General features: G+C 41.7%; 6 protein-coding genes and 1 pseudogene across 12 annotated transcripts; 4 read left to right on the top strand and 3 right to left on the bottom strand.

Moving 5' to 3' along the window:
• The first annotated feature begins 17386 nt into the window (after nucleotides 1-17386).
• On the top strand, nucleotides 17387-19275 carry LOC122684742 (zinc finger and SCAN domain-containing protein 30-like). The gene is made up of 4 exons (XM_043889052.1): nucleotides 17387-17392; nucleotides 17725-18020; nucleotides 18289-18433; nucleotides 19119-19275. The coding sequence occupies exons 1-3, from the start codon at nucleotides 17387-17389 to the stop codon at nucleotides 18404-18406; spliced, it is 420 nt and encodes a 139-aa protein (XP_043744987.1). The 3' UTR covers nucleotides 18407-18433; nucleotides 19119-19275.
• Nucleotides 18984-19987, top strand: LOC122684743 (zinc finger protein 180-like). Its single transcript, XM_043889053.1, is given in 2 exon segments — nucleotides 18984-18998; nucleotides 19274-19987. Coding segments are annotated over 2 exon segments (729 nt in total).
• A 20332-nt stretch (nucleotides 19988-40319) lies between these two features.
• ZNF24 (zinc finger protein 24) lies at nucleotides 40320-50719 on the top strand. Of its 2 annotated transcripts, none has more exons than XM_043889438.1 (4): nucleotides 40320-40425; nucleotides 42298-42796; nucleotides 43029-43176; nucleotides 45142-50719. In XM_043889438.1, exons 2-4 carry the CDS (start codon nucleotides 42377-42379, stop codon nucleotides 45678-45680), a joined length of 1107 nt encoding a protein of 368 aa, XP_043745373.1. In that variant the 5' UTR covers nucleotides 40320-40425; nucleotides 42298-42376; the 3' UTR covers nucleotides 45681-50719. The 2 variants fall into 2 exon arrangements, with proteins under 2 accessions (XP_043745373.1, XP_043745375.1); XM_043889440.1 differs by lacking the exon at nucleotides 40320-40425 and adding an exon at nucleotides 40989-41106.
• A 7486-nt stretch (nucleotides 50720-58205) lies between these two features.
• Nucleotides 58206-61894, bottom strand: LOC122684744 (annotated as a pseudogene).
• A 5304-nt stretch (nucleotides 61895-67198) lies between these two features.
• LOC122684900 (zinc finger protein 271) lies at nucleotides 67199-79975 on the bottom strand. Of its 4 annotated transcripts, XM_043889432.1 has the most exons (5): nucleotides 79340-79974; nucleotides 78634-78857; nucleotides 72153-72192; nucleotides 71605-71676; nucleotides 67199-70377 (listed from the first exon to the last, which is right to left on the bottom strand). In XM_043889432.1, the coding sequence occupies exon 5, from the start codon at nucleotides 70346-70348 to the stop codon at nucleotides 68378-68380; it is 1971 nt and encodes a 656-aa protein (XP_043745367.1). In that variant the 5' UTR covers nucleotides 70349-70377; nucleotides 71605-71676; nucleotides 72153-72192; nucleotides 78634-78857; nucleotides 79340-79974; the 3' UTR covers nucleotides 67199-68377. The 4 variants fall into 4 exon arrangements, with proteins under 4 accessions (XP_043745367.1, XP_043745366.1, XP_043745364.1 ...); XM_043889431.1 differs by lacking the exon at nucleotides 71605-71676 and having other exon boundaries at nucleotides 79642-79975; XM_043889429.1 differs by lacking the exon at nucleotides 71605-71676 and having other exon boundaries at nucleotides 79340-79975.
• Nucleotides 79976-85712: 5737 nt separating this feature from the next.
• ZSCAN30 (zinc finger and SCAN domain containing 30) lies at nucleotides 85713-106494 on the top strand. 2 transcript variants are annotated; one of them, XM_043889437.1, is made up of 6 exons: nucleotides 85713-86704; nucleotides 96343-96849; nucleotides 97120-97258; nucleotides 103598-104299; nucleotides 104978-105085; nucleotides 105282-106494. In XM_043889437.1, exons 2-6 carry the CDS (start codon nucleotides 96442-96444, stop codon nucleotides 105368-105370), a joined length of 1446 nt encoding a protein of 481 aa, XP_043745372.1. In that variant the 5' UTR covers nucleotides 85713-86704; nucleotides 96343-96441; the 3' UTR covers nucleotides 105371-106494. The 2 variants fall into 2 exon arrangements, with proteins under 2 accessions (XP_043745372.1, XP_043745371.1); XM_043889436.1 differs by lacking the exon at nucleotides 105282-106494 and having other exon boundaries at nucleotides 85718-86704; nucleotides 103598-105117.
• A 3584-nt stretch (nucleotides 106495-110078) lies between these two features.
• ZNF397 (zinc finger protein 397) lies at nucleotides 110079-116897 on the bottom strand. Of its 2 annotated transcripts, none has more exons than XM_043889435.1 (4): nucleotides 116791-116897; nucleotides 114969-115463; nucleotides 114561-114702; nucleotides 110079-112062 (listed from the first exon to the last, which is right to left on the bottom strand). In XM_043889435.1, exons 2-4 carry the CDS (start codon nucleotides 115380-115382, stop codon nucleotides 111014-111016), a joined length of 1605 nt encoding a protein of 534 aa, XP_043745370.1. In that variant the 5' UTR covers nucleotides 115383-115463; nucleotides 116791-116897; the 3' UTR covers nucleotides 110079-111013. The 2 variants fall into 2 exon arrangements, with proteins under 2 accessions (XP_043745370.1, XP_043745369.1); XM_043889434.1 differs by lacking the exon at nucleotides 116791-116897 and adding an exon at nucleotides 115620-115811.
• Between the last annotated feature and the right edge of the window lie 24969 nt (nucleotides 116898-141866).

The following is a 141866-nucleotide window of genomic DNA, read 5'->3' on the forward strand; positions in this document are numbered from 1 at the left end:
AGTATAGTGATAATTAATGCTCAAAATTCTCCAAGCCAGGCTTCAGCAATACGTGAACCATGAACTTCCAGATGTTCAAGCTGGTTTTAGAAAAGGCAGAGGAACCAGAGATCAAATTGCCAACATCCACTGCATCATTGAAAAAGCAAGAGAGTTCCAGAAAAACATCTATTTCTCCTTTATTGACTACGCCAAAGCCTTTGACTGTGTGGATCACAATAAACTGTGGAAAATTCTGAAAGAGATGGGAATACCAGACCACCTGACCTGCCTCTTGAGAAACCTGTATGCAGGTCAGGAAGCAACAGTTAAAACTGAACATGGAACAACAGACTGGTTCCAAATAGGAAAAGGAGTACATCAAGGCTGTATATTGTTACCCTGCTTATTTAACTTATATGCAGAGTACATCATGAGAAACACTGGGCTGGAAGAAGCACAAGCTGGAATAAGATTGCTGGGAGAAATATCAATAACCTCAGATATGCAGATGACACCACCCTTATGGCAGAAAGTGAAGAAGAACTAAAAAGTCTATTGATGAATGTGAAAGAGGAGAGTGAAAAAGTTGGCTTAAAGTTCCACATTCAGAAAACTAAAATCATGGCATCTGGTCCCATCACCTCATGGGAAATAGATGGGGAGACAGTGGAAACAGTGTCTGACTTTATTTTGGGGGGCTCCAAAATCACTGCAGATAGTGATTGCAACCATGAAATTAAAAGACACTTACTCCTTGGAAGGAAAGTTATGACCAACCTAGATAGCATATTAAAACGCAGAGACATTACTTTGCCAACAAAGGTCCGTCTGGTCAAGGCTATGGTTTTTCCAGTGGTCATGTATGGATGTGAGAGTTGGACTGTGAAGAAAGCAGAGCGCTGAAAAATTGATGCTTTTGAACTGTGGTGTTGGAGAAGACTCTTGAGAGTCCCTTGGACTGCAAGGAGATCCAACCAGTCCATCCTAAAGGAGATCAGTCCTGGGTGTTCATTGGAAGGACTGATGCTGAAGCTGAAACTCCAGTACTTTGGCCACATCATGAGAAGAGTTGACTCATTGGAAAAGACCCTGATGCTAGGAGGGATTGGGGGCAGGAGGAGAAGGGGATGACAGAGGATGAGATGGTTGGATGGCATCACCGACTCAATGGGCATGAGTTTGAGTAATCTCCGGGAGTTTGTGATAGACAGGGAGGCCTGGCATGCTGCGATTCAAGGGGTTGCAGAGTCGGACACAACTGAGTGACTGAACTGAACTGAACTGATAGTGATAATACAATATTGAGTTAAAATATATTTAAATGCAAATATGGGCTTCCCAGGTGGTGCTAGTGGTAAAGAACCCGCCTGCCAATACAGGAGAAACAAGAGACGCAGGTTCCATCTGTGGGTCAGAAAGATCCCCTGGAGGAGGGCACAGCAACCCACTCCAGTATTCTTGCCTGGAGAATCCCATGGACAGAGGAGCCCGGTGGACTGCCGTCCATAGTGTTGCAAAGAGTCGGACACAACTTAGCTGACTTAGGACACACACATAGAAATACAAATAAATCTTTCAATATTTAATTGTAATTTAATATTATCATACAGTTAAAAGTGAAAGTGAAGTCACTCAGTCATGTCCGACTCTTTGTGGCCCCACAAACTGTAGCCTACCAGGCTCCTCTGTCCATGGGATTTTCCAGGCAAGAATACTGGAATGGGTTGCCATTTCCTTCTCCACGGGATCTTCCCAACCCAGGGATCGAACCTGGGTCTCCCACATCGTTGGCAGATGCTTTTACCATCTGAGCCACCAGGGAAGCCCATTATGGTTTCTCTAAAAACTAAAAACAGAACTACTATATGGAATCTAGAAAGATGGTACTGATGAACCTATTTGCAGGCAGCAATGGATGGAGATGCAGACAAAGAGGAGGGGAAGGAGAGGGTGGGGCGGAAGGAGAGAGTGGCGTGGAAGCATTTACAATACCGTATGTTAAATAGATCGCCAGTGGGGATTTGCTCTATGACTCAGGGAACTCAAACTGGGGCTCTGGGACAACCTAGAGGGGTGGGATTGGGTGGGAGGTGGGAGGGAGTTTAAAGAGGGAGGGGAGAAAAAAAAATAAAGAGGGAGGGGAGGTAAGTAAACCTACAGCTGATTTATGTTGATGTATGGCAGAACCCGGAGAAGGCAATGGCACCCCACTCCAGTACTCTTGCCTGGAAAATCCCATGGACGGGGGAGCCTGGTGGGCTGCGGTCCATGGGGTCGCTGGGAGTCGGACATGACTGAGCAACTTCACTTTCACTTTTCACTTTAATACATTGGAGAAGGAAATGGCAACCCACTCCAGTGTTCTTGCCTGGAGAATCCCAGGGACGGGGGAGCCTGGTGGGTTGCCGTCTATGGGGTCGCACAGAGTCGGACACGACTGAAGCGACTTAGCAGCAGCAGCAGCAGCAGCATGGCAGAAACCAGTACAATATTGTAAAGCAACTGTCCTTCAGTTAAATATAAAGTTAAAAAATAGAGCTACTGTATGACCAAGCAATTCTTGGGTATATATCTGGGGAAAAAAAACCCACTAATTCAAAAGGATACATGTATCCCAGTGTTCATAGCAGCATTATTTATAATCGCCAAGACATGGAAACAAACTAAGTGTCCATCCACAGTGCCATCTGCAACACCATGGATGGACTTGGAGAGCATTATGAAGTGCAGTAGGTCAGACAGAGAAAGACAAATACTATATGATATCACTTACATGTGAAATCTAAAAAATTCCACAAACTAGTGGATAGAACAAGAAAGAGACAGACTCACAGACATAGAGAACAAAGAAGTGGTTACCAGTTGGGAGAGGGAAGGCAAGAGGGGCTAATTAGGGGTTAGAGAGTAAGGTACAAACTGTTATGTATAAAATACGCTGCAAAGATATATTGTACAACATGGGGAACATAGCTAGTATTTTATAACTGTGTAGAATCTAATCTTCAAAAATTATCAATCAGTATATTGTATTCTTGTAACATACATTACTTTGTACATACATACAACAAACGTCCACCTAGTCAAAGCTTTTCCAGTAGTCACATATGGATGTGAGAGTTGGAATATAGAGAAAGCTGAGCGCTGGAAAATTGATGCTTTTGAAATGTGGTGTTGGAGAAGACTCTTGAGAGTCCCTTGGACAGAAAGGAGATCCAACCAGTCAATCCTAAAGGAAGTCAGTCCTGAATATTCATTTGAAGGACGGATGCTGAAGCTGAAACTCCAATACTCTGGCCACCTGATGCGAAGAACTGACTCATTGGAAAAGACCCTGATGCTGGGAAAGATTGAAGGCGGGAGGAGAAGGGGATGACAGAGGATGAGATCATTGGATGGTATCACCGACTCAACGGACATGAGTTTGAGCAGGCTCTGGGAGTTGGTGATGGACCGGGAGGCCTGGTGTGCTGCAGTCCATGGGGTTGCAAAGAGTCGGACATGTCTGAGTGACTGAACTGAACTGAACTGAACATATAATATTGTACATCAACTATACTTCAATTGAAAAAAAAAAAAGAAGAGTGTCTTGGCTTCTCTTAACTCTTTGCACTTCCGTATAAATGTTAGTATCAGTATTTTAATTTACAGAAAAAGTGTTGAAATGTTCATTGGCATTGCATGAAATCTACAGATAATTTTAGAGAGAACAGTCATTTTTATGATGTCAGGTCTTCTAATCCATGAACACAGGATGTCACTCCATCTACTTCAGTCTTTAATTTCTCACAATAATTTTTCCATTGGTTCCTAAACAATCTCATTTAAGAGTTTTATTTTATGGACTCTTGGATTTTTTTTAATTGCTGTAAAATATACACAAAAAAATGTACCATCTTAACCATTTTTAAGTGTACCGTTCAGTAGTGTTAAGTATATTCATATTATGCAACCAACCTCCAGAACTCTTTCTATATTGAAAAACTGAAACTTTATATCAAATGACTCCCCCTACTCACTACCCTAGCCCCTGGAATCTACCATTCTACTTTCTGCCTCTGTGAATTTGACTACTGTATTGACTACACTCATATAAGTGAAATCACACAGTATTTGTCTTTTTATGACTAGCTTGTTTCACTTAGCATTATATCCTCAAGATTCATCCAGATTGTATCATGTGCCAGAATTCCCTCCATGTTTAAGACTGAGTAACATTCCATTGTGTGTTTATGCCACATTTTGCTTATGTATTCACCTGTTGGTGGACACTTGTTCGGCTTCCATCTTCTGTGAATAATGCTGCTATAAACACGGATGTACAAATATCTTTTTAAGACTCTGTTTTCAATCCTTTGGGGTATAAACTCCCAAGTGGAATAGCTGTATGATATAGTAGCTCTATTTTTAAAATTTTTTGGAACTATAGTATGTTATTTTAATTCTTATAATTATTTTTAAGTAATGGGGGAAAGTTATAAATATTACAGAGTATATATTGAAATAATTTTATGGTACAATATATTAATCCCAAACAAAGTGTTTTATATAGATCCCTGCTCTATATCAAAATTGATGACTTTTTTAAAATTTCCAGGTAATTTCGAGTAAATTTAACACAGTAAGGTCAAAGGTGATCTCTAGTCAGAATAGGTTGGGAAACACTGGATTAGGTGAAATACTAAATTTGGAGCAAGAAGCAGATAATCAGTGTAGTAAGTGAGGAAGAGCAGTTAATCAGGACATATTCATTGTGTGTGTATTCATGTGTGTGTTTTTGGTGGATGATGCAGAAAAGGAATGAGACATAGTCCTCAAAGAGCTTAGGATCAAAAAAAAAAAAAAAAAAGAGCTTAGGATCAAGTGGACTGGGGCTGGTGGAGGAGCCATGTATTGCATCAAATAAGGAAAGGAAATTTATACTCAGAACACAATCAGGGCTAAACACGTGCTACAGTCAAGTTATTCAGAGACATGAGAAGAAAACATCATCATAGCGTAGGGGGATTGGGAGAAACTGTGTGGCAAAACAAGCTGTGTCCGAGATTTGAAAGTAGAAGACGAGACCCTTAAAGGTTCAAAGAATAGCCGAGCAGTTGCCCAGTGATACAAGAGAGGAGAGACCTCTGGTTCTTCAGATTCCACGTGCAGCCTTCTACACAGCTTCGAACTTCTGTACATCAATGAAAGAACTCTAGTTTGTCCTGTAACAGAATATGCTTTTCCATCTTAAAAGTAAAGTTCTTACCTTTCTCTCGAAATGTGGAGGTGCATAGTTTTAACAGGCACTGGGTCCACCACTGGTTATAACCAGTCCTCAAATTCGGGCAGAGTCCCAATGAATATCCTGTTACCATAAGAATAAATTGTAAAATTTCAATTACCTGTATGTAAAATAAAACTAGCAAGGAGATAGGAGAACAACATAGTGTATTCAATAAACACACATATATGTAATGAGAATATGTATGAAACCATCCACTGGGGCTTCCCAGGTGGTGCAGTGGTAAAGAATCTACCTGCCAATGCAGGAGAAACAAGAGAGGCGAGTCTGATCCCTGGGTCAGGAAGATCCCCCAGAGAAGGAAATGGCAACCCACTCCAGTATCCTTGCCTGGAAAATCCCATGGACAGAGGAGCCCCTGGCGGGCTACCGTCCATGGGGTCGCAGAGTGTGAGCGCGCGCGCGCACACACACACACACACACGCTACCGCCATTGTTTCTGTGCTTTGCCATGAGGCTGTCAATGGTACCCATCTCTTCGTTCGTCCATTGCCCAGTCCACATCACATTTTCCCCATCCTCCGCCAGAAATTCAGCTGGTTGAGGTTCATTACCTGCTAGAGGGATCCAAACCTTTACTCCCAAGACGGCTTGAGTCTTCAGTCCTGCCTTTCCTGGTTTCTGTAGTTTTCCAGTAACTTTCACTCTTAGGCATGGAAGGACTCAGAAGCTGTTTCAGATAACTCTCTGGTTTCAGACACAATCCTCCTCACCTGTGTTGTGTAGTAGAAGCCCATGCTCATGCACCTCATCTACAGTACCTTCCTCTTCCCCCTTTTTTTTGGCCAGTTGGTCGGTAGTAGAAGAGGCTCATAAATAAGTCAGAGTGCCAAAGAATTGATGCTTTCAAACTGTGGTGCTGTAGGAGACGATTGAGAGTCCCTTGGACAGCAAGGAGGTCAGACCCTTCATCTTTAAGGAAATCAACCCTGAACGCTCAATGGAAGGACTGATGCTGAAGTTGCAGCTCCAAAACTTTGGCCACCTAATGCAGAGTCAAGTCATTGGAAAAGATGCTGATCCTGGGAAAGATCAAAGGCAGAAGAAGAGGATGACAGAGGATGAGATGGTTGGATGGCATCGCCGATTCAATGGACATGAACTTGGGCAAACTCTGGGAGACAGTGAGGGACATGGAAGCCTGGCAAGGTACAGTCCATGGGGTTGCAAACAGTCAGACATGACTTGGTGACTGAACAACAACAACAAATAAGAGGTCCAAGCTGCCCAGGAGGCAGTCTCACTTTCCAATTGAACCATTCTCCACTTTCAGCTGAACCATTGTATCTGTGGGTGGAAACATCCCTCCCCTGGGACTAATGACTTCCAAACCAGCATTGCTCAAAGCTTCTGGGGAAGGAAGACCAGTTCTACAAATGGGTTATTGAGTTTAAGAGTGAAAGGAGCCTCTCCCACTTCCACCCCTTGATGCTCACATCCATGTGTTCCGGCTATGGCAGAGAGAACAGCGCAAGTGTCACTGATTCAAAGTGTGAAGTCTTCCCTGTAAGACAGAATCCCATTGTTCTGGGGTGTTGTCTCCCAACTGGCACCACAACTGAATCTCCATTTCAACTTTCAATCAGGCCAATCGCTCCAGGTGATGGGGTGTGGTAAGACTATTTGATTCAATGGGAATAAGCCAATTATTCTATTTCCTTTGCTGTGAAATGAGTTCTTTCATGAGAAGCGAAAGTGCACAGAGTATCAAAGTAGATAAAGCATTCTATATGTATACAGATGGGGGGTGGGGCTCAAGTGCTATGTTCAGTTCTCTGAAGGCAAATCCATATCCAGAGTCATGTATATTCCGTGGCAATGAATCTGCCTCCTCTATGAAGGAATGGGTCCAGGGTAACCACGGCCCCCCAGGTGGCTGGTTGGTCCCCCATGGGGAGCGATGCCATCTGAGACGCTTAGGGGTGACAGCGTTGTTGTCCCGCTGTTGACACATTAAACACTCGGCAGTATAATGCTTGCCAGGTCAGTCTTGAGTAGGGAGGTCCGTACTTTTGAGCCCACACTAGCTTTGGCGCATGCACTGGGGTGACTGGGGTAAGCGACCGACTTCCATATACAGATGTCATTTTTTCCGCTTGATTATTCGGAGCCTCCTCTGCGGTGCAGTCATGACTCACTGGATAGAGAGGAGATGTGACACCATGGCAGTGGATCTTGCTGGAAGGCTTCCCTCTATAGAGTGCCACGGAGTCCCTCATTGGAGGTAATGTGTTAGGACACTGCCCTGTGCCCCGGGGCGTGCAGGAGGGCTCTGCTACCGGGAAAGCCACAGACTGAGCCAGCACCCCAGGACCAGGCCGGGACGCCCTTCCTCCAGCGCCCCCTACTGCCAAATTGTAACATCATATTTGCAGATAAAGGGAAAATAGAAGGCCAATGTCAGGTTTACTGAGCAGGCAAAGAGGGTGATTTCAATAAAACTGCTGTATGGCAAAGGTACTGAATCGGGTTGAATATTGTCCTCCCAAAATTGTGTCCTTCCATCTGGAAGCTCAGAATGTGACTTTATCTAGAAACGCACAATTTTTGCAGATGTAATTAGTCAACATGAGGTCATATTGGATTAGGGTGGGCCCTACATCCCATGAAAACTTAGAAAGGAGATGAGACAAGAAGCTACACTTAGATGCAGAAAGAAGGCCATATAATGACAGGCAGAGATCAGAGTGCTGTAGAGATCCAGCAACCATCAGAAAGTAGGAGAGGCAAAGAGGGATTCTTCTCTAGAGGCTTCATAGAGTGTGACCCTGCCAACACCTTGATTTTAGACTCTAGTCTCCAGAACTACGAGATAACGAACTCTTGCTGTTCATAGGTACCAAGTTTATGGTAATCTACTATGGCAAACCTAAGAAAGAATACAGCACCAAAAGTCCAGTTTCAGTTTCTGGAGAACCAACTCATAAATGAAGACCTGGAACCCATGCCTAGGGAGAGTGGCGAGAAGCAAGACTCCACGTCACGTAAGTAGTGTGCTAAACCCTCAAGGTCACAGCAGGCTCTGAAGCTCTAACCATATATCTCCCTGTCACAGGACTCTGCAGTCTTCCCAGATATGATTTTCAGTCCTGTATGAAATGTATTGCCTTCATTTCTTCACCTTAAACTGTCATAAAGTCATTATGCTTTTATTCCAATGTATGTACCTGCAGCAACTCTCTGACCTACTGCGCTCCTCCTCGTGGATTACCTGTCTTCTCCGGTAACTATGCCTTTAAATCTGTCTGAACCGTCTTTGCTGAATTTCAGATTTAGCATTTTGGCTGTGCCCTTCATCTCCTTTAGATCTTACCACCCTGGACTCCCACAACCAGTATACATCATATTGCATATCATTTCCAGTCCACTCCCATAGTCTCATTGCTAGCAGGAAACTGACCCATTTATCAGTTTGAGTCTCGTCTTTTTCATTCATGTATTAATGGAGCATGAATTAAGTAGACAGCAGTGTCCCAGCTACCATAAAGGGAAAGAGGACACAGGGAGCACAGGATGAACGGGACACACACCCTTCCTGACGTGTACAGGAGTGAAATCGACAAACCTTGGAAGATTCCCGCTTTCTCCTGGGGGGATGGGTGAACGGTGGTGACAGTCCAGGGAATAAGGAAGGAAAAAAGGCGAGTGTGAGAGGGCCACTCATGTTTAGTTTAACATGCCTATGAAACAAACGAGCAGTGATGTTTGATAAGCACTCAGCTCTGTGAGGAGGAGGCTCAAGATATAAATTGGAACTGATTAGCTTAGAGATGGCGGTTGAAATCTTATGGGTAGAAATAGATGAACTGGCCCACAGAGTCTACAACATGAAAAGTGCAGGAACCAAAGGCAGAACAATGGGGAACACTCTTAACACATGCGATTGCAGAGCAAGAGGAACCACTGTAAGGAGTGTTCAGAAGAAGGACGAGAACCTGAAGACAGAGGAGCAGTGAAAATGAAGGGAAGAGAGTTCAAAGTGGAAGAAGTACCATAGTTAATAATGCAAAATGCTGAGATGATGAGAACTAAAGAAAGTAAATTAGATTTGGCAACAGGGAAGACAAATGAGCAAGTGAGGGTGGAAGCCTCCATACAGAAGGCTTAAAGGGGAATGGAGGTGCAATTATATTTATTCTCTATAACTGATGTAATAATATACCTCATATATATAATATACATAATATTCAAATTGGTCTACAAGACCTAGAACGGACAAGGGCGATCCCTTCCCCAGCCCCTGCTCCCCATGAATGCATCCCCCTTCATCTCTTACAGCTCCTTCTATGGGAGCTTTTATACTTTTAAATACTTTTAAAATAACCTGTTAGTACAGATATTTCCTTTCTATATTTCACATTAAGTATTATTGATTAGGGGTTTCCAGGATGGCCCAGCAGATAAAGAATCCACCTGCAATGCAGGAGATGCTGGTTCTGGGTCGGGGAAGATCCCTGGAGAAAGAAATAGCAACTCATTCCAGTATTCTTGCTTGAAAAATCTCAAGGACAGAGGAACCTGAAGGCCTACAGGCCAAAGGGTTGCAAAGAGTTGGCATGACTGATTAAGCACACAGACACATTATTAAGTTCACATTATGGAAGATAAGGACTTAGCTCTCAGCCTTCTATCTGCCAATCACTAATTCTTCTTTGACATTCAGCCAGAGGGTAAATGTCAACACTGGAACATATCAAAACAAACACACTCAGTATCCATTGCACCCTTTTTCCCCTTTGAAGGCACGGTCCTTGAGCTCACCGTCCCTCAGTTTCTTAACTCCAGACTGCCACCTAGGATCTCCTGTCATCCCCTCTTGGGAATTTCCTTAATTTTACCTGTGTGGAATCCCCTACCCATATCTTCTTACTTGGTTTACTCTCTTTTTGGTAGACTTCCAATAGTCTCCTGAAAAAGGAGGCATGGGAGGTAAACTTTTTTTTTTTATATATTTAGCATGCCTGAAAATGTCCTTTTTCTCACTTTGAATAATGATTCAGCAAAGTGTTTATTTATTTCAATTTATTATTATTATTATTATTTTAGCCATGTCACTCAGCAAAGTCAAGGACCTTTAGTTCCTTCTCAAGGGCCATCGATATTCTGAGCCATCTCTTGTGAGATGTTTTATAGACACTGAAAGCCCTACCAGGTGGAAGACGTTAAGTAAGTGATGACCAGGCTGTCGCCATGACATAAGCTGCCACAATTCTGAGAATTTGCCTCAAGGAAATGGAAACAAACTGACCCTGGAAGAACCATACCTAAAACCATCAAGATGATGCTGGTCAGACACCAGTGACCAATTTCAAGATCACTGGGCTGACTCTGCTGTTTCTGCCTGTAGCCCCCTCCCTCTGTCTATAAAAGCTCTTACTCCCTGCTTCTCAGGTGGGGAGCTGGCTTTTGGATAGATGGCCACCCTCCCCCTCAGTTGCCAGCATCTGAAATAAAGCAAATTTTCCTCTCCACCAAGCTGACCTTTTTATTGGCTTTTAGGCAGCAAGCAGCCAGATCCCACCTTCGGTAACATATCCACCACCCTCTGGAAATTGTAGTTCCACTGTAAGCAAATTGTTTCTTATTTCTACAGCTAAATTTCTTCATCTAACCCTTATAGAAATATGGCAGCTCATCTCTAACGCACCTGGTTAAGGAAAAAAGCAGGTATGTTCACAGATGGAAAGAGAGCCACACCGCTAAAATCTCCTAACCAGGTAGAAAGCAAATATTCTGGGATGAAGGACTGTTGTGATGAAGGCAAATAGGAGGTTGAGGAGTGACTGTCTCTAAATGTTACCATAAAGGGATTGCTCTCTTCCTTCACTGTGTTTATCAGTAGCTTATGAAATTTATAGGGAGTTTAATATATTTACACAGGAGAATCATTCAGATATAGAGTACATTTGATGTTTATTTTCACATAATGTCCAATGTCCATAATGTCACATTTTCACAAAATGTCCAACTTTGTGCTATATGATTATATGGTATTGATTAAAGCATCTCATTCAGCCTCACATTCAGTCTACCGAAAATAGCCCTCAAATGCCCACATGAGCACTGTCAAACCTACTCATAATGTTTTCTTAAAAAAAAAAAACTATTATCAGAGAAATGCAAATCAAAACCACAATGAGGTACCATTGCACACCAGTCAGGATGGCTGCTATCCAAAAGTCTACAAGCAATAAATGCTGGAGAGGGTGGGGAGAAAAGGGAACCCTCTTACACTGTTGGTGGGAATGCCAACTAGTACAGCCGCTATGGAGAACAGTGTGGAGATTTCTTAAAAAACTGGAAACAGAACTGCCATATGACCCAGCAATCCCACTTCTGGGCATACACACCGAGGAAACCAGATCTGAAAGAGACATGTGTACCCCAGTGTTCATCACAGCACTGTTTATAATAGCCAGGACATGGAAGCAACCTAGATGCCCATTGGCAGACGAATGGATAAGGAAGCTGTGGTACATATACACCATGGAGTATTACTCAACCATTAAGAAGAATTCATTTGAATCAGTTCTAATGAGATGGATGAAACTGGAGCCCATTATACAGAGTGAAGTAAGCCAGAAAGATAAAGAACATTACAGCATACTAACACATATATATGGAATTTAGAAAGATGGTAATGATAACCTTATATGCAAAGCAGAAAAAGAGACACAGATGTACAGAACAGACTTTTGGACTCTGTGGGAGAAGGCGAGGGTGGGATGTTTCGAGAGAACAGCATTGAAACATGTATATTATCTATAGTGAAACAGATCACCAGCCCAGGTTGAATGCATGAGACAAGTGCTCGGGCCTGGTGCACTGGGAAGACCCAGAGGGATTGGGTGGAGAGGGAGGTGGGAGGGGGGATCGGGATGGGGAATACGTGTAAATCCATGGCTGATTCATGTCAATGTTTGACAAAACCCACTACAATATTGTAAAGTAATTAGCCTCCAACTAATAAAAATAAACGAAAAATAAAATAAAACAAAAAAAAGAAAAACTTCTCCAATGATATAGTATGCACCTTTGTCAAGCTATCATTCAACAAATACCAGCCTCCCAAATGTTTCCTAAATCTGCCTCCATCCTCTCCCCCTCTGCATTCGTTCATTCCTTCATCAGTTACAGCCTGGATCCTTGCAATAGCTTCAGAGCTGCTCACAGTATCTTGAGCTTGGTCTCCCCACAAACCATCCTTCACATTGCCATCAGAGAGTTCTACCTGAAATGCAGATATGTGTGAGTCACCCGCTCAAGACCCTGCTTAAAATTTTACCTGGCCTGTCAAGTCTTTAAAAACTACAGCTCTTCTGACTTCTTCATCTGCATCCTCAGTCGTCACTCACACCTTAACATCCTTCAATCCAACAAATTCTGCTTAGGGGATTTCCGTGGTGGTCAAGAGGCTAAGACTCCATGCTCCCAATGCAGGAGGCCCAGGTTCAATCCCTTCTCCTTAATTAATCTATCAGTTCCTAAAGAGAAAGAATCTATATCTTTAAGAAAAAAAGAATGTACATAAGTGTATAATTGAGTCATTTTAGTATAACATTTTAAAGCAACTGTACCTCAATAAAAAAATAAAAAGAGTCTGTATCTTACATTTGAAGTCCCAGTGTTCACCATGCATCTGGTATATAGTTAGATGCTTGCTCTACTGGGACATTGTTTCTGTTCAATTCTTTCCACCCTACCCCCAAATGTTAAAAAAACAAAAGGCAAAAACAACAACAAAAAACCCTATCAAGTAAACTATTATCAGCAATCTTTTACATTTGCTCCTTTTTATAAAAAAAAGTTTAGCTTCTTGGATGTGACTATTTAGTAGAATCTTAGCTGATGAACTCACAGCTGACTTCCTGCCAAATCATATGGTTTTTCAGTTTCTTATTCTCCTTGCAGCTTTTGACTGCTGTTCATTTTCTCCTTAAACCACCTTCTAAGACTTCACACCATTGCCAAGCACTGCCTTGAGGAATTAATTCAGAGTCCCCATTGCCTTGAGTTATTTAACCTATGCTCCACCACAATAAAGACATCCCCTTGTACACTTTTGGGTTGTCTTTCTATTTATGTTAGCAGTTATCTCAGCAAAAATCTTATCCCCTGAAATAACCCTGGAGAAACAGGAATTTCTTCCAAAACACAATTCTTCAAATTTAATACCACAGTAGGTTAATTAAAATGTAAGTTTCACAAATTCCTTGGCAGTCCAGTGGTTAGGACTCTGTGCTCTCACTGCCGAGGACCTAGGTTTGATCCTTAGTCAGGGAACTAAGATCCTGCAAGCTCCATGGAGCAGCAAAGAAAAAAAAAAAGTAAATTTCTCCCTAACCCCCCTAGATTTGGTATAGACTGAGTAAACCAGCTTTCTGTCTCATCACTTCAGACTCCAGTACTAATATATCTTTCTATTTTCTTTTTATTGGCAGAACCAATGCCTCCTGTGGATCTTAGTTCCCTGACCAGGGATTGAACCCAGGCCCTCGGCAGTGAAAGCCCAGCGTCCCAGCCACAGGACTGCTACAGAACTCTCAGGTTTGTTTACTGTAATTGCTGTATTCCTCATACCAAAAGGGTTTTTCCCCTTGTTTTTGTCATTTATTTTCAAACATTGCTGCCCTCTCTCTAATTCCCCACTTCCTTCTACAAGTATATCTCCAAGAGTCCCTACAGCAAGTGGGTGGAAGACTGAGCCAATGTGTGGGACTATTGCCTTGTAGCTCATTTAGCCTGAAATTTATTTTTAAATTTACTCAAGATTATCTGAGGAAATATATGCATATATATTGATGCCAAAATATGTATGTGCCTGAACGGGTTCTCACCTTTCAAAGGCCATTGAGTTCTCTTGTCAAAGTGCTACCCGGTGAGGCAGGGAATACGACTTTATTCGGAGAGCCAGCGGACCGAGAAGATGGCAAATCAATGTCTCAAAACAACCATCTTGTTGAGGTCTGGATGCCAGGTTCTTTTATAGATCAGAGATTGGAGGAGGTGAGGAAACAAAGGTAATGAAAAGGCTATTAGTCTTGCAAATATTTCCCAGAAGGCAAGTGTCAGGCAGGGGATGTGTGAATTTCTTCTTTCCTACCACCTACAGGTGGACAGGGTTCTGAACAAAGGCCCTTTAGTGTAACAGTTTGGCAGAGGGGCTATATTTTCCCCCCTCCCCCCCCGAGGAAGGCCATTATGTATGATTATAATAACAACTGCAAGGAAAAGCAAGTCAAACAAATAATTCCAACATGGAGTCAGAATTTGTTCTTCTCTGCGATCAAAAGCCTGGGGGAGGGTGGTAGGGTCAATCAAACCCATTCCTTACCAGGATACTTTGGAGAAGGGCATGGCAACCCAATTCAGTATTCTTGACTGGAGAATCGCATGGACAGAGGACCCTGGCGGGGCTATAGTCCATAGGATCGCAAAGAGTGGGACACTACTGAAGCGACTTAGCACGAACGTACCATGATACTTAGAGCGCAGCCAACCTCAGGGGCGCATCTGGCATTACAGAAAGTTGTGCATAGGGGTGGAATGCACAGGAGTCTCCTCCGTGACCTTGGCCAAGTAACAGAAACTATAAAATGGGAATAACCCTACTGGGTTATTGAAGAGCAAAGGAAATGATGTAAGTAAAAGTACTCTAAGAAGTAATAATGCTGGTTTCTTTGAACTGGAGCCCCGAGCAGCTGGGTTCCCACCAGTTGGGCGTTTCGCTCTTCCCTCTCTGGAGGCGGGAGGCTGCGGCCTTGGCTCGTCTCCATGGCAACCACGCCGCATCCCAAGCCCCGCCCCCTGTCCACCCCGGGGACCGGAAGCAACCAGTCGGGCGCTTCCCAGGCTTCTCGCCCAAAACCCGGGGCAGTCCTTCCCAGGCCGGAGGTTAGAGTTGAGGTCTCTCCGCGCTTCGAGGGCTCGGGGAGAAGCGACGGTCACCCAGGGGGCGGGGAAAGGTCGCCCGCGGACCTTGACACCACCTCCAGGCAGTCCCCCCACCCTTCCCGCCCGTTCTAACCGATCACCCCCTCTTCATACCCTTCACAGCCCAGTATCCCCGGCTACCCCTTCTTCACGCCGCCCTTGCTTCCCCGGGGCCCCCACCGTCCCTGCACCTCCGGGCCTCTCACCGCGCGTCAGCGCCCCCCCTCCTCTTGTCCTCACCCAGCACCCCGGGGCGCCCGACCCCCGACCCCAAAGCTAGACCTCCTCGCATCACCCCCCGCGCGCTTACCCGCCCTCCCGCGCACCCCTTCCCCCCCAACTCCCCTCTTGTGACCTCACCGAGTCTGTCCTCCTCCGGCACAGGGGAGGAAGGTGTCCGGGGACCGTCGGGAGACGGTTCATTAGAGGAGATATTTCCAAGAGAGAGTCGGTCCCTTCAGAAAAGAACCCCCGGATCTGGGGCTCCGGGCGCAGCCTGCCCTCCAGAGACCGGGTTCATTAGGGACCCTCGCGCGATGATGAGGGTTTGGTCTCCTGGGTGGAAGTGAGAGCAACTGTGGATCTGGCACAGATTCGGCTCCTAGTGCGGGGAGACGCGGGGTGCGTCCCAGTGGCCACGCTTTCGACTTCCAGAGGATGCTTTAAGCTTAGGGCCTTCCCCTAGACGGCTCCTGACACGTGGCCTCTAACCCCTCCTGTCGCTCAGGTCTCGACCCGATTCTGTTCCGGCCTAGTACCATCTGTGTCTGCTGCTCCTCTTCCCTGGGACCGCGGGCACGGCCTCTGGACCGCGCAGCACTGCATGAAGTGTGGATGGCCTGAACCCAGACCCCAGCCCTGCTCCTTCGCTTGGTCTGTTACCTGCCTGAGCTTGCCCTGGCAGGTTCCTCATCTACCACGTGGAGATGAAAAGAACCTTACAGGTCTTTTGTGGGGATCTAAATACTGTTTTGTTGTTTAGTTGCTAAGTGGTTTCCGACTCTTTTGTGATCCCAAGAATTGTAGCCCACCAGGCTCCTCTGTCCATGGGATTTTCCCGGCCAGAATACTGGAATGGGTTGCCACTTCCTTCTCCAGGGGACCTTACCAACAGAGGATGGAACCCAGGTCTCCTGCATTGGTAGGGGGATTCTTTACCACCAAGTCACTGGGAATTTAAATGAGTTGGTATTTGTTAAGATTTATTAGAAGAGTGCTTGGCACCTAGTAAATTCTCTGTCATTGTTACCCTTTATGGTGGGGCATCTCACTGTGTAAGCTTGTATCATTTATTTGGTAACTTCCTTGTCTCTCTCCTGCTAGAGTATAAGCTTTATCTAGCCACACCACCTGCTTTGTTCAGGTGACTGCCATATCTTGAGTGCCTAGAAGTTTTTGGTGAAATGGGGAAAAAAATGGGAAAGAGAAAAAATAGGGGCACATATAACATTTCTAATTAGTCATCAGTTACTAGTGATACATATACCAAAATGCTACTGAGCAAAGTGTCTTCCCACCCCCTTCCTGCTAACAAGCTAGTGATACTTGGAGCAATTGTTGCTCCCCATACATCACTATGTTGCCGGTGACATTGTGATTTGATGCAGTGTTTTCTATAATTTATTTGATAATAAATTGCCAGATATTTTGCCGCTCTTCTTTTGACCCCAGTAAGTCAAATCCTTGGGACATCTTTAAAGGAAATAATTTGAAAATTAGCATGTTTTTTGGAAAATAGTCTATTTTTCTGAAAATGTGCTTCCCAGCATTGTTTATAATAGTAAAAATTAGAAATAATCTATAATACAGAGATTAAGTAAATTAGATATTACAGATGAGCAGTAGACATGAACATGAAAATATGGAAATACATTAAAATGGAGGAATATGCTTTTTTCCTCTGAATGATTCCTTTAATGCCAAAGCAATATTGTTTTAAAAGTTAGTAACATTGAAAAAAAAAATCCATGCAAAAGTAATCTCATGAGTCTATTCCTTAGTGCTCCTTGCAGCAGGCTAAAAATAATTAATTGGCCCTTTGAGCCTGTCCCAGAGTCATAAATTTCCTCAGGCTTCCCTTATTTCTCTTCTCTAGGAGTTCCTCTGCAACCCTGACTGATCTCTGATTGTAACGTGTAGTCAGCCTCCTGGGCATGATTATGATTTTCAGAATAAATTGCAAAGTATTCATGAAGGTGAATGCCTATGAGCCCTTTGATTCTCTTAAAGAAGGAAGTATTCTTTGAAAGTTGGCTTCTGTTAAGATTAAGGATACTTTTGGTACAATCTTAACATTTCTCATAACTGTGATGTTCTGAAAAGCATTTGTCTTGTTTCCACTTGTCTCTTGAATCATATTTATGGAATGTCCTTAAGGAGAATTTCACCTCCTTGAAGATTAAAGCCTAGTGGTCCCAAGCTACTCCCAGTCCAGATGTCTGCAAAATTGAGAGTCATCAAAACTCCTTCCACAAACTTCAGGGGACCCTGACTGCCTTGTGTTAATGAAGGCAGACCTGTAATATAGCCTCTGGCCACCACTAGAGCAGCTTCTCTGAGCTCAGAGGCCTTCCACCGGCGCTTCAGGCGGTTTGGCTACTCTGACTCCGCGGGGCCTCGGGAAGCCCTGAGCCAGCTCCACGAGCTTTGCTGTCAGTGGCTGAGGCCCGAGGTGCTCAGCAAGGAGCAAATCCTGGAGCTGCTGGTGCTGGAGCAGTTCCTGGCCATCCTGCCCGAGGAGCTGCAGGCCTTGTTCCAAGAGAACCGACCAGAGAGCAGAGAGGATGCCGTGGAGATGCTCGAGGAGATGGAGAAGCTGAACAGGTGAGAAGGCGGTGGTGGGAGTGAGGGGCGAGGTGCAGTCAGGAGCCCTGGCACATCATTGAGGGTCGCGCTCCCAAACTGTGCTCCACTCGGCACAACCCGCTGTATAGTGTGGAGAATGGACCCCCGGCTCTGCCCGAAATCAGGGTGTGCCTCTATTTTTTTCCTTCCCCTTTCCGGTGTCCCAAGATAGTTTCTTCTGTTATTTTATCCTCAAGTCCCAACCTGATTCCCTTCCTCAGCCTCAGTAATACCAAACTGTTTCTAGGTCTTTCTTGGACAAAATGAGGACATGCTCGCAAAGAAACTACCAACTTGTGAAATCCCTCAGGAGATACCATGTCACCAGCCCAGGCCCACAGAAAAGCAGCTGCGGTGGGCGTTGAAGAAGCTCTGCTCCTTCAGATGAAATGGTGAGGGAGGTAGTGGCCCCATCATGTGATTAATTTATCATTCTAACTTCTGTTTATTGATACTTGTACTAAATCTTGCTTATTGCTACCCACTACCATATTGAATTCTTCTCCTTTAGTTGCTCCTCTGTTCTCCAATAATTTCTTGTCTTTTAGGCCTCTCTTTTCTTCCAGACTTTCCTCAGTCTCTAAAGTATCTTTTTACCCCTACTCACCATTCTATCTTTTGCACAGAGCTTTTCATCTTATCATTGACTGCCTCATCAGTATGTAAACCTCTTTTGCCTTATGATGTTCTCAGTGTTTTCTGCCTTACCTTCTCCATCCTCTAAAATCTCAGGTGGCTCCCCAGTAAAGAATCCGCCTACCAATGCAGGAGATCTAAGAGACAGGGGTTCCACCCCTGGGCCGGGAAGATCCCATGGAGAAGGAAATGGCTACCCACTCCAGTAGCCTTGCCTGGGAAATCCCATGGAGAGAGGAGCCCGGTGGGCTGCAGTCCTTGGGGTCACAAAGAGTCAGATGTGACTGAGCACGCATGCATGGCGCCATGCTCTACATTGATGTTATATTGCAAACATGCTAGCTCAAAAATAATCTATGCTCCATTCAGATCATTCTATTTCCTTTTCCTTCCCTCTGAACAAAGAGATGATTACATTTTCTTGTCTGTGTACCATTTCAGATAGAGACACCAGAACTAAAAATGTGAAATCTGCTTTAAGGCAAAAGAATTCTTCAGACAAAGAACTGCATTACAGTTTCTAACACTCTTCAAGTGAATGCTCCCCAGAGTCTCACATTTAGAAGAACCTGTGAACAAGACACAAAGTTTGAAAGAAGACAGGGAAACTGTCCTTGAAAAAAACAACACAGTGTGATGAATGTGGCAAAGTCTTTAGTCAGAGTTTAGCCCTTAATCTACATCAGAGAATCTACACTGGAGAGAAACCTTATACATGTGAAGTGTGTGCAAAGTCTTTCAGCTGAAGTACAGTCCTGATTCAGCATCGAAGAATCCATACTGGGGAAAAACCCTTCAAATGTTATGAATGTGGGAAAGCCTTTAGTCAGAGCTCAGTCCTTAATCTACATCAGAGAACTTACAGTGGAGAGAAACATAATACATGTGAAGTGTGTGCAGAGTCTTTCAGCCAAAGTACAGTCCTGATTCAGCATCGAAGAATCCATACTGGGGAAAAACCCTTCAAATGTTATGAATGTGGGAAAGCCTTTAGTCAGAGCTCAGTCCTTAATCTACATCAGAGAACTTACAGTGGAGAGAAACATTATACATGTGAAGTGTGTGCAGAGTCTTTCAGCCAAAGTACAGTCCTGATTCAGCATCAAAGAATCCATACTGGGGAAAAACCCTTCAAATGTCATGAATGTGGGAATCCTTTAGTCAGAGCTCGAATCTTTTCAGACATAGGAAGAAACATGCTGGAGAAAAAATCCCATCTGTGTTGTGAGGGAATCGAAGCATTTATTGAGAAATTTTTCTCTGAGGGAGAAGGCACATGGCATCTATACTCCTTTAATATAAATCGGTAGTTTTGGTTGGCACCAGTTTCCTTTCAAAGGTTATTAAAGCCACAGGAGAGAATGTGGAATATTTTCTGCCAGCAATGTTTACTTCTCTGCTTTTCAGTACAGGGTCTATTCAGATGTTTGGGATTCTAAAGCTATAGAGTTCCATCCCTCAGTTCAGTTCATTCACTTAGTCATGTCTGACTTTTTGACTCCATGGACTACAGCATGCCATCACCTGTCCATCACCAACTCCTAGAGCTTGCTCAGATTCACATCCATCAAGCAGGTGACGCCATCCAACAATCTCATCCTCTATTCTCCCTTTCTCCCCCATCCCTAGTGCAGCTCTTGCAAAGATACTCTCAGACACATTCAACTGTCTACATTATTAACACAAACAATAAACTAGTATGTTCCTTTTTAGACAAGTACATTTTCCCTGTTGAGAAGGAATGTGTGAGTTGACATATAAATGGATGTTCTCCATTTCATTACTTGAACATTGGAGTTGTTAGACCAAAGATTAAATTAGTTTTTAAAAAAATTTTCCTGGGAATTTCCTGGCAGTCAATGGCTAGGATTCATGTTTTCAGTGCCATGGGCCTGGGTTCAATCCCTGATCAGGGAATTAAGATCCCAAAAGCCACACTGTGTGGCCAAAATATAAAATAAATGTCCTATTTTATTTTCTGTTTTTGAATTGCTCAGACACTCATGTCTGACTCTGCGACCCCATGGACTATAGCCAGCCAGGCTCGAGGAGACCAAAAAGAATATGTACCTCAAGACCTGTGCTGAAACGTCCAGGGTCATTGTTAGGAAGCAGGTGAGTGAAGGGACTTGAATCATCTCTTAAGAAAATTCACAAGAACTTACATACTGTTTTGTTTGCATGTTTAAAATTGAGGTATAGTTGATGTATAAAGAGCCTATATACTGTTTTTGATACTAAGGGGTGCTAATATGCTAATTTTTTTACCAAGTTTTTATCAATTTTATCAATTTTTTATCCAGTTTAGCCCAAGTCATATTAATTCTCTGGTTAGATAAACTAGCACCTCCTACTTATCAGGAGACCTATATAAGTGCAAGATAACTCAGTATCCACTGACACCCTTTAAGGATTTGTTATTCTAAGATAATTCACACCACTGGGGTCGAGAAGTTCTGATTATTTACAATGAAGAGAATGTAATCTTGCAAAGTCTATGGCCCAACCAAGTGAAGAAGGACACTTCCTTCAGAATACATGATTCGAAAAAAAAAATTGTGTAGAATTAAATATTTTTCTTGTGTAGAAAAAAATAATTATCTCCTTTAGAATTTATATTGGAAATATCTCAGTGAAAGTATTAAGATGGCGCTACATGTCTTCAGGGATTGGCATAACCATAATGAGTGTCCTAATAATGAACAGTTTTCTGTGTGTGCTTATATCAAGTTGATGATCACCTTAACATAAAAAAGAAAGATGAAGAAAAGACGGTCCAAACAAGGCTGATGTACACACCTGGAAATGGGAACCGTTAACAGCTGATGGCTCTCCTGCAGAGTTCTTCATGACCTCTGTTCTGGCCTGAATCAGCTGTGAAGGTGTTTCAAGCATCACAGGACAACCTTTTCTGGGTCTTTCTCATCATTCTTAGTAAGATGAGTTTCTAGACAATTTATCATGTTGTAAGACCTTGGATTTTGATGCTCTTGTACAAATGAGGAAATCACTAAAGTTTAATTTAAAGAGTCCATTGAGATATACCACATTTAATTCAATCAGAGTCTCTTGTTTAAATGACAGATATGTTTTTTAAATTATTATTCTGACAGTATATAACATAATGTCCCCCTTTCCAGGGATTCTTGATAGAATTCTATATGTATTACAAGAATACATGGACTGAGACTTCCCTGATGGTCCAGTGGTTAAGAATCCACCTTCCAATGCAGAGGATGTGGGTTTAATCCCTGGCTGGGGAGCTACCAGGACCCCACATGCCACATGCTGCCAGGGCAACAGCCCATGTGCCACAACTAGGACCCAACACAGCCAAATGTAAACAAATAGATTTTTAAAAAAATACGTGGATTGTTGTGTCTCCCATGGTGCCACAGTTACCAACTATGGAGACAACCATGAAAAGAGACAACCTTCTCCCTTTGGAAGAAGGGAAGAGAGGGCCCATGGGGAACTTCTTTGTTCCTCATGAAGTATAAACATTTCATTATCAGAAAATCCAGCCATGTTTAGTGCTTGGAGTAACTCTGGAAACAAATGTGGGAGTATGTGCTCTGCTTAGTTAGAATATTGATAAATAAGATTAGTAAGGGGAGAGGTGAATATACATTTTGATTTTAGAATTTTGTTAGTGGTCATACTTTGTAGCTCTAGTAAATATGCATAAATACTGAGTTTGTATATTTTCATTTATTAAAAACATAGGAATCTTTTTATTTGGGTCTCATGCTTTTTGTAATTAAAGAGAGGAACATGCCATCTATTAAAGCAGCAAAAGATATATGTGTTGTGAATTACCGCTTAATTATAGAAAGAGTTTTTTGTGAATAGTACTCATAGAAAGTACTCATAGTGCTTATAGAGTACTATGTGAATAAAAGGACAGAATCTAAATCAGGTATTCTGAGGGAAGTGTACTTCTTCACTTGGTTATGCCATAGGCTTTGCAAGATTACATTCTTTTCACTGTGAATAATCTGAACTATTCCACCAGAAAAGTGAAGTGAATCATATCCTCTTAGAATAATGAATCTTTAAAGGGTGTCACTGGGTTCTTTGAGTTATCTTGCTCCTATACAGGTCTCCTAATAAGTAGGAGGTACTAGTTTATCTAACCAGAGAATTAATATGACTTGAGCTAAATTTGATTTAAAAAATTATTAGCATCCCCATCAAATTAATTCCCACAGATAGTAAGCACTCCAAAATGAAATTGGATGTTTTTAGAATTAATTTCACTTCATTTGAGCCTTCATTATTATCTATAATCCTATGTTCCCCCTTCTCCTCTCTAGTTCTCTTCAGCGACCAGGTCAGATGTTTGCCACTACCCTTGAAACTTCTTGTATCAGGAATGCTGAATACAAAATCCAGCAAATCCTTTGGTGGCTTAAACAAATTAGACTCCCCAACCAGATATCTGGAGGCAGGTTGCTGCTGGCTGTCAATCAGCAGCTGAACAATGACTTCTCTGGCTGCTGTCTCTGCACTTTGGGCCTTTGCTTCATACTTACTTTCTCAGATAAGAGGGAGTGCTGTCCCAGCTCTGGAATGGCATCTGGGGTCAAGTCAGGGAGAAAGAGGAAAGGGGGCTCCAGCCATGGCCATCTCCATTACTAGAAAAAAATTAGCTTTCTAAGAAGCCCCAACAAACTTCCACATATGCTCCCCTGTTGCAAGTATGTCTGGTAAAGCAAGTGTTTTCAACCCCTAGGGTTGAAGCTCCAATACTTCGGCCAACTGATGCAAAGAGGCAACTCACTGGAAAAGACCCAGGTGCTGGGAAAAGATTGAAGGCAGGAGGAGAAGGGGACTATAGGGGAAGAGATGGTTGGATGGCATCACCGACTCAGTGGACATGAGTTTGAGCAAGTTCTGGGAGTTGATGATGGACGGGGAAACCTGGCGATTGCTGTAGTCCATGGGTAGCAAAGAGTCGGACATGACTGAGCAACTGACCAACTATAAGCAGGAAGATAGCACAGTAGCTGGGGGTTGGGAACCAACTGTGTTGAAACAGTGTATGCCATACTCCTCCTTGGCCACTTAACTTTTCCTGAGCACATGGCTATGATTTTGCCTCCTTCACTACAAACAACAACAACAAAAAACAATCAGAAGCCCATCAAGGTTGTCAGCTTAGTTGCATCTCCCCCATCATTTCCTCTCCCCTTTTTTCAGAATGAAAGAGGGGTGGCGGCTCTCTTTTCTGGTCCCTCACCTTTCCTCCTCACCTCTGAAGGATGTTGGCTGCCGTCAGTCATTTTCTCTTATTTCTTCATCCTTTTGGCTGCCGTCAGTCATTTTCTCTTATTTCCTCATCCTTTTTCCTCCCTTCTGGATCCACCTCTTCAACACTGAAAACATGCTGAATGAACTCTATATTCTTCTAGTGTATTCTTAAAAAGTCAAGACTGTGGCTAATCCCTGAGTGACAGGGAGCAAAACGGCCTTTAGTTTTGTCTCCTTCATGTGCCTTCATCTCTTTCAGCCACAGTGATCTTTTTAAAATATAAATTTATGTCCCTTTTTTGCCTATAACACAAGCATCCCATTGCTTTATTATAAAGTCAGAACTCCTAAACAAAGTGTTTGAGGCTTGTCATGATCTGACTACTGCTTATCATTTCTGCTTTCTCTCTCTTGTTACTACGTCTTTAATTCTCTATGCCAAATATTTAAAAAATTTATTTATTTATTTTAATTGGAGGCTAATTACTTTACAATATTGTAGTGGTTTTTGCCATACATTGACATAAATCAGCCACGGGTATACATGTGTCCCCCATCCTGAACCCCCTCTCCCACCTCCCTCCCATCCCATCCCTCAGGGTCATCCCAGTGCACCAGCCCTGATCACCCTGTCTCATGCATCGAACCTGGACTGGTGATCTATTTCACATATAATAATATACATGTTTCAATGCTATTCTCTCAAATCATCTCACCCTCGCCTTCTCCCACAGAGTCCAAAAGTCTGTTCTTTACATCTGTGTTTCTTTTGCTGTCTCGCATATAGGGTCATCATTACCATCTTTCTAAATTCCATATATATGCGTTAATATACTATACTGGTGTTTTTCTTTCTGGCTTACTTCACTCTGTATAATAGGCTCCAGTTTCATCCACCTCATTAGAACTGACTCAAATGCATTCTTTTTAATGGCTGAGTAATATTCCATTGTGTATATGTACCACAGCTTTCTTATCCATTTGTCTGCTGATGGACATCTAGGTTGCTTCCATGTCCGAGCTATTATAAACAGTGCTGCGATGAACATTGGGGTACACGTGTCTCTTTCAATTCTGGTTTCCTTGGTGTGTATGCCCAGCAGTGGGATTGCTGGGTTGTATGCCAAACACATTTTGGATTAGAAGTCTTTCTCCTACCTCTGGGCCTTTGTATGTATTCCTTTTAAACTCTTATCCAGCCTCTACACTTTATCTAACTCCTGTATGTTCTTCAGATTTTAGCTCAGATGCCACTTCCTCCAGGAAGCTGTGACACCTTAACAGTTGGTTGGGATCACCCCCACACCCTTCTGTTGATTCCATAGCAATCTGTTCTCACTCTGGCATCACATTTATCACATGAAATAAAGTATTTTTAAAATACTGAAATGCACTCAAGGGCTTCCCTGGTGGTCTGGTGGCTAAGAATCCACCTGCCAATGCAGGGGACACAGATTCAACTGGGGCTCTGGGAAGACCCCACATGCTGTGGAGCAACTAAGCCCTTGTGCCACAATTGCTAAGCCCGCGCTTTAGAGCCTGCAGACCACAACTAATGAGCCCACACACCACAGCTGAGGCCCGAACGCCTGGAGGCCACGCTCTGCAAACAGAGAAGCCACCGCCGTAAGAAGCCCATGCACCCCAACTAGAGAGTAGCTCCCGCTTTCTGCAACTAGAGAAAGCCTGCAAGCAGCAAGAAAGACCCAACACAGCCAAAGATAAATAAATCTTTTTTTTTTTAATGTACTCAGCCATAAAAAAAAGAACAGCAATGCCATTTGCAGCAACACGGATAGACCCAGAGATTGTCATACTGACTGAAGTCAGAGAAAAACAAGCATACAATATCACTTACATGTAGAATCTAAACAAATGGTACAAATAAACTTATTTACAAAACAGAAAGAGTCACAGCTGTAGAAAACAAACATGGTAGCTGGGGAGATTGGGAGACATATACACTTTACTGTATAAATAATAAATTAATGTATAAATGTATAAATTAATAAACCATAAGTAATGAGGGCCTACTGTATAGCACAGCGAACTCTACTCAATACTCTGCAATGACCTATATGGGAAAAGAACCTAAAAAGGAGTAGATATATGTATATGTATAACTGACTCACTTCGCTGTCCACCTGGAACTAACACAACATTGTAAATCAACTACACACCAATAAAATATTTTAAAGTAAAATAAAATATCAAACTGTAAGTAAATCCCAAGGCAGAGGAGAGTGAATGATACTTTGAGAAGAAAGTCGTGAGACAGCAAAAAAAAGAAAAACTAAAAGCCCTCCTGATCCTGGGAATGGTGAGACAAAGAGGTCAGACACAGATGTTGTTTCACCTCTGCAGAAGTGCTGGAGGGGGCTGGGAGAGAGCTTGAAAGGGGAGGAAGCTGGGCTTGTCACTGAGTACATTAGGAAAACAATTGCCCAACAGACTTCCAGATGGCGAAGAAGGGTAGAGGGAGAAATGGCCATGATAGGGAGTTGAATTTAAAATAGACTGAATAATTTAATTCAACTCTTGAACCATCACACTCCCTACCCAGTGGGGTGGGGATCCAGGAAGCAAAAACATCAGCTATAAAAGATAAGCTCCATTTTTTTTTTTTTTTTGCAATGTGATAGCCTTTTATCCACTAAATGGATACTATATCTACTCCTGTATTGACTTCACTATTTTACGTTTCTTGAGAACATGAGGTACTTCATTCACTGGTGTTTCTCAAGTGTCAGACAGAATGCATGGCCCATAATAGAAACTCAAATATTTGTGGAATGAAAATATTTGAAAATCATATATCTGATAAAGGATTAATATCCAGAATGTATGAAGAACTCCTACAACTCAACAAAAAAAGAAAATAACCAAACAACCCATTTAAAAAGTGGGCAAAAGACATGAATAGACACTTTTGCAAAGAAGATATATAAATTACCAATAAGAATTGGAAAAAATGTTCTGTATCACTTATCTTTTGGGAAACGCGAATCAAAGCCTCAATGAGATACCACCTCATATCCATCATGATGGCTGATCAAAAATACAAAAAAATAACAAGTGTTGGCAAAGATGTAGAGAAATTGGAACCCTGGTGGATTGCTGATGGGAATGTAAACTGGTAGAGCCACTGTGGAAAACAGCTTAATGTTTCCTCAAAAAGCTAAACATAGAATTACCTATGATCTGGCAATTCCACTCCTAATATAGACCCAAAAGAGTTGAAAGCATGGACTCAAACAGACACTTGTACACCTATGTTCATAGCAGCATCATTCACAATAGCCAAAAGGGGGAAGCAACCCAAGTGTTCGTCAGTAAATCAACAGATAAGCAAAAGCATGCTATATGCATACAATGGAATATTATTTAGCCTTAAAAAGCAATGAAATTATGACACAGGTATCCCCCACTTTTCAAAAGTTCACTTTACACTACTTCGCTTTTACAAAAGACCTACATCAGTACAGGTTTCTCCCGCTATCTGAAAGAAGAGTGCTCCTCTGAAAACTTCCATAGGCTGAAACGGTGTAAAGCAAAGAAGTGGTTACCTTAGACACAGTTCAAAGTTACAGTGGCTTGATGCTGAGATGCTGAGGGTAGTTCTCCGGGGAGGAGCTTCCCAGTGCCACTCACGCTGCTTGGGCTGCTTGAGGCAAAGGAAACATTGAAGGCTATCATTGCCTTTTTCCTTGAAAGTAAAAATCCTCCTCAGATTTATTTCAATTAGTAAAAACAAGTACGGGTAGCCTCTGTGTTTTGAAAGTTCACTTTATGGCACTTCACTTTTATGAAAGACCTACGTTACTACCTGTTCCCTGGTGGCTGGTAAAGAATTTGCCTGCCATGTGGGAGACTTGGGTTTGATCCCTGGGGTGGGAAGATCTCCTGGAGAAGGGAAAGGCTACCCACTCCAGTATTCTGGCCTGGAGAATTCCATGGACTGTATAGTCCATGGGGTCACAAAGAGTCATGACTGACTTTTACTCACATGGAGACAACATGCATCCTGAAGAGCAAGACTGGCACTGCCAAACCCCGTCCCTGGAACTACACTCAGCATCTCAGAATCAAGCTGCCAGAGACTTAACTATGTCTGTAAACATCTGTGCTTTATCTTGATTTAGCTCATGTATCCCTGGTGGCTCAGTAGTAGAGAATCTGCCTGCAATGCAGGAGACCCGGCTTCAATCCCTGGATGGGGAAGATCCCCTGGAGAAGGGAATGGCTACCCACTTCAGTATTTTTTCCTGGAGAATTGCATGGACAGAGGAGCCTGGTGGGCTATAGCCTATGGGGTCAGTCGCTCAATGTGTGACTGAGCACAGTATACCAAATCAGCTTCCAAAAGATTTCACGGAAGCTCCCTGCTTTGGGGTAGTGGAAGAAATTTGTACATGCTGCAACAGTGCTGAACCTTGAAAACACAGTGAATGAAATAAGCCTGATAAATAAAGATGAATATTGTATGATTTTATTTATATGAGGTATCTAGAATAGGCAAATTCATAGAATACTGATTACCAGGACTGGGGGAAAGAGGATTGCGGAGTTTTTAATGGGTACAGAGTTTCAGTTCAGGGTGATGAAAAAGTTCTGGAAATGGATAACTGTCACAATTGTACAGCATTAGGAATGTATTTAATGCCACTGAACTACACACTTCAGTTCAGTTCAGTCACTCAGTCGTGTCCGACACTTTGTGACCCCATGAACTGCAGCATGCCAGGCCTCCCTGTCCATCACCAACTCCCGGAGTTCACCCAAACCCATGTCCATCAAGTTGGTGATGCGATCCAACCATCACATCCTCTGTCATCCCCTTCTCTTCCTGCCCTCAATCTTTCCCAGCATCAGGGTCTCTTCAAATGAGTCAGCTCTTCGCATCAGGTGGCCAAAGTATTGGAGTTTCAGCTTCAACATCAGTCCTTCCAATGAACACCCAGGACTGATCTCCTTTAGGATGGACTGGATGGATCTCTTTGTAGTCTAAGGGACTCTCAAGAGTCTTCTCCAACACCACAGTCCCAAAGCACCAATTCTTCAGCGCTCAGCTTTCTCTATAGTCCAACTCTCACATCCATACATGACCACTGGAAAAACCATAGCCTTAACTAGATGGACCTTTGTTGGAAAAGTAATGTCTCTGCTTTTTAATATGCTATCTAGGTTGGTCATAACTTTCCTTCCAAGGAGTAAGTGTCTTTTAATTTCATGGATGCAATCACCATCTGCAGTGATTTTGGAGCCCAGAAAAATAAAGTCAGCCACTGTTTCCACTATTTCCCCATCTATCTGCCATGAAGTGATGGGACCAGATGCCATGATCTTAGTTTTCTGAATGTGGAACTTTAAGCCAACTTTTTCACTCTCCTCTTTCACTTTCGTCAAGAGGCTCTTTAGTTCTTCTTCACTTTCTGCCATAAGGGTGGTGTCATCTGCATATCTGAGGTTATTGATATTTCTCCCTGCAATCTTGATTCCAGCTTGTGCTTCTTCCAGCCCAGTGTTTCTCATGATGTACTCTGCATATATGTTAAATAAGCAGGGTGACAATATACAGCCTTGATGTAGCCCTTTTCCTATTTGGAACCAGTCTGTTGTTCCATGTCCAGTTTTAACTGTTGCTTCCTGACCTGCATACAGGTTTCTCAAGAGGCAGGTCAGGTGGTCTGGTATTCCCATCTCTTTCAGAATTTTCCACAGTTTATTGTGATCCACACAGTCAAAGGCTTTGGCATAGTCAATAAAGGAGAAATAGATATTTTTCTGGAACTCTCTTGCTTTTTCGATGATCCAGCGGATGTTGGCAATTTGATCTCTGGTTCCTCTGCCTTTTTGAAGTCCAGCTTGAACATCTGGAAGTTCACGGTTCACATATTGTTGAAGCCTGGCTTGGAGAATTTTGAGCATCACTTTGTTAGTGTGTGAGATGAGTGCAATTGTGAAATAGTTTGAGCATTCTTTGGTATTGCCTTTCTTTGGGATTGGAATGAAAACTGACCTTTTCCAGTCCTGTGGCCACTGCAGAGTTTTCCAAATTTGCTGGCATATTGAGTGCAGCACTTTCACAGCATCATCTTTCAGGATTTGAAATAGCTCAACTGGAATTCCATCACCTCCACTAGCTTTGTTCATAGTGATGCTTCCTAAGGCCCACTTGACTTCACATTCCAGGATGTCTGGCTCTAGGTGAGTGATCACATCATCATGATTATCTGGGTCGTGAAGATCTTTTTTGTACAGCTCTTCTGTGGATTCTTGCCAAGTCTTCTTAATATCTTCTGCTTCTGTCAGGTCCCTACCATTTCTGTCCTTTATTGAGCCCATCTTTGCATGAGATGTTCCCTTGGTATCTCTAATTTTCTTGAAGAGATTTCTAGTCTTTCCCATTCTATTGTTTTCCTCTATTTCTTTGCATTGATCACTGAGGAAGGCTTTCTTATCTCTCCTTGCTGTTCTTTGGAACTCTGCATTCAAATGGGCATATCTTTCCTTTTCTCCTTTGCTTTTCACTTCCTGTCTTTTCACAGCTATTTGTAAGACCTCCTCAGACAGCCATTTTGCTTTTCTGCATTTCTTTTTCTTGGGGCTGGTCTGCGGCTGCAACAGCGCACGGGCATAGCCGAGAGGAGCTACCCTGCGTCTGAGGTAAGGAGCAGCGGCTGCGCTTTGCTGGAGCAGCCGTGAACAGCAACCCCGCGTCCAAGGTAAGAGAAACCCAGGAAAGACGGTAGGCACTGAGAGAGGGGATCAGGGGCAGACAGACTACAGTCATGGACAACTAGCCAATATGATCACATGGACCACAGCCTTGTTTAACTCAATGAAACTAAGCCATGCCGTATGGGACCACCCAAGATGGACGGGTCATGATGGAGAGGTCTGACAGAATGTGGTCCACTGGAGAAGGGAATGGCAAACCACTTCAGTATTCTTGCCTTGAGAACCCCATGAACAGTATGAAAAGGCAAAAAGATAGGACACTGAAAGATGAACTCCCCAGGTTGGTAGGTGCCCAATATGCTACTGGAGATCAGTGGAGAAATAGCTCCAGAAAGAATGAAGGGAACTATACACTTAAAAATGGTTAAAATGGTAAACTTCATGTTTATTTTACCACAAGAACACTGGAGGAAACAAAAGGTAAAAGACTTTTCTATAATTCTGCCCTAATAACACTTATATTCTATCAAAAAGAAAAAGAAGAAGAAACACTACAGATTGTTGAAAAGCAGATGATCTGGAAGATAAAATTCAGACAAGTGTTTAGTGAAGGGACTGACAAAGAATCTTCTCTTTGCCACTAACACTTAGGACAGGCCATGATGAGACTGTTCCAGCAGTCCTAGATTTGGTTTTACATTTTTTGGCCACTCTGTGCAGCATGTGGGATCCTAGTTCCCCTGACCAGGGATTGAACCTGTGCCCCGGCATTGGAAGTGCAGAGCCCTGACCACTGGAGCACCAGGGAAGTCCCAGTCCTAGAAGATCTGAATGGATTGTATAAGCAATGAATCCTGGATGTCTAGTAAATAATATTGTTTTATAATTTCTATCTTGGATTCAATATGCTTCCTTTTATAAAGCTATATGCTAAATAACTCTAATTACTGTTATATGCTAATTATTTGGTTTCCTAGGTGGCTCAGTGGGTAAAGAATCTGCCGGCAATGCAGGAGATGCAGGAGACACGGGTCCAATCCCTGGGTCAGGAAGATCCCGTGATGGAGGGCATGGCAACCCACTCCAGTATTCTTGCCTGGAGAATCCCACAGATAGAGGAGCCTGGTGGGCTACAGTCCACAGGGTCGAAAAGAGTTGGACATGACTGAAGTGATTGAGCACATACTAATTATTTACTTTATTGATTCCTGACATTTTAACCTCATGGGTATGTCTTATTATCTGCATCTCTTAATCTTACTCAAGTTTGAATTAAAGGCTAAGATTAACTTGTTTGTCTTCAGATGGAGGGCTGATTTTATTCGAAGTCTACAATGACATGGGGTGGCAGATAAAATAAGGAACTCTACTGTCTGAGCTAATGATCAGCTGGATAGCCGTCTGCCGTCTTTTCCTATACAGCTCTGCCGGCTCCAGTCTACTGAAGAAGGACTTGTCAGGATTGTAGGTAGAATATCTCCAGTTGGACATGTAAGTGAGGCCACAAAAGAACTGAATTAGTCCATTAAATGTTGCTTTTGATTCATTGGCTTTTAGCAGTCTTGCAACAAAGGTGGTTTTACTGTTTGATTTCTTGATAGTCATTCAACCACAAATGACCAGTTTAGGCCAATAATAATAATTCCACTCCACCTGCAAGTGATTTTGATTTTGTTGTTGTTGTTCAGTCCCCAAGTTGTCCAACTCTTTTTGACCCAATGGACTGTAGCCCACCAAGCTCCTCTGTCCCTGGGATTTCCCAGGCAAGAATACTGGAGTGGGTTGCCATTTCCTTCGTCAGGGGATCTTCCCAATCCAGGGGTCGAACCTGCATCTCTTGCATTGGCAGGTGAATTCTTTACCACTGAGCTACCAGGGAAGCCCAGTTTTGATTTAGGCACTGGCATATCACTCAATTTAGGCCAGTGAGACATTAGGGAAAGCCTGCTGCCTGGCCTCTGGAAAAGTTTGCTTTCTTCTAAAAAAGAGACATAAAAAAGAGGTGATACTTTTCAGTCTCTAGATGTTCTTGTGACTGGTTATGATAGCAGGCAGTGTTGCAAGAGCTGGAAGGCGCAGCTGACCCAGGTGGAGTGAGCAACTAAGAATACTACAGACAAGCGGGACTGAAGCCCTCAGGTGCCACTTTTCATATTTTTCATTTAAAACCAAAATAAGTGGAAGAGAGAGAATGATAAAAGTAAAAAACAGAGGCTCTGGTGCTAGGCAAGATGGAGTAAGCATAGTCCAACCCTGTCTCTTTCCAAAGAGAGTCCCACAGTTGTCCAGTCGCTCAGTCGTGTCTGACTCTTTGCTACCCCCTGGACTATATAGCACACCAGGCTCCTCTGTCCTCCACTATCTGCCAGAGTTTACTTAAATTCAAGTCCACTGAGTCAGTGATACTATCTAACCATCTCATCCTCTGCCACCCCTTTATCCTTTTGCCTTCAGTCTTCCCGAGCATCAGGGTCTTTTCTAATGAGCTGGCTCTTCCCATCAGGTGGCCAAAGTCCGAGAGAATCCTGGACAAAGATCACAGAGTAGCTCCCTGAGGACTCCTCAAAGTGGATAATAGAAAGCAGACTGGGGAAGAAGACTAGAATTTCAGGTTCCACTGAATTTACCCTTTTTTTCTTTTTGGTGTCACCTGGCCAAGACTCAAAGGAAGCCTGAAACCCACAAGTGCCCACAGAGAAGCCCAAGAGATGGAAAAGGGGTTCTTAAGGGTCAGAGAGCATAAGGGAAGTTCCGTATCTTTTTTCTTCGTTCAATTCCTCTCCCTAGACAGTGGAGGGACAGCAGCACAGCAATGACAGAGGGCATGGGGCAAGCACTTTAAGAGAGAGGGAAACACTTCATTCTGCTCAGAGGAGCTTTGCTCCCAGAAGCTTGGTGCCAATCCCCACTGCTTTTATTTATTTTTAAAGTATTTATCTATTTGACTGTACTGAGTCTCGGTTGTGGCACATAGGATCTTCTATCTTCTTTGGGACATGTGGAGTCTTTAGTTGCAGCATGCAAACTCTTAGCTGTGGCACAAGGGATCTAGCTCCCTGACCAGGGGTCAAACCCAGGCCCCCTGCATTGAGAGCTTGGAGACTTAGCCACTGGACCACCAGGGAAGTCCCAAGGAATAAAATTTTATTTTATTTATTTATTTTTTTTAGTATTATTGCCTCTAACATTTATTGAGGTCTTTACAATTTATAGAACCTTTTTAAAAATATGTTATCTTCCTACATTCTTACTACTGTTGATTTAAAAAATATTAGATTGTTGAATAAGTTCATTCAGGTTTTTTCATAAGCTGTAAGAGAAAAGCCTAAATGAACATTTTTGCCAACCCAATATATTAATCCAATTTTATGGAAGAACATTTTAGTGATGTTATAGCCATGCTTTCTGGGAAACAAACTCACTCAGAAGGAATAAAATTTTAAAATGGATAAATTGGAGTTCATCAAAATTAGACATTTTCCTCTGTCAAACACTCTATTAAAAGAATATAGAGAGATAGAATTTTCAATCATGATTTCCCAGATTCATTCTTTATGTACCAAATGTTGGTTTTAGCTCAATATTTCTTTTAATTTAAAAAATTCAGTTTATTCAAACTAAAAAAATCATATATATTAGCTCCAGCTGCTATAACAAAATATCATACAGTCGTGGCTTAAATAACAAATTTGTTCTTACAGTTCTGAAATTTGGAAAGTCCAAGGTAAAGGTGTCAGCTAATTTGGTTCCCTGTCACCCTGCTTATTTAACTTATATGCAGAGTACATCATGCAAAATGCCAGGCCGGATGAGGCACAAGCCGGGATCAAGGTTGATGGGAGAAATATCAATAACCTCAGATATGCAGAAGATACCACCCTTATGGTAGAAAGTGAAGAGGAACTAAAGAGCCTCCTGATGAAAGTGAAAGAGGAGAGTGAAAAAGTTGGCTTAAAACTCAACATTCAGAAAACTAAAATCATAGAATCTGGTCCCATCACTTCATGGCAAATGGATGGAAAAACAATGAAAACAGTGACAGACTTCATTATCTTAGGCTCCAAAATCACTGCAGATGGTGACTGCAGCCATGAAATTAAAAGATGCCTGCTCCTTGGAAGAAAAGCTATGACAAACCTAGACAGCACATTAAAAAGCAGAGACATTCCTTTGCCGACAAAGGTCCACCTAGTCAAAGCTATGGTTTTTCCAGTAGTCATGTATGGATGTGAGAGTTGGACTATAAAGAAAGCTAAGTGCTGAAGAATTGATGCTTTTAAACTGAGGTGTTGGAGAAGACTCTTGAGAGTCCCCCGGACTGTAAGGAGATCCAACCAGTCCATCCTAAAGGAAATCAGTCCTTAATATTAATTTGAAGGACTGATGTTGAAGCTGAAACTCCAATACTTTGGCTACCTGATGCAAAGAACTGACTCATTGGAAAAGCCCCTGATGCTGGGAATGACTGAAGGCAGGAGGAGAAGGGGATGACAGAGGATGAGATAGTTGGATGGCATCACCAACTTGATGGACATTAGTTTGAGCAAGCTCCAGGAGTTGGTGATGGACAAGGGAGGCCTGGCATGCTGCAGTCTATGGGGTTGCAAAGAGCCGAACATGACTGAGAGACTGAACTGAACTGAATTTGGTTCCCAGGTGGGGGGCTCTCTTCCTGGCTTGCAGATGGCCATCGTTATCCCTTGTCCTCACACGGTAGAGAAAGAGAGGAAGCAGCTCTGTGTGTCTCTTTTATAAGGGAACGAATCCCACTCTCATGACCGTATATAAACTTAATTACCTCCCAAAGTGCCCAGCTTCAAATAGTATTACACTGTGAGTTAGGGCCTCAGCTAGTGAGTTTGGGAAGTGGGCACAAACTTTCAGTCCATAAAATTATATGACCCAGCGATTCCACTTCTAGATATTTACTCCAGAGAGATAAAAACTTATGATCACAAAGCCTGTCCATTAATATTTATAGTGTGCACTTGTGTTAGTCACTCAGTCGTATCCAACTTTTTTGCAACTCCATGGACTGTAACCCCATGCAACCCCAGGCTCCTCTGTCTATGGAATTCTCCAGGCAAGAATATTGGAGTGGGTAGCCATTCCCTTCTCCAGGGGATCTTCCTGACCCAGGGATCAAAGCCAGGTCTCCTGCCTTGCAGGCAGATTCTTTACCATCTGAGCTACCAGGGAAACTCTATTTAAAATTGCCCAAATCTGGAATTAACCCAAAAGTCCTTCAATGCTAACTGGATACACAAACGATACCTACAGTAAAATCCTACTTAGCAATAGGCAGCAATAAAATGAAATGAACAGTTGAGACATGTAACAACAACATAGATGAATCTCAAAGTTAATATACTTAATGAAAGTTACGTAAAAGGTTAACTTTATGATTCCATTTATATTACACTGTGTAAAAGTCAAAACTATTTTGATGGATAATAAACCAGTGGTTCTGGAGGACGGCATGGCAACCCACTCCAGTATTCTTGCCTGGAGAACCCTATGGATAGAGGAGCCTGGTGGGCTACAGTCCATAGGGTCACAAAGAGTCAAACATGACTGAGTCAACTTAGCATTCATACATGCAAACCAGTGGTTGTCATGGGTTATGGAGTAGAAAATTTGTAAGTACATCTTGAGAGACATTTGTGGAATGATAGAACTATCCTATATTATGATTTTGGTGATAGCTTCATAATTTATACATGTATTAAAACTCCTAGAGCTATCTGCTAAAAGCAGAACTAATTTTACTGTCTATTAACTTATTTTAAAAAGAGAAGAACCCCATGAAATAAAAAACAATAGAGCAAATAAACAAAGCCAAAAGTTGTTTCCTTGAAAGATTAATAAAATTGATAAATTTCAAGCAACACATATGCAGAAAAATAAACAAGACTACCAATGTCAGGAATGAAAAAGGGGACATCACTACTGATCCTATAGACAGTATATTAAGGGAATATTATGAACAACTTTATGCTAAGACATCTGACAGCTTATATGAGTTAGATAAATTTCTTGAAAGACACTTCCATCTCATTGAGATATAAATGAGACTACTTTCCCTTGTTATCTCATTGACCATGAACTGAATCATATGACCATCTCTAGCTAGGCAGAGTGAGTTCATGGCAAAGGGAAACAGATAAGTCATGAATGGCTTAGCTCAATCACAACTTATTACCTATGGCTGAGCATAGTGTTGTTGCTACTCAGTTCAGTTCAGCTGCTCAGTCATGTCTGACTCTATGCGACCCCATGGACTGCAGCACGCCAGGCCTCCCTGTCCATCACCAACTCCCAGAGCTTGCTCAAATTCATGTCTATTGAGTCAGTGATGCCATCCAACCACCTCATCCTCTGTCATCCCCTTCTCCTCCTGTCTTCAATTTTTCCTAGCATCAAGGTCTTTTCCAGTGAGTCAGTTCTTCATATCAGGTGGCCAAAGTATTGGAGTTTCAGCTTCAGCATCAGTCCTTCCAATGAATACTCAGGCCTGATTTCCTTTAGGATTGACTGGTTTGACCTCCTTACAGTCCAGGGGACTTTCAAGAGTCTTCTCTAACACCACAGTTCAAAAGCATCAATTCTTCGATGCTCAGCTTTCTTTATGGTCCAACTCTCACATCCATATATGACTATGGAAAAACTATAGCTTTAACTAGACGGACCTTTGTCAGCAAAGGAATGTCTCTGCTTTTTAACATGCTGTCTAGCTTGGTCATAGCTTTTCTTCTAAGGAGCAAGCGTCTTTTAATTTCATGGCTGTAGTCACCATCTGCAGTGATTTTAGAGCCCAAGAAAGTATGTCACTGTTTCCATCGAAAGTGAAAGTATTAGTCAATCAGTTGTGTCTGACACTTTGTGACCCCATGGACTGTAGCCCACTAGGCTCCTCTCTCTGTGGAATTCTCCAGGCAAGAATACTAGAGTGCGTAGCCATTTCCTTCTCCAGGGGATCTTCCTGACTGAGGAATCAAACCTGGGACTCAGAGGATGGGGTTTCAAAACCGAGGTTTATAGTCCCTGCTCTCAAAAGAGTAGAGAAGAAAAACTCATTGTGATTTTATTTACTCTCTCAGAAAGAATTAGGAATGATAGAATGAATCCCAGGCAAAGGGTTTTATTAAATTTTAACATTTTTAATCTGCCCAAGTACTTCTGTTTGATGTGTATGTTTTTAGTTTTCCAGCATTAATTAGATGTAAAAACACTTAAAGCAAGACAAAATAAAACAAAAATGTCTTGAGCTACCTTTTATTTATTTATTGCTTTTTAAAACTTTATTTCGACATAGCTATACTTACAAAAAACCCACCTGCCAGTGCAGGTGACATAAGAGATGCAGGTTCAATCCTGGATCGGGAAGATCCCCTGGAGGAGGGCATGGCAACCCACTCCAGGATTCTTGCCTGGAAAATTTCATGGGCAGAGGAGCCTGGTGGGCTGTGGTCCACAGGGTCACAAAAAGTTGGACAAGACTGAAGCGACTTAGCACGCATACAAGCATACTTACAGAAACACACTCATATTGGTTAACAGAACGCAATTTAAATTATCCTATACAATTTGGACCAAAAAACTTGGTACATGGCTTGCTTTTAAAAAGAAAGAAAAAGGATTTTCATTCTGGTTTATTTTTTATCTATTATAAATGTATATACAAGATCCTCCATCAAATTCTGCTAAAGCACACAGCATGAACCTTGAGAAATTAAATTTTGGTTTGTCTCTGAAAAATAACATGAGCTAGCTTTTAGAGTCACCAAAGAGAGAACAGTTGGGAAGAGCAGCCAAGTAGGTTGGTGGCAATAGCCAAGTAGGAAAGAAAAAAGTAAAGATTTCAGAAACCCCCTAAATGAAGAGAGATGAGTCATCAGAAGTAGCAGGGGTTTTGGGGGGGCAAAGCTCCAGTTAGAGAGTAGTGGAGTGCTATACCATCAGCTGCTAACTTGCGAGCTTTCTCATTCACCAATCCAGCAGACTGAGGGCTCTTTGCAAAGGGAACTTTCCCGAAGAGGCAGAAAGCTGAAGCCTGAGAATATTGGAATGCTTCTGAAAGGCTGGACCTGCACTTCTAACACAGACCTTAAACAACAGGGCTCTTTCTTTGTGGTTTCTGAGGCCTGCCACGTGACCTAGCAAAAGCAGCAATCTGAGCAGCCCACACTTTATTCATTTATTCAACAAATATTTACCGAGTTCTCTAGTCAATCCTAAAGGAAATCAACTCTGAATATCCTTTGGAAGGATTGACGCTAAGCTAGAACTCCAATACTTTGGCCACCTGATTCGAAGAGCCAACTCAGTGGAAAAGACCATGACGCTGGGAAAGATTGAAGGCAAAAGGAGAAGGGGGTGGCAGAGGATGAGATGGTTGGATGGTGTCACCGACTCAATGGGCAGGAATTTGAGCAAACTCCAGGAAAGAGTGAAGGACAGAGGAGCCAGGCATGCTGCCGTTCATGGGGTCACAGCCAGACCCAACTTGGCAACTGACCAACAACCATGTACCAGGCTGTCCGTATCCTATGTGGAGATACTGTGGTGAATAAGACAGGCACGGTCTCTGCCTCTATGGGTCTTATGGACAAAAACAAAACAAACAAAAAAAAATAGAGAAGTGAATAAATGAGATCACTTCTACCCAGCGCTATGAGAGTGGGGAGGCTTCCAGGAGGAAAGGTGGTCAGGAAGGCTGAGGATCCAGAGCACAATGAGCCTACAGAGTTGGAGAGTGCGGGTGGGGGCAGGGAACAGACTAGTGGGGCCTTACAGGAAAATGTAAGGAATTTTTATGTCATAATTAAGGCAGTAGGGGAAGATTCCTCTGGAGGAGGAAATGGCAGCCCACTCCAGTATTCTTACCTGAAAAATCCCAAGGACAGAGCAGCTTGGCAGGATACACTCCATAGGGCGGCAAAGAGGAGGCCACAACTGCGCGACCGAGCACAAGCAGGAGTAAGGCAGTTAGGGATCCGTCAGATGTCTTTAAACAGGGGAATGAAGCTGTCTGAGTTCTGGTTTTAAACGATCACTTTGGCAGCCGCTTTGTAATACAAACTGTCAAGCCTCAAGTCAGAAAATGACCACGCATTCTGCAAATTCAATGTGAGCTCACTGCCAAAGCTCTTGGTTAAGAGTCTCATCTTGTTTCCCTGACAAGTACACTGGTCATAGTAAAGTTGTATGGCATAGCAAGTAGGAGGCAAAGGGGAGAGTCATGCCTTGGTTTCAAATCTTGCTTCCCACTTACCAGTTATGAGCACTCGGCAAGCTATTTACTTGTGCCTCAATGATCTCAGCTGTGAAATGGGAATAACAAAAGTTCTTACTATCTCAGCGTTGTTGTGAAAATGAAATTTCATGTAAAGCACGGTGACAGTGCCTGGTACAAAGTAATTAACATTCATAAATATTCATAATACTTCTTTCAGAGAACTACTGTGAAGATCACATGAGATAACGCATGTGAAAAGGCTTATGAAACCGTAAAGACTGTCTTAGTGGCAGAATTCTTTCTTTTCCTAGTCTTTCAAGCGGAACCCAGAAGGCTGGGATACCGGGGGAGGAAGGCGCGAGGCCAAGCGCAGCCTCAAAGCAGTCATTGTCGTTGGACAGCCCTTCCCCCGGCCCGGAGCACATCTCCATGGCAACGTGGGGCTTCGCCTCCCCCCGCCTCCTGGGGCCCACAGACCGGAAGCAGTCCGCGCCGGGGGCTGCTGGGAAACGGCTTCTGAGCGGCGTTTCTGCGTCGGCCGAGGACAGCGAAGCGGCTGTGGTGCCCGAGCCCGAGGTTTGTGCGAGTAGGGGGAAGGGTGTGAGGGGGACGCTGGCCTGGGGGCTGCAGACTGCTTGGCAAGAGTCAGCGAAGAAGCCTGACGGGAACCTTCCTCGGCTTCTTCCAGTGGCGCGAGGGACAGGCCGCGGTCTCCGTGCCCGGCAGTTGTGGGACGGGCAAGGGAAGACAGAAAGCCAGATCGGGCTTTCAGCACCCTCGAAGAGTCCTCCATCCCCTGTGTCCTTCGCGACCCCCGATTCCCCTCCCCCATCGGCCGGTTTTGTTCTATTTCGAGGCCCAGGCATCTCGCGGAGAGTTCTGGGATTCTTTTCGGGCGGAGGTGGGAGTGGGCGGGCCTCGCGTGGGCCTGCTGGGACTTGTAGTTCAGCCGGCCGCGGGCGGAAGTGCTGGGGCTCGTTCGCCGTTGTGGCCGGGTGGCATTCGGTCTGAGGAAAGCCGCCGCCCCAAGTGCGGGGAAGAGGGGCTGACGTCGTTGGGGGGGGGGAGCGCGGTTCCCAGCAGCACTCTGCTGGAGTGCGTGGGGAGGTCACCAGGGACCGGGCTCTCCGCGCAAAGACGGTCGGGACCGCGGGCCTGGGCTCCCCGCACCTCCTCACATCCCACCGCCAGGGTGCTGTTTGAGAACGTAAAAGGAAGAGAAATTTCTTTTCTATAGAATGCTTGAGCCGTAGAAAGGTAGGGTCTTGGAATAGAAACAGATCTATAGGCCAAAGCTACATGTTTATAAAGCCGCCACACTCCACAGAGTATTTAATTAAACTTGTGTGTATGTTACCTGATAAGATCTTTTCTGATTCCTGTTTTTGGTAGGGTTACAGGAAGTTTTTGGAAATTAGCTTTCATATTCTGGGGCCTGAATGGGTACTTTGAGCAGCTGCGTGGCTCATTCTTAACGCGTGTTGTAGACAATGGCATGGGATGACTGTGCAAATACCAAGGAAAGGATCAGAAATGGCACAAGGTTTCCATGAAGGTAGTAGCTGGGGAGATTGTGAGTCATTCAGTGTCAGCGGAAGAATCTGCACCACAAAGGTGTTATGAGAGTACTTTTTTCCCCTAGAATTTGCTTAATAATGCCTGTCGTTCCTAATTTAAAGGTGTTTATGGTGTGGAGGGTAACTGAAAAATAATTAACTTTTATGGCACATAGTGGTTACTTTTTTCCAACATTATTTAATCTGTTCCTGAGCAAGTGATTTTTTTTAACGTATATTTTAAGTCATAGGAGTTCTTAAACATTTAAAAAATAACCCTTAAACGTTTTGTGAAAAAAAATTTTTTTAAACAGATAATAAAAAAGCAGTCCCTGCTTTTGAGATGACCTAAGTGTGTCAAGAACACCAGTACTGAATTGTAGATAATGTGTTCAAGGGTCAGATGCATTTAGGTAACACTGAGAAGGGCTGGTTCTTAACTTAGATCCTTTTGATTGTTGAAATAGGTTTTGTTGATCATACTTTGGCAAACTTTCTCTCTGAAGGACCAGGGTAAATATTAGGTTTCTCATGCCCTATAGTGCCTATTGCAACTGCTCAACTCTGCTATTGTAATGTGAACAAATGAATGAAATTATTTATGGAGACAGATGGTTTAATTTCATGTCACTTTCACATGTCATGGAGTGTTCTTTTGATTTTTTTTCCAACCATGTACAAGTGTGAAAACTATTCTTAGTATACGCATTGTACAAAAATGGGCAGCAGGCCAGATTTTGCCATGAGCTGTAGTTTGCCAACTTCTGGTTCAGGTTGTTGATTGGAATTTTTAATCTAGTAGAAGAATACATTTTTATTTCCTTTAATCAGTCTGTGTCCAGGTTCTTAGAATATTTAGTCACTTATATATTTTTCATTTCTTGTGCCTCAGGAGTGCCTGTGAAGAAAATTGGGTATTTCCCTAAGGTATCTTGCCTTGATTGTCTTTCCTTGAAGTATTATAAATCAGGATGTCTGCACAGTCAGTGGAAGAGGATTCAATACTTATCATCCCAACTCCAGATGAAGAGGAAAAAATACTAAGAGTGAAGCTGGAGGAGGATCCTGATGGTGAAGAGGGGTCGAGTATCCCCTGGAACCATCTTCCTGACCCGGAGGTTTTCCGCCAGAGATTCAGGCAATTTGGATACCAGGATTCACCTGGGCCGCGGGAAGCTGTGAGCCAGCTTCGAGAACTTTGCCGTCTGTGGCTCAGGCCAGAGACACACACAAAAGAACAAATCTTGGAGCTGGTTGTACTGGAGCAGTTTGTTGCCATCCTCCCCAAGGAGCTACAGACTTGGGTTCGAGAGCATCATCCAGAGAATGGAGAGGAGGCAGTGACGGTCCTGGAGGATTTAGAGAGTGAACTAGATGACCCTGGACAGCCAGTAAGTTTCCTGTGTTAGGAGCACTGGCATAGCAGTATTCACGGCTCCTGAATTAGTTCCACTCAACTAAGTTAGAATTATGTTTATGCTTCCCCTTCCCCCCTTCATTATTTATGCTGCTTTGCCCTCTGGGCCTCTGCAGCATATGTTTTGTATGATTTCTTTGGTGTGTGTTTTAGTTTTGATTCTCATCAAATTCCTTCTCAACTGAACCAATTCCTGTCATTTCCAGGTTTCTCTTCGTCGACGAAAACGGGAAGTGTTAGTGGAGGAGATAGTATCTCAAGAAGAAGCTCAGGGATTACCGAGTTCTGAGCTTGATGCTGTGGAAAACCAGCTCAAGTGGGCATCCTGGGAGCTCCATTCCCTAAGGCACTGTGGTGAGGACTGGAACTCTTGTGGGCTGGAGAGTGAGAGTGTGGACCTTTTGTCCAGAACTCTATGCTTATTTTTACTGGGAGCAGGGAGGGGGAATAATCACCTTCACCTGATTGCTTAGACATAGACACATTGTAGGTTTTCTGTTCTTATGTGATAAAAATTGGTTTGCTGACCTTGGGTCTTTTATTCTTCAACATAACATCATCAACCTTTTCTTTGCTTTTATGTCTTTCTTTGAAGGCCTGCCCATTTCTGGTGGGCATTTGACTTACTCTGAGCCATAACCCACCCGTAGACCAGGTTCCTATGTATTGCTTATTTGCCACCTGTTTTACATCCTTCCAGTCTCCTACCTAGTCCCCCTGGTATAATAAGCTTTCCTCTTCAAATCTAGTTTTTTTGTTTGTTATCACCAAAATCTTTTTGAATTTCAGCTTTTTTGTTTTTTCTTCAACATAAGTACAGAAAAATTAAATGGAAAGATTATTCACTAACACCATTCTTTCCCAGCATCTTGGCAGTTAATGCCACATTACTTTGTGGCAGTTAATGCCACATACTTACTTTGATACAATCCTGTATATTCCTAAAACTGCTAGGTTTCTTGTTCATATTTATATGAATTAAAATGAAATTGTGTTTGCAACTGCTTTGGGCATCATTTCTTGAGGTAGTTGAAGGTAATGGTAATGTGAGCCAGATGAGTTCTGAGTAGGCTGCCCCTCTGAATTATGGGGTGTTCTTCTGTGCAGTAAAGTTTGAGAACCAGTATCTTTGGTTGTTGGAGGTGGCATCTTCCTGGGTGGCAAACTTCTCCCTTGCCTGAACTGTAGAATAGACTTAATTCTTGCCTCTTTAAACTGTAGAATAGAATAATTCTCGCCTCATTTTAGCATTCTGGTCTTTACCACACTTGGGAACTCAATTCTTTCTGTGCCATTTGTTACCTTCACACTCACTTCTCTGTTATTCAAGTCTCCAGACCTCACTAATCTCCTCTGACTCTTCAGTGTCTCTTAGTCAGCCTTTTCTACCTGTCTCTTTCTTAATCATTTGTTACAGACTTTCTCACTATGTACAAGTTTCTTGAGTGCTTCTGCTCACCCTTTAGTAACTGTTTATTCATCAAAGCTTAAAGTTTCAGGAAGGTCTTATATGAGACTTGTTCATACCACTCCTGCCTACAGGTAGATGATGGTACCTCATGTTGGTAATTCGTAACTCAGGCTCTTCTTTCACTGTGCACATCTAACAGGCCTAGAAGTCATAGCTTGTCTAAATACCATGACAAATACCAAATACAGCAAGTTGCTTTTACAGGAAAACTTCAGTCATTAAAAGAGCCTTGAATTTCTAAGTGTCATGTCCCAAGTTAACACAGGATGCTCCCAGCTTACCTTCAGCTGCTTCTTGTCAGGACTGCTATATTCTCCTTGTAGTCTAATCTTGGCTTTGACCTGCCTTACCTTGCTCATTTTAGAAAAATCACTGTCTGACAGATTGGTTACTTACATTTTGTATTTTGATGTAATCTCTCCCTTTTTCAAAGCAAAACAATGTGATTTCCTGATGGCAAATTTTGATTTATTTTTCTCCTGACCTTAGCTGCATCTCTGTGTCTCCTAACAAACTTAGACTCTCTGAAACATCTGCAGTTTTTCCACCCTTTGATTTTTGACCACCATTATGTAACCCACTCCCTGTGCTACTACTCACTAGGATACAGCCTTTTAATTCCGCATATGTTCTCATGCTCTCACCTCATTAACCTCATAATCAGTTGTTTTCCTATTTTTCTTTTTTGAGACTAGGCAGTAGTATCATCACCAGTTTCATAGTGCTGTTTATAGACATATACAAGCTATTTACTTCAAGTTCATTTTTTTTTTAACTTTTTTTTTTCTTCAGTTGTCTGTCCTCCCAAATAGGAAGTGAGTGATATTTACATTTTCTGTTTATTTCAGATGATGATGCTAGGACTGAAAATGGAGCTCTAGCTCCAAAGCAGGAGATTCCTTCAGCAGGAGAATCTCATGAAGTTCCCGGCACTCTCAATATAGGTGTTCCTCAAATCTTTAAATATGGAGAAACCTGTTTCCCTAAGGGCAGGTTTGAAAGAAAGAGAAATCCCTCCCGAAAGAAACAGCATATATGTGACGAATGTGGGAAACACTTCAGTCAGGGCTCAGCCCTTATTCTTCATCAGAGAATCCACAGTGGGGAGAAACCCTATGGATGTGTTGAGTGTGGGAAAGCATTCAGCAGGAGTTCCATCCTCGTGCAGCACCAGAGAGTCCACACTGGAGAAAAACCTTACAAATGTCTTGAATGTGGAAAAGCCTTTAGCCAGAATTCTGGGCTTATCAATCACCAGAGAATCCATACTGGGGAGAAACCTTATGAATGCGTTCAGTGTGGGAAATCCTATAGTCAGAGCTCAAATCTCTTTAGACATCAGCGAAGACACAATGCAGAAAAACTTCTCAATGTTGTGAAAGTTTAAGAAATTAAAAAAAAAAAGTCAGCACTCAGGTCTTTTTCTTCTGAAATGAAGACAAAATTAAAAACATGAAATGACATAGTTTTCCTATAGACTGTTAGAAAATCCACTGGGAAGTGTAGAAAATCTTCACCCACTATTATTATCTTAAAAGGAATGGTGTCATACCTGCCTAGAAACTGAAATTTTAAACTTTATTCAGGTGTTAATGCCTAATCTTCCATGTGATATTTCTTATTATTTTTCCTAATGATGAACTACCTGATCTTTGTCCCTTTGTTACAAAGTTTGCTTCTTAGACCGATATATTATTTGTGTTGGTCATCGAAATGTTCTTTGCAAGGATACATTCCCTTCTACATTGAAAAGCAACAGGAATTACAAAATCTGAAAACGGAAACCACTTTTTCCAAATTTACCTGTTTCCTTTTACCTAATTTGAATATGCATTTTTGAAAATAGAAGATAAAAGGTGACCAAAAACCAGAGTGAAATAAGCCTTAAAACTCAGATAAGAAGTGACGGTTGATAAAACATGAAAAAGTGAACGGGACACCCAGATTGGGGAAGACTGACAAATACTTTGACCCAAGAATTGAAGTGTATCAAGAATTTATTCTAGGTATAATTATCTGCCTGCTGGAAAACTCAAAAATATCTCATCCTACCTGTAATTGAGAAGCAACCCACTCATGAAAATAATGTCCTCTCCTGTGTCATTAGAAAGTGAACAGTCTAAACAAACAGTTGTAAAGCAATGAAAGTAGAAATTATAACACTAGGGGAGGATCTGTAGTGAATGGCAGTGTTGAAGGGCAAATGTAAACAAGAGTAATGGTCTGTCTTGGCTTTTAGAAAACAAAAGACTTGAAGATCTAAGTCATTGTTATTTTTCTTCCATTTTTGTAGAGGACAGGAGAATCCCTGACAGGTGGGGAACAAGGTATCAGGTTTTTTATTTTACTCTTTTGGTACAAAAGGGTTGAACACCAAGCTAACAGAGCAGCCATGCGTTTATTAAATTTTCTACCGACAAGGCACTGTGCTAGGTACTGTAACCCTGCCATGGGTAGGTAGGTATTCTTCCACTGTAAATCACTGGGGGTTGGTATAAAGCTGTTTCCTGTGAGTTAGCCTCTCCCCCCTCTCCCCCAGTCTAAGCAGTCCTGGGGTGGGGGGTCACCTCTGAGATTCCTAGAGCCATAGTTCTCTTACCAGGGTGTTGTATTGGGGAAAGGAAGACTCAGCTCAAAGAGCTAGCCAGCTCGTCAGCAGTCTTCAGAGGTGAGTCCAAGATAACTATCACAGTTTGGAAGTTTATGGGTCTTTTATTAAAAAAAAAAACCTAATCAATCTCTAGTAGTACTGAGGTTGTGCTTAACATATTAGGTTGAATGGATTGTTCTATTTAAAAAAGAACTAGGCTATTAACAACTAGTTTATTAATTGTCAGAGTTGGTGGAGCTTTTTTCTTTAATTTTAAGTCTTAACACAGTTTTTAAAAAATGTATAAAAGTAATAACATTGTAGTAGTAGGATTATATACTCCTTGGTTGAGAATCCCAAATACTGTGGTTCTGTTTAGTGGAAAACTCTGGAAGTTAAAATATATAGAATATGAGAAAAGGCTTTTTTATAGTGGGTATAATTGTGTGGAAAATGACCCATGTGAATAAAAATACTACGTATTTGCAGTTTTGGGTTACATCTGGTGCTTGGATCAAATTAAAAAATGGAAGGTGCGATTTGCATGAACCTGTTAAAAAGCAGAGTAATAAATGCAAGGTTAGCTGGCGGAGAAGTGAGGCAGAATGGAGCTTGTTTATAGATTTTTTGATAACAATTAATTATAAGAAATGTGCTTTATAGATTAAGATTTATTGAAGTATAAATATGTAGTAATGATATAATGTATTTTAAGTTATACAAGAATATGTAGGGACTTTTGTTTGGGTCTTTTTCTCTTTGTGGCTGAGAGGAAACAAGTCAGTGTCCAATAAAGCTATGAATTCCTCCGCTTTAAGATAAAACGGTCTTGGGTTGATTGATTTATTTATAACTGGCTTCTTTCCAAGTAGGTTCTGAAGTGGCATATTTGGAATACTGCTTGGATGACAGAATTCTTATATCAGAGTAGGTAAGAATGGAGTAACCTCTCGGTGGCTAGAGTTTCATGGTTTTTTAGATCTTCTGCTTTTCCTGTATACAGAGAAGCTTCTCTGTACATTTGTCATAAATGCCAAAGATGTTTGGTGTAATGTGAGGACTTAGAAAAAAGTATGAAGAGTTGGCAAATGTGAGTTTGTCTTGTCATCTCTGATTCCTGTGTGTTGTTTAAGGAGGATTCTGAGACTAAGGCAAGGCTCTGGGGGGGAAATGGACTGGACCCCAGAAAACTGGGTGATGATACACATTAAAAGGAAATGATTGTCTGTGTACTCCCCATCTCTGATTATCTATTCAGTGCTTTGTGATTTCATTTATGTCCACTTGGATGATCATAGTTGGCAATTCTGGGGGGTGCCCAGCCTTTGATGAAGTGGTGATCTAGCATTGCCAAGCAGTGGCATCTGTTCGGTTAGCAAATGAGCAGTCATTATTAACGGCAAGCAGACTGCTTATGCATGTCCAATAGCCACTGAGCACTTGCTCATTACTGCGAAATTTTCTTTTGATTTTCTTGGAGGTTGAACTCTCCACATTCACACCCAGTTGGCGCTTGATCATTTAGCAGTAGGTCTGTCACATTTGTGTAAGTTGCAGGGAGGGTTCTATGTACTGAAATAATCTGCATGCCAGTCATTGGGTTAGACACTACCCATCTCCCTTAGATTTGTAGACTAGGAAAGCAAGATTTAGAGATCGTGTGACTTGCATGTGGCCAGTTAGAGCTAAAACTCAAATCTAGTTCTGTGAACTCCAGGGATATATTTTTTTTCACAATGCAATGAATGATGGCTATTAAACCTTGATTGGTAAATTTTATGCTTTTATCTTATGGTTAACAAATATAAAGGCTATTAAAACATACTTGTTTGGCTTTTCTACAGTTCAGAAATACAAAATGAAAACAGACATTTCTTTTTATGGTCTAAATTGAGAAGTAATAATTATTTGGTTTGCTCTTCTTCCAGACTTAGGCATATACATAATTAAGCAAAAACGTGTTAATAGCTGACACTTGTCACTGTACACAGACACTGTTGGAAGCGCTTTACCATGGATTAACTCTTAATCCCCACACCGACCATATGAGGTAGGTACATACCCCCATTTTACATGTACTGCACTGAAAATTGCCTCCTCTCCCTCCCACTTGGATATAGACTTTCATTTTTTTATGGCTACATACTAACCCATTGCATCAATACGCTATAACTGGGACTTCCCAGGCAGTCCAGTGGTTAAGACTCGGCACTCCCAATGCAGGGGGCACAAGTTCGATCCCTGATTGGGGAACTAAGATCCCACATGCCACACAGCGCAGCCTAAAAAAATATGCTGTAACTTATTAGACAACCCCTGTTGGTAGGTAATTTCGTTAGTTCCAATTTTTTTTTAAATTACAAATAAAGGTAGAGTTAACATCCATATATATTTTGCTGCCTGTGTGGGTATTTCTGTAGCGTAAATAGCCAGAAGCGGATTTATTGGGTCAGGAAATGTACATATTTAACATTTGGAGAAATACCATGAGAAAAGATTGTACCACTTTGCAGCTCCATCACTAGTTAGAGTGCCTCTTTGCCTACACTCCACCAACCCTGAATCCTTCAATGTGTTTGCTCTTTTTTTGTTAATAAGGAGAATTATCTTTTTATGCTTGTATTTGTGATTTGCATTTCAAATTGTGAATTGCATTTTCCCATTTTTAATTATGAAAATATAAATGACTACCATCTCAGTGTACAAAACTTTTATATACAAGCGAAGAGAGACCCTTTTCTCCAGCATTTCCTATCACATTCCACTGCCCACAGTTGAGTATGCATTCATCTAATCTCCTTTCCATAATTCCCATGTGAGTATGCATATACATATAAATGCCATTTTTACATAAATAGGATATATATATGTATTGTTCTGCAGCTTGCTTTTTTTGGTCTCAAAAACCAATCCTAAGGTCTTTAAATCTCCATAATGGTTGAATAATATTCAATACTATGAAAATACCATTATTTAACTGTTCCCTTATTTTTTCTCTTGCTATTACATTGCCAAAGTAAACATCTCTTTCATATCTGTATGCATGTGTGTGAGTATTTTTTTAGAATGGAGTAGACCATAGGTTGTTGGGTCTATCAGATTGTTATCAGATTGTCTATCAGAGAACAATCTGATAGTAGACCCACCTTAGCTGTCCCAAAGGCCTTCATGACTTTCTGTTTTCACCAACTGTGGAAAGTGCTCATTTCCCCATAAAGCTTTACCTGCACTTGATAATTTTTATCTGATGGGCAAAAAAAGAGAAAAAGGATCATTTTACATTTTCCTGATTAATGGCAAGGTTGAGGTTATTTTCATATATTTATTGGCCGTTTATAGTTTTATCATGGATAGTTTGTATCCTTCACCTGCTTTTCTATTGAGTTATGTGTGGATATATGTTGTTTCTGTTCAGCATCTCTTTCCCCATCTTGTGATAACAGAATAAATATTGTGGGGAACCCATTCTCTGTGGCTTAGGTGAGTACATGACCAGGTCAGGCCTTCCTGAATCCCACACCTCCTTAGCCACAGTGATTAAAGAATGGGCATGTAACCCAAGTCAGGCTAAAGAATGCCCTCAACGGAACTTCTGCTGGAACTCTTGGAAGGAACGCTCGACAGAGATCCCACGAACTAAGGACTGTGTAAGCCTGAAAATTTGTACTGTGTGGAATGAGTCTGAGGGGAAACTCAGAGGCTAGCAGAAAGGAATGAGAGCTAAGTTCTGGTGTCATTTTTCTGGAGGCCCTAGATCCAGCTGTGCCTAAAGCCTGCCCTACCTCTGGACTTTAACGTTTTGTGAGCCAATAAAGTCCCTTTCTTGTTTAAAATAATTGGGTTTCTGTCCTGATTAATATAGGTTATTTGTATTTTCTTACTAATTTGTAGAAAACCTTTGTAATTTTAAATTCTAGACTTATACTTTATGCACTACATAAGTTAATAAAATTAGCATGGCCTTCCATGATTTGGCCTCTGTCCAGCTCTGCCATTTGTTACTCTACTCTTGTCTACACCACACAGCACATACGTATACTTTCAATTCCAACAATAACTGAACACTGGTGTTGGCAATGGCTATAGATAAAAAAGACACACAGTCAAGTCCTTGACATTTCTCTTCCCATTCTTCTTACAGATTCATTAACTTGGGACCCAGACTAGGGATTACATTGCTGAGTCTATACCCACCTCCAGCCATCACTCTTAGGGTGTTCCTCTCAAGCACCCCCTGTATGTGACTTGGAACCCCTTCCCATGTCCCCCTCCTCCCCCCAATGTGGTTTTCTGGGGTCCTTTTTTAAATTTTTCAGGCCTGTGGATTTGAAGTTGCTCAGGCCCAAGACTGCCCTGGGGTTTATATCTATTGCTTTTGGAACCACAGATGGCAGTAGGGAAAAAAAAGCATGTGATGAATGGTAAGAAGAAAATACACTAGGAGAGAAGAGACCACAAAACATCAAGCAGGAAATGGATTGCAATTTAGACAGGTCATACAGGGAAGACTTCACTGATAGTGAAGTTTGAGAAAAGATACAAGTAAGTGTAAGGAAGCACGCTGAGACTCTAGGGGGAAAATACTCTAGGCATGGGAACAGCAAGTGTGAAGAATTTGATGTAGGAGCAATGCCTGATTTGTTCAAGAGGCAAGGCCAGTGGGGCTGGAGCAGAGTGAACAGGGGTGAATGTAGTGGGTGGAACCAGAGAAGGGAGTTAAGGGTGGAGAGTAGGGCCAGATCATGGTTACTTGGTTAGCCGTTGGCGAGAACTATGAATGAGATGGAAAACTCAGATTTTGGGCAAAGGAGTGTAATGAGTAGGTGCTGAGACTAGAATAAAGTGTCCCAACTAGTTTCTTTAAATTCATAAAAGTTTCTCTACATACTTTTATGTAAATCTATAATATACTATTAATATAAACTAATATATAGCTACATGAGAAAAGCTTAGAAATAAAAAGCATTCCAAAAGTCACCCGTGAGTCCACAATCCTAGTATTATTCCATTAACAATTTTATGTTGTGTCTACACCTATAAAAATGCACTCTGTATACCTGTCCCTGTCTCTACCTATTATACCATGTTTACAACAGAAAGAAAAATCTAGAAAGCAGTAAACAAAGTCCATATCTTGATTTCTTAATCTTAGTGCCACTTTTCCTCTTAACTGTGGATCAACTGTGCTACCTGAGGCTGCCCTCTCCATTGGATCTAAGCTACCCTCTCAAACCTACTCGGGCATACTCCAGTAATCCTTACCTCTTGCATTATAAATTTTTCCTCTCTGAATTTAATTAGCATGCAAATATCCTTTCAAAAAATCATCACAAAATCCTTCAGACCAAGATGACTAACCTGAGCAAGTACAGTATTAGACAAAACATATCAGAAGCAAAGGACAGGAGTGGAGATCCCTGAAATGGGAAACATGAAGCAAATTTGGGGCTTCCCTGGTGGCTCAGATGGTAAACAATCTGCAATGCAGGAGACCTGGGTTCGACCCCTGGGAAGATCCCCTGAGAAGGGAATGCAACCCACTCCAATATTGCCTGGAGAATTCCATGGACAGTCCATGGGATCCCAAAGAGTCGGACATGACTAAGCAACTAACACTTTTAACTTTCACTGCCTTCCAGGCCACAGCACAGGGAGGCAGAACTCTAACAGAACCTGGCAGTCTCCCTCAATGAGAAGAGGGAGCAGGGGACCCTGAGAGGTCAAGGGACTAGCTTTTGCAGGGTAGAGTACCAAAGAGGAGAATTAAACATTGGAGATCTGCAGAGGGTCCTTCACAATCATTCAGCTGAGTGGAACTCTGAGGTGGAGGAAAGAACCATCCAGAAGAATTGGGGGGGAAATCACTGGAACTCACAAATGGCCAGGAATAGTACCATCAGGCAGAGCAGAAACCCTTAAAAGTAACAGGATATCTGTTAGAGCTCTGGTTCTCAAAAGAGGGCAGTTTTGGTGCACACACACCTTCCCCGTCCCCCACCCGCCACCCCCCAATCTCACAGGAGGCAATTGGTGATTTCTGGAGACAGTTTTTGGTTTTCACAGCCAGAGAAGATGAACCTATACTGGCATCTAGTGGGTGGAGGCCAGAGATGCTGCTAAACATCCTATAATGAATCATCTGGCCTTAAATGTCAGTAGTGCTGAGGTTGAGAAACTCTGGGTCCAAAATGTAGTCTTAGCACCATAGGAGAAAAATGAACCCTAGACAACACTGCCTGAAAGATACTTAATAGCAAGACCTAATAGGATAAAACTGTTTAAGTAATTTAAACACATCCAAGAACAAAGCTCAAGAATATATATATATAAAAAAATACTTAGCACCCAACAGCATACAATACACAATGACTAGCATCCAATAAAAAATTGGGTAAGTCATGTCATGCAAAGAAGCAGGAAAAGGCAACCATAATAAGAAAAACCACTCAAATTGATCCAGAAGTGACAATTAGACAACCTCATCAAGACAGTTATTAAACTGTATTCTGTATGATCAAGAAGCTATGGAAATATAAAACATGCTCAGTAGTGACATGAAATTAAGAAAAACCACCAAATCAAACTTTTGGAGATGAAAGCTACAATATCAGGTTTTTTTTTAAAAAAAGCACAGAAGGGATTGTGGATTAAACATAATAGAAAAAAAATTACCATAGGTAAGACATAGCAAAAATCATTCAAAATGAAAAAAAAAGGAAAAGAAAACACTGAGAAAAAATGAACAGGGCTGCAGAACAATATCAAGCAGCCTAGTATGTATAACGGTAATTAGAGTTCCCGAAGGTGAGGGGAGAAAGGAACGGAGAAATATTTCAACAAGTTATTTCTGGGACACAGTTTTCACAGGTAAATTTTTAGCCATGAAATATATTAGGAAAAAAGTCTCGATTTAATTACTTTAGCTTCTACTTTAAGAAACCAGAATAAGCCCAAAGTAAAGAGAAGAAAAGAAAAACTAGATTGGTAAGCAATAGAAAACAAAAATAAATCAATTTATATACTCTATTTAAACCAAAAGCAATTTTTTAAAAAGAACAAGATAAACTTCTAAGCCAGATTGATCAAGAAAAAAAAAAAAGATGCAAATTATATCAGGAATGAGAGGTGTGACATTACTGAATATTAAGCTAATTCTCCACATAAAGAGTAGTAATCAAGTTTGCTAAACTCCATATTGCTGGTTCCAATACTAACTTACTGTTTGAGCTGTCAGCAGTACTTTGCATAATTGACATTTTCATTTGGCTTCAGGAACAACACACTTGGTTTTTCTCTACCTTGTGGGATGTTTCTTCTCAGTCTCAATGCTGGTATTTCCTCAACTCTAGCCTTCAGTGGGTTCGAGTGCCTGAGGGGTCAGCATTCAAGTCTCTTTGGCTTTCTACCTATGTTCACTTCCTAGGATCTCATCTGGTCTTGCTGCTGCTAAGTCGAGACAGTCGTGTCCAACTCTGTGCAGCCCCATAGACGGCAGCCCACCAGGCTCCTCTGTCCCTGGGATTCTCCAGGCAAGAATACTAGAGTGGGTTGCCATTTCCTTCTACAGTGCATGAAAGTGAAAAGTGAAAGTGAAGTCGCTCAGTCGTGTCCGACTCCTCGAGACCCCATGAACTGTAGCCTACCAGGCTCCTCCGTCCATGGGATTTCCCAGGCAAGAGTACTGGAGTGGGGTGCCATTGCCTTCTCCTCATCTGGTCTTAGGTCTTTACAATTAGTACCCAGGACTCCAAAATCTATATTCCAGCCTTGACCTCTTCTCTGAATTACAGGTTCATAAATCCCTTTGCCTACCAGATATCTCCACTTTGATGCCTACTTTAATCTGGGTTCGCAAGAAAACAGAGCCTAAAATGAGACCTTATTTTTAATTCTTTATTGCATGCATGCATGCTCAGTTGTGTCCGATTCTTTGCAACCCCCTGGACTGTAGTCTTCCAGGGTCCTCTGTCCATGGGATTTCCCAGGCAAGAATACTGGAATGGGTTGCCATTTCCTCTTCCAGGGGATCTTCCTGACCCAGGGATGGAACCTGGGTCTCCTGTGTCTCCTGCATTGGCAGGTGGATTCTTTTCCTTTATTGGGGTGGTGCAATCTCAGATGGCTGAAGGTAAATGGGTAGTGAGCCAGGGAAAAAGAAAGGTACAAGTGGGTGTTACTCTGTGTCTACAGTCAAGGCACAGCTGTTTGCATAGTTTCACTATCTTCAGAGTGCTTGTGGTATGAACTAGGTCATCTTACCATGGGGTAGGAGGAGGGAGATGACTTTTCTTCAGGCTCCCCTCAGTTTCCACTGTAGAACATCAACTCCACACTCCCAGATGGTATCATTGAGCCCCTCCAGCAGCAGCCACTGGGAAGTCAGGATCCAAGACAGCACAGCAGCACAGGGGGAGTGGCGGGCCAGAGATCCAGGGGGAGTCAGTTGCTCCCTCCACTTGCAGCCTGGTGCTGCAACCACAAGGGTGGATGGTGCAGGCAGTCTTCTTAGAGGGTCATCAGTATCAAAGAGCAGAAACCCTGGCCCTGCAAAAAGGCTTATAAATGATGCTTGGAACAGTGATTCATTAGGCATCTTCAACCTAACATGCCCCAATCAAACTTTTAATTTCTCTCCAAACATGTAGTTTTCTCGTATCTTATATTGCCATCTTATAATGTGGCAATTTTATCCTCCCAGTTGCTCAGGCCATAGCCTCCCCATCTCCCTGCTTTACTCAGTTCCCCACAAGGCACCCGGATCATAGAAACCAGACTATACCATTTCTCTGCTCAAAATCCTCTTTCTCCTTGCTCTGTTTGAATGTCAAAGTCTGCAACTTCAGTTCAGTTGCTCAGTCGTGTCTGACTCTTTGCAGCCCTATGGACTGCAGCACGTCAGGCCTCCCTGTCTATCACCAACTCTCGGAGTTTACTCAAACTCATGTCCATTGAGTTGGTGATGCCATGCAACCATCTCATCCTCTGTCGTCCCCTTCTCCTGCCTTCAATCTTTTCCAGCATCAGGGTCTTTTCAAATGAGACAGTTCTTCCGATCAGGTGGCCAAGTATTGCAATTTCAGCTTCAGCATCAGTCCTTCCCATCCTCTTTTAATTTCATGGCTGCAGTCACCATCTGTAGTGATTTTGGAGCCCCCCAAAATTAAGTCTGTCACTGTTTCCACTGTTTCCCCATCTACTTGCCATGAAGTGATGGGACCAGATGCCATGATCTTAGTTTTCTGAATATTGAGTTTTAAGCCAACTTTTTCACTCTCCTCTTTCAGTTTCATCAAGAGGCTCTTTAATTCTTCTTTGCTTTCTGCCATAAGGGTGCTGTCATCTGCATATCTGAGGCTATTGATATTTCTCCCGGCAATCTTTATTCTAGTTTGTGCTTCATCCAGCCTGGCATTTTGCATGATGTACTCTGCATATAAGTTAAATAAGCAGGGTGACAATATACAGCCTTGATGTACTCTTTTCCCAATTTGGAACCAGTCTGTTGTTCCATGTCCAGTTCTGACTGTTGCTTCTTGACCTGCATACATATTTCTCAGGAGGCAGGTCAGGTGGTCTGGTATTCCCATCTCTTTCAGAATCTTCCACAGTTTATTGTGATCCACACAGTCAAAGGCTTTGGCATAGTCAATAAAGCAGAAATAGCTGTTTTTCTGGAACTCTCTTGCTTTTTCGATGATCCAGCGGATGTTGGCAATTTGATCTCTGGTTCCTCTGCCTTTTTGAAGTCCAGCTTGAACATCTGGAAGTTCATGGTTCACATATTGTTGAAGCTTGGCTTGGAGAATTTTGAGCATCACTCTGTTAGCATGTGAGATGAGTGCAATTGTGAAGTAGTTTGAGCATTCTTTGACATTGCTTTTCTTTGGGATTGGAATGAAAACTGACTTTTCCAGTTCTGTGGCCACTGCTGAGTTTTCCAAAATTGCTCGCATGTTGAGTGCAGCACTTTCACAGTATCATCTTCCAGGATTTGAAATAGCTCAACTGGAATTCCATCACCTCCACTAGCTTTGTTCGTAGTGATGCTTCCTAAGGCCCTCTTGACTTCACATTCCAGGATGTCTGGCTCTAGATGAGTGATCACCCCATCGCGATTATCTGGGTCATGAAGATCTCTTTTGTATAGTTCTTCTGTGTATTCTTGCCACCTCTTCTTAATAACTTCTGCTTCTGTTAGGTCCATACCATTTCTGTCCTTTATTGTGCCCATCTTTGCATGAAAAGTTCCCTTGGTATCTCAATTTTCTTGAGATCTCTAGTCTTTCCCATTCTATTGTTTTCCCCTATTTGCACTGATCACTGAGGAAGGCTTTCTTATCTCTCCTTGCTATTCTTTGGAACTCTGCATTCAAATGGGCATATCTTTCCTTTTCTCCTTTGCCTGCAAAGTAAGTTGTCTGCAACTTACTCCTAAACAATCCAGGAAAAAAATTAAAATATATATAGAGATATATCTGGGTAGATAGAGTAAATAGGTAGATAATGATAAAGCAAATGTGATAAAATGATATTTGGGGAATCTGGGGGAAGCACATATAGGAATTCCTTGTACTCTTCCTGCAATTTTTCTGTAAGTTTGAAATTATCTCAAAATTCAAAGTTAGAAAAAACAGTAGCCCTGAAAGGGAGAGAGCAAATTACTAAAAGAAAGTCAGGTAAGGTGCTGTTACTGAGAAGTTTTGGGGCAGGGAGAGGGAGGAGGAATATTGAGAAAGCAATTATAAATATCCCTTACAGCCATATTTAAAATGAAGGTGTAGAGCTATGTTTTTGATATAGGAATATTCCTGGTACAACAATGGAAAATTTTTCATTTGCCACTGTCAATATGATTTTTAGAACAAAGTACACATATATGTAGTATAGCACTCATCAAAATACTCTTGGTCTACTCTTCTCATCAGGTGGCCAAAGCATTGGAGTTTCAGCTTCAGTATCAATCCTTCCAGTAAATACTCAGGGTTGATTTCCTTAGAGTTGACTGGTTTGATCTTGCAGTCCAAGGGACTCTCAAGAGTCTTCTCCAATACCACAGTTCAAAAGCATCAATTCTTTGGTGCTCAGCCTTCTTTATGGTCCAATTCACATCTGTACATGACTACTGGTAAAACCGTAGCTTTGACTATACAGACCTTTGTCAGCAAAGTGATGTCTCTGCTTTTTAATATGCTGTCTAGTCTTGTCATAGCTTTTCTTCCAAGGAGCACGTGTCTTTTAATTTCATGACTGCAATCACCATCCTCAGTGATTTTGCAGCCCAAGAAAGTTTCACTGTTTCCACTTTCCCCACTTCTATTTGCCATGAAGTGATGGGACCAGATGCCATGATCTTAGTTTTTTGAACGTTGAGTTATAAGCCAGTTTTTTCACTCTCCTCTTTCACCCTCATCAAGAGGTTCTTTAGTTCCTCTTTGCTCTCTGCCATTAGAGTGGTATCATCTGCATATCTGAGGTTGTTGATATTTCTCCCAGCAATCTTGATTCCAGCTTGTGATTCATTCAGCCTGGTATTAGTGTAAGTGATAAATGATATTGTATGATATTGTATAGATTCAGTCTGCCTGCCAGAGAACTGGATCCCAATTCTTTGAAAGAGATTGCTTTTAATGTGCCCTGGAGGCTCAGCTGCAGCTTCTTGACAGCTGGAAGATCAAAGGCCTGAAGGGTGTTCTAGGGAGATGTGGAGAGATGGGTGTGTCAACATCATTGGGAAAGCTGGCCTCTTGTTCTAGTTTCAGAAAGGAAACCTTCCTCTGTAAGGAACATAATTCACAGCTTCCATAAAATTAGTTGGGTAATGTATGGTCTTTTTCTATTACCTTGAAGAGATTGTGTGAGATTGGTATATTTTTTTTCATTTACTGTCTGGAAATATTCCCTGCTGAGATGTCTGGCTTGGAATAGTCTTTATAAGAAAAATTTAAATTACAGATAATGTCCTTAATAGACATAGAGCTATTCAAATTTTATATTTCTTATTATGTTAATTTTAGATTAATTTTCTTATTTTCAGGTAAAATTATTAATCATATCCTTCATATTACCCCTGTAATGGCTGTAGATCTGTGCTGATGGCCACTTTTGCATTCCTTACATTGACATATGGGACTTCTTTCTCTTTCTTGATTAGTTTTGCTGGGAGAATATCAAATTTATTCTTTTCCCAAAAATGAGCCTTTGGCTTTCTTTTTAAAATGTTTGCTTTCTAGTTCATTAATTCATGCTCTACTATTTCCTTCCTTCTCTTTAAAAAAAAAACAACAACTTTATTTTCCCTCAACTTGATTTCCACGTTCTGTTTAAAGTCTATGAGAGAGTGGTTTAAAACCACTCAGTGGTCATCCCTCCCCATTCCTGAGCAGTAGGAGCTGCAGACCAGTCTTCAGTGCCGGGCTGCAAACTCCAGTCTTCAGGAGAGACCTGCTGAGTAGGCACCCAGGACACCTGTACACTGCAGACCAGTCTGGGATCTCCGGTTGAGCAGCAGTAAACTCAGGAGCTAGAGCTGTCCATTCACACTGAAATGCCTCCTTGGACACAGCCTTTTCAGCAGCAGCCTGCTCCTCCCCTTCAATCTCTTCTGGGTCTGTGTGGAAGCTGAGGTCAGGTGTGACCTCCTGTGGGTGTTCATGAGAGATGGTGCCACACATGCGCACAACTTCCTAGGCCAGCACCCGTCACCTCAGACCCACTGAGTGAGCTCCCTTGTTGCTGGAGGGAATGGCAATGCCCACAGAGCACAGAGTTGAGTCTGTGTTACACAGAGCAGTGGTAGGCAGATTAACGTAAGAGGCCTCTGTGAGAGGCTGGTGGGCAGCCCTAGGATCAGTAACCACTGGAAGTCTCCACTCCCAGAAGACTGCCTGGATCTGGTGAGTGAAATCTCCAGGAGTGACACAGTCAGCAATAGGAGTGGCCTCGGGGCAGCAGCAAACTTCAGCACAGCTTGGTGGCCAGTATGTCTGGAGGACAGGACACTGACGTTAGCGGAGTTTTCCGTGGCATCGACGGCATGGCACACGCTGCCAGAACTTTCTCCCAGATTCTCTTCAGATTTATGAGGTAGATGCCATCACTTTTCCCTTTTGTAGATTCACTGTTCCATTTGGAAGTCAACCTAAGTGCCTCCTAAGTGGGTTCCTTATGTAAGGATTTTTCTTTTTAAAATAGTTTAATTATTTTATTTTTATTTATTTGGCTGCACCAGATGTTTGTTGCAGCGGCACGCAGGATCTTTAGTTGTGGCATGTGGGATCTAGTCCCCTGACTAGGGTTTGAACCCAGGCCCCCAGCATTGGGAGCATGGCATCTTAGCCACTGCACCACCAGGGAAGTCCCTATGTAAGGAGTTTGAGGACCTCTTCTTCCTTCTTTTGCAGGACATAAAGGGCTCTGGATATTGTGAGTATTTCTCTTTAAATTATGATGAGAAACCAGAACAACCCATATCAATCTCTCTCTACTTTCCTTCGGGGCTTCCCAGGTAGCTCAGTGGTAAAGAATTTACCTGCGAAGCAGGAGATGCAGGTTCAATCCCTGGGTTGGGAAGATTCCCTGGAGGAGGAAAAGGCAACCTGCTCCAGTATTCTTGCCTGGGAAATCCCATGGACAGGAGCCTGGTGGGCTACAATCTATGGGGTCACAAAGAGTGACTAAACAGCAACAGCTACTTTCTTTAGATTTACTTGATATTCTTTTTCTAACTTCTGGTGATGGAGACTCAAATCACTAAATTTTAGCCTTTCCCTCTCCCCCTAACACATGCACCGAATGCTATACATTTCTCTTTAATCAGAACTTTAGTTGTATCTTACTTTATCTCTGTGGATAAAGTTGTATTTCACTTTATCCAGATTAAAAATACATTCTAATTTCCATTGTGTTTGTTTATCCATGGGTAATTTAAATTGTTTTTCTTAATTTCCAAAGATTTGGAAAATTTTTAAATGTTTATGCTGTTGATTTCTAACTAGTTTTATTGTTGAATGAAAACATATGCTAAGTCTATGCTAATAAGTAGTCACTAACCAGATGTAGCTATATAAATTAATTAAAATTAATACAATAGAGTTCATCAGTCACATAATTTAAGTGCTCAGTAGCCACATGTGGCTAGTGACTACTGTATTGACTCTGATGTCTGTTGTATTGAACAATACAGATGAACACAGAAAATTCTGTTGCCCGATTCTAAATGATTTCAATCTGACAAAATTTGTTGAGGCTTGCTTCACAAACCAGCATATGCTCAGTTTTGGAAAATGTTCTCAGTGCACCTGAAAAGAATCAAGTTTCCTGCCATTATTGGTTGCACTGTTATCTATATGTCCATTAGGTAATTTTATTAATCATACTGTCCAAATATACTATATTCTTAGACATTTTTTCCTCCGTGTTCTCTTTTACTAAGAGATTTGTGTAAGTCTCCTACTAAGATTGTAGATTTACCTTTCTCATTTTAGTTTTGTCAATTTTAGCTTTATATACTCTGAAGCAAAATTGTTAAGTATACACACGTTTAGTATATTTCTGTTTTCTTAGTAAACGGACTCATCAATAGTCTTCTGGGAGTAGAGACTTACAGTGGTTACTGATCCTAGGGATGCCCACCAGCCTCTCACAGAGGCCTCTGTCCATTTTATCTCTAGTAAGACATCTGCTTTACAGTCTACCCCTTGTCTAATATTAGTACAGCTATTAGCACATTTCTTTCGGTTAATGTTTGAAGTATCTTTTTCTGTACTTGTATTAATATTTTAAATTTCCTGGATTTTGATAGTTGTGCTTGTGTGTGTGCTAAGTTGCTTCAGTTGTGTCTGACTCTTTGCAACCCCATGAACTGTAGCCCTCCAGGCTCCTCTGTCTATGGGATTTCCCAGGCAAGAATACTGCAGCAGGGTGCCATGCCCTCCTCCAGGGGATCTTCCAAACCCAGGGATCAAACCCTGCAGCGTATGTCTCCTGCATTGACAGGCAGGTTCTTTACCCATTGAGCCCCTGGGAATCCCCTTGATAGTTGTATCTCAAGTAATATGATTAATTAAAAAAAAAATTCTAGTCAAGAATCTTTGTCTTGTGTCCACTTGCATGTAACATGGGCTTCGCAGGTGGGGCGAATCACCAATGCAAGAGATGTAAGAGACGTGGATTCAATCCCTGGCTTAGGAAGATCCCATTACTGGTGTATTTGGGCTTACATCTATCATGTTCCTATTTGTTTTCTATTTATATTCTTTTTCTCTTGCCTTCTTTGAGATTAATCAATAGTTTTTATTATTCCATTTTACTTTTTGTTAAATTGTTAGTTATAGCCCTTTTTTACTCTAGAGATCACAACATGCATCCTTGGTTTATTGGAACCTAATATATAAATTAGTACTTCTACCTTTTCCCTGAGAATATACTTAGATCCTGACTTTAGGCATTCTTACCTTTTCTTATAGTCAATATTTGTTTAGATTTACCTTCAGATTTATACTTTCCATGGCTCTTTATTTTTCCTTAAGTGTTCTTCTCTTGTGCCTGAAGAGCTTCTTTTAGTACTTTTTGTTTGAGTCTGTGAGCAATGAATTCTCTATTTGTCTGGAGATGTCTTTACATTGTCTTTACTTTTGAAAATTATACTTCTAAGATATCTCATTATCTTCCAGCTTTATGTTGAGAAGTTAAGCCTCAGTCTATTTGTTGCTTCCTTGAATATAACGACTTCCCCCTTTCTTAAGATTTTCTCTTTCCTTTGGTACGTTAGGTATGGTATGATGATATCCCCAGCTATACTTTCTTTGTAGTTTTTGGTGTCTGCAGTGCTCCTTTAATGTATGATGTGATTATTCATGAGTGTTGGAAAATTCTTGACCACTCTTTCTTTAAATACAGCCTTTGTTTCATCATCTCTTATTTCATTGAGATTCAAATTTTGTGTATGTTAGGACTTTTTGATGACTTAGTAGCTAGCTCAGTTCAGTTGCTCAGTTGTGTCCGACTCTTTGTGACCCCATGGCTTAGTAGCTAAGTTGTGTCCCTTTGGAAAAGACCTTGATTCTTGGAAAGATTGATGGCAGGAGGAGAAGGGGGTGACAGAGGATGAGATGACTGGATGGCATCACCAGTTCAATGAACATGAGTTTGAGCAAACCCCAGGAGATACTGAAGGACAGGGAAGTGTGGCGTGCTGCAGTTAGCAACTGAACAACAACCAGGCCTTTTTACCAAAGCAGGTATGATTCCTATGCTCTCTTCTGTATCTTCTATAACATTTTTTTCTTTCATGTTTCAGCCTTGGTGTTTTCTACTTATGTATCTCTCACTAACTTCCATTTCAGTGTATCTGATCTGCTGGGTACACCATGTAAGTGGGATCATAAGATATTTGTCCTTCTGTGTCTGGCCTATTTCACTTAGCATGATGTCTTCAGTGTTCCTCTGTGACATAGTGTGTATCCAAATCTCCTTTCTCTGTAAAGCTGAGTAATATTCTATTGTATTTATATACCACATTTTGTTTATTCATTGTCCGCCAATGGACATTCAGATTGTTTTCAGCTTTTGGCTATTGTCAATAACGCTGCTATGATCAGTGTACAAATATTTGAATCCCTTCTTTCAACCATTTTGTGTCTATACCCAGAAGTGGAATTACTGGATCATATTGTAATTCAGTGTTTCATTTTTTGAGGACCCACCATACTGTTTCCTACAGTGGCTACACCATTTTACATTCCCATTAGCATTGTGCAAGGGTTCCAATTTCTCACCAACAATATTATTTCCTTACTTCCTTCTATCCCTCCTTCCTTTCTTTCTTAAATAATGGCTATCCTAATAGGTATAGAATGATATCTCACTGAGGTTTTGATCTGCATTTCCCTAATGATTCGTGATACTGAGTATCTTTTTATGTGCTTTTTGACCATTTTTACAACATCTTTGGAGAAATGTCTATTCAAGCCATTTGACCAATTAGAAAATCTGGTTAGTTATTGTTGAGTTGTAGGGGTTCTTTATATATTCTGAATATTAATCCCTTATCTGTAAATCTATGGCTGTTTCATGTTGATGTTTGGTAGAAATGAATGCAATACTGTAAAGCAATTATCCTTCAATTAAAAATAAAAAAAATTTTAAAAATCCGTCTGTATATGATTTGCAAATATTTTCTCAAATTCTATGGATTTCCTTTTTCATTCTGATAATAGTATCCTTTGATGCATAAAAGTTTTAAATTTTGATGAAATCCACTTAATTCTTTTGTTTCCCCTTATGTTGTCATATCCAAGAAATCGCTGACAAATCCAATTTCCTCCATGTTTTCTTCTAAGAGTTTTGTAGTTTTAGCTCTTATGTTTAGGTCTTTGATCCATTTTGAGTTAATTTTTGTACATGGTGTAAGGCAAGGGTCCAAATTCATTCTTTTGCTTGTCGATATGCAGTTTTCTCAATGTCATTTATCAAGAAAACTGTCTTTTTACACATTGAATGGTCTTGACACCCTTGTTGAAAATCATTTGACTATTTATGGAAGCATTTATTTCCTGGCTTTCTATACTCTATACTATTCCATTGGTCTATGCATTTGTCTTTATGCCAGTACCACACCTTTTCTATTACTGTAGTTAAGTTTTCAAATCAGAAAGTGTGGGACTTCCACCTTTGTTCTTCCTTAAGGTTGTTTTGGCTATCGAGGGCTCCTTGATATTCCATGTGTTTTAGGATGGATTTTTCTGGGTCTGAAAAAATTGTTGTTGGGGTTTTGATAGGGATTTCACTGAATCTGTAGATTTCTTTGGGTAGTATTTACTACTATTATTTAATGTATTTAACACCATGGAGTGTCTTTTCATTTGTTGGTGTCTAATTTCTTTCAGGACATTTTGTAGCTTTTAGTGTATAAGCTTTTTGTTTCCTTGGTTAATTTTATTATTTAATGTACTTAATACTATGGGATGGCTCTTCATTTATTGGTGTCTAGTTTCTTTCAGATATTTTGTAGCTTTTAGCATGTCTTTTGTTTACTTGGTTAAGTGTATTCTTAAATATTTTATTCTTTTTGATGCCACTGTGAATGGAATTGCTTTTTTTTTAGGTTGTTTATTGTTAGTGTATAAAAACACAATTAATTTTTGCATGTTGATTTTGTACCCTACAACTGTGCTGAATTGATTTGAGTTCTAACAAGTTGTATGTGTGAGACTTTAAGGGTTTTCTGTATATAAGATCACGTCATCTACAAAGAGATATCATTTTAATCCCTCCTTTCATTTATTTTTCTTGCTAGTTGCTGCGACTAGGAGTTCCAGTGCTATATTAACATGGCAAAAGCAGGCATTCTTGTTCCTCTCAGAGGAAACGTTTTCAGTGTTTTACCACTGAGTATATGTTAACTATGAGTTTTATATGTATGGCCTTTATTATTATCCAGGTATTATTCCTAGATTGTTGAGTGTGTGAGTTAAGTCATGAAAAGGTGTTAAATTTTGTCAAAGAAAATTTTTTTTGCATCAATTGAGATGATCATGTGGTTTTTACCCTTTACTCTGATAATATGGTGTATTACATTGATTGATTTTCATATGTTGAACCATCCTTGCATTTCAGAAATAAATTCCACTTGGTATTATATAATCCTGTTAATGTGCTATTGAATTCTGTTTGGCAATATTCTGTTGAGGGTTTTTGCATCAATTATTTAAAGGAGATATTGATCTGTAGTTTTCTTGTACTATCTTTGTCTGGCTTTGATATCAGGTTGATTCTGGCCTCATAAAATGACCTTGAAAACATTCCCTCCTGTTTTTTGAAGCAGTTTGAGATGGATTGGTTTTTCTTTTTTAAATGTTTGGTAGAATTCAACAGTGAAACCATCTGGTTCTGGGCTTTTCTATGTCAGGAATCTCCTTACTAACTATGGTTATATTCAGATTTCCTATTTTTGATGATTCACTTGGTAAGTGTGTGATTCAGATTGTGATAGTGGATATCTGAATCTTCCAGGGTCCTTTGGTTAGATTTCTTGGCCTTTTGTCTTGCTAGCTTGAGAATCAGCAAATGCCAGGGGAATCAACTGACATAAAATATCAGGCCTCGTTCTGTTTCCCTTCCCTTTTTACTTTATATACTTCACTATTGTTTACATTTTTACAATAAGTAGTAGTATTTTTGTAACTCAGAAATGACCTACTGAGCAAGTAGATTTAGAAAACTGGGGGAGAATGAAGGATGTAGGTTGGCTACCAGTTATTTTATCTGGATGGCAAGGTGTTTAGTAAGAAATTTGGGAGGGTATCATCAGTGCGTCAAGTTTATGAATTTTACGTTTACCTGTGGGACACTAGATAGTAATGTGTAGGAAGCAGTTGGTTCTTAGTGTTTATCCTCAGGAAAAATAGCTAACCTTCATATATAAATTTTATCATTGCATTTTTCTTAACTTTTAAAATTCCCCCAAAATAGACAATAATTGTTATGCTTTTCCCCTCCTACTCACTTCTCACTTCACCCCTACTCACTTCTCAACCTATCATCATGTCTATGCCATTTAGCTCCTTTACTTACTTCCGGACCTTGTGATTTTATTTCTAGACTTCCAAAATGGTTTTCCTTTCTGTTCTTTCTTCCTTTTTAAACTTTTCTGAAAGCAAGATGATGATCATGCCATTCCCTGATTCATAGATCTTAATAGCTTTCCACTACCTTGAGAACAATATGCAGGAATATGAAATCTATTCCAACCATACCTAGTACTTTTGTTTTACAGATGACACCAAAGTGCAGAAAGTTGAAGTGTCTGCTTATTTAGCATGACACTTAACTGTCTTTTCTCCTACTTCATTTTAATTTCCACTTTATTCTTACTCTTTTAAGTACATGTTTCAGTCATTATTTTCCTACACACTTAAGCACAAGGGCATCATTCTTTCTTCAGCAGCACTCACTGCAGTGTCTGACACTGAATATTTATTGAATTAGTGACTAAGCACCATACTCTGTATCATTTCTTGTATTTTATCACTTCTGTGCCTTTCTTGACTATTCCCTCCCTGCCCATATGCCTCTACTCCCATCCTTCAAAACTCAAATCTTGGGAACTCCACAAAGCTTTTCCTTTCTTTCCAATCGCAATTGAACCCTACCTCCTCTGAGCTCTTATAAGCATCTTGTCTACCTTAATGATTCTATTGAGCCATGTTTTCTGCATATGTCAGCCTTTATGACCAGACAATTCATGATTTCTGGGGACAGTGTATTCTTTGTGTATACTACAAAACCTAAAAAAAAAAAAAAAAATGTCTTGCACATAATAATTTAACAATGTGTATTAAAATATTAATTGGATAATTATGGGGGATAGTCAAAGTAAATGACAGTAGCAGAATTTTAACAAATGGTTAATACCAGAAAGACAGGTTTTCTTACTTTTAAAAAACTGTTTTTCAGTTGAAAATATCAAGTATACATAGCCTATTATCAGTATGTATGTAAGAAGTCAACAAAGAAAACAAAGTCTGATGAATGTTGCCATTAAAAAAAGATCAACAGATCTTTTTACTTGTAAACAGGATATGCTATATGAATTAGTCATGAAGGTTATTACTTTAGCTAACATTTTGTTCAATCTATAGATGACAGGATACACATAGTAGTAATCTTCATACTTTAACATATGGAATTTAAAACAATTATTTCATATATTCAGAAACTGCAATTAAATGGTAGTGTTGAAATAATTTCAGACCTCTAAAGTTTATGGATGGGCTGCATTATTAAGAGCAAAACAAATTCATGTTTGCTGTGAACATCACAGAAACTTGAAAACTTGTGCTCACTAGGAAGAACAAAACTTGGCAAAAAAAAAAAAAAAAAACCTTTCAGAAAATGGGGCACTAGAGTTTTATAGTTAACAAGTTTCATACCAGAATAGCATAGCATGTTCACACACAGGGAATTTAATAGCTAGAATTAGCATAAAGTAGAACTCTCCAGCTGTCAGGAGATAAGTAGTATGCCAGTTATCAGAGTGAACGACAAGATAACGGAAGGGTTTAAGTTTTCCCTACATTCTCTAAAATAACTTCTCTGCAACTGGTGATCTGGGCTCACTAAAGGTGTGAGATTATAACACTAATACATTTCTTTCTGCACTCTGATTACACACACCACCACACTGATTTTTACAATATCTGGTAACATTCTGCATTAACACTGTTAGACATTTCTTATAATGATAGAAACTTTCCTCTTGTGGACTGTGTTTGATTAAAAGACTAGAGCTTTTCTTAACATTACAGCAGACAGAAATTTTTTTCCATTGTTGCTGACATTCATAAAATTTTTTTCACATTAAAGATTTTCTTCCCTCTACCCACAGGATTCATTCTCAGAATTTTTCTTTAGTAATGTCTGAGCTCTGAGTTAAGCTTTTCATTACAAAAATTGAATTACTATGTTTTCTCTGTAGTGTGTGTGTGTGTGTGTGTTTAATGTAGCATGAGAGCTGAACATTGATTAAAACCTTTATCATAATCAATAGCATTCCTAAGATTTTTTTCTGGCAGAGCATCTCTAGTACTGAATAAAGTTGGGGTATACACTAAAGGTTTTCCCACATTCAAAGTGTTTTCCCCAGAATGAATTTTCTCATGATGATTAAGATCAGAGAGCCGGCTAAAACTTCTACTGCACTGAACGCACCTGTGGGGTTTCTTTCTCGTGTGGATTCTCTGGTGTTCAGTAAGATCAGTGCATGTGCTGAAGGCTTTTCTACACACATCACATTTATATGGATTTTCATTCGTGTGGATTCTTTGATGGTTAATGACATCAGAGCTCCGACTAAAGCCTTTGCCACACTGATCACATGGGTATGGTTTCTCCCCGGTATGGATCCTCTGATGTAGGACAAGAGCTGAACACTGACTGAATGCCTTCCCACACTCATTACATTTATACGGTTTTTCCCCAGTGTGGATCCTCTGGTGCTTGATGAGGTCTGAGTTCTGACTGAAACTTTTGCTGCACTGTGTGCACGGATATGGTTTTTCTCCAGTGTGAATTCTCTGATGAAGAATAAGGTCAGAACTCTGACTGAAAGCTTTCTCACAACAATCACAATGATAGGGTTTTTCTCCAGAGTGTACTCTCTGATGTTTAGTGAGGTCTGAGCTTTGACTAAAACTTTTATTGCACTGATCACATGTGTATGGTTTCTCTCCAGTGTGTATTCTTTGATGTTTCACAAGGTCTGAACGACGACTAAAACTTTTAGTACAATCACTACACGGATAGGGTTTCTCGCCAGTGTGGATTCTCTGATGCAGAATAAGATTTGAGCTTTGACTAAAGGTTTTCCCACACTCATCACACTCATAGGGTTTCTCACCTGTATGAATTCTATAATGTTTAATAAGGTCCGATCTTCGACTAAACATTTTACTGCACTGGTTACAGGGGTAAGGCTTCTCTCCAGTATGAATTCGTTGATGATTAATAAGATCTGAAAGCCTACTGAAGGTTTTGCTACACTGATTACATGGATATGGTTTCTCTCCAGTGTGGATTCTCTGATGCAGAATAAGAACTGAGCTCTGATTAAAAGCTTTCCCACATTCATTACATTTATAGGGTTTCTCTCCAGTGTGGATCCTTCGATGTTTAATAAGGTCTGAGTTCTGACTGAAACTTTTGTTACACTGATTACATGGATATGGTTTCTCTCCAGTGTGGATTCTCTGATGTAGAATAAGATCTGAGCTCTGACTGAAGGCTTTTCCACACACATCGCACTTATATGGTTTCTCACCAGTGTGGATTCTTTGATGTTTTATAACATCAGAACTCTGACTAAAATGTTTATTACACTGGCTACATGTATAAGGCTTCTCTCCAGTATGGATTCTCTGATGTTTAACCAGGTCTGAGCGCTGGCTAAAACTTTTACTACAATGACTGCATTGATAGGGTTTTTCTCCTGTATGGATTCTCTGATGTATAATAAGATCAGAGCTCTGACTGAAGGCTTTCCCACATTCATCACATTTGTAAGGTTTCTCACCAGTGTGGACTCTTTGATGTTTAATAAGGTCTGAGCTCCGACTGAAACTTTTAATGCACCAATTACAAGGATAGGGTTTCTCCCCAGTATGAATTCTCTGATGCAGAACCAGGGCTGAGCTCACATTAAAGGCCTTTCCACACTGATCACATTCATAGGGTTTCTCCCAGTGGGTTCTTTGATGCCTAATAAGGCCTGCACTACAAGTAAAGCTTTGCCCACATTCATCACAGTTGTGCTGTCTTCTTTTAAAGAGGTTCTGATCCTTTTCATTGAATTTATCCTCAAGTTCAAAGAATTCTCTGCATTCAGAATCCTGGAGAACATCATTTCTGGGGTTGCCAGACTCTTCAGTCAATGGTTCAACTTTTGCTGTAATTTTCTCCTTAGAAGCCATCTCTCCAACACTGGCCTTAGTCACACCATCTAAAACAATAAACAAAATATAGATGGAACATGTTCTCCATACTGTAAGAAATTTCAAGGTGAAAAGATTAGTATTTTCCTATGAAATGTCACAGTGTAGGAGTGCTCCAAAACACTGAAAATTAATAAATAATGAATAACTGTTTATTAAAGTGGCTTCTCAGATATGTTCTGTATATGTTTGTCACAAGAAGAGATCTGTGAATACTGAAATCTAATTACAGTAATTAGGAAAGTTTGACTATTTAGAGCTAATACATAAGCAACTTACTGGTATATGTAAAGTAGGCAGTATGAATGAAAACTTCAGTGACGGAGCTGGAAGGAGGGAAAAGGGAAAAAGAGGAGGAGGCAGTGGCAGCCAGGCGGTCACTGTGAGCGTACACCAACCAGGCTGCTCATGTGCTGTCCAGGGGGAAAGAAAGAGGCATCAAGCCCAGGAATGGTTAGGAAAGAAGCCTGAATTTTCAAAAATAGGTCTATGTAGTCCTCTACCTCTTTTGTCTTGATTATTAGAAGAAAGTGACCAAGAAAACATGATCCTTTTGAGGACAACTATATTTAGTGTCCAAACGTCCTTACTAAGGTGTGTAAATCAGAAAAAGATTAGGGAGGTAGGATCAGAAATCTCTTTTGAGTTGATTTTTTAGGAAGTTATTCCTATGCTCAACAATACCAGATGTATTGGTAGAGAACATGAGAGCTCCACCAAAATTCTTGAGACTATCAGCCCATTCTTAAGAGGTGTTTACTATAAAAGGTACATCACTGTCAGGCTGCAAATGGTCTAGAGAGCTAAAAACATGACAGAGATTAATTTCAAGGGCTAAAATCCAAAATCCCAAGCCTCCAAGTGGACATTTCTCCTCTTTGCCAGAGGCAAAGGCTACTGGAAAAAGTAAAGTATTGGGGTAAATCTAAATGGGCCTGAATGTCTCATGGAGTTTACAGTATATATGTAGAATTAAAATATATGGCAAAAATAGCATAAGAGGAGGAAGGTAAATGGAACCAAAATATTACAAGGTCTTTGGATTATCCTAGAAATAGTAAACTAAGATAAACTGGAATAAATTAAATATGTATGTTGTGATTTCTAAGGCAGCCTTTTTCAAACAGGGTTCCACAAGAAAATATTATGAGTGACTGTTTTCTTAATTCTCCCAAAGATGGTAGAAAGCTAGTACATCAACAGATGTATAGGAGAAACATTAATATGTTACTTACAGCGAATGCCTCAGAGCATTTTGGCTTAATTTTCTCACAGAATCACAGTTGAGAAAGCCTATGAGGTGAAAGCTATAAGGTGACAGGTAAGTAACAATACAAGGATGTACAAACAATAAGCTGATAGAGGAAAAAAATGGAAAAACAAAAAACTTGATAATGTAAATAAATCAGGCACATGAAGAGAAAAAGAAAAACAAAAAAGAAACAAAAGATGGGATAAAATAAAAACAAAAAATACATTTAAATGGTACATTTAAATCCTAACATCAACTATGTTACATGTAAATTAACTACTTTAATAAAAGGCAAAGAAAAACTAATAGCTAACATCATACTTAATGGTTAAACATTACATAGTTTTCTCCTAGGAAGAAGCGAGGAAAACAAGAACATGTTACCACTTTTATTCAACACTGTACAACTTCTATTCACTATTCATAGACAATGCAATATAACATGAAAAATAAATGATATATACAAGAAAGACGTCAAACTGTATTACAGATTATGCAATCATGTATACAGAAAATCCTGAAGTGTCTTACCTGATTGCATTTCCGTATACTAGCAATGAACAATTAGAACCTATAATTAAAAACATTTTCTCAGTTGCACTAAAAAATGAAATACTTAGAAGCAAATTCAACAAGGTATGTGCAATATCTGCATAATGAAAACTATAAAACTTGCTAAGAGAAATTAAAGACTTAGAAATATATGCCATCATCTACATATAGGAAGATTTTATATTGTTAAGATGATAAATTCTTCCCAAAGTGATCTGTGGATTCAATGCAATCTGAATCAAATTCTCAGCAGGCCTTTTTGTAGAAACTGACAAACCAATTCTAAACTCTGTGTAGAAAGTCAGAGAAAGGTCTAAACAATTTTGAAAAAGAACAAAACTGGAGAGCTTATACTACAAAGCTATAGTAATCAAGGCAGTGAGATCCTGGCAAGGATAGACATATCCATTAACTGAATAGAACAGAGTCTATAAACAGATCTAAATATGTATGTACAAATGGCATTCAACAAAGTTGCCAAGATAATTCAATGGTGAAAAAGTAGTTTCTTTTCAAAAACGAGTGTTACAAGTGGGTATTATAATAACAAAAATTAACTCTGACTCTGTTCTTTACCTATTGAGCCACCAGGGAAGCCCCTCCTTATACTATAAACAAAAATTAACTAGAGGGGCTTCCCTGGTGGCTCAGTAGTAAAGAATCTGCCTGCCAATGCAGGAGATGTAGGTTCAATCCCTGATCCAGATAGATCCCACATGCCACAGAGCAACTAAGCCTGTGCATCACAACTACTGAAGCCTGGATGCCTAGGGCCTATGCTCCACAACAAGAGAGGCCATGGGAATGAGAAGCCCATGCAACATAACTAGAGAGAAGCCCCCACTCAGCATAACTAGAGAAAAGGCTGTGCAGCAACCAAAACCCAGCACAGCCAAAAGTAAATAAATAAAATTATTTTTAAAATTAACTAGAAATGTAATATAAACCTAAATATAAAACCTAAAGCTGTAAGACTTCCAGAAGCAAAGTAAAGCATAGATGACCAAAATTAATACACACAACTGAGAAAATAAATTTGTGTTGTTTATGCCACCCACTCTATGGTTTTGGTATGGCACCCCTAGCAGCAAATACAGCATGTTTTTGAACTTTATGCATTTATGGAATCATACCACATATATTCTATGACTGTTTTTTTGCTCAACATTATGTTTGGAAGATTCACCCACAGTGCATTCATGTTCACTACTATAATGTGACATATACCACAAGTGATCTATCCATTCCTCTTCAATGGATAAGAACATTTTGCTATTTCAAACAATGCTGATATGAATATGCTAGTATGTCTATCTCGGTATACATATATAAGTGTTTCTCTTGGTTATATAAATTTAGGATCAGAATTGTTGGGTCTTTAACTAGATTTTTCCAAAGTGGTTAAGCCACTTCACACTTTGCTCAGGTGTGTATAGTTCAGACAGCGCTATATTCTAAGCAACATCAAGTCTAGGCCTTTTTTAACTCACTGCAATCAGGCTTTTATCTCTGTAACTCCACCAAAACCATACTTATTAAAGCCCCTAATATGCTCTATCTTAACAAATCCAGTGGTCAATTTTAAGTCTTATTCTTGATTTATTTGACATAGTTGATTACTCTCTTAAATCATTTGCTTTCTTTATGCTAACTTACTTTTCTCCTGTTCTCCATATAATGGCTAGAGTGATCTTTACATGTTATCTTGTGAAAAGAGTTCCACTGGTTTCCCATTTCAATGGGAATAACTTATGATCTGGTCCCTTTTTTTCTCTCTGCCCTCATTTCATTCTACACCACGCCTATCACCTGTCTACCCCAGGCTTACCCTGTTCCTGCTGTATTTTGGGGGCTCTGACTTTTGCTATTCCCTCTTCCTGGAAGACTCTTCTCTGTCACATGGCTTATTCTCTCATTTTGGTTATACCTCTAACCAATTCTTACCATCTCAGAGAGGCATAATGCTTGGTGGGCCTGCATTTTTTAGGGAAGAGATACCATAGTAAGTGAGCTGAAATGACCCATCAGAGTAATTTGTAAGGTTGCTACTTTTGAGAGAGACTCAGTACTCTGGCCTGGAGAATTCCATGGAGAAAGAAGCCTGGCGGGTTACAGTGCATGGGGTCGCAGAGTCGGACATGACTGAGTGACTAACAGTAGAATAAAAAAAGGTTCTACAGTAGGACCATTTTGCAATGCAAGCTGTCCTGTCACATGACCTCATTAACCAGGATAACCAATGGTATTGGAAGTGTCAGGAGCAGTCATGGTTGCTGTATGGAGACTCTTGAAAGCCTCTGTAAGAGAACCACAGTGAAGGGACTTCCCTGGTGGTCTAGTGGCTAAGACTCTGTGCTCCCAATACAGGGAGTCTGGGTTCAATCCCTGGTCAGGGAACTAGATCCCACATGCTGCAACTAAGAGTTCGCATGCCACAACTAAAGATCCCACATGTCACAACTAAGACCTGGCACAGCCAAATAAATAAAAATAAATATTAAAAAAAGAGAGAACGATAGTGGAATAAGACCATACTCCCTTCTACCAACCATTTTCTAAGTGAAAAGCAGATCTTGGCTTGCTCTTGAGCACTATTAGAGACTTAATGCTTGACCACAGAGTACCAAATAACTATTACAAAGTGACCTCTGTGTACTAGTTGTTATATGATCCATCAATTCAGAGAACTGAACCTATAAACCAGTATTCCATTATAAAAGCAAATCTGAAAGACATGTAAATTCCACGTGATAGTGACTCAGATTCCCAATCCTGTTCCTACTGCACCACTACCACGCCCCCTCAACCTATATTCATGGTCCCATGGGAGTTCCCTATTACCAGTTAACAGAGGAGGAAAATGCACAGATGGGCGTGCCCAGTGTATGGGCACCAGCTTATACCTCTACTCAGCAGTGGCCTCAAACACGCTGGGAAAGGCAAATCCTTCCAGTGGGCAGAATTTCAGGTACATACCTGGTTGTCTACTTTCCATGTCTACTTAGGCAACATAGCCTAAGATACAAGAATTGACAATTCATGGGTAGTAAAAGCAGAGACAATACTTTGCCAACAAAGGTCTGTCTAGCCAAGGCTATGGTTTTTTCAGTGCTCATGTATGGATGTGAGAGTTGGACTGTGAAGAAAACTAAGCGCCGAAAAATGGATGCTTTTTGAACTGTGGTGTTGGAGGAGACTCTTGAGAGTCCCTTGGACTGCAAGGAGATCCAACCAGTCCATCCTAAAGGAGATCAGTCCTGGGTGTTCATTGGAAGGACTGACGCTGAAGCTGAAACTCTAATACTTTGGCCACCTCATGCGAAGAGTTGACTCATTGGAAAAGACCCTGATGCTGGGAGGGATTGGGGGCAGGAGGAGAAGGGGACGACAGAGGATGAGATGGCTGGATGGCATCACCAACTCGATGGACTTGAGTTTGAGTAAACTCAGGGAGTTGGTGATGGACAGGGAGGCCTGGCGTGCTGTGATTCATGGGGTCGCAAAGAGTCGGACATGACTGAGCGACTGAACTGAACTGAACTGAACTAATGGGCTATCTGATTACTCATTGTTGTTGTTTAGTCACTAAGTCGTGTCCAACTCTTTGTGACCCCATGGACTGTAGCCTGCCAGGTTCCTCTGTCCATGGAATTTCCCAGGCAAGAATACTGGAGCAGGTTGCCATTTCCTTCTCTAGGGGATCTTCCAGACACAGGGATCAAACCCACATCTCCTGCATTGGCAGGCAGATTCTTTACTGGTGAGCCACCAGGGAAGCCCATCTTATCACTTAGGTACCTGGGAAGAATAAGACTGAACAAGATGAGAAATAAAGATTCTGGAGGAAAAGTATGAGGATGAACCAAAGCATGAACCACTAATAAGTTAGTGGCCCATGTGAATCCTACCAAAGGGCATTTTCTGTGGAGAAGCCTCTCAATCAGATGGATACGGTGATCCATATTATGATGTCAATCAGCCTTTTTACCAATGCAGTGCTTGCCCAACGGATTCATGCACAAAGTGGTCACGGCAGCACAGACGGAGGCTATATAAGGGCTCAACAAAACGGACCTCCACTTATGAAGGTTGATATGCCTAGAATCATTTCTATGTGCTCAAGAGGCCAACTGCCAAGGCCCTAATAAGGTACCATTCTCTAGAGAGAAACTAGGTACCCACATGGGGACAGATTCACTATACCTAACCCTTTTTATTATGGAGAAGGCAACCATTTGTTTTCAAAGGACTATATACACAGTCCAGATAAAAATTTACATTGACTTAAGAGAATGCTGTATTTCTTATCACAGTATTCTATATAGTATTACCACAAAGGAGTCATTTTACAGGGAAGGAAGTTCAGAAGTGAGCTCATATACATATAACTCATGGGCCTTATCATATGTCCCACCATCTGGATTTAAGTGGATGATGATAATGGTGGAATGATTAAATGAAGATTTAGTTATGGTACCAGCTGGGCAACAACACCTTGATAAGTTTGCGGTGCTGTCATATGGGATGCAATATATGCAATAAACTAGAGGATGATAAACAGCACTATATATTCCCCATGGCCATAATACATGGATATAGGAGCCACGGGCAGAAGAGAAAGTAATAATGTCTCTTACTCTATACCTCATAATTCACTTACATTATTTTTGCTTCTTATCCCTACAATCTTGGGCTTGGTGGGTTTGGGATTCTGATTCTCAAAGGAAAAATACTTCTACCATGGGACAAAGTCATAATTTTATTAAATTTGAAGTTGAGACTGTTTCCCGCTTCTGTATTTTGGGCTCCTCAAACTGTCAAACCAGCAGGCAGAGATGGGGTCACTCTGCTGGCCAGAATGACTGATACCAATTACCAGTGTGGAAATGGTTGATGCTACTGGAACTCAGAGGACTTCATGGGGGTGCCCATTAGTTCTCTCATGTCTAACAGGCCCTGTCAATGGTACACCAAAGTAACCTGAAAGAGACAGGGGCACCAAGGACTTAGATCATCTAGGAAAGAAGGTTTATGTTATTTGACTAGATAAAGAACTCTGCACCACTGAGATGCTGGCAGAAGATAAGGGCGATGTGGAATGGGTGACAGAAGATAGTTCTCTGTATAATGGGCTCCAGTTTCATCCATCTCATTAGAACTGATTCACATGAATTCTTTTTAATGGCTGAGTAATATTCCAAGGTATATATGTACCACAGCTTCCTTATCCATTTGTCTGCTGATGGGCATCTAGGTTGTTATACAGAGTGAAGTAAGCCAGAAAGATAAAGAACATTACAGCATACTAACACATATATATGGAATTTAGAAAGATGGTAATGATAACCCTATATGCAAAACAGAAAAAGAGACACAGATGTACAGAACAGACTTTTGGACTCTGTGGGAGAAGGCGAGGGTGGGATGTTTCGAGAGAACAGCATCGAAACATGTATATTATCTATGGTGAAACAGGTCACCAGCCCAGGTTGGATGCATGAAACAAGTGCTCGGGCCTGGTACACTGGAAAGACCCAGAGGGATCGGGTAGAGAGGGAAGTGGGAGGGGGGATCGGGATGGGGAATACATGTAAATCCATGGCTGATTCATGTCAATGTATGACAAAACCCATTACAATATTGTAAAGTAATTAGCCTCCAACTAATAAAAATAAATGGGAAAAAAAAAAAAAGAAGATAGTTCTATCAGCTTAGACTTTGTGTAGGATCTTCTCCATCCCTTGTTGATTTCTATAATCCTGCCCAGCCTCTTCATGAAATCTGAATTATCCAATTTGAATAAGCCATCTGTTTCCTGCCAGAATTCTGATACATTCTCCATAACCATTATTAGTATCTGATACTATACTGTGAAAGTGAAGTGAAAGTGAAAGTCGCTCAGTCCTGTCCAACTCTTTGCAACTCCATGGACTATAAGGTCCATGGAATTCTCCAGGCCAGAATACTGGAGTGGGTAACCTTTCCCTTCTCTAGGGGATATTTCCAACCCAGGGATCGAACCCAGGTCTCCCACATTGCAGGTGAATTCTTTACCAGCTGAGCCACAGGGATACTATACTGTATATTTATATATTTCTTTTCCCTGCAACTAGAATGTAAGCTCCTTGAGGGCAAAGGCTTCTTTCATTAGTTCACAGGTAGTATCCCCAGGGGAAATAAAGAATACTGATAGCTTGGTGGTGAGGTGATTATAATGGGAAAAATGGAAGAGAAGAAGGAATGCCAGGAGAATTTGACTGCAAGAATGTACAATAAAGCCTAGAACTTGGAACACAAAAGAATGTTTTTTCTTTTGTGAAAAAAGAGATGGTACTGCCTAATACAGGGAAGGCTATTGGCAATGAGAAATACCAACGGCACCAGAAGATACTAACATAATAAGGTAAACCCAAACCGCCCCCTCCCCCAACCATCAAAAAAGACACACACTGCTTCTCACCTGACAGGTGTTCTTAAGACTCATAAGTGAACTGAGTCTCCATAGACTACAACCGGACATGACATCTCAGGGAGCAACTGAAGAATTACCATTTCCTCAGTGAGCTTTTCTTGTTCACATAGAAGTCTGAGGCCTGGAGGCAACTGGGCACCATTGGACTCGGAAGGGAATCAGTGCAGAGACTGAAGATATAATTTCTGAGACTAGACCAGCAAAAACATCCTCTGGATATAAAAGACGTTAAGGAGAAAATAAAATCTCATTTAACTTTCAGGTGCTTTTCTTTCAAATGTACTATGCTTCCTCCCTCATTATCCAGCAGACAGGGTTAGTTAGGGAAGTCCCTTTTGGACTTCCTTTCCATATAGGTTACCACAGAGCATTAAGTAGAGTTTGCTGAGCTATACAGTATGTTCTCATCATACCTAATTTTTTATTAGTTATCTATTTTACACAGTGTATCAATAGTGTATACCACCCGTCTTGGACATGTAGTCTTCATTCTAAGTCTAGAGATTTTAAAAAAATAATCCGGGGGTTAATGCTACCAAAATAAGGATATAACGGGAATAAGGCAGGGGAGGGAATTTCCGAATTCTGCCCTAGCGGTTAGCTCTATGTTTTTCGCTGCCCTTCCTACACCCAAATGACACAAATGACATCATTATCATCATCCGTCCCTCCCTCCTCCTGCTCTCACACTCACACCTTCGTCGGCTGATTCGCGCGGCTGCCTCCAAGCTTCTGGATTCCACTCGCTTCCAGTTTCTAGTGTTCATTCAATAGAACCCAAGGCCGGTCAACGACTGGCTGGGTATCCAAAGAACACCAGGCCAAGCACCGACCAGCTCCCAGTGCCCAGGAGCGGCGCCTGGGGGCCACGGCGACAGCCTCGACTCCCTAAAGACTCAAGGAACCGTACAAGGTTCCCTGGCGGCGCTGCGAGGCCGCTGGGCAGCCCAGATTGCCCGAGTTCCTCTGCCATCCGTGAGCCGACATCACCCATACCTTGACGTGTTCTCCAGGTCGCCGTCAAGCCTCCCACCCGCTAAACCAGCCATCGCGCCTTCCGCTCTAGGAATCTGGGAGGTTTGCTTAGCTCTATGGCCCGAGGCCGCGCACGCGCACACGCGCGAGGCGGGGGCGGCAGGGTGGGATGGCGGCGGGGAGCTGCAGAGATTTAACCCCTGAACATCCGCGGAACTGGCCTCAGTTAGGGGCCCGGCTGGCCCTGTCTGCCAGTTCCTGGCGTAAATGTCAGAGAACATCTTTCGAGAAAGCTCTCTGGGGCAGGGTAGATTTTCTGACTACATAATGAGCTCTTCCTTAATTATCTTTCTCCTTTGTTAATGTCTCCCTCCCACCCCACACCCTGTCTTCGAGCCACCAAATCTGTCAATCAGATACGCACGGAGAGCTTCCAATCTAACTTTCTTCCTGTCTGTTTCCCCCCGCCCCAGAACACTGACGTGCCTCTACTAAAATTGATGGCTGGGCCCCACCCCAGCTTCCGACTCTGTAGGTCTGCAGTGGGGGCGCAGCTTCTCAGGTGATCCTGAGGCCACACTTTGAGAACTGCTGCCTTAAAAATAGACAGTGCTCAGGAATTCATCCCTGACTTGCTAGAAAGCTGGATTTTCATCTACTTTGCTGTTAAGAAAGGCCATGGGGGTCTCTTTCTAAACTGTCTGCTTGCCAATACACTCCTCGTTGTGGCTGAAGGATCAGGGTGAGAAGAATCTGAAAGGGGGCAGGAGAGGGCATCAGGGTGGGAAAGGATATTCCTGTGTCCTTGGAAATATCTTGGGAAATAAGGGTGAGGTCGGGAGGCGGGGGCGGGGGGGGGGATATAGAAATGGGAAATAATAGAAGTATTGAGACCGGTGAGAAATGTGAGTTAAGATGTCGAAGAAAAGGTATAGGTTTGAGAAAATGGTGGCAGGCTGAAGTGATGATTGAGGTAGAGAAAGAGGACTTTGTCTTTCAGCCCTTGAACCTGTTCCAATTTATGAAATCTTAGGGATGTGAATGAGAACCTGATGAAATGTAAGGAACATTATGTAAGAACAAATGTAAGGACTCCTTGTTTGGGTCCAGCGGTTCCAAGTAGGGAGTGCAGATGCTTTTTTTAAAAAAAAACAACCGTACGATATATAACAGGCATACAATAATCAGCAAATATTTAAAGTATACAATTTGGTGAGTTTTGTCCTATGTATACAACTGTGAAACCATCGCCATAATGAAAATTATGAACACATTCCCAGAAGTTTCCTCCTTCCCTTGGTAATCCCTCCCTTTGTTCCCACAGCCCCCAACCACTATTCTGCTTTCTATTATTATAGTTAGCATTTTCTAGAGTTATTTACATTACAGATTCAAACATAATGTACTCTTTTTTGCACTCAAACTTCTTTCACTAAGCATTATTATTTTGAGGTTTAGCTATATTGCTGTATCAGCAGCCTACTCCTCCTTTTTGTTGCTGAATGATATTCCGTTGGATGTACACACCACAGTTTGTTTATCCATTCACCAGTTGATGGGCATGTGGGTTATCTATAGTTTTTTTCACTATTAGGAATAAAGGTGCCATGAACATTTGCGTAAGGGTCTTTGTATGGACACAGTCTCTTCAAGGCATCCTAAACTTGGTTGGTATCATCAACCTCAGAACTCCTCCAGCTTCTGATCATTTCCCAGCTTGAAAGCCACATCTACATTTTTAGGTGTTTGTTCAGCACCCCATTTCTAGTGCCACAAACTGAGTGGTTTAACCCAATAAAAATTTATTCTGTCACAGTCTGGAGCTTAAAACCCAAAATCAAAGGTGTTAGCAAGGGCCATGATCCTCTGAAGGCCCTAGGGAAGGACTGATTCCACCCCAGTCTCCTCACTTCAGGTGGTTGCTGGCATTCCTTGGCCATGCCATGCAACATTCGGGATTTTAGTCCCCTGACCAGGAATGGAAGCCATGCCCCCTGCAGTGGAAGTGCAGAGTCAACCAGGAGATGGCCAGGGAAGTCCCAGTCCTTGGCGTTCTCTCCCTATAGAGATTGTTGGTAGAAATATGGACGTTAAAAGTGACTCTGGCAAGAGCTCAGAAAGAAATGAAAAGCTCAGAAGTGGAATCCTCTGTCATCTTAGAGAATACATATATTGTCATGAATAGAATTTTGCTAGAAATAATGAGCATTAAAAATACTTCTGGTGGGGGCAAATTCTCTGGTGATCCATCTGTTAGGACTTGGCTCTTTCACAGCTGGGGCCTGGGGTTCAATCCCTGGTCTGGGAACTAAGATCTCACAAGCCATATGGCATGGCCAAAAAAAACACAACAAAACACCCCAAAACAAACAAACATAAAAACTTATGGTGACATCTTAGAAATGAAGAAAACATTATTGGAAGCTGGAGAAAAAGGTGATACTTTTTATAAAGTAGCAGGAACTTGACTGAATCATATTCTGCTGTTGGACAGAAAATAGAACTTGTAAATGATGAGCTTGGGTAGTTAACTGAGGATATTATCGAGCAAAAGGTGTAAAGTATAGCTGGATGATTTCCCCTTGCTGATTACAGTAAAAATATGAGAGGAAAGAGATAAATCGAAAAGGAGTCAGTACTCAAAGATTTGGAAGATTCTCAGCCTACACAGATAGCATGCTCCGGAGACAAGGCCATTGGTGTAGCTGGACAACCTTTTGGTGAAGAGGTTAGATGGGTGATTCATGGACCCAATCAACCATCTCAACAGAAAACAGGAATAGAAAGGGGTTTATCCATAGGAAGGATCCATGGAAGAGCCTGGTATCCAGTTGTGTGCATCCCTCTGATATCCACGGAAGACCAATATGATTCTCACCAGAAACACTGCCAGCTTGGACTAAATTTGACAGAGACAGGACAAAATAAAGACTGTCAGACTTTTGGGATTCTATTGGGATTCTACACACAGACAATGGAATGCACACAGACAATTCTATTTGGATTCTACACACAGACAATGGAATGCCCAGACAATGGAATGCCCCACCCAGGGGTGGGTCCACTACTGAGGGTTGAGACACCAAGGCCACCTCAACTGAGAGCAGCTCCGAGGCCAATGGGACCTATGTGGCCCAGAGATTGCAGTTGATAGGGATTCCACTGGCCCAGTAGCTCAGCTGGTAAAGATTCCCTGATAGCTCAGCTGGTAAAGAGTCTGCCTACAATGCAGGAGACCCCTGTTCGATTCCTAGGTTGGGAAGATCTGCTGGAGAAGAGATAGGCTCCCCACTCCAGTATTCTTGGGCTTCTCTCGTGGTTCAGCTGGTAAAGAATACACCCACAATGCAGGAGACCTGGGTTTGGTCCCTGGGTTGGAAGATCCCCTGGAGAAGGGAAAGGCTACCCAGTCCAGTATTCTGGCCTGGAGAATTCCATGGACTATATAGTCCATGGACTCGCAAAGAGTCGGTGTGTCCTTACTGAGTGACTTACTTCTCTTCACTTCCACTGACCCAAAGGGCATTTCAAGCGACAGAGTAATTTGGAAACTCTAAGATATTTGGAAATTAAACAACCCATATCTAAATAGCCTATAATTCAAAGAAATCACAAGAGAAATTATGTTTTATACTGAATGAAAATGAAATGCCATATTTAAAATTTTGTATGGTGTAGCTACAGCAGTGCCTAAGAGGAAATTTTTTTAGCTTTGAAATGCCTATATTAGAAAAGAAAACCTCGTAGCAGTAATCTAAGTTTCCATCTTGAGAAACTTGAAAATGTAAAGCAAACTTAACAGCCAAAAGAAGCAGAAGGAAGGAAGTAATGAGTCAAGTAGTAATTAATAAAACTGAAAGCAGAAAAAAAAAATCAAACCAAGGGACTTTCCAAATGGTTCAGTGGTTAAGACTCTGCACTGCCAAAGCAGAGAGCCCAAGTCCTATCCCTGGTCAGGGAACTAGATCCCACGTCCCGTAACTGAAAGATCCCACTCCATCAAAGAGCCTGTGTGCCACAACTAAGACCCGGTGCAGGCCGCTACCTGCCACCCCCCGCTAAATTCCAAAATTTTGTTCTTTGAAAATACCAACAAAAATTGGTATTTTTGTTAGTATATAGTTAGCCTTTACTGGACCAACTAAAGAAAAAAAAGATTAACAAAAGCCAAGAAGAGGGGACATCACTACCAACCCTATAAAAATTTAAAAGAGCATAGGGATTATTATAAACAACTTTATGCAAACACATTATACAACATAAGTGAAATGGACATATTACTTAGAATTATACAAATTACTAAAACTGACTGAAAAAGAAATAAAAATAAGTGTATGAAAAGTAAAGAAATTGAGTTCATAATAAAAATTTTTCTAACAAGGAAAAGCACAGGCCCAGATTGCATCACTAGTGAAATCTATCAAACAGTTTAAGAATATTGAAAGTGAAAGTCACATCCAAGTCTTTGGGGCCCCACAGCTATACAGTCCATGGAATTCTCCAGGCCAGAACACTGGAATGGGTAGCCTTTCCCTTCTCCAGGGGATCTTCCCAACCCAGGGATCGAACCAGGGTCTCCTGCATTGCAGGTGGATTCTTTACCAGCTGAGCCATAAGGGAAACCCAAGAATACTGGAGTGGGTAGCCTATCCCTTGTCCAGCGGATCTTCCCGACCCAGAAATAGAACCAGGGTCTCCTGCATTGCAGGTGGATTCTTTACCAACTGAGCTATCAGGGAAGTGAATATTAATCCTTCACAATCTCTCCCAGAAAATAAAAGGGGCCACTAATTACTCTGATACCAAAGTGAGACAAAGATATCACAGGAAAAGAAAACTACAGACGAATATCTCTAACAATATGGACACAAATATTCTCAATCAAAATGAGTAAATTAAATCCATTAATATATTAAAAAATTATACATCACGATCAAGTGGAATTTATCTTAGTAATACAAGGTTAGCTTAACATCCAAAAATAATGTATTTAGAGAGTTAAATACTTCACTCTCAATAATGTTCACCAATAATAGAATGTCTGAGTATTGGCATAGTCACATAATATATTCTAACTAGAAATGAGAATTGTACAGTGTACATCTACAGAAAGCAATATGAATTTCACACAGTGTTGAATGAAGGCTGAATTAAGAGAGTGCATACTGAGTTCCATTTATAAAACTACAAAAATAGGCAAGACTAACCTATCATGTTAAGGGTTTAGCGTATGTATGCTATGCTGTCGCTCAATCGTATCCGACTCTTTGTGACCCCATGGACAGAGGAGCCTGGCAGGCTACAGTCCATGGGGATTCTCCAGCCAAGAATACTGGAGTGGGTTGCCATGCCCTCCTCCAGGGTAGTTTCTATCTTTAAGGGCCAGGGGAGGGTAGTGGCTTGAGGAGACTGCAGTAGGCACTTCTGAGGATAGATAATACTGTTTCTTTATCTGAGTGCTAGTAACACAAGTGTGTTCAGTTTGTGACAATTCAGTAAACAGTGCACTTATTTACTTGTAAAATGAGTATCACCTATTGATACTACTTGGTTGGTCTACATTCAGAGCATGACAATATAGACTAAATGTACCATTTTATAATTATAGTGTTTCATCTTACTTCCTGAGACCTATCCGGTCTTATTCTCTCCCCATCAACTATTCCTCTATTCTATCTTCAATTTTTCTCCCCACTCACTCTTTACCTTTATTCTACAAATATAATTAGGTCTGTAATCTCCTTAGAAAACAAACTCCTTACAATCCTGTTGCCTCAACAAACGAGTTTCCTCTCTTTTTCCTTCCTGCATTATCACATTTCTCGAAAGGAATTATTATCTATTCTCAGGGCCTTACCTTACACTTCTAACCCCAGGCAAGTTACACAGGTAACACCTCTCTGGCCCTTCTTCGCCCTTTGCCTTAATTCTAGCATCACCTTAGTAAGCACCTTCTCCAGCTCTCTGCAGCATCTCCTAGTCATTTGTTCCCTCTCCTGAGAGCTCTCCTGGCTTTTATGATGTTTGAACTAGCTGGGCCCAGCTTCTCTGAGAAGCTCCTCATCTCTACCAGCTCTACCCTTTCCTTCCCTCAGATACTAGTATTTTATAATTCCTTGTTTCTTTTCCCACAAGATCTCCCTTGGTATGTCTCTTCCCTATCTTTAGTCATATTTTCAGATACTCGCAAATCTTGCTAAGTTTACATTTTTAACGGTCTGTCCTCTTTCATCTCTTTTGTCCTTTAATCCTGTCGCCAAAGCACTGTCAGATACTGCCGCAGAATTACAATTCTGGTCATGTCACACGTAATTGGCCTGCACCGCTAACTAAATGCATTCCTGATTCCTTAGCAGGGCATTTGAAATCCTCCAAACCTGATCCCAACCCATCCCTTAGCCTAGGATCCGGCCAACCAAGATGCTGGGCTAATTCCCCAGCGGGCCTTGAGCTGGGAACGTCGCTGTGCTCTCGCTCCTGCCGCTCCCTACCTGGTAGGAAACACTGTACTCCTAAATCTCCATTTTACTCCGTCGGCGGCAAGGCTCAGCTTGAGTACCGCGGTCTTTGAGAAAATTATTGACCTTCTACTGCTGGGTCCCAGATCCCCACGCCCTTGTAGTCGACGGTGGGGTGGCTCTGCACTTTACACTCTCGCCACGCTGGGGTAAGACCCCTTCCCCTACTCTCCGCCCTGTAGCTTCGAGAACTGTCCTTGCAGACAGCGTGCGCGGTGTGCGAATGTGATCTGGTCCTCTGCCCCAGATTTACAGATGGTCGGTTCTGTTTTTAGCTCCTTGATGCTGCACTAAGCTCTATCGCTATTTCTATCTCTATTTTCCTCTTACAGTCTCCCGTCAACCGTTTTCGACCTGGGGCGGTACCCACTAGGTCCCACCCAGAGACCCGCTCCTTCTCCCCGATCCCCTCGAATGGTCCTCTGAACCCCGCCGCGCGCCCGCCACAGAGCTGCAGTCCTCCGGGCGGCCTAGAGGGGCGCGCCGCCCCCCACTTCCGGCGCGCGCCGCCCGAGGTCATTCTGTCCCTCACCTGAGGTCACTCCCCGCCGCCCGCGGAGCTAAGGGTGAGTGAGGTGGTGCGGCCCCGCGGCCCCGGGTGCTTCCCAAACCGCTGCTGTCCGGCCTCGGCCTGCCTAGGCCCCAGGCAGACCTTGCGGTTCTACCAAGTGGCCGCCCCTCAACCGTACCGTCTGGCCGCCCGCCCTTCGGTCCGTCGGCTCATCCGTCCATCGGTCCATTCTTTCATGGGTTTGTCCGCTTGCGGTTCATCCACCCACCTTTGCATCCCCGGACTCCGCGAGCACTAACTGGGCGCTTTCTGTGTGCTTGGCCGCTGACGGAGGAGTCGCAGGGACACAGATGGAATCCTTCCTCCCGTTTCACTCGCCCAGAGTTTGTTCTTGTGTCCTATCTCAGCAGTCCTTCTTGACTTCCCCAGTCTAGGTTAGATTTATAGGTTAGATTTTTTTTTTTTTTTAAACCAGCCACTCTCAGAGCACTTTCTACTCTCCCCCTTGTAGTTCTTTAACGATTACCTCAGGTAATTAGGTGCTCTTTTTTTTTTTTTTCCCTTCTTTTTTTAACATCTGCCTTTCCCTACTGTCTTTAAGTCCCAGGTGGGGCAGTGGTAAGGACTCCATCTGCCAATGCATGAGGTGCAAGAGACGCTGGTTCCATCCCTGGCTTGGGAAGATCCCCTGGAGAAGGAAAACCCATGGATAGAGGAGCCTGGCGGGCTACAGTCCTTGGTGGGGGTGGGGGTGGTCACAGGAGTTGTAAAAGTCTGACACGACTTAGCAACTCAACAACCACAATGCAAGGACATTGTCTTGTTTATAACTCTTTGCTCAGTGCCTAGCACAGTGCCTGCACAAAGTAGAAACTCAGTAAGTATTGTTAGAGAATTGCATGAAAACACAGGCTCTCCTCAAAAGTGCAGTTGGTTTAGTGGAGAAGGCAGATGTGAAAGGGCAGTTCAGCAGGGTACCCATCTAAGAGTATGGACTCTGGACTCAGACCATTTGGTTTCAAAACAATCCAGACTACTAACTAGCCTTGTGACCTGAGACAAAATACATAACTTCTCTGTTTTTCTTCTGTAAAACTTTAGAATATAGGGTGCTATAAAGATGAAATGAATGAAGACACTTAGAACAGGTAGCTGATGCTGGACACTACAGTGAAAGCTCAATTAGTGTTTTCTGTTACAGTTTAAGCAGACAAGGTAGATACTTTATACTGCAGTAAGCAAGAATGTCCAAAAGTGCCCTGGACTTCCTTGGGTTTCTTGGACTAGAGCTACCTGAGACCAGGATCTCATCTCCCAGAGGTGCTTCCGACCTGTAACCAGGTCCCTTAGACAACTCCATAAACAGCTGACACTTAAATTCACACTTCTGGTCCAACGCAGTCGACTTACGCCCCTTGCTGACAAGGCTGCTTTCTCATATTTACACTGTAAGATTGTAGAAGGAGCACTCCCTTGAATTACCTTCGTAAATTCCCTGGTGGGTCAGTGCAGGGGGCATGGGTTGGATCCCTGGTCAGGGAACTCAAACCCTGCGTGCTGCATACAGCCGAGAAAACACACACACAAAAAACAAAAGCCCAAAACGAAAGGAGAGGGAAAAACAACAACAACACTGGAATTCCTTTCTATGGGATAATGGGGGAGTCAGGGGACATGTGCTCTTTTTACTCACCACTCGGTAAGTTTCCCCAATAAAGCCTATTCTGTAACCCATGCCTTCTGACGTGAAATTTGCATCTCCCTTATGAAAAATAGGGCGCATGGTCCTGCTGCGTATTCAGTATGTTGAGTGCTGTATGCACAATGTGTTGAGAATCTGCTCTGGGCCAAGTGTTTTAAAACGCAACTTTTATTATTTAGTTATGGGGAGGTCAACAGATCAGGAGATGATTGGTGTGATAAGGTAGTCTGTTACAGATCCCAAAGGAGCAGGGGCATGCCTGGCCCACAGAGCCACTTGGGGAAGCACCAGGGTCAGTTAGGAGGTGATACAAGCAGAAAGTGGGCAGGAGCCTTTATTGTGTCTTGTGTGACAAGAAACAGGGCAAGGTCATCAGGTTTAGGATTGGCTACTTTGAATAATTTCAAAGTAGGGACAGGGCTCTGAGGCATAGGGGTTGCCCTGATTGTCTGATACCTGGTCCTGGGGTGATTAGGGCCGGGGAATGGTGACTCTGGATGAGAAAGCCCCCAGGAGGAGGTGGTGGGTGTGTGGGGCTCTGTATTGGTTGCTTGGTATGTAAAAGGCATACCTGCAGGCAAGTTTGCTATCTCTTGGAATCTGCCAGCCCTGGAAAGGGCAGTCCCTCCAGTGTTGAAAAGGCCCTAGATGTCAAAGCACCAGAATAAAAAAAATGCTTAATATACCAAGCAGAACTCTAAATAGTCTATGTTATTTCCAATTCCTGTAATAACTCTGTGATGAAAGCATTGTTGACTCCATTTTTAATGAAGAAGAAATGGAATCTCAGAAAGGTTTAGTTGGCGACTAATGTCACATAGCTTGTAAGAGGCTGCATTATGATTCCACATTGTGGGGTCACCTGATTCCAAAGCTGGTGCTTTTCCCGTGAGCTAAGTCATCTCCCTGCGGTATGAGAAATGGGGACTTTTTCAGACCTAATTAGGCATTTAACAATGTTGACCACTGCCTGTTTTAAACTCTCCTTTCTTAACTGTAGTGACACTTTTATATATGTAACACCTACTATATACCACACATTGGATTGGGTGATGGAGACACAGTGGGAGCAAAGATCTTGATGTGGCTTATAATCTTATTGTGGAGGACGACAGGTATTGCTTGAGCTTCCCTGGTGGCTCAGCAGTAAAGAATCCACCTGCAGTGAAGGAAATGCAGGAGATGCCACTTCAATCCCTGGGTCTGGAAGATCCCCTGAAGGAGGGCATAGCAAAGGAGCCTGGCAGGATACAGTCCGTGGGGTCGCAAAGAGTTGAACATGACCGAAGCAACTGAGCACACACATGTGGGTATTACTCAAATAATCCACTGAAGTATCAGTTCAGTTCAGTCCCTCAGTCGTGTCTGACTCTGCAACCCCATGGGCTGCGACACGCCAAGCTCCCTGTCCATCACCAACTCCCAGAGCTCACTCAAACTCAAGTCCATTGAGTCGGTGATGTCATCCAACCATCTCATCCTCTGTTATTCCCTTCTGCCTTCAGTCTTTCCCAGCATCAGGGTCTTTTCAAATGAGTCAGTTCTTTGCATCAGGTGGCCAAAGTACTAGAGCTTCAGCTTCAACATCAGTCCTTCCAATGAATATTCAGGACTGATTTTCTTGAGGATTGACTGGCTTGATCTCCTTGCTGTCCAAGTGACTCTCAAGAGTCTTCTCCGACACCACAGTTCAAAAGCATCAATTCTTTGGCTCTCAGCTTTCTTTATGGTCCAACTCGCACATCCATACATGACCACTGGAAAAACCATAGCTTTGACTACATGGACCTTTGTTGACAAAGTAATGTCTCTACTTTTTAATTTGCTGTCTAGGTGGGTCATAATCTTTCTTCCAAGGAGCAAGCGTTTTTTATTTTTTCCCAATTATTTTTATTAGTTGGAGGCTAATTACTTTACAATGTTGTAGTGGTTTTTGCCATACATTGACATGAATCAGCCATGGATTTACATGTGTTCCCCATCTGTTTGCCATGAAGTGATGGGACCGGATGCCATGATCTTACTTTTTTGAATGTTGAGTTTTAAGCCATCATTTTCACTCTCCTCTTTCACTTTCATCAAGAGGTTCTTTAGTTTCCCTTCACTTTCTACCATAAGTGTGGTGTCATTTGCATATCTGAGTTTGATATTTCTCCTGGCAATCTTGATTCCAGGTTGTGCTTCATCCAGTCCAGCATTTCAGATGATGTACTCTGCATATAAGGTAAATAAGCAGAGTGACAGTATATGGTCTTGACATACTCCTTTCCTAATTCAAAACCAGTCTGTTGCTCCATGTCCGGTTTTAACTGTTGCTTCTTGACCTGGATACAGATTTCTTAGGAGGCAGGTCAGGTGGTCTGGTATTCCCATCTCATTAAGAATTTTCCACAGTTTGTTGTGATCCACATAGTCAAAGACTTTGGTGTAGTAAATGAAGCAGAAATAGATGTATTTATGGAATTCTCCTGCTTTTTCTATGATCCAGCTGATGTTGGCAATTGGATCTCTGCTTCCTCTGCCTTTTCTAAATCCAGCTTGAACATCTGGAATTTCTTGGTTCACATACTGTTGAAGCCTAGTCTCGGGAATTTTGAGCATTACTTTGCTAGCGTGTAAGATGAGTGCAGTTGTGCAGTAGCTTGAACATTCTTTGGGATTGGAATGAAAACTGACCTTTTCCAGTCCTGTGGCCATGTTGAGTTTTCCAAATTTGCTTGCATATTGAGTGCAGCACTTTCACAGCATCATCTTTTAGAATTTGAAAGAGCTCAGCTGGAATTCCATCTTTGCATTCCAACTTTGCATTCCAGGATGTCTGGCTCTAGGTGAGTTATCACATCATCATGGTTATCTGAGTCATTAAGATCTTTCTCATATAGTTCTGTGTATTCTTGCCGCCTCTTCTTAATATCTTCTGCTTCTGATAGGTCCATACCATTTCTGTCCTTTATTGTGCCCATCTTTGCATGAAATGTTCCCTTGGTATCTCTAATTTTCTTGAAGTCTCTAGTCTTTCCCATTCTATTGTTTTCCTCTATTTCTTTGCATTGGTCACTTAGGAAGGCTGTCTTATCTCTCCTTGTTATTCTTTGGAACTCTGCATTCAGATGGGCATACCTTTCCTTTTTTTCTTTGCTTTTTGCTTCTCTTCTTTGCTCAGCTGTTTACAAGTCCTCCTTGAGCAACCGTTTTGCCTTTTTGCATTTTGTTTTCTTGAGTATGATCTTGATCGCTGCCTCCTGTACAGTGTCACAAACCTCCGTCCATAGTTCTTCAGGCACTCTGTCTGTCAGATCTAATCCTTGAATCTATTTGTCACTTCCACTGTAATATTGTAAAGGATTTGATTTAGGTCATACCTGAATGGTCTAGTGGTTTTCCCTACTTTCTTCAATTTAAGTCTGAATTTGGCAATAAGGAGTTCATGATCTGAGCCACAGTCAGTTCCCAGTCTTGTTTTTGCTGACTGTGTAGAGCTTCTCCATCTTTGGCGCGAAGAATATAAGCAATCTGATTTCAGTATTGACCATCTGGTGATGTCCATGTGTAGAATTGTTTCTTGCATTGTTGGAAGAGGGTGTTTGCTAAGACTAGTGCATTCTCTTGGCAAAACTCTGTTAGCCTTTGCCCTGCTTCATTTTGTACTCCAAGGCCAAACTTGCCTGTTACTCCAGGTATCTCTTGACTTCCTACTTTTGCATTCTAGTCCCCTATGATGAAAAGGACATCTTTTTTTTTTTGGTTAGTTCTAGAAGGTTTTTTAGATCTTCATAGAACCATTCAGCTTCAGCGTCTTTGGCATTAGTGGCTGGGTCATAGACTTGGATAACTGTGATATTGAATGGTTTGCCTTGGAAATGAAGAGAGATCATTCTGTCATTTTTGAGATTGCACTCAAATACTGCATTTTGGATTCCTGTTGACTAGGAGGGCTACTCCATTTCTTCTAAGGGATTCTTGCCCATAGTAGTAGATGTAATGGTCATCTGAATTAAATTCCTCCATTCCGGTCCATTTTTGTTCACCAATTCCTAAAATGGCAACATTCACTCTTGCCATCTCCGCTTTGACCACTTCCAATTTACCTTGATTCATGAACCTAAAATTGCAGGTTCCTATGCAATATTGTTCTTTATAGTATCGGACTTTACTTCCATCACCAGTCACATCCACAACTGGGTGTTGTTTTTGCTTTGGCTCAGCCTCTTCATTCTTTCTGGAGCTACTTCTCCACTTTTCTCCAGTATCATATTAGACACCTACTGACCTAGGGAGGTCATCTGTCAGTGTCAAATCTTTTTGCCTTTTCATTCTGTTCATGGGGTTCTCAAAGGCAAGAATACTGAAGTGGTTTGCCATTCCTTTCTTCAGTGGACCACATTTTGTCAGACCTCTCCACCATGACCCGTCCATCTTGGGTGGCCCTGCATGGCATGGCTCATAGTTTCATTGAGTTAGACAAGGCTGTGGTCCATGTAATCAGTTTGGTTAGTTTTCTGTGATGTGGTTTTCATTTTTTCTGTCCTCTGATGGATAAGGATAAGAGGATTGTGGAAGCTTCTTGATGGGAGGGACTGGCTATGGGAAAATCTGGGTCTTGCTCTGATGGGTGGAACCAATGCTATCTGTAAGGCCTTTATGTAAATCTTTAATTGAATCCTTGTTCATGGTTGGGGCTGTATATATACTGACAAAATGAGAGAAGTGCTCTGAGGGAAAGGAACATGATTTTCTTTCATGACTTCCTGACTGGTCCAGGGTTCTCAAGCCTGCCTACACATCAGAATTGCTTGCAGATTGTTTTACAGATCTAAAACCCCACCTACGATGAGGTTCTGGCTCAGGCTGGGGTATGGCCCAGGAATCTGTAAAGTGACATGAGTGCAATCAAAGACAGGTTTACCTTGGCTAAAGGGCTTTGGAGTTTTTTGTCTTTAATTTTTATTTTATATTGGAGTATATTTGACATAGGACTTCCCTCATAACTCAATCGGTAAAGAATCTGCCTGCAATGCAGGAGGCCTGGGTTTTATTCCTGGGTCAGGGAGATCCTCTGGAGAAGGAAATGGCAACCCACTCTAGTATTCTTGCTTGGAGAATCTCATAGACTGACGAGCCTGGTGGGCTATAGTCCATGGGATCGCAAGAGTTGGACACGACTTAGCAACTAAACCACCACCACCATAGTGGGCTTCCCTGGTGGCTCAGATAGTAAAGAATCTGCCTGCAATGCAGGAGACTTGGGTGTGACCCCTGGGTCAGGAAGATTCCCCTGGAGAAGGGCATGGCTACCCACTCCAGTATTCTTGCCTGGAGAATCTCATAGACTGACGAGCCTGGTGGGCTACAGTCCATGGGGTCACAAAGGCTCAGACAGGACTGAGTGACCAAGCATGTATATGTAGTTGATTAACAGTCTTGTGTTAGTTTCAGGTATACAACTAGGTGATTCAGTTACATGTGTTTGTGTTGTATTTCAGATTCTTTTCCCATTTAAATTATTATAGAATATTGAGCAGAGTTCTCTGTGCATTACAGTGGGTACTTGTTGATTATCCATTGTTTTTGTTTTTGCTTTTTTAAAACTAGTCGGGGGAGCAGGATCTGATCTGCAACTTGAAGAAGTCACTGTGGTTACATTAGAAACAGACTGGGTTCTCGTACAGTGTGACAAGGATAGTGGCCGGAATGAAGGTGGTGCTGGTAGTGATGGGGAAAGGTAGATTCTGGAGATAGGAAATAAAATCAATAGGACTGAATTTGAATTAAATATAGGAAGAATGTTTAGGCATGCTTCCTTGTTTCCGCAGTACAGCCAGATGGTTGTTCCTGCTTCCTGAGGGGGATCTTCCTGAGAGAGGAGCAGGTTGGGGTGAGAGGAATCATCAGTTGATCATGGATGTGCTGAGTTTGAGGTCCTTGTGAGAAATCCAAGAGGATTTATGATGGATGTGAGTCACAATAGGCAAATAGAACTGGAGCTCAGATGGGAAGCCTAGACTAGAGGTGGATGGTAAATGAAGGTAAGGATGATATTGCCTGGGAGAGACTGAGAGCACTGGTGGGGCTTAGGTCTGACCTGTGGATCTCTAATGTAGAGGAGGGTGGACCTGTGAAGGAAATGGAAAAGGAACAGTGACAATGCTTCAGCTACCCAGTGAAGGACAAGTTGGTGAGGCATAGTATTTGTGCATTGTCATGGAATTTCTTAAATGTCAGTTGTAAGAAGAACTAAAGAAATATATTTAATATTTTCCAAATACCACAAAATTAAGAAAAATATCCCTAGATTTCTCTTTGTTGAGGTCTCTCCTCTCTCACTATTCCTTACTTCTGCCCAGGCTCTGATCGAGGACTTTTTACCCTGGCTGCACATCAGAAGCATCTATGGCACTTATTGGAGTCCCACCCATGGAGATTCTGACTGAACAAGTCTGCCCTGAGGTCTGTGCTCCATGGTTGATTCTGAGCCACAGCGTGCTGAGCCTGGCCTTTCCGCAGTTTCCTCAATGCGCCACATCCTCTTACACCCACTGCTTGCCTGAATGACTTTTCTCTACAGCTTTACCCAGCTCACACATATCAGGCTATGCTGAGATGATTCCCCCAGGCAGGCAGTTCTTCCTGGTCTTGGTCATCTTTCCGGGCTCCCTTGTCCTCCTCTCTTGATCCTTGGATGTATTGCACTGTGTTTGTCTGTCACTTTCCTGTACTAAACTGGGAGTCCTTGAAAACAGACCTTCATACCCTGAGAATCCTGATCAGTACACTGCCTAGCATATAGGTCAAGTATTGTTGAGATAATGGATGAAGGAATCCATTCCTCTTTTCTTTGTGCTATCTCAGAACCTTGTGACTTAAAGTCAGTAATAAACCTTCCTTTTCTGTACATCACCGTGGCCATTCTCCATGACCTTTCCTTAACAGTTTCACCCTCTTTCTTGATTTACAGTATCAACCTAGATTGTCCTGGGCATTAACCCATTCTGTAATTTTAAAAAGCCAGTGCATCAGAGTTGGGCTGTTCCTAGGTTCATGTCTTGACTTTGCTGTATACCAGTTTGGGACCTTGGGCAAATTACTTAGCTTTCGAGAACCTCAGTTCTCATCTGTAAAGTGGGGATGATAATGCATACCTATTAGTGTTATTTACACTTCCTGATAAAAGTGTATTTGTAAAGTGCCTGACCCAAGGTAGGTTTATTAAGTGAAGATTCCCTTCTTTGGGGAGTTGTTGTTCAGTCTCATCCAATTCTTTGTGACCCCATGGATTGTAGCCCGCCAGGCGCCTGTCTGTGGGATTTCCCAGGTAAGAATAAGTGGAGTGGGTTACCATTTCCTTCTCCAGAGGATTTTCCCGATGCAAGGATTGAACCCAAGTCTTCTGCATTGGCGAGCAGATTCTTTACCACTGAGCCACTCAGGAAGCCCCTTTTTGGGGAGACCCCATGGCTTAATAGAAAGAGTTAATAAATACTCTGGTTGCTGAGTACAGTTGTGCTGCTTACTGGCTGTGTGTCTTGGGTACCCTTATGATTCTCAGCAGCCTTATTTGGAAAATGGGCACAATTATGATTGTCCTTACAGAATTCTTAGGGAAGTTATATTAAATTTATGTTAAGTATCTAGCAGGTGCTTGGCATCTAGTAGGTGCTCAGTAAAATGGTGCTTGTTATTCTGAGAAGTAATAATACACTAGAGTGTTTTTCCTGCTTTCCATGATCTATGAGCACTACTTACTGTCCTCAATGTTGTCTCTAACATGGTCACCAAAAGTTGAATTTATTTCAGTGATACTTAACATTTTCTGTTTCACCTCCTGAGAAAAATCCTGAATCATCCATGAATGTATCATTTATATGAAAGTTCCCGTCTCGTCAGTTTTCTTTAAAGTGCTATGCTCTGTGGCACCTGGTCTTCAAACAGCTGAATTTATATCCTAAACACATTTTTTTTCCCCTGTGTGACATGAGCTTCGTCCACCTCAGGAGCTCCCTGGAGCATCAGAACTCAGAAGAAATCTCAGACAGACCTCCATCTGCTCACCGCTTCGGCTAGGCAGCCTCTTCAGGCTGTCTCTGCCCAGAATGGCAGGGAAGTCTGCAGCCTTGGCCTACTGTGCTCCAAAAGGGCAGGAAAGACTCATCATGGTGAAGGTCAAAGAAGAAAACTGTGTTTGGGGGCAGGACTTTGGCCGTCAGGGAAGTGCCTGTAGCCAGGAGGCCTTCCGCCAGCAGTTCAGGCGGTTTGGCTACTCTGACTCCGCGGGGCCCCGGGAGGCCCTGGGCCGGCTCCGCGAGCTTTGCTGTCAGTGGCTGAGGCCCGAGGTGCTCAGCAAGGAGCAGATCCTGGAGCTGCTGGTGCTGGAGCAGTTCCTGGCCATCCTGCCCGAGGAGCTGCAGGCCTTGTTCCGAGAGAACCGACCAGAGAGTGGAGAGGATGCCGTGGAGATGCTCGAGGAGCTGGAGAAGGAGCTCGCCGAGCCAAGGCAGCAGGTGAGGGGTGTTTTGTTGGCTTGTTTAATTGTAGGTTAACGAGAAAGCTACTCTGAGTGACTTGACTGGGCTACCAGAGAATGATAAACATTTTTGCCTTTTGGCTTATTATTTGTCCACTAGGATCAAGTCACTAGAGCTTTTAGCCTTATTATTCTCTATCTAATCATTTGATTGAGTTTCTGACTCTGGCTGGCCTGCCCCGTTATTCTAGGGGTTTTCCTCTTATGTGTCCTCAGAATCATAGTGTTGGTACTTGATTACTCCTAGGACACAGCTCATGGCCAGGGAATGACCTGGAAGGAAATGACGTCTGTGGGAGCGCTGAAGTCACCGAGTATCCAGCTCCAGCCCTTGGAAAAGCAGGGCAAGAATGAGATTCAGGAGTGCCAGGCTTTCTATGAGAGAGGTGAGGAGCCCGCAGTCCATGTGTGGTTGAGGATGGAGGTGAAGGTTTAAAGGCGTGGCATGGGGCATTTTTGTAATGACTGCTGCTTGTGACTGTCATTGAATGTTGTGGAAAAGTCTCCTTACCTGGAAATATTCTTCCTTTGGCTCTGCCTAGAATCTGAAATTCCAACATAATTTCTAATTCTGGTTTAATAATTAAGGTCTCAGCACTTCCCAGGTGGTCCAGTGGTTAAGAATTTGTCTGCTAATGCTGAGGACACGGGTTCCATCCCTGGTCAGGGAAGATGCCGCCTGCCTCAGCTAAAGCAGTCTGCCACAACTACTGAAGCCCATGCTTCACCACGTGAGAACCACCCCAATAAGAAGCCTGTGCACTGCAACTGGAGAGTAGCCCCCTCTCACCACAACTAGAGAAAGCCTACATACAGCCGTGAAGACCCAGCATAGTAAAAAATATATTAAAATAAATTAAAAAAAAAAAAAGAAACCTAGAAAGAATTAAAGTCTTTAATAAAATTCTCTAATAATACCCATAATATTCAAAGGCCAGTATTCTGTTTTTTAAATATTATGGTCCTACTGTCAAGGTAATCCCTAAGATGAAGAGGAATAATGTATCAGTAAGAGAAATTACATAGTAGCTTGAACAGGGAAAGTTTAGCATTAAGAATTATTAACTATGCCAGGGGATTAATTACTAGTTAGTTTTTAAAACCCCATTAAGCATACAGAAATAACACATGTAGGGAGTCTCCAGGATTGAGGTAGAGCACCCCAGAAAGGAACCAGTCTGCACGCGGGTGCCACATCCTCTTCCTCCCCTTGCAGAGCTGAGGTCCAGCCTTGTTGAAGAGGACACAGCTGCGGCCCACTGAGATGTTCCTGGAAGTGCTTGCTGGCAGGCTTGCTGGGAAACTGCTCTTTGGGGTTTGAGGACAGGGTTGGGGGAGAGTGTTGTGTTCTAGGGGGGCAGAATTCACTGAGAAGCCACCCTCTTGGCTGCCAGGAGCCCCCCATGGGGAGGTGCCATGACATGGAACTTGCTGGAAAGGCACCCTGAGGGATGGTGCCCTGCACATTGCAGGGGAAAAAAAGAGATCACACCAGAACGTTTGGCCCCCTCTACTGTTAAAGCCCACATCATGTCAGCCAGCTCGGGCAAAGTGTGTCACAGGCAGGGCATTGAAGGGTGGATTTGAAGCTGACCAGAGGACTTTGATTATGTTATTGGCAAAGTCATCCCTATGGGCAGCACATACATCAGGCTTATTAATTTGTTTTCATTAACAAGTTTGTTAGACCCACCTACCCTTCCGATTTCATCTTTACCAAACAATCTTATTAAGTTCCCATGAGACTTAGCTATAATAAAAAAGTGCACTAGTCTAGTCTGGTCTGTGTGGCAGTTACATTATTCATTCATTCTTATTGTGGTTTTACTGCTCAGTTTCATGAGTTTGGCTAATGAGAGTTGACCCCAAGAAGTAAATCTATTCTTTGTATGATGATAAAGTTAGGTTTATGAGGCCACAAGGTCAAGGGCTAGCTCTCAGATTCTGGCAATTCACCAAAGGAATCCATGCATCTGTACATTGAGACCTCCTGGGAAACTCCCTTCCAGCTCCCCCACACATCATTTGCCAAGTGAACCATCTTCTGCATCCAGCAGGAACTGCATTCAAGTGGATTTTAAAAATCATCTCCTCGAGTCCTCTGCCTTAAGGTAGGTAAATATCTAAATCAGTTAGAGTAGATTATTTCTATTTTAAGGTCTTGAGGAATGAGACTGTCTTGTAATTTTTTAAGTCCTTCTTGGTTTTTTCATTCTGATATTTGTTGTGAGCTGAATTATGTACCCCCATCCCCAATTTCTGTGTTGAAGCCCTAGCCTCCAGTATCTCAGAATATGACTGTGTTTGAGATAGAGCCTTTAAAGAAGTAAATAAATTAACTTGGGATTGTTAGGGTGATCCCTAATCCAATATGACGGTGTCCTTATAAGAAGAGGAGATTGGGACGTAACACAGATTGAGGGACAACCGTTTAAGGACACAGTGGAAAGAAAGCCACTGCAAATCACGGAGAGGTGGACCTGAAAAAAAACCTGTCAACACATTGATTTTGAACTTCCAACCTCCAGAACTGTGAGAAAGTAAGTTTCTGTTGTTTAAGCCATCCAGTGTATGGTATTGTGTTATGGCAGGCAGACCAGCCAACTAAACCAATCTTAAACTTCTTCTCTGGCTCGATATGAACTACTTCCAACTTTAAGTTAATTCCATTTTATTTGTTCAGCAGAGTCCTCATAAAACACAACCTATTCTTGAAGGCAATGAGTACACTGCCCTTTAACTTTGTTTTAACTAAGTGTCTCACTGCCCCTGATTCTGTGTTCCATCTCTCTGCTCATTCCCCTGGACATGCTTCAGGTTCTGCACATTCATTTGAACTACAGGGATAAAAAAATAAAATACTCTAATGAAGATCTGATTAATTTATAAGGTAGATTCACACCTCTCTTATTTGTTGCACTTTGCATCTTTTTATCGTTTGCTCTTTCACAGTGGTATTACGTTGTTGATGCAATCAACTTATAGCCACAATAATTCCATCTTCCAGCCTTCCTCATCCTCCATTTATGCCTGGTCCCTAAGTATATGGCCTTGAATGGTCTTTACTGGATTCCCGATGTATCTCGTTATGCTGATCTCTCTTTTAGTCATGAGGGTTTCACCTCCACTTCTGAAGTATTAATGTGGATCATTTCCCATCTTTCACCTAGGTCCTGAGGTTTAAATCATTGGAGGAATCCACTCTGACAGGATTGTAAGAGTCACCACGTCATTTTTACAACCTTACACCCTTCGTTATATAATATATATAATATAATTTTCCTGTAGCTTCTTCACTAGCCTGATAGTATGTCTTGCAAGAAGAAAAGTCTGAGTTGGAGATTTGAGTGCAGGTGGTTTGCTGAGAACATGCTCTTTAGGAGAACTCTGGATGGAGTGAGAGAGATAGGGTTAGGAAGGGACAAGATCAAGAAACCTAGCCTTGGCTTAATCCATGTGATGGGGCTTTGGAGGGATCCCCCCTGGAGCATAATTGTACTGCTGAGTTGTCCCTTTTTGAGTTGGGGTGGAGGGCGGTGAGGGTGGAGTGATTTCCTAGGCTGGATGGCTTTCATCTGCCAGGGAAGGTCTCCAGAGAAGGGGGCAGCTGTAGGTCATTAGGAACCAACAGGTGCAGCAGCTGAGGGAAGGAGGCACCATACTGGTGAAGGTGATTCGGGTGGGCAATGGGGCATCACCTTTATAGTATTTCCCTGTGCAGTTAAGGCTGAGTCCTCAGTAAGAGGAGTGTAGACCATATAGGGTATTGGAAAGGTAGGGAAGTAGTGGGGTGGGGTGAGGGGATGTTATATAGAAGAGCTTTTCTACAGGGAAACCTATGGCTTATTTCTCTTCCAGAGTGCCTCCTATAATTTGTACTCTGCCCTCCAGCCTCTGGACTTTGGGCTTGGTTGTGAATTATCATTCATTCTTTGGAGATATTAATTAGATTATTTGGCTTATTTTTGTACGAATATTTCTAAATATTCAAGTAGTCATTTGTTATTCTACTTTTAATCTCATTTCCATAAATTATTCTAGTTAACTGTTTATCCTAATATTTTTATATAATAAACATATATAGTTGAAAGAATAAAAATCTTGATATTTTCCTGATCTATACATCTAAGGTCAGGATTTTTCACTGGTCTCATGATTTGACTTCATGTAATTACAGAATTTGAAGAGGTATTTTCAGTTCAGTTCAGTTCAGTCTCTCAGTTGTGTCTGACTCTCTGCGACCCCATGGACTTCAGCATGCCAGGCCTCCCTGTCCATCACCAACTCCCAGAGTTTACTCAAATTCATGTCTGTTGAGTCAGTGATGCCATGCAACCATCTCATTCTCTGTCACCTTCTCCTTCCACCTTCAATCTTTCCCGGGACCAGGGTCTTTTCAAATGAGTTAACTCTTTTCATCAGGTGGCCAAAGGATTGAAGTTTCAGCTTCAACATCAGTCCTTCCAATGAATATTCAGGACTGATTTCCTTTAGGATGGACTGGTTGGATCTCCTTGCAGCCCACAGGACTCTCAAGAGCCTTCTCCAAAACCACAGTTCAAAAGCATCAATTCTTCAGCGCTCAGCTTTCTTTATAGTCCAACTCTCACATCCATACATGATTGCTGGAAAAACCATAGCCTTGACTAGATGGATCTTTGTTAGCAAAGTAATGTCTCTGCTTTTTAATATGCTGTCAAGGTTGGTCATAACTTTCCTTCCAAGGAGTAAGAGATATTTTAAATCCTGTAAATTATGTAGCTGTTTTAATGTTCACAGCCCTAATTTTGTCCCTACAAAATTTTATTGCCACTTTATACTCTTTAATAACTTGATCTATTTACTACTTTCAGAAAATTTCTTTTGGGTTGCTACTTCTCTGACTTTAACCAAGTTGGTGCTTATTATTCTTCAGCCCTTTTTATATATTATGCTTTTATTTATAATTTTCCCTTTTTGAACAAGCACAGGCTTGATTAAGTTTCTGGCTAAGATCCAAGAACAGTGTGAATTTGAGTGTTCCATCCTAATCTAAGAGGCAGTGTCATCCATCTGTGATTTATGGTAAGGAGTGAGGGAAAGAGAAGCTGGATAGCCCTCTGCTTTGGTCAGATAATCATTGTGAGACTTTATTGTTGTGTTTGAAGTATCATAAACTACAATAATATCAGAAAAGGTATTTATTTTCATATAAAAACATGCTTTTTTACAAAAATAAAACAAAAATGTTAAAAAAATTTTTTTTCCCTCAGTGCAATTATAGCCATGCTTCCTTCCAATAAGGAAGGCAAATGATATGGAGGGAAAACTGCAAACCTTGATGTGAAGCATCTTTGGTTGAAACCTAACTCTACCAATTATTTATTCTATGACCTTACATCATATAACTTCCTTGGTGGATCAGTGATAAAGAACCTGCCTGCCAAGAAGGAGACCTGGGTTCCATCCCTGGGTCAGGAAGATCCCCTGGAGAAGGAAATGTCAACCCACTCCAATAATCCCATGGACAGAGGAGCCTGGTGGGCTACAGTCCATGGGGTTGCAAAGAGTCAGACACAACTTAGCGACTAAACAACAGCAACAAGACATATCAATGATATAGCCTCTGAGTCTTCATTTCCTGACCTGTAGAATGCGTATAAGTTTAGAGGACTTTGAGGAGGTGGAAAGTAACTTAACAGTTTTTCAGATTTTCTCCATGCAAAATAATTCAAGTTACCTTAGCCATCATTTAGTAGCCTCCTGTTTTGAGTTACTAGAAATCTAGAAAAGAGAGGGGCGTGTTGTGTGAGCTGAAGGTTTGGCACCAGGCAGTCATATCTGCCTCTCCTTTCCAACCATCTTTGACCATTTATCAATAAAAAAGTGAACATGGAAGACTCCCACCAGACCCTAAATGAGTCAGGAATTCACAGAATTCCTTTTATTATGCTCTGCATATTGTATTCTATTTGCTTGTAATTATTTGATCAACCAAGAACTTGCCAGAATCTGCTGTTTATCTTTGTACCACCTGTGTGCATGCGTGCTAAGTTGATTCAGTCATGTCTGACTCTTTGAGACTCTATGGACTGTGGCCCTCAGTCCATGGGATTCTTCAGGCACGAATACTGGAGTGGGTTGCCATGTTGTCCTCCAGGAGATCTTCCCAACCCAGAGATCGAACACACGTCTCCTGCATTGGCTGGTGGGTTCTTTACCACTAGCGCCACCTGGGAAGCCCTTGCACCACCTACCTCTGTTCAGTTCTAAACCTTGAAGTGTTTTCTAACTGTATCTTCTGCTCCCCTGTTTTTCTACAAGGACTAAATTCAAGACTCAGACATCTTTCTTTAGCCTCGTTGTTCCTATCTCCTCTTTTCCTTTCCCTCATTACCTAAAAACACACCTTCTCCTCTAACCCAGGACTGTCTCCCAGCTTCCTGCTCTCTCATGGCTACTCCTGTTTACCACCATCTCCTTTAGCTAATGTCTTTTGCTGTTCACTCTCTCTCCTTTCCCAGGCTGACTCTCATTCTAGTCTATAGTACTCTCTGGGGGTGGGCACCTCTCACTACCCCAAGTCACTTCTCTTAATTCTAGATTTGGAAGCTAATTTTTAAGAGTTTTCTTTCTAATAGGTAAACACCTATTTCACTTGATTTCTTTTCTATTCTCATTATAGTAAGTTTTTTCTTCCAGCATGGGAAGCAAATGACACTTGCATTTTCTATTCACATTTTTAGATGGCAAACTTGTGGCTGACAGAGTATTGACAGCAAAGCAAGAAATTATTGAATGTGTTGCATCAGCAATCACAATACCTCCAAGACGACTCCCTGGGGAAACTCCTTCAGGACAGATAGTTGAAGAAGCTCTGGGAGGTCTGGACAATTTTGAGAAACTGAAAGGTAGTGCTTCTGGGAACAAACTGAGTCAATTCCCTTACCAGGAAAAACATTTTAGCCTGGCAAGTTTCACCAAGAAAATCTCCACAGAAAAGAGTCTCCTGGAATGTAATGAAAGTATAGGAAGTCTCAGCCTGAACTCAAACGCTAAAACACAACCGAGAATTCTCGCTGGGGGTAAGCTCTATGAGTGCTTGGACTGCGGGAAAGCCTTTTGCCAGAGCTCAAAGCTGATTAGACATCAGAGAATTCATACTGGAGAGAGACCTTATGCATGTCAAGATTGTAGCAAAGCCTTTAGTCTGAGCTCAGACCTTGTTAGACATCGGAGAATTCATAGTGGTGAGAAACCCTATGGATGTTGTGAATGTGGAAAAGCCTTCAGGGGCAGCTCAGAGCTCATCCGGCATCGGAGAATTCACACTGGAGAGAAGCCTTATGGATGCAGTGAATGTGGGAGAGCTTTCAGCCGGAGCTCAGCCCTTATTCAGCATAAGAAGATTCACACTGGAGACAAAGGCTATGAATGTACTGAATGTGGTAAGGCTTTCAGTAGAAGCTCTATCCTTATTGAACATCAACGAATTCACACTGGAGAGAAACCTTATGAATGTAATGCATGTGGAAAATCCTTCAATCAAAGCTCAGCCCTCACCCAGCATCAGAGGATCCACAGTGGGGAAAAGCCTTATGAATGCAGTGAATGTAGGAAAACCTTTAGGCATAGATCAGGCCTCATGCAGCATCAGAGAACTCACACCAGAGTGTAACTCTTTGGGTAAGAGTTGTACAATTGTGAAATGCTAGGAATTCACTTTGGGGGTGAGACTCCACAGAAGATAAAGGTTTTCTGAGAGCAGAATTCTTGTCCTTCCGGTGCAATGAACTGTCCTAAGAGTAGATCCACAGAAGGCTGTTTGTTGAAGTGTTGAATGGGTACTTTTTTTAAATTTATTGTGACAGTAAATCTGGGGTTAGGGAAGAGATCCTGAGAGAGCTCCTTTTAAGATGGTCTAGGAGGTGATGTCTCCAATAGCAAGGATCCCTGCCCAGGCAAGAGCATTTGTATTTGGCAGGTGAAGTCACATGCTGAGAATTATCCAGTTCTCTGCAATGTTGCATTGTGAGGTTATGAAATGTTGAATTATGCCCTGGATCAGTTTAGTAGTACCTGGGGAATGATGACTCATTCTCCTCCCATGTCCGTTCTCTCCTCAGCCCTGGCCTTCCTGCTGAGGTCAGTTGAGGTCTGCTTATTTACTGAGCACCTGGTATGTGTCATTCATCAGTGGCAGACACGGCCATTGCATCTTGAGTTAAGGGCTAGTGAGTTTTTTTATATATATATGCATGCATGCATGCTCAGTTGCTTCAGTTATATCTGACTCTTTGCGACCCTAAACTCCTCTGTCCATGGGATTCTCCAGGCAAGAATACTGGAGTGGGTTTGCTATTTCCTTCTCCAGGGGATCTTCCCAACCCAAAGATCTAACCTGCATCTCCTGTGGCTTCTGCATTGCAGGCAGATTCTTTACCATTGAGCCACCAAGGAATCCCTTATATGCATATGCATATTCAGAAATACATATACACACATATTCATATATGTGAGTATGTAGATATGTGTGTGTGCATGTATGATTCTGTTGAAATGCATGGATGGCAGGGGATACCTAACCTCGTCCATGAGTCACCAAAGTCTTCCTGGATGTGATGAAGTCTCAGCTAAGACATAAAAGGTGGGTAGAGGTCAGCCAGAACAAAGTGAGAAGGAAGAGAATGTTACACGCAGAGGTTATCTCATGCTTGATGGCATGAAAAGAGGATCTGGAGCCATCCCTTCTTCTGACACTTCTCTCTGGCAACAATTTGTTCTTGTGGCCCCTGGTTCAGAAGCCAGGAGAGGTGTTGGTTCCTCGCTTCCTATTTAGTCACTGAGTTGGGTGGCCAATCCCAATCTCTTGAAGTACTCAGAGAATTTGTGTGATGGGAGACTTGGCTGTGATGCATGAAAAAGACACGTTTGTACATCAAGGAAGGAGTACATTTTGGATGCTAGAGGGACAGTGTGGACTGGAGTGTTTGTGTCCCATGACCCTGGGGCTCAGAAACGAGAAGCTGACAGGAACATGGGAGTAGGAGGTCTTCCCAGGCTCCACTCTGTCTCATTCGCTGCTTGCCCTCCTCTTCATTGGACTCATAGATGCTAAGCTACTTGAGGGCAATGACTATTTGTTGAATTACACTCTCAGATTCCTCAAAACTCTACTTCGCTAATTTTTGTCAGTTTTAATTAACTTACCAGTAATTGTTGAGGACAGTTAATCCCTAAGAGAAAGTCTGAGTCCTCTTCTAGGATACCCCAATTTCCGTTCCTGATGCTGTCACTTCTGAAGACATAGTGATCAAAGTTGTTGTGGGTAACAGGGGAGGTGGGACTGGGGGGACAGCCTTTGTGTCCTGAGGCCATAGGATTACTAGTGAGGTCAGTCAGATATCGAAAAAGATTTTTCAGATGGACAGAGCTGCCTTTTCCTGTAGGTGACAAATGATTTCATGTTTTTCATGTTTTTAATACCATTGAATATTTTTTCCTGATTGTGAAGTGTAAATCTTGATAGTACAGAAAATGAGAGAGTATAAATCACCCAGAATCCCATCATCCATAGAAACAGTTAACATTTTAGAGTACTTTCTATTCATTTTTTTAACGTACCAACCCTAATATATATAATATACACACATATATGTTTTTTCTTGGTAATAGTCTGGTGAATCATTCTTAGTAACTGATTTTTAACATTTATACTTTTGAATATATACTTCAACTGTTCATTAAAAAATTTTTGGTAGTTGATTTACAATATTGTTAGTTTCTGCGGTACAGCAGTGATTCAGTTATGTATCTACATATTCTTTAAAATACTCATTTCCATTATGATTTATCTCAGGATATTGAATATAGTTCCCTGTACTATACAGTAGGACCTTGTTGTTATACTTCAACTATTTAGCATGAGAATGTAATGCAAGATATCTTGTAATAAAATTTGAGTTTTAAGTTTTGCTTTGAAAATGATCACTCATTAATTAAAGCACAATAAGACAAGTGGAGACATGTTGGGGGAACAGGGGAAGGAGCTGTGGAAGGCTGGGAGCTGGTGATCTCAGCTTTGACTCCATGGCCAAAACGTGTCTGAGCTGCTAGCTACTCCCTGGGGATGCAGTTCACCAGGTGAAGCCACAAAATTGAGGGGACATCTGGGGCTGCACTGTGGTTGAAAGAACATGGGAATCAGAACAAGTCCCCTCTGTGAACACACATGCCCTGCATCCACCAGAATCAGGACACTTCCCCACCCCTCTTAGGAGCAAGAGTCTGGGAGAATGCCACAGCTCCCCACCCCCCCCCCACCACCCCCCCCCCCCCCCCCCCCCCCGCAGCAGGTCCTTAATAGAATCACGTGAAGGAAAGCCCCATGACCCTCTAGATCCACCATCATGGTGCCTGCCAAGGAGACAGCTGTGAATGATAAAGTTACTGAGCAGCAGTGTCTGGTTCTGGCCGGTCAGAAAGCAGGGGGTGGGTCTGTCTACTCACCCTCCCTCTTGACTTTGCAGAAATGCTCTCCAGATGAGTTCCTTCTGGAGGAAATGACTAGAGAGTCTCCCTGCTCTGAGGATTCACTTCAAGGGGCAAAAGAAGCAAAGCTGTTCACAGGGGAGCTAAGACCAAGGTCAGACGTGTTTAAATTTCTAATTCTCTCATCTAGACAGTGTTGACTAGCCAGTGGACGTGAGGGAGAGGTAGAAAACTGGTATTAAGCACTGTGCCTACATTCCACATCTTTTAAAATCCAAGAATTTGTGCAGGATCCGTTTAGGGTAAACAGTGGACTGCCTCTCCACTCCCAAGAAATGAGGGTTCTGAGCAGAAAAGAAACAGATGGGTTACTTCTCCTCCAGCAACTCTGGTGAAGGGAAAAACAATTACCTTTGACATCTACCTTATTTGGTGCCCATCCCCCCCATTTCATAAACATAAGACTGTCGAAGCTTTAACTCTTAAAGAGATCACCTACTTCAGCTCCTTTGGACTGAGGGTCCAGAGTTATGAGATGACTTGCTTGTGGTGCAGAATTCATGGAAAAGCACCAATGACAACAGACGTCTTCATGTCAAGGCTACTGTTCTTCACAGAAAACTCTAATTTGCAGACTTTTTTGTACACCTGTGAGGGGAATACATCTGCCATTGTCATTTAGCAGTGAGGAAGTCACAGACAGTTAATGATTTAACTAACCTCCTGGGACTCAGAAGGCACGAAGATGCTATAGAAAGCATGTGCTTTTCTTGGTGTTTTTCAACTATCCTGGGCTTCCATTCCCTTTTAAACCTTTTTTCCCTCTAACTTTAGAAGTTTGAAATATTTATTGTAGGAAACGTTGGAAGACACAAGCACAAGAAAAAAATTAAATCACCTACAATCTCATTACTCAGATATAACCAGTATGGCAAATCAATTTATATGTATTTCCAGTGTTTTTAATGCATACATTTTTTTTAAAATGAATCATTGTACACAGTCTTGTGCTTTTACTTAAGATATGCTTTGTCGTTTATTATTAATCAGCATCACTTTTTTAAACAACTTTGTATACATTCATGATGGTTTCTGAAGCATACATTTCCAGGTAGAATTTTAACAAAAGGCAGTGTTTAAGGCTTCTGGTGTTGATTGCCAGACATCATCTATTCACACCTCACCAGCAGCATCAGAGTCCCAATTTCCCTGAATCTTTCGTTAAGTTTTACGAGGGGGAAAAACGTGCCACCTCAACTCTTGCTGTAATATACATTTTTAATTCTAGGAAGGCTAACATTTATTGTCTGTTGGCATTTATACTTTTGTGACTCGCCTATTTAAGTACTATTTTTTTCTACTGGGACCTTTTCATGGGGAGATGGTATGGAGAAGTGGCTCCATGGACACGTTCTGGATTCCTACTGCCTAAGTTTCCAGCCTGACCTCACCACTCTGTAGCTACATGATCTTGAGTAAGCCATGACCTAAGACTTCATTCATCCCACACCTGTAAAATACAGGGCTGTCTGAGAAATAACACATCTATACAAAGCCTTTGCATGTACCTATTGTTTCTTACCAGTATACGTTAAGAACAATATGAAGAGTATCTGCCTTTCATAATATATGCTGTAGCAATTCCTACTTAGCATTTGTTCTACCCTTTTGTTTGATTGGGTCTGCCTCTGTGGAAGAGGAACAGGAGTTGAATCATTTTACCATGCTATTCTGTTACATGTAACTGATCCTTTTTTACTTTCTCTTTCCAAGCCTGGACTGTAGCCCTTCCACCATTCTTATTGGTTACTACAAGCTCAGGCCCCAGCAGGAGCATTGCTTCTCTATTTATCCTCATTTATCCTTCTTTTTCCTATGTACAGGACACGAGATTCCAAAAGGTTTGTATTTTTCGTTAAGGTGTGTGATGTGATAAGTCACATCAGTTGTGCCCAACTCTGTGACCCTGTGGACTGTAGCCCACCAGGCTCCTCTGTCCATGGGATGCTCCAGGCAAGAATACTGGAGTGGGTTGTCATGCTGTCCTCCAGGGAATCTTCCCTGACCCAGGGATTCAATCTGCATCTCTTGTCTCCAGCACTAGCAGGCAGGTTCTCTACTACCAGTGCTACCTGGGAAGGTGTGTTACACCTCCAACCTATTAGAAGTTTTAAACATGTCTTCCTGTTGCTGACTGAACTGTATACCCTTCTCATTGCACTGAGAAGCACCTGTCTGAGGAGACATCTCCTGCTGGGTCCCTCAAAAGAGGGCAGTCTCTGGATGGACCATGACTGGTACTGCTACTTCCCTTTAGAGTGGTCTTTGAGAAACTTCCCAAGACTCTGAGATACTTCTGATAAAAAGACAGAACTGAAAACATGTGAGGTGCTTGGAGAAGACAGAGAGACCCAGCAACAGACAAATATTTTTTAGCACCTGAATCGGGTGTGCACTGTTGTGGGGGCACAGTCCGGGACAGTTAATAGGGCGGCATAGCGGTTCTGACCCAGAGCCTTGGGAGCTAGAAGCTGAGGTCTGATCAAAGAAGCAAAGGAGTCCTTAGGCCTGCAAGGGAGAGATCTCAAACTCCAGGACTCTTCCAGACTGGGCTCTTTCTGGCCCCGCTGCCCTCCCCCACATGGAAGGTCTAGCCTCCAGGATAGACAAGGAAACTATCATTTACCCTTACCCTGAGATCACACAAACCAAGACAAAGCTCCTTACCACCCTGTGTTCCAAAGACTCCAGGTTTTGTTTATTGACAAACTTTTCCACTGGTTCATGTTTTAACTACAGGTACTGTAGTAAACAAGATTCTGGCTACAGCCACATTTCTTTTATAGTCAGGAATCTACTTCAGAAGGAACTCAACAGCCATGCTCTACGTTAACACAGCCTTTTCCTTTTCTCAGAAAGGAGTGCCAGACTTTCTTCCTGTTGGCTTACCTCCCTGGCTAACTCCCACTTATCCTTCAGGTAATTTTTCTCAGAGGCCTTCCCTGATCCAAGGTTGGGTCAGGTACTCAACGTCACACAAGCACTGACGGAACCAGGATCACTGTCTGTCTGCCTTGTCCATGAAACTGCAGAGACGGGCTTACTGTCCACTGTACCCCTTGTGCCTGATAGCTGCCACTGAAAAACTAACTGCTGGGTAACTTAATTTGTATTTTCTCTTCACTGTCTCACTTCTGGCCTGCCCTGGGCTCAATAAGTCACTGATGAAACTGTTTCCCATGTCTTGCTGCCCTGCCACTGGTCAGTAAAACCTTTTTCATTCCTGAGAAAATGTCCCTCATACTCTCCATGCCACCCCCCAAATCTGGCCCATGATTGACAAGTCTGGGTTGCTGTGCCCTCTTTGTGACATTCTCATGGAAAATGAGATTTCAATGTTATAATCCCATCTTCAGCATCTCCTGAGGATTCCTAATGGTAAGAGAAAAGCTGGAAGCAACGATTCTTCTACCTGCTGTTCTGATTAAGTCACAGGAAAAGCTTTCAGGAGACAATATGCATGAGCACTGGGGAGTGCTGTATAGTCAGATGACTTGAGACCTGGCACTTTATAACCACCTCCATGGAGTTTTACTCCAAAGCAAATGAAACCCTCCTGACAAAGATAGAAGCCTGACTGAAATATTTACAGTATTCAATGTATTCACAAGTCACTTTACAGTGTGGACTCTCTGATGGCGCATGAGAACTGATCTGTGCCTGAAGGCCTTGCCGCACTCACTACATATGTAAGCCTCTTCCCCGGAATGGATTCTCTGATGCTGCACAAGGGCTGAGCTCCTTTTGAAGGTTTTGCCGCATTCGTTACACTGATAAGGTTCCTCTCCACTGTGAATTCTTTGATGTCTGATGAGGTTTGAGCTCAGGCTGAAGGCTTTTCCACACTCATTACACTCATAGGGTTTCTCTCCACTATGTATTCTCTGATGGGTTATCAGCTCTGAGCTCTGCCTGAAAGCTTTTCCACACTCGTTACATTCATAAGGTCTTTCTCCTGTATGAATTCGCTGGTGTCTGATAAGCTTTGAGCTTTGGCTAAAGGTTTTCCCACACTCATTACACTCGTAGGGTTTCTCACCAGTGTGAATTCTTTGATGGATAATGAGGTAGGAACTCTGACTGAATGCTTTGCCACACTCATTACATTTACAAGCTTTCTCACCGGTGTGGATTTTCCGATGTCTAATGAGGGCTGAGCTCTGGTTGAAGGCCTTCCCGCATTCACTACATTCATAGGCTTTCTCACCGCTATGGATTCTCTGATGAATAATAAGATAGGACCTCAAACTAAAGGCCTTCCCACACTGGTTACATTTGTAGGGCTTTTCTCCAGTATGGATTCTCTGGTGTTGTGTTAGAGAAGAATGCTGTTTGAAGCTGTGCCCGCAGATGTCACACCTGTAAGGTCTCTCTTCTGTAGGAACTTTCTGATACGTTACAGAGTTTGTGCTTAGAATCAAGTTTCTCTGGGGCTCGGGATGGTCTCTGTTTCCTAGCGATTTGTGTGTGAAGATTACTGGACTAAAACTGCCCCCCTGGGAAGGGGGTCTTCTCAATGTCTCCCCTGGAGCACTCCCTTGCTGCCACTCTAAACGGCTTTTGTGCTCACTGAATCCTCCAAATGAAGGCTCCTGGGAGAGTGTCTGTGATTTCTCTCCTGAAATGTCCTTCTTTGTTGCCGATTCATTATTCTCACAACCTGAAATGGTAATAACAAAAAATAATGTTTTATCTCTCCAGTGCCTTTCAATACTCCCTTTCTAGGTTAGAGAAAATAGATGCTCCTGCCCACAAAGATATAGCTGTCTGCATGTACCTTTTCTTTAACTGGTCAAAATAGGGTCCCTCCTCTGTTCTAACACTAAGGCCTACATCCACAGTTTGAAATTTATCCTTTCCTGCCTCCTCTGAGACTTCAGTAGACCAATTATCCACCATTCCGCTCCTACTGTTTTGGTCTCTTTCTCCGCTGACTCCTGTTCGTCAGCACTTAAATAAATTCAAGTCTCTCTCATCTTTTAAAATCAAGCTCCTTGCCTATACATCTCCCTCATGCAACCTCACTCCCACTCAGAGTAAAGCTTCTTCAAACAGCAGTCTGTACTGGTCCCCATTCTCTAATCTGGTGTCTGCCTTACCTGTGCACCCTCCACCCTGCCCTCATCAACATCACCAACTTCATAGTTGCTAAATCCAATACTTTCTGGATCTTTCTTAGCTGGCCTCTCTGTAGCACTGACACTGTGGACCACACCTTCCTTCCAGAGACACTCTCTTCCAAACACATCAGCCTGAGTTCTATGGCTGTTCCTTCTCAGATTCAAGGTCAGTCATGAGGAACACAAGTTCCTCAGAGTTCTGTTTTGAGCTCTCACATGTCCTGAGTCCACCGACTACCTCCTCAGCGTCAGTCACTACTCAGGCTATATAGTAATGTCTCCCCAGATCCCCAAGTCTAACCCAGTTCTCTTAAGCTCCAGACTCCCATATCCAATGCTAGTTGGCCGTGTTACTTATAAATATTTGACAAACACCAAAATGTCCCGAACTAAATTAAATCATCAGATGTATTTTTTCAGCTGTGATCCTCCCCATCTCTCACCTCATCCTGATTTATTCCCTGTGGCCACTTGGATATAACTGTCTCTAACCAGACTCTGCATTGCCTTCCTCAAATCCATTCTCCCCTCTGCAACTGAGTCCTAAAACCTAAAACCTGCAACTGAGTCCCTCATCTAAAACCCTTCAGCTGTACCCCACTGCACTGTACAAACCAGTTAGGATGACAGACACATTTTCACAACCTGTGTGCCAACTTCCCCTCTAGTTTCTCTCTCTTCCTAGGAATTCTCTCTTCAGGTTAAATCGAATTACCTGCAATTCCCAGAATGGGTTGTCTTCTCTCAACTTTAGGACTTTGTGGTCCTTGCTTGTGTGACACTGTAATGTGGGAAATATATATTTGGCCTCACCCTCAGTTCCTGGCACAGAGCTTTTAAAACCCTGCAGTTTCATCTGTGGTGGAAAGGAGAGGATACTGGAGCTTATGCTAATGAGTTGACTCTTGGCGGGCAAGGAGGGCTGGTTCCCAAAGGTTCTCCAGTTTGACTGGAGGATCAGAACTTTCAGCCCCACCCTGAACGTCAGAGACAGGGACTGGAGATTGAGTTAATTAATCACCAAGGGCCAATGATGTAATTAATCATGCCTAAAAAAACCTCCATAACACATTAAATAAAGGGGTTCAGAGAGCTTCGGGGAAAAGTGGCACATCCTGAACTCCAGAAAGAGAAGCTCCTGTGCTCAGGCCCCTTTTGGACCTTGCCCTGTGGGCCTCTTCATCTGGCTGGTCACCAGTGTCCTTACAATGAACAGGAAATGGTGAAGAAGGTGTTTCCTGAGTTCTGGGAGCCATTACAGCAAATTATGAAACCTCAGGATGCTGTTGTAGAACCTCCAATCTGCAACCAAACTGGACAGAAGTGTGGGTAACCTGGGGACTTGCTACATGTGAGACTAGTATCTAATGGAGGGCAGGGGACAGGCCAGTTTCTTGGGACTGAAACCTTAACCTGTGGGGTCTGCGCTGGTTCCGGGTAGTTAGTGTCAGAAGAGCTTAACGGGGGGAAGACCCCACATATCCAGTGTCAGAAGTGTTGTGAGCAAAGAAACAGTTTTTCCCTTTAGTGTGGAAGCTCCTCTTCCCACTTATTTACCCAGCTTACCTCTGCTCACAGTTCATATCTTAGCTGAGATGTCTCTCCTTCCGGGAAGTACTCCTTGAGCCTCTAAAGCTTACTTGGGTGCCTTTATATGTAGTAGGACCCATTATCTACTTCTAGTCTATAATTTACTCCCTGGCACTATATTATAATTGCCTTTGTGCTTGCCAACCACCCCATCTAGACCCAAAAATTCCTTGAAGATAGAGAACCACTGCCCACCACAGTACAACATGTATTAGCACCCTATTAAGTTATGTAATGAAGGAGTAAGTGAATAAAGGACAGGCAAACTGACACAAGGAAGGCTAACTGCAATTCACCAGGACCACTGAATACAAAGCTGCAAAGTGAGCACCTCCTTTCTAGAATAATAAAGGTGAGGTTCACCTGGAGTGGGCTGTAAAATGTAGCTAATTCCCTATCCTTGAGACCAGAGGCCTGATAAGTTTCCAGATGAGTTTCTATTTCTTACCACTCCTGGCGGAAAGGCAAGGTTCCCACGGTTTCAGCTGTTTCTTTAAAGGCTGGCGTTGAATGTGTGTAAACTCCTGGGCTGCTCCAAGACAGGTTAAATCCTTCCAAGGCATTGCTGGTCCCTGTGGACCAGCTGGGACCTAAAATCAGTAAAATATGGTTAGCTCTGTGAGAAAACCCCTAGGGAAAATGCTTAGTAAAAATCTCTCAGAGGTTAACAAAGACATCCTGGGATGAGGGACAGGGACAAAAGAACTACGAAGGACAGAGATGGGTATGGCCCCAGTAGTCACATCAGGGTTATGGTTCAGTGGAGATAAATTCTCATCCCATTCTTATGATGATGCCACATGCTCCAGTCTGTACATTCCTTTCCCCACAACGTATCACATCTCCCTGATCCCACCTGCTGCCCGGGATCATCGAATTCCCTCTCCAGATCCTCCAACAGAGTCACGGCTTCCTCGCCGCTCTTTGGACTATGCTGCTGAACCCAGATCTGCAGCTCCTCCGGCAGGATACTCAGGAACTGCTCCAGCACCAGCAGCTCCAGGATCTGCTCCTTCGTGTGCAACTCTGGCCTGAGCCACTGATAGCAAAGCTCCTGGAGTCGGCCCAGCGCCTCCCGGGGCCCCGGTGTCTCCTGGTAGCAGAACTTTCTGAACTGCTGACGAAACAATTCTTGGCAGGATCGGGTACTCCCATTCTGCTTAAGTTTCTGACCCCAAGAACGGCTTTCTTCTACTTTCACCAGTATCAGCTCGTGTTCCTGAGAATTCTGAGGTCCTGGGTTTGAAACTGTTCTGGATTCCACAGCCATTCTGGGCTGAAAGAGCTTAGCGTGAAGCTCACTAAAACTGGGTCCTGTACTTCAGAGCTTCTTTGGGTAATCTCTTCTTTCCTGAAGGATATAAAAGCACTGTTAACTTACAGCGATGAAAAAAAACACCTCTAAGAACTTGTAATAATAAAGATCAGTCACTGGAGTAACATATGGAGTGGGATCAGGGTGGAGACCGTAACTAATAAACAAGCGGCAAAACTAAAAATCACTCACCTCATTCAATGTCTCTCATTGTGTAGAATTCCTACCACATTTATACTATGAGGAATTATTTTAGAGGCAAAAGAAAGCATTAACTTGAATCACATATTGGGAAATTTCCTCTTCAATTCTCTTTCAATCCTGATTGCATCAGGGAGAACAGCCTGTCTTTAACATCATCTGTAAAACTTGTGAAATTCTCTTTAAAATATAGGCCTCAGACTTCCATGGGTAATCGTATCTAGCTAGGATTTGATATGTTTTATAAAAATTTATTTTTAGTTACCTTTTACTTATGGCAAATGATAGTGCTTTTCATCTAAGGTAGGAATAAAAATTCATTTTTATTTTTAAAATTCACATTATTTTTTTTTTAATTTTTGTATTAAAAAAATTTTTTTAATTCATATTAAACATGAGTTGATTTTAATGAAAACATCGTTGGACATTTACCATTTGATCAAATTTAGTATCTGATGCACTTCCTCAACAAACACTGAGGCACTTATTATGGTCTCTGTCTTGAGCCAGGTATTGGGTACTCTCTACCCAGGAATTAACAGTCTACCCAGGAATTAACCAAGAAGTATTTGTTAAATGCTTACCATATGCCCCAAAACACGTCAGATATCATGAGACATAAAAGCAAAAACGTTAATCTAAACTCTCAAAATGCTTAGAACTCACAGGGGAGTAAACATTTTAAAAAGTGAAATATGGCAACTAGTAATTTGTGTTTTAAATTTCATAATGTAGATCGATCATGATCTGATTTTTGAATGGGAGAACTTCGATGGAGGGGTATGCCCTTGAATTAGGACAGATCAGTACAATTTAACCCTAACCTAACCTACTAAAGTTAACTTTAGAGAACAGACTATTTAGCCTACAAATCTGTAGTTTATTTACCAGCCCCGTCGCACTAGCCTTTCTATTTTTATACCTCGCTTAAATCGCAGCATCTTAAAAGTCACAGTGGAGGGAGAATAATTGCCCTTTCTGCCGGAAAGCAGGGGCTTAGATTGCTGGCCTCCCCTACGTCCCCAAGACACTCCGAGATGCCGCCCCGACAAGGCGCGCAGGGATGCGCAGGCGGAGCAGCGGGGACCCTCCATCCCGCGCCCGCCGCCCTGGCCGAGCGCCCTCCCCGCCCTCCCTCCGCCTCGGGTCCCACGTCCCTCACCGCGAAGACCAGGAGCGACCAGGGCGCGAGCCGCGGACCTGCAGTAGAGAGCCACAAAGGCCGGAAGTACCCGCCCGCGGCCTTCCGCTCGCGCGACCTCCCGAGCCTCCGTCCGCCCCGCCCCGTGCTCACAGGCAGCCAATCAGTGCGTGGATCTGGTCCTCCCACCGCCTTCGTGGTGGCCTCGGGAGCCGAGGAATGTCGACGCCCGGTCTAGGATGCTCTAGGGGCGGGGGTCCCCGTGGGAAGTCGGCGCAGCCTGAGAGCACCGCTCACCGCCTCGGTCACCTCCGTCCTTGATGTCTTGTTACTCCCTAGTCATCTCACCTCCAGTTTTTCAGAAAATAATTCGAATTTTCCTGTAATTCCTGTGCATTTCCAGTACTGCCGACAGAAGTGAACGTGTGAATGAACTGGGCTGGACAAAAAGTAACAACTATTTATAGTGCTCTTCCCTGTGCGTATCCTCTGAGCCTCACAACTGCTTTGTGCAGTAGCTGTTTATGCCCACATTACAGCCATAGACTCTGCCCTAAGTCAGGTAACTGGTGGCCAGAGACGCCGAAGTCGCCGTATTTCAAGGACAGGGGTCCCAGACTTGGAGCCTCTAATAAGGATTTTTTTCCATTTTTCACTGGCTTTAGGTCTTAGTGTTTAAGTTTTCCTTTGGCCATTCAGTAGATTAAAAAATGATGCCTCCTTGTTGATGTTTGGTAGAAACCAGCACAACATTGTAATGCAATTACCCTTCAATTAAAAATAAATTTACAAAAACATACCTCATGTTGTTTTCATTTGCATTTCTTTTAAATTAGTGAGCTTGAGTTAATGTATTTCCCTCATATGTGTACTGACCATTTATGGTTCTTCAAAGAAATGGCTTTTCCATTTTTAAAACTGAGGTGTTACTATTTTTCTTTTGTATTTGTGAGAGGAGGATATCAACTCATTTGTCACAAATATTTCCATTTTATTTGTATTTAATTGTTTTGTAAATGTTAGTACAAGGTGATACATGGAGAGAAACAACTCTTGTGAGCTAAGACGAAACACATATTTGAAGAAAAAATACTCATCTTTTAGAGTGGTTCACTAAATAATTCCTAATCATAGTGCACAGACTAGAACAATTTTACAAAGCAGGAGAACAGATAATACAACGTTATGCTTCAGCTGTTGCTGCCTAACAAACCACTCCAATACTTAGTGACTGAAATAGGTATTTTATTGCTCACAATTCTGTGGTCGGGACTTCAGACAGGGCTTAGCGGAGATGCTTTATGAGGTGTCAGCCCACATAGCTTAATAGGGACTGGAAGGCCCAGGATGATGTCACTCGCCTTGTCGTGGTCTTGGTGCTGTCTTTTGGCTGGAGTCCATTGATTCTCCATAAAGTTTCCTCGCAGTGGCCCGTCATCTGGGAATTAGCCTGGACTTTCTTACTGGTTGTAGGGAAAGAGCAAATTAGCCAAGATGGCAGTGATCAGGCTCTCTCGCCCCACATTTTGTGATTAATAACTTTGCATGTTTATGTAACAGCTGAAATTGTTTGTAGCACTGCACACACACATGCCTATATAAGCACCACCTGAAAAGCCCTTGGCGTGCGTTACGGCTGTGTCCGCTGGGTCAACCATGAGCGAATGCAACATGTCTGCTGCTGCCTTGCTGCTGCCATGGCCGTCAGGACAGAATAAACCTATCTGCAGTTCCTACGACGCCTCGAATCTTCTTCCAGGTTCCCTGCTCGTGCCTTGCCTGCTATGTGTTCAGCGAACAGCGAGACAGGGGTCCTGGTTTCCAACAGTGGGAAGAAAGAAGGTAAGATGCTTGCTCTCTTAAGACCTAGGTCTGGAACTGAGATTATATTACTTATGTATTCTGTTGGCAGACTAGACTCATGGGAAGGCTCTTGAAATAGACTCTGCATTTTAAGAGGAAGAGTACCTTGAACCTAGGAGGAAATAGAGGCAGTTATCATTGCATTGTTATGCATACCTGAGAAGCCTACTATTTAGGAGGACAACTATTGAGAGAGAAGAAATACTCTTTTTTTTTAAATTTAATTTTATTTATTTATTTTTTTTTCAAGAAGAAATACTCTTAGTTGCAGTGATAGAAAACCGTACTAAATGTCCTTAATGTTTAAGCCTTTTTATTACCTAACATAGCTAGGTATGTGGAGGTCAGGTCATCCGCAGGGTTGGTTAATTCAATGGCTTGACAACATTGTCAGGGACAATGTTTCTTCTTTTTGCTGCTCCATGTTTAAGCATGTTGGCATGCTCTCCAGTCTGGCTTCCCTTATGGTCCTAAAGTGGTCTCTGTTCCAGATTACAGATGACATCCAGGGGCAGGAAAAGGGGTCACCTTTATATTTTCTATTTTTAAGACTAAGGAAAACCTTCCCCCCACCAGCAGATTTTCACTCATGTTACATTAGTTAAAATTGCTTCACCTGTCTATGCCTGTCCCTAATGAGGGAGGCCTCCAAGGTGAGTGTATACATGCTAAGTTGCTAAGTCGTGTCCAACTCTTTGTGACCCTATGGACTGTGGCCCGCCAGGCTCCTCTGTCCATGGGATTCTCCAGGCTAGAATAGTGGGATGGGTTGCTCTGCCCTCCTCCAGGGGATCTTCCTGACCCAGGGATCAAACCCATGTCCTTTATGTCTCCTGCATTGGCAGGCGGGTTCTTAACCACCAGCAACACCTGAAGCTTGAGTCCTCCAAAATAGGCTTGGCCAATTGAGATTCATGTCCTAGAGCTGAGGAGAGGCCAACCTGTATCTCCTGTATCTCCAGACTGTATCCTCCTGAGAGATACAGTCTGGGGAAGGTGAGCGAGATTAGGTTTATGTTAAAAAACAGAAAAAGGGGACAGATAGATGAGTGATGAGTGCAACAAGAACATCTACTTCAGTAGATAATCTTTTGATAAGTAATGAGCCTTTATTGGTAAGAAAGTGAGACCCTAGGAAAAAAATTCAAATCCCTATCATTCCTTGCAAGATGGCACAGACATTTAATATAAAAGCCAATGCCTTAGTTGCAAGAGATGTAGGCTAAAGATTTATAAAAAATTCCCAGGACTTGTTTTAAATGCTCAGTGGGATGGCAGCTGATCATTTTAAGAGCTTTGGTCGACAGTCTCCACTTACATAGTGTCTTAGTCCATCTTGCTGTAACAAAAATACCATAGACTCAGTGGCTTATAAACAACAAAAATGTACTTTCTTACAGTTCTGGAGGTTGGAAAGTTATGGCCGCAGCATCAGCAGATTCAGTGTCCTGTGAAGACCCACTTGTTCATAAACTGGTGGTTGGTGAGTAAAGCTATTCACTCAGTAGAGTCCAACTGCTTGAATTATGTGTCACTTAACAGTGCTATACTTTGTGGTCTTCATTAAGTGAGATAAACTTAACTGTAAACTACTCTTCAGTCATAAAGATGGAGAAAATGGTTTCTGATGCTTAAAGGAAAATGGATCATTCTTTCATTTAGCAAATAATTATTGAATATTATTATATGTGAAACACTGGTAAGACAAGTGAGAGATTCAAATGAAATAAAAGACAAGCTTCCTCACTTCACTTATAACTGTAACTCTTAGAGTATAAACTCAGTGAGGGCAGGGATTTTGTTTTTCCATTGTCTCATCAGTAATGACTAGTATAGAAATATGCAAGCGAGAATATTGGTGCTGGTTAAAGTAATTAAACAGGGATTTTAAAATTTGATTAGGTGGTGTTTGGTTCAGGTGGTTCTAATGCCTTGGCAGCCTATATAAGCAAACCAAAACCTAAGCCAGAGTTTATTTTTGTAAATACCTCAAGATTAAGAACCAAACTTAACAACTAATCACAGCCAGCCAACTAGGCTTTCTCAAATGAGGCCATCACTTAAGCTTAAGCATCAGTTCCCACGAGTTGCTTCCACATCTGCTCTAAAGCTCCCAGCCATTTTCAGTTTGGTGCTGCCTGATTTGCTTCAATGTTTGCAAAAGAAGGGCTTCCCTGAGAGCTCAGTTGGTAAAGAATCTGCCTGCAATGCAGGAGACCCTGATTCGATTCCTGGGTCAGGAAGATCCCCTGGAGAAAGGATAGGCTACCCACTCCAGTATCCTTGGGCTTCCCTCGTGGCTCACCTGGTAAAGAATCTGCCTGAAATGTGAGAGAACTGGGTTCAATCGCTGGGTTGGGAAGATCCCTTAGAGAAGGGAAAGGCTACCCACTCCAGTATTCTGGCCTGGAGAAGTCTACGGACTATATAGTCCATGGGGTCACAAAGAGTCAGACATGATTGAGTGACTTTCACTTCACTTGCTCAATGAAACTCTTCATAATTTTCATGAACCTCATTCAGTTTACCTTTTAACAATACCACAACTAGTGATAGTAATGGAAGGATTCAAAGACATAGACTATTCAGAGAGGAACATTTTGAATAATGTACTTGGACTATTTTAATCCAAGATTTATTTTAATCAAGTTTTGACAGACACACAGACAGCAAACATTGAAAGAAGAGTTTACTGCTCAGATACCCAGAGAATGGGAGGCATCGCATCCCTCAGGGGGCCATATGGGGTCACTTACAGGGAGAAGTAGAGAGAGCTGGGACTAGTCCTTGTTATAGTGCTGAGAGGCAGCCAGCTAGGTGGGGATGTCTCCTATTGAAAGTGGGAGTGGGAAACAAAACACACAGTTGATGCTTGTGATCGCAGGATTTGTGATAGGTTGCCGAGTGCCTGATGGTGGAGGTGTTTGTTAAAACTTTGGGTTATTAGTGTGGCTCCACGACTCCAAGACGCCAAATCATTAATACAGAATATCCAGAATAATTGTTACACTATTAAATTCTATTACTGTCACTATTATATCATCAACTTAGCATTGCAGTCAGTGTTTTTTAGAGACAGATGGATTAACAGAACAAGACAGTGCTTATTTGTAGCACCCAAGACAGTAAACAAAAGCCTTATTTATTGAGTTGTTTCTCTTTGCCTCGATGTCAGAGCCCTTGAGGTTGCACATTCTTGCATTTACCATGCCCAGAACAGAGTTAAAGCCATAGACAGGCTCTTACTATTGTTTTACATTTGTTTCCCTTTGTGAGTTATCCACAAAGACAAATCTCATCCTAGCTCTTAATCCTGCCAGCCACTTCAGAAGGATCTTCCACCAGGATTCTGTTCTGCCTTAGGGGTGATTCAACAAAGAAAGATACATTCTAAGATTAGGAAAGAAAAAGCGCAATGACTTTATAAATGAATGGATTCAGTTCAGCTCAGTCACTCAGTTGTGTATGACTCTTTGTGACTGACATGGACTACAGCACACCAGACCTCCCTGTTCGTCACCAACTCCCAGAGTTTATTCAAACTCCTGTCCATTGAGTCGGTGATGCTATCCAACCAGCGCATCCTCTGTCGTCCCCTTCTCCTCCCGCCTTCAGTCTTTCCCAGCATCAGGGTCTTTTCAAATGAGTCAGTTCTTCGCATCAGGTGACCAAAGTATTGGAATTTCAGCTTGAACATCAGTCCTTCCAATCAATATTCAAAACTGATTTCCTTTAGGATGGACTGGCTGGATCTCCTTGCTGTCCAAGGGACTCTCAAGAGTCTTCAACACCACAGTTCAAAAGCATCAGTTCTTCAGCGCTCAGCTTTCTTTGTAGTCCACCTCTCGCATCCATACATGACTACTGGGAAAACCATAGCTATGACTAGATGGACCTTTGTTGACAAAGTAATTTCTCTGCTTTTTAATATACTGTCTAGGTTGGTCATAGCTTTTCTTCTAAGGAGCAAGTGTCTTTGAATTTCATGGCTGCAGTCACCATCTGCAGTGATTTTGTGCCAGGAGCCAGCACACGAGATCCCACCCATGACAAGGTCATGAGGGAGAAAACCTGACAGGCAAGGTGGATCAGGTTTTCAGGGATTCCAAAAAGCTGCCCCCGGTGCTCACCTTAAAGATGATATCTGTCTTTCTGATGCTTGCTTCAATAGACTACTCCCTAATTTCTGTGACACAGGCAGAAGGCCTTCTCCGATCTCTTCCCAAATAAGAATCAATTTAGAACTTTAATCAGTAAGTTTCCCGGGTGGTGGTATTTTATGAGATTATCCAGGGTGAAAGGAGCATTTTAATTTAAACTCCTTTGCTGGTATTTTAGTTTGTTTGGCAAATGCGTCTATGCCCTTGGTGCTAATATGCATGATTGCTTATAATACCCTAATCATAAAACAGCATAAAGAACCTGATCATATAGGGTCCCTAATAGACATAGAGCCCTTCGGGGGGTGAGGAAGCCCTATTAGAAAACACAAGAAAAATTATTCTAAAAGTGGCTATTGGGTTAACATTTGCTTGCTGTGTTTTTGCTCTTAATGTGCTAAGGTTGCGTTATAGAAACCATTGTTAATATAGTTATAGATCTAGAAAAATAAGAGCTTAGCCCTAGTGTGGTAACAAACGGTTGTTAATTGTCAGCCAGGAGTGCTAGGCAGAAGCTGCCTCACTGAAGCCGCAGAGTCTGTATGGGATAAAACTCTTCGATAAACGCAACTGACAACTTCTGCAGAAGGATTAATTTTTGTGTTAACAAGGTTATACTTTTACTCTGCACTGTTGCCCTATGAGACTGCTACCTTTCAGTTAAGGTCACCAGAGAAACAGAAAATAGGTTTACATTCACCTGACTTGCATAAAATGTTAATAGGCCCCAAGGCCAGAAGATAATGTACAAGACCCTCATAAACAAAGAAGTATGCAGAAAACACCCTGGTTTCGTGAAGGACAAGCTGATGTAATGTTAAACTATCTTCCCCTTAGAAATGTACTAACTTAGGGTATAAAAGCCACGGTAAAAAATAAAGCATTGCCAGAGTCTGCTGCACCCCCCGTCTGGCCTCTCTCTCTCTTTTCTCTCTCTCTTTCTCTCTCTCTCCCTCGCAGACTTGGCCCTATCAAGGCTGGCCTCACGTGTCTTCTCTTGCAGATCCCTTTCATCCTGAGGGTACCCCCTGGATCCTGCCAAGGCTAGACCCCGGCAATTTTGGAGCCAAAAAAAAAATTGTCATTGTTTCCCCACCTCTTTGCCATGAAGTGACGGAACCAGATGTCATGATCTTAGTTTTCTGAATGTTGCATTTTAAGCCAACTTTTTCACTCTCTTTCACTTTCATCAAGAGGCTCTTTAGTTCTTCTTTGCTTTCTGCCACAAGTGTGGTGTCATCTGCATATCTGAGGTTAGCGATATTTCTCCCAGTCCACCGTTTCTCATGATGTACTCTGCATATAAGTTAAAAAAGTAGGGTGACAGTATACAGCCTTAATGTACTCCTTTCCTGATTTGGAACCAGTCTGTTGTTCCATGTCCAGTTCTAACTGTTGCTTCCTGACCTGCATACAGATTTCTCAGGAGGCAGGTCAGGTGGTCTTGTATACCCATCTCTTTAAGAATTTTCCACAGTTTGTTGTGATCCACACAGTCAAAGGCTTTGGCATAGTCAATAAAGCAGAAGTAGATGTTTTTCTGGAACTCTCTTGCTTTTTCGAGGATCTAATGGATGTTGGCAATTTGATCTCTGCTTCCTCTGCCTCTTCTAAATCCAGCTTGACCATCTGGAAGTTTAGGGAGTAACTGAAAGGAGAGTTCTGCTAAAGAAGCTGAATGAAATATTTTCTAATGGTTTTGTGGGTAGGAAACTTTAGAGTGAAGGGGAAGCTTTTCTTTTTTAAAGCTGTAGGACTTGGGTATTAAAAGACTTTCATGTCATTTCATTATAACCATTATCTGTGTTAAAATGGATGTGTTTAAAAATCTAATTTGGCTGTCTTGAACTTGTATTATTTGCCTAAATTCTTTTGTTGTTGTAGTAATCATTATTAGAAAGAGATTGAGGGTTTAATTGAATTTTTTTTACAGAACAGTGAACTTATTGAATATTCGTTTTTGCGGCAACATATAATGATAACTTCATTTCTTTTAATCTTGTTAGGCAGCATGATGGGAAATGACTGATTTATGTACTACCTCTGTGGATGCTTCCCAAGTGGTTCAGTGGTAAAGAATATATCTCTAATGCAGGAGACGCAGAGGTGAGGGTTCAATCCCTGGGTCAGGAAGTTCTCCTGCAGCAGGAAATGGCAACAACACTCAATGTTCTTGCCTGTAAAATCCCATGGACAGAGGAGCCTGGCAGCTCATGGGGTCACAAAGAGTTGAACACAACTGAGAGCGTGCATGCGCACGCACACGTTACCTCCAGGCTTCCTGAATGCTAAAATATACTTTTATGTTTAAGACATTTTCAGGAGGTGCAATTCAATTTGCTTATTTCTGGATTTCTCATGCTTTTACAAATTCATTATTTTATATTGTGTTTTTGTGGCCGGGATTGTACCACTGCAGATAATAACACTTTCCTTATAAATGGCTATTTCTTTTGATTATACTAAAAAAGCCAATTGAGTGCCTTTTGGTGGAACTATCTTTATTTTTATAATCTATCAGTTTGAGGTTTGTGGCACAATGATAAAGAACCCGCCTGCCAAGGCAGGAGATGCAGGAGACCTGGGTTTTATCCCTGGGCTGGGAAGATCCCCTGGAGGAGAGCTTGGCAACTCATTCCAATATTTTTGCCTGGAGAATCCCATGGATGGAGGAGCCTGGCAGGTTGCAGTCCACGGGACTGCAAAGAGTAGGACATGACTGAAGTGATTGAGCCCATGCACGTACAGAGGCTACAAGATGACTTTCATTACCAGATGTGGAAGTGTTACCCAAAGGAAACCAGCACTTTGGGGAGGTTGGGACAAGCGGGTATATGCAGAATAATGTAATGGTTATGAATTCAGCTTCTGGAGTAAGACTGGGTTCAAATCCCTGCTCTCTCAGTGATTAACTCTGTGACCTTGTACAAGCTTCTTAAATTTTCTATGCCTCCATTTCCTTTTCTGAAAAATGGGTGTAGTTAAATTACCTACCTCATAAGGCTGTTGGAATACATTTAGAACAGTGCTCAATGAATGTGTATTGGTGGTATTTGGAGAAGGAGAGATTGACTTGATAAGCAGTGTGGAAGTTGGCAGAAGAAACATTTCTGCGGGTCTGGATTTGCCTGTTTTATGTTTTGGTTTTTTTTGACCATGAGGCATGAGGGATCTTAGCTCCCCAACCAGGGATCAAGCCCGAACCCCCTGCTTTGAAGGCAAAGTCTTAATCATTGGATTGCCAGGGCAGTCCCTAGATATGCCCACTGGCAGAAACATTACTTTGCCAACAAAGGTCCGTCTGGTCAAGGATATGGTTTTTCCAGTGGTCATGTATGGATGTGAGAGTTGGACTGTGAAGAAAGCTGAGCACTGAAAAATTGATGCTTTTGAACTATGGTGTTGGAGAAGACTCTTGAGAGTCCCTTGGACTGCAAGGAGATCCAACCAGTCCATCCTAAAGGAGATCAGTCCTGGGTGTTCACTGGAAGGACTGATGCTGAAGCTGAAACTCCAGTACTTTGGCCACATCATGCGAAGAGTTGACTCATTGGAAAAGACCCCGGTGCTGGGAAGGATTGGGGGCAGGAGGAGAAGGGGACAACAGAGGATGAGATGGTTGGATGGCATCACCGACTTGATGGACATGAGTTTGAGTAAACTCTGGGAGTTTGTGATGGACAGGGAGGCCTGGTGTTCTGCAATTCATGGGGTCGCAAGAGTCAGACATGACTGAGCAACTGAACTGAGCTGAATAATTATTTAGGGTCTTTGTTAAAAATGCATATTACTAGGCCTTCAATTAGAATACCTCGGGATGATTCAGGGTGCTAAACCTTGTTTGGATTCCCAGGTGGCTCAGTGGTAAAGAATATGCCTGCTAATGCAGGAGATGCAGGAGACATAGGTTCGATCCCAGGGGCAGGATCTCCTGGAGGAGGAGATGGCAACCCACTCCAGTGGGTTGGAAGATCCCATGGACAGGGGAACCTGGTGAGCTGCAGTCCATGGGGTCACAAAAGAGTTGGACGTGACTTAGCGACTGAGCACACATGCATGGGATGATTCAATGAATTTATATTTTTGACAAATACGCCAAATGATTCTCATTATCAAATTAGGTTGGGAAATTGTGATGTGGCAGATAAGAGTGTAGACTTCAGAGTCAGACAGATGTGGATTCTGATCTGTTAATTAAACTGTGTCCAGATTTCCACCAGAAACTATTTTAGTTTCTACGTGTATAGCAGAGGCTAAAACCAATGAAAATCTCTCTGATTTTTGTTCTCTTAAATCCTAGAGTCTATTGGGATTCCTACTGTAAAATGTCAACTAGAGGCCTGGCTGAGTAACTTGAATGAACAATTTAAACAATAAAAGCTTTTCTATCCCTTGTCACAAAAGCATTATCAGTTCATTAAAGGGAAAAATAAATCAGAAATTATAAACTGTAGTCCAGTGAACTCATGTTGGAGAGGGATCCCTTAGCTGTGCAGGGGCCTGATGTTCATATTAAGTAAAAGAATTTACAATAGAAAAAAACAAAAGTGGTGGTGTTGGTGGTTTGGTGGTGGTGAAGATGTCTGAGTGGTCTTACCTTTAAGTGGGAAATTGAGCCACTTAACCACAGAAAAGCAATTGTGACCAGATTGAGTTTCCTTTGGTTTGGGGCTTCTGTATGGATTGTCTGGTTGGTTAGATGCCAAGCCTAATAGGTTGACAGAAGTGAAGTAAAGTGAAGTCGCTCAGTTGTGTCCGATTCTTTGAGACCCCATGGACTATAGCCTACCAGGATCCTCAGTCCATGGGATTTTCCAGGCAAGAATATCGGAGTGAGTTGCCAATCCGTTCAAAATTGCCCTTTGAAAGGGAAATTATGGCAGCTGAATCTGAGTTTTCTCTTTCTCTAGGAATGTATGGTCAAGCCCAGGAATATTTTCTCTTTGTTGATGGCTTCTTGTAAGAGGACATATTTATCCTTGAAAATAGTTCTGTTCTCATGTCAGGGGATACCAAAAAGTACTTGTCAGTGGTTTGAACTGGAGCTCGATTTAACACAGCTGGTGGCCTGTCTCCCTTTAGGGTCAGGGCAGAGGCAGACACTGTATTTTGCTTAGTTTGTTTTTCAGTAATATTAAAGAAACTAGGGTTATGACTCATATAAAAATGCTATTTACTTCTGTTAAAAAAAAAACATATTAAAGGTGAAGTATTGCTTTCTTTGAATCTCTTGAGTATCTCTGCATTTATCCCTTGATTTTCAGGTTCTGCATTTATCCTACACTGGAAGAAGTGACTTACTACTCTTTCTACTTTTTGTATTTATGCTTTATGTACAGTACAGAAAACAAAGACTGAAAGCAAAAAATATGTTTTGGCCATACTGTTGGGGCAATGGGGGCATTCTTTCCAGTGACATTTAAGACAGCTGATACTTACCTTTTCAAGAGCTGAAGTTATCACATTTTTACACATCCTAAATATGTTGCACATTACCATAACCACAAAAAGAGGGCATACTGAAGAATTTTAAAGCTGTGATTTACTTTTATATTTAAAATATTGATATTTAAATACAATTTGGAGGAATTGTGGAAGCATGGAGATAAGGATACATACTTCTTATTTATCAATCCAGTTTTCTCTTACCATTCCCATGAAGTTGAATCTTAGAAGATAGTGATCTTATAATCACTGAATTCAATGACTTCTCAATCCTTATCCTTCCTGAACTCTAGTATTTTTGTCACTGACAGCCTATCCTTTTTAAGTTCATTTTATTTTTTTAGTTTCTAAGACACTATTTTTTCTCTCCTGCTCCAGCCACACTGTGCCTGGGTGGTTCTTCTTCACTGTCTGCTCCCTGCCTCAGGCTTCCGCTGAGCTCATCATCACTTTCCTTGTATATCCCTTCTGTCGGGGGGCTGATTTCATTCATCTCATACATAAATGATCCCCCAATTTGTATCTTCATTCCTGTCTTGTTTACTAAAGGAAAACTGTTTCTCCATTCATGACACTTTCAACACCAAATGTGTGGGTTTCCCACACCAATCAATTCTCCAGTTCTCTGCAAACGTAAGTTATTAACAGCCAAAGAATGCTCAAACTACCGCACAATTGCACCCATCTCACATGCTAGTAAAGTAACGCTTGAAATTCTCCAAGCCAGGCTTCACCAATATGTGAACCGTGAACTTCCAGATGTTCAAGCTGGTTTTAGAAAAGGCAGAGGAACCAGAGATCAAATTGCCAACATCCGCTGGATCATCGAAAAAGCAAGAGAGTTCCAGAAAAACATCTGCTTTATTGACTATGCCAAAGCCTTTGACTCCAAAATCATAACAAATTGTGGAAAATTCTTAAAGAGATGGGAATACCAGACCACCTGACCTGCCTCCTGAGAAGCCTGTATGCAGGTCAGGAAGCAGCAGTTAGAACTGGACATGGAACAACAGACTGGTTCCAAATAGGAAAAGGAGTACATCAAGGCTGTATATTGTCACCCTACTTATTTAACTTAAATGCAGAGTACATCTTGAGAAACACTGGGCTGGAGGAAGCACAAGCTGGAATCAAGATTGCCGGGAGAAATATCAATAACCTCAGAAATGCAGATGACGCCACCCTTATGGCAGAAAGTGAGGAAGAACTAAAGAGCCTCTTGATGAAAGTGAAAGAGGAAAGTGAAAAAGTTGGCTTAAAGCTCAACATTCAGAAAACTAAGATCATGACATCTGGTCCCATCGCTTCATGGAAAATAGGTGGGGAAACAGTGTCTGACTTTATTTTGGGGGGCTCCAAAATCACTGCAGATGATGATTGCAGCCATGAAATTAAAAGACGCTTACTCATTGGAAGGAAAGTTATGACCAACCTAGACAGCATATTAAAAAGCAGAGACATTACTTTGTCAACAAACGTCTGTCTAGTCAAGGCTATGGTTTTCCCAGTAGTCATGTATGGATGTGAGAGTAGGACTATACAGAAAGCTGAGTGCAGAAGAATTGATGCTTTTGAACTATGGTGTTGAAGAAGACTCTTGAGAGTCCCTTGGACTACAAGGAGATCCAACCAGTCCATCCTAAAGGAGATCAGTCCTGGGTGTTCATTGGAAGGACTGATGCTGAAGCTGAAACTCCAATACTTTGGCCACCTGATGTGAAGAGCTGATTCATTGGAAAAGACCCTGATGCTGGAAGGGATTGAGGGCAGGAGGAGAAGGGGACGACAGAGGATGAGATGGTTGGATGGCATCACCGACTCAATGGACATGGGTTTGGGTGGACTCCTGGAGCTGGTGATGGACAGGGAGGCCTGGCATGCTGCGATTCATGGGGTTGCAAAGAGTCAGACACGACTGAGTGACTGAACTGAACTGAATACAATCTAATTCAGTTCTGACCCTGACTACCCAGTTGGCACAGACCCCACAGGTTAAAGGTTGAGTCCCACAAGACTGCCCCCAACTTGAGACAACAATTTTAAGTAGTGGGTTCCAGCTTATCCACATTTCTGTCTGACTTGGCTATGAATTTGAGGTTTGCACAGCTCCCCCTCAGGTTTAATAATTTGCTCTAAAGGCTGACAGAACTCAGGGAAATACTGGTTTATTATAAAGAATACAAGTGAACAACCAGATGAAGAGGTATTTAAAACGAAGTCAGGAAAGGTCTTGAGTTTGGGAGCTTCTGTCTCCATAGAGTTTTGGTTGTGTCACCTTGCCAGTAGCTCTCTGAACCCATCATTTAGTGTGTTTATGGAGCTTCTGTTACATCAGTCAGTTCAGTCGATCAGTCATGTCTGACTCTCTTCGACCCCATGGACTGCAGCATGCCAGGCTTCCCTGTCCATCACCAATTCCTGGAATTTGCTCAAACTTGTGTCCATCGAGCTGGTGATGCCATCCAACCCTTTCATCCTCTGTGCCCCCTTCTCCTCCTGCCTTCAACCTTTCCCAGCATCAGAGTCTTTTCCAATGAGTCGGTTCTTCGCATCAGATGGCCAAAGTATTGGAGCTTCTGTTAAAAGGCACAACTGATTAAGTTATTGACCACTGACAGTTATTGATAACTTAATCCCTAGTTTCTCTCCTCTCCCTGGAGGTCACTGGGTGAGGCTAAAAATTCCAATCCGCTGATCATGTGGTAGGAATTAGCATAAACTCAGGTATAGTTGAAAGGGCTTATTATGTAACAAAAGGCACTCCTCTCACCCCACCACTTGGGAAATTCCAGGGGATTTAGGCGTTCTGTGCCAGAAACTGGGGATGAAGACCAAACATGTATTTCTTATTATATCGCAAAATTATATCTGTGCTGTGCATAGTCACTCAGTCATGTCCGACTCTTTAAAACCCCGTGGACTGTAGCCTGCCAGGCTCCTTTGTCCATGGGATTCTCCAGGCCAGAATACTGGAGTGGGTTGCCATGTCTTCCTCCAGGAGATCTTCCCAACCCAGGGATCAAACCCAGGTCTCATGCATTGCAGGCAGATTCTTTACGATCTGAGCCATCAGGGTAGCCCCAATATTGTATCTACCAAGCCCCAAATCTTTTTTTTTTTATATTTATTTACTTGGTTACATCGGGTCTTACTTGTGGCACACAGGATCTCTCTTACTTGCATAGTGTGAACTCCTAGTTGTTTCATGTGGGATCGAGTTCTCTGACCAGGAATTGAACCTGTGCTCCCGTGCATGGGGAGCACAGAGTCTTAACCACTGGACCACCAGGAAAGTCCCAAGCCCCAAATCTTACTTTCCAACCTGTGAGGACATCTGTCGTGGACAGTTCACCAATGCTTCTACATTCATACAGCCAAATCAAATTGGACTACCTTCTTCCATTTTTACTCTTATTAAAATTAATTATTATATTGTAGCATTTTTATAGTAGAATAATTACTTCTTGCATTTTTTACCCTCACATATCGTGAGTAAGTAGAAATTTTAGGGTCAGTGGAAGGGACTGGGAAAAATCGGTCATTTAAAAACTTTAGTCATATCGACTCATCATTTGAAATAGATCAGATTTGTCATCTTCTCCTTTTTACTGTTTTAATTCAAGCCTTTATTATCTTTCTAGTAATAGCTTCTTAATTGATCTCCTTGACTCACGTCTGCCCTCCTATTCCCATGAATCTTGCAGGTTGCTGCCAGACTTAACATGAATCTGATGATGTAATCATCTTCTTAATTTCTTTTTAAAATTAAAATTCCTTATTTTTAGAAATGATCCTTAAAAGGAAGTTTTTATTACCCTTTATTTTTGTTTTGTTTTAAAAGGTAAATTTCCTTTTTTTTTTTTTTAAGCAAGCTAAACTAACATCATCACTGTGGTCTTCATCACTTTGACAAACATGTAACGTGTCTAGACTGCTTGCACACAGTTAGGGTGCAGGAAGATTTAACAATTGGTCCTGCACTCACTGACTCAGGCAGCTGTATAGTAGCCCTGGAGTGATGTTGTGTGATTGTACTTCCTCCAGTTCTTGGCTACCATACAGTCCCCGGTGAGTCCGAGCTGAAACTGCACACAATTGTGCCACAGAAATCTCCAAGTTTCAGATGAAATTCAGGTTCTAACCTGCCTCACACTTGACACATTTCTAAGCTTAGTGGCTACCCCCTTATATAATTTTAAACAGGTCTCAAGTCAATTTTGCAGTTAAACAAGTATAGTCAGTTTAGCTTTGTGTTTAAATAGCAACAGATTTCTAAGTCTCCTAGGAAACTGGGTGGTAACTAGGAACTCAAATAATAACCCTTTAAATAGAGAGCATGTCAGGATCTCTTAAATCTTTAAAAGCAAGGACACTTAATTAACAGCTTATGTAGGTAAGCATGATGATGACATGGCAGAATGAAATAAGTCTGCTGATGACTGAATCTAACCACACCACACCAAACAAGCCCAAACAAGTAATAGTTTATCCTTATTATCTAACTTGCCCAATATTTTATCATAATTTTAATATTCTATAAAAGAGTTATATGCTAGTAACATCCTACAGGTATAATAAAATACATGAAAATGTTGAATGTCAAACAGTACTTATGCTATGAGATAAATTCTCCTGTTTTTACCAAATCATACACTTGTACAAAAAATGAGTAGTACATCAATTGACCTTAAAACCCTCACGAGTTGTTTGCAGTTGTTCGATCATATTATTATTACTAGTCTCTGTGTTAACAAAATGGTTATATAAAAAGGGTTAGTATCATAAACTGTAAAAATTTATCACATGTTAGTCATGTTTATTATTACAGACTGAAAAGTCATCACAAGTGTTTATAAGAGGTGTTCCAGATTACTCAAGCATTTTTTAATTTCTTTTATTTCAGTTTCTTTCCCAAGCTCCCTTGTTCTTTACCTCTTTCCTCTCTGGCTTGGCAGGGACCTTGCTAGTTTATGTTGTGTTATACCTATTGTGAATTAACAAGCAGGTGATAATTAGCAACAGTGGTGGCACTGGATCTAGCTGTAAGATGGTTGAAACTATCCAATGACCTCTACCATTTTGGGCATCCAGTTGGTTGGAACTAATAAAGTAGCTAAATCTTTGTTTACTCTGTCTCCCGTAAAGTTCTTCAGTTAGTCAGTCAGTTCAGTCACTCAGTCAGGTCCGACTCTTTGTGACCCCATGGACTGCAGCATGCCAGGCCTCCCTGTCCATCACCAACTTCCAGAGTTTACTCAAACTCACGTTCATTGACAGTGATGCCATCCAACCATCTCATCCTCTGTCATCCCCTTCTCTTTTCCCCTTCAATCTTTCACAGCATTAGGATCTTTTCAAATGAGTCAGTTCCTCGCATCAGGTGGCCAAAGTATTGGAGTTTCAGTTTCAGCGTCAGTCATTCCAGTGACTATTCAGGACTGATTTCCTTTAGAATGGAATCTCCTTGCAGTCCAAGGGACTCTCAAGAGTCTTCTCCAACACCACAGTTCAAAAGCATCAATTCTTCAGCGCTCAGCTTTCTTTATAGTCCAACTCTCAAATCCATACATGACTACTGGAAAAACCATAGCTTTGACTAGATGGACCTTTGTTGGCAAAGGAATGTCTGTGCTTTTTAATATGCTGTCTAGGTTGGTCATAGCTTTTCTTCCAAGGAGCAAGTGTCTTTTAATTTCATGTCACCATCTGCAGTGATTTTGGAGCAAAAAAAAAAAAAATAGTCTGTCACTGTTTCCTCATCTATTTGCCATCATGACCAGATGTCATGATCTTAGTTTTCTGAATGTTGTGTTTTAAGCCAACTTTTTCACTCTCTTCTTTCACTTTCATCAGGAGGCTCTTTAGCTCTTCTTTGCTTTCTGCCATAAGGGTGGTGTCATCTGCATATCTGAGGTTATTGATATTTCTCCCGGCAATCTTGATTCCAGCTTGTGCTTCCTCCAGCCCAGCATTTCTCATGATGTACTCTGCATTTAAGTTAAATAAGTAGGGTGACAATATACAGCCTTGATGTACTCCTTTTCCTATTTGGAACCAGTCTGTTGTTCCATGTCCAGTTCTAACTGCTGCTTCCTGACCTGCATACAGGTTTCTCAGGAGGCAGGTCAGGTGGTCTGGTATTCCCATCTCTTTAAGAATTTTCCACAGTTTGCTGTGATTTTAGAGTCAAAGGCTTTGGCATAGTCAATAAAGCAGAAATAGATGTTTTTTCTGGAACTCTCTTGCTTTTTCGAGGATCCAACAGATGTTGGCAATTTGATCTCTTATTCCTCTGCCTTTTTGAAATCCAGCTTGAACATCTGGAAGTTCACGTTTCATGTATTGCTGAAGACTGGCTTGGAGAATTTTGAGCATTACTTTGCTAGTGTGTGAGGTGAGTGCAGTTGTGCAGTAGTTTGAGCATTCTTTGGTATTGCCTTTCTTTGGGATTGGAATGAAAACTGACCTTTACTAGTCCTGTGGCCACTGCTGAGTTTTCCAAATTTGCTGGCATATTGAGTGCAGCACTTTCACAGCATCATCTTTTAGGATTTGAAATGGCTCAACTGGAATTCCATCGCCTCCACTAGCTTTGTTTGTAGTGATACCTCTTAAGGCCCACTTGACTTCTCATTCCAGGATGTCTGGCTCTAGATGAGGGATCACACCATCGTGATGATCTGGGTCGTGGAGATCTTTGTTGTATAGTTCTTCTGTGTATTCTTGCCACCTCTTCTTAATATCTTCTGCTTCTTTTAGATCCATACCATTTCTGTCCTTTATTGAGCCCACCTTTGCATAAAATGTTTCCTTGGTACCTCTAATGTTCTTGAAGAGATCTCTAGTTTTTCCCATTCTATTGTTTTCCTCTATTTGCACTGATCACTGAGGAAGGCTTTCTTATCTCTCCTTGCTATTCTTTGGAATTCTGCATTCAAATGGGAATATCTTTCCTATTCTCCTTTGCCTTTTGCATCTCTTCTTTTCACAGATATTTGTAAAGTTCTTTGGTGGTTCTAAATACTCAGGAGAAATAAGCACGGGAGTTTTGAGATACTGTCCTGTTACATGCTGCCACCTCTCGGCCAGATAAAGCAGGACAGCTTTTGTCGGATCGCAGAGGAGTCTGCCATGAACGTGAAATTCCTCATTCCCACTAACATTTAATATTTTCTAAACATAGTAATTTGGATTTTCAACATCTAGAGGATTCATCAAATATTTAAATTACAAAGAAAAATCTTACAACATCCAAAGGAACCAAGTAATCTGAAATGCTTTCCATGGAGTTATATAAGGATGCTGTAAAAGAGTAAACTCTGAGTTACATGAACAGAAAGAGAATTAGCCTTGGAGAATTTTACAGTGAAACTCTTAAGCTTCAATTTGTCTTAGGCTTATTCAGTCTTGTAAGTTTGTCATCTCATCTTTCTAAGAGTCATGGATACATAAACCAAGATAACCTTGGCCTAAATGAAAAGTGGGCTGTTACAACATCATTAATATAGTGAATATGTGCTACAACACCTAATTTTTTGATATTTAATTAACAATGTTTATTAATCATCAGCAAACCAAGCACTTTACTAGATTCTGTGTAACTACTATAATGAATAGAAGACAGGGTCCTGCCTTCTGGAAACCTGTCTAGAGACCGATGTGGAGAGACATCAACTGAATTCTAGAACACAGTAAGGTGCAGTAAACATAAAGTATTTTGGGAGCAAGGAGGAGGAACTCTAAATCCCTACTTGGATTATGGGATATAACAGATAAAGCAGATTAATGTAAATATTCTTTTATCAATGTGCTAGTTTGCAGCTGACAAATGCAGGCTTCAATTTATGTCTCCATAATAAAAGTGGTTTAATCCCCAGTTTTAATGTGTTATCAGATTTCTATCTAAAGTATATGTTACTCACTGTAAATTTTCCTTCATTTTCTTCTCTCAAGGGAAATATTTAAATTTGGAAAAATTGTGTACTCTTTCCATAGTTAAGATATAAGTCATTTAATAACACTTAGCCAGAAATGACTAGAGGCTATGAGAGTGCTGTACTTATAATCTCTCTGTTGTTTTATTCACTCAGTTGTGCCCAACTCTGCAACCCCATGAACTGTAGCCCGCCAGGCTCCTCTGTCTGGGATTTCCCAGGCAAGAATACTGGTGTAGTTTGCCATTTCCTTCTCCAGGGGATATTCCTGACTTAGGGATCACACCTGCGTCTCCTGTAAGTCTCCTGCATTGTAGGCAGATTCTTTACTGCTGAGCCACCAGGGAAGCCCTATAATCTCTCTTGTTTTAATATTTAGTGTTTTAGGAATGATCACTTTTTTATGATCACTTACCAAAACTGTAATCATGCTGCCCTCCCATTTTATAATTTAGGTTACTGTTCTGTAAAAAACCCCTTCTTTAAGTTGATTTTTAGCTCTATGGGTCTTTGAGAATGTCATGCCCTTCAGCCTTTCTATTTATGTGGCTGCCTCTTGCAGCTTGCAGGATCTTGGTTCTCCGACCAGGGATTGAACCTGGGCCCTCAGCAGTGAAAGCAAGGAGTCCTAACCACAGGACTGCCAGGGAATTCCCTCCCTTCAGCTTTTAAATTTATTTTGTTTAGAATGAAAGGACAAGTTTTGCCAGTCCAGAATGAATGGACAAGTGAATGACTAAATGAATGACTAAATAAGTAAATGAATAAAGAGATAAATAATTCCACACAGTACATATGTATATAGACAAAAAATTGTTGGAATATTTCTCTCAAGTTTGAGTTTGCTGCTGTAATGAACTGTAACTCTTTGGTATTTCTCACTCCTTATCTTTCTATTGCAAAAACTGCTTCCCTCCTCTGCCAATTGCCTATCTTCCTTGTTGTCTTTTTAAAAAAAATTTGTCTCTTTAAATAGTGTGGCGTTTCTAGACTTCAGAATTTTATAAAATTCAGTTGTTCATGTCTTTAAAATTTGCTAAATACTTTTATTATTGCCCTATTTTAAAGTAAATTTAATTTCCTAGACTGAGTGGGAAATGAGTGTGATGTCATCTTTTGGCACTTTGATCCAGGGGCTCTTGGTAGTATCTTAAGACTCCCAGTCTCTGATTAGGTGTTTATCAGAATATTTTCAGTCTGTATGAGTTGCTTGGGATGCTTTTTAATGGAGGCTAAAATGAATAAAACAATCCTTTCTGAGTCTGCTTAAGAGTTGTTTTTAATCCAATATTTTGAACAGATAAATTTTTGAGTGATTCAAAACAGTAGCAAAAAGTATAAAATGAAAATTTTTCTCATCTACTTAGTTCTCACCTACCTGCCTACCTTCTGGATAGCCAACATAAGTGGTTTGTTATATGATCCTGGGAAATATTGAAGGTGGGAGGAGAAGTAGACAACAGAGGTTGAGATGGTTGGATGGCATCACTGACTCAATGGACATGAGTTTGAGCAAACTCCGGGAGATGGTGAAGGACAGGGAAGCCTGGCGTACTGCAGTCCATGGGGTCACAAAGAGTCAGACATGACTGAGCAACTGAAAAACAACAACAGTGTCTCATCACAGAGTTTCTTCATGCATGTAAGCAATATATTTCTTATTTTACCCCTTTCACTCAAAAGGAAACATACTGTATATTCTGTTTTCACTTTACTTTTTTCAAAAAAAATTAATACTAGTTTTAATAATAGAGATTTTTCTGTATCATTTAGCTAAAGAATTTTTCCTTTTTCACAATTGCACAATATTCTGTCATGTAAAAATGTACTGAACAACTTAATCAGCTTTCTAGTGATGGACATTTAGGTTGTTCCCAATTTTTTGCTATTACAAACTGCTATAGGAATAACCAGATATATTTTTAAATATGATTTTTGATCTTACTGTTTTCTGTGAATATTTTCCCTCATTTACTCTTTTCTTTTTTTTTTTTTCTTTTGTTTTTTGCCATGCAGAACTTTTTGATTTTATATAGTCAACTTTGTCAGTTGTTTCTTCTGTGGCTTCTTTGGCATCATGGTAAGGAAAGCCTTCCACACTTCAAGGTTAAAAAGGAGTTTCTATTTTCTTCTAGTACTCTCATTGCTTTATTTTCATATCTATGTCTTTTATCCATTTAGAATTTTCCTGATATAAAGTGTGAATGTAGCCTTTTATTTCCAAGTGGCTGTCCAATAGCTATAGCACAATTTATTGAATAGCCCATCTTTCCCTGACCATTTTCAGGTAACATCCTGTTCATATACTAAATTTTTGTGTGTATTTGATTTATTTCTTGACTCTCTATTCTGTTCCTCTGGCTTTGTCTGGCTATATATGTGTCAGGTTTTCTAATTGGCTTTTGATTAATTAAACAGTATGTTTTTTCCTTTTGTTCAGTGAATAATGTACTGTGCTGTTGTGTTCAGTCGCTCAGTTGTGTCCAATTCCTTGGAGTCCCATGGAGTGTAGCCTGCCAGGCTCCTCTGTCCATGGGTTTTTCCAGGCAAGAATACTGGAGTGGGTTAGCATTTCCTTCTCCAGAGGATCTTCCCAACCCAGGGATCGAACCTGCATCTCTTGCACCAGCAGGTGGATTCTTTACCACTAGTGCCACCTGAAATAAGATTTTTTTTTTCTTTTGTTCAGTGAATAATATGGACAGTAAACATCTTGTGCTTTGGGAGGTATATTTTGATTCTCCAGGTAGACTGTGAACAAAGTCAGAGGGTAGATCTGTCCATGCCTACCCTTGATATGCTTCGTGTCCAGTCCTTTTGCTTTCATCCTGTAGGCCGATGTTTTCTTAAATGTGTTGATGAGATGCTTAAGACATTTATTAGTCATACAAGCTTCTTAATAATAGCTGTATGATGTGGACATGAAATAGATCATGTAAATAATCAAAGATAAAAAGTGGACTTGATCTTGCCTAGCTCTACAACAAAGGAAAAATCAGAAATATGGGAATAATCACTTAGTACTCATACAATAATTTTTCTTATAATGTATTGTTTCAGTTATTTCTTGCCGTAACTTGGTAAATACTGTTGTTGCATTTTACGGATGAGCAAACCCAAGGCACAGATTAGTCAGATGAGCTCAGATTCATAGACGGAGTGGTGGAGCCTGGATTTGAACTTAGGTAGAGCTTTTTCTTTGTTTTACTTTTGAGATAACTAGATTCACAGGAAACTGCAAAATCTACAGAGAGGACCTGTGTACCTTTTATCCAGTTCTCTCCAATGATTACATAAGATGTAACATAACCACTGGGGAAACTAGATACATATATTATGTTTTACATATATATATATATTCTTGAAACAAATGGAAGGTTTGTGGCAACCTTGAATTGAGCAGGTCTATTGGCACCATTTTCCCAACAACATTTGCTCACTTTGTGTGTCTGCATCACATTTTGGTAATTCTTGCAATACTTCAAACTTTTTCAGTATTACTGTATTTGTTGTGGTGATCTGTGATCAGTGATCTTGATGTTACTATGGCAAAAAAAGTTACAACTCATTGAAGGTTCAGATGATGTTTAGCATTATTAAGCAATACAATGTTTTTTAAATTGAAGTATAGTTGATTTACAATGTCTTAGTTTCTGGTGTACAGTGAAGTGATTCAGTTATACATGTATACACATATTCTTTTTCATATTCTTTTCTATTATGGTTTATTACAGAATGTTGAATATAGTTCCCTGTGCTATACTATAGTACCTTGTTGTTTATGTATTTTATATATAATAGTTTATATCTGCTAATCCCAAACTCCTAATTTATGCCCACCACAGCCTCTTTCTCCTTTGGTAACCCTAAGCTTGCTTTCTGTGTCTGTGAGTCTGTTTCTGTTTCATAAATAAGTTCATTTGTGTCATATTTTAGATTCTATACATGTGACATCATATAATATTTGTCTTTCTCTGTCTGACTTCCTTCACTTGGTATGATAATCTCTAGGAATATCCATATTGCTGCAAGTGGCATTATTTCATTCCTTTTTTTGGCCAAGTAATAGTCCATTGTACATATGCACCACATGTTTGTCCATTTGTCTGTTGATGGATATTTAGATTATCTCCATGTCTTGGCTATTGTAAATAGTGCTCCTAAGAATGTTGGAGTGATGCATCTTTTTGAATTATAATTGTCTTTGGATATATACCCAGGAGTAGATTTGCTGGATCATATGGAAACTTTTATTTTCAGTTTTTTAAGGAAGCTCCATACAGGCTATACCAGTTTACATTCCCACCAACAGTGTTGGAGGATTCCTTTTTTCCATGCCCTCCCCAACGTTTGTTGTTTGTAAACTTTTTAATGATGGCCATTCTGACAGGTGTGAGGTGGTACCTGTTTGTAGTTTTGATAAGCATTTCTCTAATAATTAGCAAAGTTGAGCATTTTTTGTGTGCTTTTTGGCCATCTGTCTTCTTTGGAGAAATGTCTGCTTAGGTTTTCTGCCCATTTTTTGATGGGTTGTTTGGTTTTTTATTATCGAGTTGTATGAGCTGTTTGTATATTTTGGAAATTAAGCAAGCTCTTGTCAGTATCATTGGTTGAAAATATTTTCTCCTAGTTTATAGGTGGTTTTGTGTTTTGTTTATGGTTTCCTTTGTTGTGCAAAAGCTTATGTTTGATTAGGTACCATTGTTTGTTTTTGCTTTTAGTTCTATTACCTGTAGAGACTGACCTAAAAAAAACATTGGTTTGATTTATGTCAAAGAATGTTTTGCCTGTATTCTCATCTAGGAGTTGTACAGTGTCATGTCTCATATGTAAGTATGCCATTTTGAGTTTATTTATGTGAATGGTGTGAGGGTGTGTTCTGAATTCATTGATTTGCGTGTGGCTGTCCAGCTTTTTCAACATCAGTTGCTGAAGAGACTCTCTTTTCTTCATTGTATATTCTTGCCTCCTTTGTTGACGATTAATTGACCATAAATGTGTGGATTTATTTCTGAGCTATCTATTCTACTCCATTGATCCATATTTCTGTTTTTGTAAACACTAAAGTATTTTTAAATTAAGGTGTACGTTGGAAAATAATGCTATTGCACACTTAATACACAACAGTATGGTGTAAACATACCTTTTATATGTACTGGGAAACTTAAAAATTTTGTGACTGTCTTTGTTGACAGTATTTGTTTTATTGCAGTGATCTGAACTGAAGCAGCGTTCTCTCTGAAGTATGTCTATGAAAGGATTGTGTAACCATGGTGGTGGTTTAGTCGCTAAGTCATATCCGACTCTTGTGACGCTATGGACTGCAGCCTGCCAGGCTCCTCTGTCCAAGGGATTCTCCAGGCAAGAATACCAGAGTGGGTTGCCATTTCCTTCTCCAGAGGATCTTTCCAACCCAGGGATCGAACCCCGGTCTCCGGCGTTGCAGACAGACTCTTTGCCAACTTAGCTATGAAGAAAGCCTCAAAAGCTAAGATTGATTGGAAGTGGCAGAAACTACTGGTGGTTTTATATAACCATAATACAGAGTTGGACACAACTGAGCGACTGAACTGAATACGGTATTAAAACTAGAAAACTGACAATGGTACAGTGTGTGTGTACAGTTCTATACCATTCTATAACAGGTATAGATTTGTGTAACCAGCACTACAGTTAAGATCCAGAGCTATTACTT

This window comes from Cervus elaphus, chromosome 27 (genome assembly GCF_910594005.1).
Source record: "Cervus elaphus chromosome 27, mCerEla1.1, whole genome shotgun sequence".
NCBI classification, from domain to species: Eukaryota; Metazoa; Chordata; class Mammalia; order Artiodactyla; family Cervidae; genus Cervus; species Cervus elaphus.

What these genes read in the sequence shown, in the direction of transcription:
- ZNF397 (XM_043889435.1), bottom strand. Translation starts at nt 115,382, where the DNA reads ATGGCTGTGGAATCCAGAACAGTTTCAAACCCAGGACCTCAGAATTCT. An exon ending in TCGATGATCCCGGGCAGCAG is followed by an intron (nt 114,703 to 114,968) that starts GTGGGATCAGGG and finishes TACTGATTTTAG; the next exon opens with GTCCCAGCTGGTCCACAGGG. An exon ending in TTGCCTTTCCGCCAGGAGTG is followed by an intron (nt 112,063 to 114,560) that starts GTAAGAAATAGA and finishes TTACCATTTCAG; the next exon opens with GTTGTGAGAATAATGAATCG.
- LOC122684742 (XM_043889052.1), top strand. An exon ending in GAGATGGAGAAGCTGAACAG is followed by an intron (nt 18,021 to 18,288) that starts GTGAGAAGGCGG and finishes AACTGTTTCTAG; the next exon opens with GTCTTTCTTGGACAAAATGA.
- ZNF24 (XM_043889438.1), top strand. Translation starts at nt 42,377, where the DNA reads ATGTCTGCACAGTCAGTGGAAGAGGATTCAATACTTATCATCCCAACT. An exon ending in TAGATGACCCTGGACAGCCA is followed by an intron (nt 42,797 to 43,028) that starts GTAAGTTTCCTG and finishes TGTCATTTCCAG; the next exon opens with GTTTCTCTTCGTCGACGAAA. An exon ending in CCATTCCCTAAGGCACTGTG is followed by an intron (nt 43,177 to 45,141) that starts GTGAGGACTGGA and finishes TGTTTATTTCAG; the next exon opens with ATGATGATGCTAGGACTGAA.
- ZSCAN30 (XM_043889436.1), top strand. Translation starts at nt 96,442, where the DNA reads ATGGCAGGGAAGTCTGCAGCCTTGGCCTACTGTGCTCCAAAAGGGCAG. An exon ending in TCGCCGAGCCAAGGCAGCAG is followed by an intron (nt 96,850 to 97,119) that starts GTGAGGGGTGTT and finishes GATTACTCCTAG; the next exon opens with GACACAGCTCATGGCCAGGG. An exon ending in CCAGGCTTTCTATGAGAGAG is followed by an intron (nt 97,259 to 103,597) that starts GTGAGGAGCCCG and finishes TCACATTTTTAG; the next exon opens with ATGGCAAACTTGTGGCTGAC.